The sequence below is a fragment of the Pan paniscus genome, chromosome 1 (assembly GCF_029289425.2).
Source record: "Pan paniscus chromosome 1, NHGRI_mPanPan1-v2.0_pri, whole genome shotgun sequence".
Taxonomy (NCBI): domain Eukaryota; kingdom Metazoa; phylum Chordata; class Mammalia; order Primates; family Hominidae; genus Pan; species Pan paniscus.
Window position 1 is genome coordinate 202,742,214 of NC_073249.2, and position 141,433 is coordinate 202,883,646.

At 50.0% G+C, this 141,433-nt stretch overlaps 3 protein-coding genes across 4 annotated transcripts; all 3 read left to right on the top strand.

Moving 5' to 3' along the window:
- The first annotated feature begins 1,092 nt into the window (after positions 1–1,092).
- IFNLR1 (interferon lambda receptor 1) lies at positions 1,093–33,116 on the top strand. Of its 2 annotated transcripts, XM_003810767.6 has the most exons (7): positions 1,093–1,191; positions 7,520–7,643; positions 18,806–18,990; positions 26,618–26,760; positions 28,671–28,830; positions 29,122–29,252; positions 30,416–33,116. In XM_003810767.6, exons 1-7 carry the CDS (start codon positions 1,134–1,136, stop codon positions 31,172–31,174), a joined length of 1,560 nt encoding a protein of 519 aa, XP_003810815.4. In that variant the 5' UTR covers positions 1,093–1,133; the 3' UTR covers positions 31,175–33,116. The 2 variants fall into 2 exon arrangements, with proteins under 2 accessions (XP_003810815.4, XP_008961392.4); XM_008963144.4 differs by lacking the exon at positions 29,122–29,252 and having other exon boundaries at positions 1,098–1,191; positions 30,416–30,608.
- A 4,329-nt stretch (positions 33,117–37,445) lies between these two features.
- On the top strand, positions 37,446–68,471 carry IL22RA1 (interleukin 22 receptor subunit alpha 1). The gene is made up of 8 exons (XM_003810766.4): positions 37,446–37,796; positions 44,875–45,220; positions 49,543–49,675; positions 50,949–51,127; positions 53,872–54,047; positions 59,984–60,122; positions 64,846–64,967; positions 66,506–68,471. The coding sequence occupies exons 2-8, from the start codon at positions 45,178–45,180 to the stop codon at positions 67,436–67,438; spliced, it is 1,725 nt and encodes a 574-aa protein (XP_003810814.1). The 5' UTR covers positions 37,446–37,796; positions 44,875–45,177; the 3' UTR covers positions 67,439–68,471.
- A 7,388-nt stretch (positions 68,472–75,859) lies between these two features.
- On the top strand, positions 75,860–132,187 carry MYOM3 (myomesin 3). Its single transcript, XM_003810765.7, has 37 exons — positions 75,860–76,146; positions 79,544–79,722; positions 80,125–80,205; positions 80,966–81,125; positions 82,121–82,278; positions 88,858–88,953; positions 90,619–90,707; positions 93,149–93,193; positions 93,645–93,782; positions 95,515–95,676; positions 96,308–96,449; positions 97,627–97,826; positions 98,504–98,557; positions 98,957–99,084; positions 101,799–101,982; positions 103,962–104,133; positions 105,887–106,008; positions 106,413–106,600; positions 107,145–107,271; positions 108,412–108,590; positions 112,018–112,132; positions 112,816–112,972; positions 114,012–114,121; positions 116,267–116,311; positions 117,027–117,163; positions 119,919–120,063; positions 120,257–120,316; positions 121,173–121,240; positions 122,258–122,368; positions 124,095–124,182; positions 124,724–124,762; positions 125,021–125,129; positions 126,147–126,310; positions 126,924–126,960; positions 127,151–127,173; positions 129,254–129,309; positions 130,606–132,187. Exons 2-37 carry the CDS (start codon positions 79,562–79,564, stop codon positions 130,867–130,869), a joined length of 4,314 nt encoding a protein of 1,437 aa, XP_003810813.4. The 5' UTR covers positions 75,860–76,146; positions 79,544–79,561; the 3' UTR covers positions 130,870–132,187.
- The last annotated feature ends 9,246 nt before the right edge of the window (positions 132,188–141,433 follow it).

A 141,433-nucleotide genomic window follows, 5' to 3' on the forward strand; every position in this document is an offset into this window, starting at 1 on the left:
ACACACACACACACACTTTTTTTTTTTTTTGAAACTGGGTTTCACTCTGTCGCCCAGGCTGGAGTGCAGTGGCGCGATCTCGGCTCACTGCAACCTCCGCCTCCTGGGTTCAAGCGATTCTCCTGCCTCAGCCTCCCTGATAGCTGGGATTACAGGTGAGTGCCACCACGCCCGGCTGATTTTCTGTATTTTTAGTAGAGACGGGGTTTCACCATGTTGGCCAGGCTTGTCTCCAACTCCTGACCTCAGGCGATCCACCCGCCTCACCCTCCCAAAGTGCTGGGATTACAGGCGTGAGCCACCGCGCCCGGCTACACACACACTTTTTTAATGGGCCTATGTTTTAGCACTCGCTTTTCTGTTTCTCAGTGTGTTGCAAACACCTCGGTGTCGATACACACCATTCGGCAACGTCCTCCTAAAGGGCCGCATAATATTGCGCGTCGAGGCGTGTGCCTTACTGGGAAGCTACTACTGTCCAGGTGAACACCACAGCCTCCGGGGTCAGAAAGACAGCTTTCCCCAGAACAAGCACCTGAAGCTCTGGGGCCTGCCGCTCCCCGGGAGAGAAGTACGTGGAGAAGGGCAGCGCGGATCCGCCGGGATCCCCGGGGGCATTAAAGGGAATCGCGTGTGTAAGGCGCTGAGCTCAGCATCCGGCTCAGAAACGCGCTCGGATCCCGCCAATGGCATTGAGGCCGCGTAGCCAAACCGGCCTTGAACTCTCCCTAATCCTGCCAAAATGGCCCGTCCTGGAGCACTGGACTGGCCGTGGGTTATTGATCATCAGCCGGTTTCTTCCCCTCCCCTGCCCTTCCCCCGTGCACGGATTTACTGATTTTTTTTTTTTCCGGGAATTGAGTAAAACAAAACTAAGTGCAGATGAAGCAGAGGTACGGGCGAGTTTCGAGCGCGGGGGCCGGCGCGCTCCCCCCCCCCCCCGCCCCGCGGCGGGGCTGTCCCCAGGGACCTTCTCAGTGAATCCTGGGCGGCAGGGACGGGCCCGCGGCTCTGCGGGCCATTGGCTGCCGACTGCGTCACCTGCCCGCGGTGGGCTAGGAGACCGGAGGCGGGAGGCGGGAGGCGGGAGGCGGGGACCTGGGCCCGGGCGGGGACGCCGCGGCGGGAAGGCCATGGCGGGGCCCGAGCGCTGGGGCCCCCTGCTCCTGTGCCTGCTGCAGGCCGCTCCAGGTAAGTGCGCGGGGCCACGGGAGGGAGGGGGAAGAGGGCTCCCCGGGCCGGGCCGCGCCCACCCTCGGACCCGGAGCTCCTGGGACAGGCACGGGGTCCGCAGCCACCCGAGCCGGGTGCGAATCGGCCCTGCCTACGCGCCCCCAGTTTGTTTCTTCCCAGGACTGAACAGAACCGGGTCTTTGATATTCCTCTCCCGCAGGAAACGAATCCAGTTTCCTAATGCTTCCAGCTTCAGGAGAACTGGAGAAAAAAGACAGCGGCAGTTTGATACTGCATATTTTTTAATAAAGTGCTTTTTAATGTTTCCTAAAGAAAGCACTGATCCCTGCGTGAAAACCACACTTGACCCTAAAGTGTGGACAGTAGGGAAAGTGGGACCGATTGATGTCCCTTCCCGTTCCTGCCAGGCCTCCGGTGGGACGGAGCTCTGGTCGCCTGTGCCCTGCTTTCTAACAAGACGCCTTTCTTTTGGTGGTGGTGGTGGTGGTGGTGGTGGTGGTGGTGGTGGTGGTGGTGGTGGTGGTGGTGGTGGTTGTTGTTGTTGTTGTTTTCCCACCTCTACTGATAAGTAAGGTGTCAGGTACAAAATTCCTCGCCGTAGGACCCAACCACCAAACCTCACCGCCCACGACTCCAACCAAAGCAGGGAAGAGAAGGTCCAGAAATTGCCCCCAGGATATTTTCCTAGTCTTGGACTCACAGTTTAAAGAGCTGTAAAGGTCCCTGGGCATAATCCAATCATCATAAAAGCCTATATTTATTCAGCAACTTCTTTGTGCCAGGCACCGCATTATTCTGGAAGCCTCACGACCCAGCCATCCTAGGAGGTAGATATTATTCTTACTTTTCCGATGGGAAAACTGAGGCTTGGAGCAATTCAGGGAATTCCTCAAGAAGGACGGCAAAGGTGAGGCACACAGAAGAGAAAAGACGGGCTAAAGCAAGCCTGGCTAGCTTTGGCCTCCAGGGTAGGCACCTGGGACAGGCTGTCCATCCACTGGGTCACTAGGCCAGCCAGGGATGCTCCAGCCCCCAGTGCCCACAGCAGCGTTCTCTGTGGCTGATGAGGGACCGTGTACCTGTGTGTGGAGGGAGGGTGGGGTCTTCTGTTCCCCTTTCACTGTCAAGCCCAGACCTTCTTGTACTTTCACCTGATAAGTATTTAATATACACAACACTAACTATGGTGTAATGATTTAGGAGTGAGTACAGCCAGATCTAAGTTCAAATACTGGCTCCCACACAAACTGACTGTGTAGCCTCAGGCAAGTTAGTTAGCATCTGTCTCTGAGCCTAGCACCCTTTCCATGGAAGCAGAATGAATGACACCTACCCCATAGGGTGGTCTGTCCCAAGGGTGATTGAGGTTTTACATGTAAAGAGCCAAACTAGTGCCTGGCATCCTTTGAAGGCTTCACAGAGGAAAGTTGCTCTAGCTGCTGTTTTTCTCATGTGACCTAGCTCGAATCTGGGGACTGTCCTGCCCATAGGATACCTTACAAGTGGCTTGCAGACAGCCTGGTCTCCTGCTGGTCACCCGTTAGGAAGTCCAGAAGCTGGGAGTAGTAATAGCACTAGCCTCGTAGTGATACAGTCCCAGCTAGAGGACACAGGATGAGGTGGAAGCAGGCACCCACTTTTGGGTCTAGAAGGTGATGGGTAGGCAGCCCAGGCTGGGGACAGCCATCCACAGAACTGGACCCTCCCTCCCTGATGCCATTTTGCAACCTGTATGGATTTCCATCATGGCACCTGGGACACTTCAGGACCCTGAATTCTCCATGGCACCATGAGCTCCTATAGGGCAGGAATGAAGTTGTGTTCTTCTTTGAAACCCCTGGCACACCGTGGTCAACAGATCTTGTTTGACTCGTAGTGGTCAATAGATGGAATAGTTGGAATCATAAAGCTCAATAGACCCCATGAGAACCTAGAAGACAAAGTACAGTCAAGAGCTCGGACTTTGGAGTTGGCTAGGCCTGGACTGAATCTGATTCTACAACTTAATAGCTGAGAGGGTCTTGGTTTTCCCATCTGTAATGATTATAATTATTATAATGAATACCTACCTCCTAGGGATGTAATGAGGATTGAAAGAGAAAGTGCAGGTAAACTGTTTAGCACAGAACCTGGCTCATAGAACACAATACACATTAGCTGCTATTATTATTATTATTATTTTATTTATTTATTTTGAGACAGAGTCTCACTCTGTCACCCAGGCTGGAGTGCAGTGGCGCAATCTCGGCTCACTGCAACCTCCACCTATCGGGTTCAAGCAATTCTCGTGTCTCGGCCTCCCAAGTAGCTGAGATGACAGGCGTGTGCCACCATGCCCAACTAATTTTTGTATTTTTAGAAGAGACGTGGTTTCACCATGTTGGCCAGGCTGGTCTCAAACTCCTGACCTCAGGTGATTTGCCTACCTCTGCCTCCCAAAATGCTGGGATCACAGGGGTGAGTTACCATGCCCGGCCTTAGCTGCTATTATTATCATCATCATTATCATCATCATCATCACCTCGTAGATATGTCAAGGAAGATTCCCTGGAGGAAGTGACATTTGAATCAAATATTTCAAAGACTAGGTGGTGAATACCAGGCAGTCAAAGACACCTGGGTTTAAAAACATCCAGAAGAATGCAGTGGCTTGGCAACATCGAGCAGGAAGATTGCCTGGTGAGCCTGTAGGGTAGCTGTTGGGGAGAGAGCAGCAAGACGGCCTGGCCAGGCCAGGCCAGGTCAGGCAGGGCCTCACACACCTCAATAACAAATGTGGACTTTATTCTGAGGCCAAGGAAAGGGCATGAAACTGGGGAGTGGTGTAATCAGATGCATATTTCAGAAGATGAAGATTAACAGTGAGAAGGAAAATGTGCCACAGAGGGGAATAGAGGTCTGTTAAAGGGAGTCAGGGAAAGTGTCCTCGAGACAGTGACATCAAAGGAATGTGAAAACAGCAAAGGAGTGAGCCAGGTGGATATCCAGGGGCAGAACTGTTAAGGCAGAGGGAACAGCATGAGGGAACAGCGTGTGCAAAGGCCTGGAGTTGGGAGTGTGGCTGGGGTGCTCCAGGAAGGGCAAAAAGTCCTGTGTGGATGGAGATATGGGAACAAGGGAGGAGTGGTGGGTCAGATTGGGTAGGGCCTTGGTGGTGATTGTAAAGACTTTGGAGTTTAGACCAGGCACAGTGGCTCAGGCCTGTAACCCCAGCACTTTGAGAGGCCAAGGTGGGTGGATCACCTGAGGTCAGGAGTTCGAGACCAGCCTAGCCAACATGGTGAAACCTCGTCTCAACTAAAAATACAAAAATTAGCCAGGTCTGGTGGCACATGCCTGTAATCCCAGCTACTCTGGAGGCTGAGGCAGGAGAATCGCTTGAACCCGGGAGGTGGAGGTTGCAGTGAGCTGAGATTGTGCCACTGTACTCCAGCCTGGGTGGCAGCGTAAGACTCTGCCTCAAAATAAAATAAAAATAATAAAGACTTTTGAGTTTACCTGGAGTGAGATGGAAGCCTTTAGAGGGCTTAAGCAGAAGACGAACATGATCTGATTTTCATTTTTAATCCTTCCTGCTATGTGGAGAATGGACTGAAGGCAAGGTGTTTTGTATATTTGTCTGTTTCGTAGAGACAGGGTCTTGCTCTGTTGGCCAGACTGAAGTGCAGTGGCACAATCACGGCAGCCTTGAACTCCTGGGCTCAGGCGAAACTCCCACCTCAGCCTCCTTACTCTCACCATTGTGCCCTGCTAATTTTTTAAAAAATTTATTTTGTAGAGATGTGGTCTCACTATGTTGCCCAGGCAAGTCTTAAATTCCTGGTCTCAAATGATTCTCCTGCCTTGATCTCCCAAAGTGCTGGGATTACAGGTGTCAGCCACCATGCCCGACCTGTATTTTTTTTTTTAATGGGGAAAAAGCCTTTTAATAGTATGAGGTGTTTTCTGGTGTTTCTATCATAAAGCTCTTCTGGTAATTATTGATAAAGCAATGACCTTAGACTACAGTGCAGACTTTTCATCTTACATTTGGGCTCATGAATTTTAGTATAACTGATTATGACAGTGTTTTTTACATAGTTATGATCTAGAGCAGAACTGAAAACAAAATAACACATACTCTACATCAATATATTCGTTCAGTAATATCTGGGCTTGGATGAACCTGCAGAAGTAGGTAAAGCTGTCAGATATTTTCTTAAACCAACAGAAAAGAAATGTATATGACAGATGCTATGTTTACTTACTTATTTATTTATTTATTTATTTGAGATGGAGTCTCACTGTGTCACCAGGCTGGAGTACAGTGGTGTGATCTCTGCTCACTGCAACCTCCACCTCCCGGATTCAAGCGATTCTCCTGCCTCAGCCTCCTGAGTAGCTGGGATTACAGGCGTGCACCACCACGCCTGGCTAATTTCTGTGTTTTTAGTAGAGACAGGGTTTCACCATGTTGGTCAGGCTGGTCTCGAACTCCTGACCTCGGGATCTGCCCACATCAGCCTCCCAAAGTACTGGGATTACAGGCATGAGCCACCACGCCCGGCCTGTATTTATTTTTTTACCACTATGGAGTCCAATATGAAATTCTCACAACTATGTGAATACATTATTAACATGTAAGCACACCTAGGTATAAATATGCAAATAGTCCATTAATTACATCAGGGGAATTAAAAACATACTTTCAAGTTAAAATGAATTTTCAGGAAAAAAACTGCATTCACAAATCTGAAATGTGAATACAAAAATGAAATTGTGAAATAAATAATGAATATAGGTGTCACCTAAACTTCCATAGTAACATGCCTCCAACTGTGGATTTAGTGATCATCCACCTTGGGACGAGGGCTTTTGAGAGCCTCCAGCTAAATTAGGGTTCCAGTAGCAGAGTGGCTGGCAAGCCTGCCCTAATGAATAATGCCAGCGAGCTGGGCGTGGGTACTTACAGTGTGCCCTTCATGGAATACTTTTTTTTTTGAAATGGAGTCTCGCCCTGTTGCCCAGGCTGGAATGCAGTGGCACAATCTCAGCTCACTGCAACCTCGTCCTCCTGGGTTCAAGCAATTCTCGTGCCTCAGCCTCCCAGGTAGCTGAGATTACAGCCCTGTGCCATCATGTTCTGCTAATTTTTGCATTTTTAGTAGAGACGAGGTTTCACCAAGTTGGCCAAGATTGGTCTTGAATTCCTGACCTCAGGTGATCTGCCCACCTTGACCTCCCAAAGTGCTGGGATTACAGGCGTGAGCCACTGCACCCGGCCCATGAAATACTTCTTACCTGGCGGACAGCCTAATAGCCTAGCTGTCTAACCCATGGCTGGGGGTCCTTCACACTTGTTTATACTGGCAGGCGTCCCTGTGACTCTTGTCTGATCCGTGTCCAAGTTTATGCCTGTCTGACCATTGCTCTGGCGCTGGGAGCCAGACTGTGTTCCCAGCAACCCAGGGAAAACCAGGCCTGGGCTGGGCCTGGGTTCCTGAGATGGAAGGTGCAAATTCAGTACACCACCTCAATGCAAAACAAGTTCAAAGGCTTATTACTTACAGATCCTGAGCAGGGAAGGTGCAATGAGTAGGGAGGGTCATCCTCCATCCTGGGCTACATGAAGCAGGAATGAAGAGTCAGGCAAAAAGAAAGTGAGAGCTTGTGGCAATGAGAAGTATATTATATAAGGGACTAGGGTGTGGGTCAGGTTAAGTTTGAGGGCAAATGCTTGAATGATCCCTTTAAAGGAATGGGTGGGAAGTGGGGAGCCCAGTTTGCCGGGAGGGAGAGATGCCTCGAAGTTCTTATCTCTGGCCACTGGCTTGGGCCATCTGAGTGTGGCATCTACTTCTAATGCCTAGGCAGCAACCTTTGCTGTGTCATCTCCCTTACACAAGGTTGGAAGCAGGGAGACCGGTCAGGAAGCCTTTGGTGTAACCCATGTTATTGTAATATTCATTCATTTACTCAACAGATGTTTATTGTGCACCTACTATGTGCTGAGGCCATGGCAGGCAGGCTCTGGGGATGTGGCTGAGAACAGGACAGAGCCCCTGGTCCTTGATATCCTCAAGGATGCTCCCTCCTGGAGGCCATTAGGTTCCTGTTCCGTGGTGTTCTGCTGGAACCCTCTGGTCCCAGAGTGTGCAGGAGCCTCCCCTCCTGGCAAAGGGTCTTCTCTCATGGCATAAGGGCTGCAGTACAGCCAGTCAGTGGCTCCTGGTTCCTCAAACTCAGTGAGCACCTGCCTGCCCTTCGTGCTGCCCCTCAGCTTGGGATGGCCTGAGTCAAGACCAGCCAGGAGCTCCAGGCTTCATGACCCCTTTCTTTCCCCCAGGGAGGCCCCGTCTGGCCCCTCCCCAGAATGTGACGCTGCTCTCCCAGAACTTCAGCGTGTACCTGACATGGCTCCCAGGGCTTGGCAACCCCCAGGATGTGACCTATTTTGTGGCCTATCAGAGGTAGAGGGGACTCTCTCGGCTGGTGGATGGGAAGACTGAGGGGGTGGGTGGGGGCTGGAGGGGCTTCTCTGGGACAGCTGCACCCAGTGTGGGCAGCACTGGCTAGCTCTCTGGGCCCTACGGGAGATGGCATGTGGCCGGCATTTGGAGAGGGGCTTTTGATAAAGGTCTGGAGGTGGGGAAGATGTTGAATGAAGAGCAGTGTACAGGTGACCAGTCTGCCGGGGCGGGGGTAAGTCTTTGAGGAAAGTTGGTGTGGGGCATGGATGTAGCTGTGGGGGCCAGAGGATGAAATTCTCAAGTGGCTGGATGAGGTGCTTGGAGCTGTCCCAGCTGATCAGTGAGGCAACTAGGTACACGGCAGAGGAGCTGTTACCTGGGCAATTAGGCATCCCTCAATGATCACACTTTTTTTCTCTTTTTTTTTTTTTTTTTTTTTTTTTGAGACAGAGTCTTGCTCTGTCACCCAGGCTGGAGTGCAGTGGCTTGATCTCGGCTCACTGCAACCTCCGCCTCCTGGGTTCAAGTGATTCTCCTGCCTCAGCCTCCAGAGTAGCTGGGATTACAGGCATATGCCACCACATCTGGCTAATTTTTGTGTTTTTAGTACAGACGAGGTTTCTCCATGTTGCCCACGCTGGTCTCGAACTCCTGAGCTCAGGTGATCCACCCACCTCAGCCTCCCAAAGTGTTGGGATTACAGACGTGAGCCACCGCGCCTGGCCAAATGGTCACACTTTTCCCGATGGGATCATTCTCAATTTGGAAGCCCAGGCAGCCACAGCGAATCCAGAGAAATCTGACAATGGAAGCAGATCCACCATCTTCGAACATAGATGGGAATCGTTCGAAGTTCTTTAGCAAGACAGTGAGATGATAGAAGCAGAAGCTTGGGAGGATTCACCTGGAGTTGGTGAGGAGGGGAAAGCAGGAAGAGGAGGGGACCACCGTGTCCTCAGGACCCGTCCTGTGCCAGGCCAAGGGCTAAGGGCCCTACGTGAATATTTCACTTCCTTCTCCCAATGTGACCAGGCAGGCTCTGTGTTTTCCCCATTCTAGAGGTGAGGGGATTGAGCTCAGAGGGTGCTGTGTCTTGTCTGAGGAAGGACGTCATGGAGCCAGAAGGGGAACTCGGGTCCAACTCCAACATTTGTGCCCTTCCTGTTCCATCACGTCATCCCTCCATGTGTGGAATCCACATGTGAGTGATGGGAGCCTGGCTTGAGCAGGGACAGACTGCAAGAGAGCTTTCAAAAGCAAGAGCGCTATCAGGTGCCAGAAAACACCTAATATTTACTGTGTGGCTGGCACTGTGTCAACACACGTAATGAACTTAATCTCACAGCAGCTCTCTGAGGACAAGTTCAGTACGCCTCTTTACAGAGGAGGAGACTGAAGCACGAAGGGTGCATGTTGCTCAAAGTCACACAGCTGGGCGTAGTATGGCTGGAATAAATTTATTAAGGAGTTGAAAGTCTATCCTCTAGGACCAAGCATGGTGGCTTACATCTGTAATCCCAGCACTTTGGGAGGCCGAGGTGGGTGGCCAGATTGCTTGAGTCCAAGAGTTCGAGACCAGCCTGGGTAACATGGTGAAACCCTGTCTCTACAAAAAAAAAAAAAAAAAATACAAAAAATTAGTGAAGTGTAGTAGCATGTGCCTGTGTTCCCAGCTACTTGGGAGGCTGAGGTGGGGAGGATCACTTGAGCCCAGGAGATGGAGGTTGCAGTAAGCTGAGATCACACCACTGCACTCCAACCTGGACAACAGAGCAAGATCCTAAAAAGAAAGAAAATCTATCCTCTGAACTTCTATGATATTTTTCATGTCTTTTATACTTTTGAAACAACTGTGGGGTTGTAAAATGGTGATATTCTAATTATATAATTTTTTTCATTTGTTAGTTGGAATTATTTTATAAAGAGATGTATCCTCTCATCTGGTATTTGATATCCAGTCATACTATTCAAATAGGCAAGAGACGATAAATGCTTAATTTTTTTCCTTTATCAATTTTCAAGATAATGAATTGGTTCCTTATCATCTCCCAAAGGTGATCGCTAGTTTATTATTATCATTATGAACTCAGGCATTTAAACACATTTGGTGGTTTCAGTCTATTGCGACGTACTCTGCTCATTGAAGCTTGAATTGCCTCATCTCTGTCCAGTGGGAGTCTCATCAAGCTTGCTCCTGAGTCCTTTTAACTTGAACCTAGTGGTCAAGTTAAATCTTTCCAGATTTAACAGATACCTTTCCAGCTGTCCATTACGACAAGATGTTCCAGGTCCCTCTGGTACAATTCCTGACCTAAAACCTGCAGTCAGCCATTTCTCAATTTAGTAAGAAATGGTTATAAAGACTGTAATCTGCATGCTAGCTATGCTGATCACTACTTAGCTATTGCTTTTGGTCTTTTCAGTGAACAGAGTGATGTGTGCATACCACATAGACACACACATGTACATACTTTTTTTTTTTAGACAGAGCTTCACTCTGTCACTCAGGCCAGAGTGCAGTGGCATGATCTCGGCTCACTGCAACCTCCACCTCCTGGGTTCAAGAGATTATCCTGCCTCAGCCTACTAAGTAGTTGGGATTACAGGCGCCCACCACCATACCCGGCTAATTTTTGTATTTTTAGTAGAGACAGGGTTTCACCATGTTGGCCAGGCTGGTGTCGAACTCCCGACCTCAAGTGATCTGCCCCCCTCGGCCTCCCAAAATGCTGGGATTACAGGCATGAGCCATCGCACCCGGCCTACATGTACATAATTTTTAAGATAAAATGCCTAATGAGTTATACGGGTGCTTCCCATCTAAATTTAGTTCCTTAGGATTTTTACCTGACTTCTATGGTACATCTATACTTTCTTTCACACTGAGAATCCTGTTTCTCAAGGACAGGGGAGATGATAGAACTAGAATGACCCATAATTACTCATTTTCTTTATCCCAAAACATACATACTTGCCTCTTAATAGTTTCTTGCTCTTTTCGCCCAAAGGGTTTGTGATGGTTAATATTAGGTGTCAACTTAATTGGGTTGAAGGATGCCTAGATGGCTGTTAAAGTTTTGTTTCTGGGTGTGTCTGTGAGGGTGTTGCCAGAGGAGACTGACATTTGAGTCAGTGGACTGGGAATGGAAGACTCGTCCTCACTCAGTGTGGGTGGGCACAACCCAACTGGCTGCCAGGCTGGCTGGAAAGCAGGTGGCAGATGGTGGGATAGCTTCGCTTGCTGGGTCTTCCAGCTTCCTTCTTTCTCCCGTGCGGGATGCTTCCTTCTGCTCCTCCTGCCCTCGAACATCACACTCCGGTTTCTTTGGCCTTTAGACTCTTGGACTTAAGTTAGTGGTTTGCTGGGGGCTCTCGGATCTTTGGTCACAGACTGAAGGCTGCACTTTCAGCTTCCCTGGTTTTGAGGGTTTCAGATTCGGACTGAGTCACTATGGCTTTTTTCTTTCCCACCTTGCTGACGGCCTATCGTGGGACTTCGCCTTGTGATCGTGTGCGCCAATTCTCCTTAATAAACTCCCTTTCATATATACGTATAACCTATTAGTTCTGTTCCTCTGGAGAACCCTGACTAACAAAGGGTTGTTGCTTTTTCTTTAAAATCTAGTAATTTTATTTGACTGTGTGTTGGTATTGCTCATTCATTCTGAGTTGATATTTTTAGGCACTCAATATTCTCACTTAATACATGGTTCCAAGTCATTTTTATTTTAGGAAGGTTTTCTTAAATTATAGTTTTAGTATTTGTTCTATTCTCTTGTTTTGATTTTCTTCTTTAGGGACTCATATCACTTGTATGTTGGATCTTCTTTTTCTGTGTTCAGTATTTGTCTTTTGGGCACAGAGACTCACACCTATAATTCCAAGACTTCGTGAGGCATAGGTAGGAGGATCGCTTGAGCCCAGGAGTTTGAGACCAGCCTGGGCAACATGGTGAGGCACCGTCTCAAATTAAAGAAAAAGGAGAGAATATTTGTCTTTTTCTTTCAAATGTCTTTTATCTGTCTATCTACTATTCTGCTCTCTAAATGAAATAGGTTTCACTCTTGAGTTTTTAAAAAACTGTGTGCTTCCATGTGTGAGATTATTCAGCATCTTATTTGTAATCTTTCTCTTAGTTACATTTATTTTTCCTGAAACTCTAATCTGCTGACATGTTTGTAGCTAAGAGTGCATATTTCTTATCATAGCTTGCCTTGCTGAATTAATTCCAATTTTCTTTTAAAACCAACATTATTGAGTTAAAATGTATATAGAATAAACTGTTCCCATTTTAAAGTATACAATTTGATGAGTTTTGACAAAAGTGTGCACCCACGTACCCACCACCACAATCAAGATGTAAGACGTTCTCTATCACCCCAGAAAGTTCCCTCATCCACTTTGCATTCAGGCCTCCAGATCTAGGCAACCACAGATCTGCTTTCTGACACTGTGGATTAAACTTTGCCTGTTCCAGAATTTCATATAAATGGATGTGTATAGTATGTACCCTTTTGTGTCTGGCTCCTTTCCCTCAGCATAATGTTTCTGAAATTCACCCACATTGTTACATGTATCAGTAGTTAATTCCTTTGTATTGCTGAGTAGTAATGCCATTGTATGACTATGTATAACATTTGTTAATCCATTTTCCCGTCAGTGGATATTTGGGTTGCTTCCAGTTCTGGGCAGGTATTCATTTGCTAGGGCTGCCGTATGCTTGCCCTCTGGACTCCCAAAATTTGTGTCCTTTTCATGTGCAAAATACATTCACCCCCTCCCAACAGCCCCAAAACTCTCTTTTTTTTTTTTTTTTTTTTTGAAACAGAGTTTTGCTCTTGTTGCCCAAGCTGGAGTGTAATGGTGTGATCTCAGCTCACTGCAACCTCTGCCTCCCGGGTTCAAGAGATTCTCCTGCCTCAGCCTCCTGAGTAGCTGGGATTACAGGCATGCGCCACCACGCCTGGCTAATTTTTTATATTTTTAGTAGAAATGGGGTTTCACCGTGTTAGCCAGGCTGGTCTTGAACTCCTGACCTCAGGTGACCCGCCTGCCTTGGCCTCCCAAAGGGCTGGGATTACAGGCATGAGCTACTGCACCTGGCTAGCCCCAAAACTCTTAACCCATTTCAGCATCTACTCTAAGTCCAAAGTCTCATCTAAATCAGGTATGGGTGTGACTGGAGGTGTTACTCATCCTGAGGCCAAATTCCTCTCCACCTATGAACCTATGAAACCAGACAGGTTATGTGCTTTGAAAATAAAGTGATGGGACATGCATGGGATAGACTTTCCCATTCCAAAAGAGAAAAATAGGAAAGAAGGAAAGAGTGACAGGTCCCAAGCAAGTCTAAAACCTCGCAGGGCAAATTCCATTAGATTTTAAGTTTCAAGAATAGCCCTCTTTGGCTCAGTGCTCTGCCCTTTGGGCCCACTGGGGCGGCAGCCCTACCCCCTTTGCCCTGGGTGGTGACCCTACCCTCGAGTCACTGGTTAGCAGCAGCCTAGCCTGCTGAAACTAAGGAGGGGACAGTGTTGCCTCCAGGTCTTTGGTGGCAGTGACAACCCTGCTGATCTCTGAATCATCTTCCAGGAAATTTTTCCCTATACTTGAAGGATATTGAGTGTTCACAGCCAAATAGCTCCAGCTCTTGTCCCTTTCTTTAGAATCCCAGAAGTCCAACAGCCTTCCTTCATTCTGTCCCATCTCTGTCCCCTTTAGTCAAAGCTGGCAGTGCCTCTGCTGGTATAATCCCATCAGTATGTCTAATTTCTGCTTAAATGGCTGATTAAGTCTATGAGTTGCACCTCTGATCTCTTTATCAAAAGGTTGTTCTAGCCACAACCTTAGTGTCCTCCCCAGAACATGCTTTCTCATTTTTTTTTTTTTTTTGCAATGTGGATAGGCTGAAAATTTTCCAAAGCTTCAAGTTCTAGTTCCTTTTTGCTTACCAATTCCTTTCATATATCTCTTCTCTCACATTTTACTATAAGCAGTAAGAAGAAACCAGGTTGTACCTTCAGCACTTTGCTTAGAAATCTCTTCTGCTAAGCATCCAAGTTTATGTCTTTTAAATTATCTTTTTGTTATTTATTTTATAATATCATTTTTGAGATGGCTAGCCAATGATCTTTTAACTTCTAATTTCTGCAAAACACTAGAAGACAATTCAACCAGTTCTTTGCCACTTTATAACAAGGATCACCTTTCCTCCAGTTTCCAATAACACATTCCTCTTTTCCACCTGAGACCTCACCAGAATCACCTTTAATGTCTATATTCCTACCAATAGTCTTTTTAAGGCAATATAGGCTTTCTCTAACATGCACTTCAAACTTCAAGATTCTACCCATTATGCAATTCCAAAGCCACTTCCACATTTTTAGGTATTGATTACCTCAGCACCTCATTTCTGGTGCCCAAATCTGCACTGGTTTGCTAGGGCTGCCATAACAAAATACCACAGTCTGGGTAAACAACAGAATTTTATTTTCTCAAAATTCTGGAGGTTGGAAGTCCAAGGTCAAGGCGTTGCTAGGTTTAGTTTCTCCATAAGCCTCTCTCCTTGGCTAGCAGATGGCTGACTTCTTGCTGTGTCCTCACGTGGCTTTTTCTCTGTGTGTGTTCACTCTGGTGTCTCTTCCTCTTCTTATAAGTACACCAGTCCTACTTGATTAGGGCCCCAGCCTTATTACTTCATTTAACCATAATTACCTCTTTAAAGCTCTTATCTCAAAACACAATACCACTGGGGATGAGGTCTTCAACATATGAATTTTGGGGGAACTCAATTCGTCCATAATAGGGCTATTATGAATTAAGCTGCTGTGAACATTCATGTACAAGTCTTTGTGTGGATATGTTTTCATTTCTCTTAGATAAAGATCTACGAGTATCAGCCTGGGCAACATAGTGAGACCCCATCTTTACAAAAACTTTTCAAAATTAGCCAGGCATGGTGGCGTACACCTGTAGCCCTGGCATCTCAGGAGGCTGAGGTGGGAGGATCCCTTGAGCCCAGGGGTTTTAGACTGCAGTGAACTATGATTGCACCACTGCACCCCAGCCTGGGTGACAGAGTGAGACTCTGTCTCTAAAAAAAAGAGAGAGAGGGGAGGAAGGAAAGAAGAAAGAGAGGGAGGGAAGGAGGGAGGGAGGGAGAAGAAAAATGGATCTAGGGTTAAGATTTAGGAGATTAGGTAATGAATGTGTACTATTACAGGGAACTGTCGAGCTGTTTCCAAAGTGACTGTACCATTGTTCATTGCCACCAACAATACATGAGAGTTCTAGTTACTCCATGTGCTTGTTACACTTAGTATTATCAGTCTTTTTCATTTTAACCATTCTAGTGAGTATGTAGTAGTATTTTATTATGGCTTTAATTTACAACTCCCTAATGATGAATGATGTTGAACATGTTTTCATGTGCTTATTGGCCATTCATATATCTTTTGTGAAGTGACTATTCAAATATTTTTCCACTTTTTATTAGGTCATTTATTTTCTTATTATTGAGTTATCTATGAATACAAATCCTTTATCAGTGTATGTATTGTGATTTTTTTCCCCAGTGGCTGGCCTTTTCATTTTCTTTAGGCTTTTTCAGTGGGTTTTTTTTTTTTTTTTTGGAGGAGAAAAATATTTTAATTTGATAAAATCCAGTATATCAGGTGTTATAGACTGAATTATACTCTACCCCACAAATTCATATGTTGAAGCCCTAACCTCTAAGTGACTATTTGGAGATGAGCCTTTAAGGAGGTAATTAAAGTAAAATGAGATCATAAGGGTGGGCCCTAATCTAATAGGACTGGTGTCTTTATAAGAAGAGGAAGACACCAAGAGCGCATGCACACAGAAGAACGGCCTTGTGAGGACACAGCAAGATGACGGCCATCTGCAAGCCAAGGAGAGAGGCCTCAGTAGAAACCAAACCTGCTGATGCCTTGATCTTGGACTTCCAGCCTCCAGATTTCTGTTGCTGAAGCCACCCTGCCTGTGGTGTCTTACCATGGCAGCCCTCACGGACTAATATATCAGATTTTTTTCCTTCAACAGTTAACGCTTTTGGTGTCCTAAGGAATATTCGCCCGACCCAGGGTCACGAAGATTTTTCTTCTATGCTTTCTTCTGGAAGTTCTATAATTTTAGCTTTTATATATTTTTTTAACTTTCCTTCTTCTTGCCTTCTGTTTCTTTTAAGGCATCATCTATTGTGTTAATTTGTTCTTGCATTCCTTCTGATTTATTCTTCACTTCTGAAATGAATTTTGCTTTTTAAAAATATATATAATTCTTTTCTGTGTCTGAGTTTTTCTAATTAGGTTTTATGTTGTTTTTTCTTGTCCTGCATCACTTTTTACTGTCTTTTAGCCCATTTTGAAGTATCAGGTTCCAGTTTTGATCTGTTCATGGATATGTTTTTGTGACATGTTTCTTCTGGCTTCTTATCATTTATTGCTTAGCTTATTAATTTCTATTCTTTCTTATTTTCTATTATAAGTATTTAAAGCTATATGTTTTCCTCTAAGTATTACTTAGCTGTCTTATATGTTTTCATTTGTGTTACTTGGTGATCATTCACTTTCAGCTATTTATTAATTTCCATTATAATTCTTTCTTTCATCTATGGGTTGTTTTAAAAAATATTTTTAAGGCCAGGTGTGGTGACTCACATCTGTAATCCCAGCACTTAGGGAGGCTGAGGTGGGAGGATTGCTTGAGGCCAGAAGTTTGAGACCAGCCTAGGCAGCAAAGTGAGACCCCCTCTCTACAGAACATTTTCTAAAAATTAGCTGGGCCAGGCGTGGTGGCTCATCCCAGCACCTGTAATACCAGCACTTTGGGAGGCCAAGGCAGATGGATCACCTGAGGTCAGGAGTTCGAGACTAGCCTGGGCAACATGGTAAAACCCCATCTCTACTAAAATATAAAAATTAGCCAGGTGTGGTGATAGGTGCCTGTAATCCCAGCTACTTGGGAGGCTGAGGCAGGAGAATTCTTTGAACCCAGGAGGAGGAGTTTGCAGTGAGCCGAGATTGCACCACTGCACTCCAGCCTGGATGACAGAGCGAGACTCTGTCTCAAAAAAAAAAAAAAGAAAAGAAAATTAGCTGGGTGTAGTGGCATGTACCTGTGGTCCCAGTGACTCAGAGACTGAGGCAGGAGGATCACCTGAGCCCAGGAGTAGAGGCTGCGGTGAGCTATGTTTGTGCCACTGCACTCCAGCCTGTGCAACAGAGCAAGACGCTGTCTCAAAAAATATATATTTTTTTAAATTTTCAAACTTCCTTTAGTTCTCTTTTTGTTATTAACTTTTAACTGAATTTTTTGCAGTCAGAAGAAATACTTTATGAGATACCTATTCTTTAAAATTTCTTAAGAATTGCTTTGTGTTAATATTTTGTTAATAGTTCACATGTGGTTCAACCAATTTGTTTAGTTAGTTCTGTATATGTTCATTAGACCAACTTGATAGCTGTGTTGTTCTTTATTTATTTATGTATTTATTTTTCTTTGTCTATTCATCAGTTGCTGGGTGAGATGTATTAAAATTTCTTGTTGTAAGTGTGGCTGTTCACTTTCTACCTGTAGTTTGTCTGTTTGCTTTATAGAGGGTGAAGTTGTTTAGTAGGCACACATAAGTTAGAATTTTTCTGTCTTCCTGGTGAATGGAATCATTTATCATTATCTAATGTTCTTTTCATCTTTAGTATTGCTTCGGACTTGGAAGTCTGTATTTTGTCTCCTGTTAATATAACTACACTGGTTCCTTTGGTGTGAATATTTGCATAGTATAACATTTTCCATGAAGAAACAAAACAGAGGAATTGGTTCTTTCTCAAAATCTGTTCTTTGTGTCAGCCCCCATCTCAGCCTTCTCCATTCACCCTTGTCACTCCCCAAACCCAGGAGCAATCCTTGATTCTCCTTTTCCCCACATTCTACATCCAATCCGTTAGCAAGTTCTATTAGTTCTATTATTACCTCCAAAATAGATATTGAATCCAGCCCTTTCTCACTGTCTCCACCATCATCCTGTCTCACATCCCTGCCATGGCCTCCTTGCTGGTTGACCAGAGTGATCTTGTAAAAACATGTTAGGCCAGGCGCGGTGGCTCCTGCCTGTAATCCCAACACTTTGGGAGGCCAAGCGGGTGGGTCACCTGAGGTCAGGAGTTGGAGACCAGCCTGGCCAACATGGTGAAACCCTGTCTCTACTAAAAATACAAAATTAGCCAGGTGTGGTTACGCTGGCCTGTAATCCCATCTACTCGGGAGGCTGAGGCAGGAGAATCACTTGAACCCAGGAGGCGGAGGTTGCAGTGAGCCAAGATCATGCCACTGCACCCCAGCCTGGGCAACAGAACAAGACTCCATCTCAAAAAATAAAAATTAAAATAAAATGTTAGGCTCCCTGGGTCTCTGGCTTAGTCCATTTGTACTGCTTTAACAAAATACCTTAGAATGGGGTAATTCTAATAATTGCTATTAATAAATAATAGCATTAATAAACAATAGCAATTTACTTCTCACAGTTCTAGAGGCTGGGAAGTTCAGGGTCAAGGTGGCACCTGACTCCGTTCTGGTGAGGGCGGCTCTCTGCTTCCAAGATGGTGCCTTCTCACTGCGTCTTCGCATAGCGGAAGGGCAAACACTGTGTCCTCGCGTGGCAGAAGAGATAGAAGGGCCAGGCAGCTCTCTGAAGCATCCAGGTTGGAGTCATGGACCTGCATGTTCCCCTCTGACATCCACAGAGTACCTATCATGGTCCTTGGCATGCAGCAGGTGGCCCATAAACACCTGAATGAACAAACATATAGTAATGGTCGCTAGTACTAGGAATAGCAGCCACCACAACAGCCCTGTGAGGGAGGCATTACAGATGAGGAAACTGAGGTTTAGGGGCAAGGACCTGCCCATGGTCCCAAAGCTAGGGAGGGACAGGGCTGGGATTCCCACTCCCATCCATCTGGCTCCAGAACCTGAGCTCCTGACCAGGCTGTTCTTATCCTGTCTCAGCCAGTGGCTGCCTGTCTGGACAGATGGACCTAAAGTCAGTCCAGCCAAACAGAGGGACGCATGATCAACTGTTCTCTAAGTTCCCTGACCCGGAGAGGCTGAGTCCATGGCCCAAGCTCTCCTGTCTCCTCCCCCAGCTCTCCCACCCGTAGACGGTGGCGCAAAGTGGAAGAGTGTGCAGGAACCAAGGAGCTGCTATGTTCTATGATGTGCCTGAAGAAACAGGACCTGTACAACAAGTTCAAGGGACGTGTGCGGACGGTTTCTTCCAGCTCCAAGTCCCCCTGGGTGGAGTCCGAATACCTGGATTACCTTTTTGAAGGTAGGTCTGTGGGTAAGGGACTGAGTGGAAGGCTGTCCATCCCATCCGGGAGCTGTGCTCAGTGCTCAGTGGTTCTGTTCTCCTGACCATCTGTCTCCCACTTCCCCAAAGCAGAGGGCAGCTCCCTGGGCCAGGCCCTTTGAGATGGGGTGTGGGACCAGCAACAGCGAGGGACCATGTCTGGTAGCCTGTCAGGCAGTTAGGGGAGCTCCAGCCAGCACCAGCAATCTCACGTGCACCCTCTGCTAACAATGTTCATTATTTTCAGTTGAGCACCATTTTGGTCATGGACTACACAAGGCACTTTTTATGCTTATTCCTATTTTTTATGTTCAGCTTCTCTCCTTAAAAACAATGTTTAAAACAAATTCTGGGCCAGGCGTGGTGGCTCACGCCTGTAATCCCAGCACTTTGGGAGGCCAAGGCAGGTGGATCACCTGAGGTCAGGAGTTTGAGACCACCCTGGCCAATATGGCAAAACCCCGTCTTTACTAAAAATACAAAAATTAGCCAGGCTTGGTGGCAGGCACCTGTAATCCCAGCTACTCGGGAGGCTGAGGCAGGAGAATCGCTTGAACCCAGGAGGCGGAGGTTACAGTGAGCCAAGATCACGCCACTGCACTCCAGCCTGGGCGACAGAGCGTCTCAAAAGAAAAAAATTAATAAACAAAGAAAAAAAACAAATTCTGTTTGCAAAAGTATTGTCTATACACTGTAGAAATTTGTGGGGGGTTGGGGGATAAAGATGATAGAAAAAAAAATGTCCCATGCTTACTGGCAGAAATCATGTATTGACATTGGGTGAGGAGAGCACTTTTTTTTTTTCAGTCTATTTTTAATCTTCACAGCAAACTTGTGAGGTTCATTTCCATCAACCTGAGACTCACAGAAGCTAAGAAATTTGATACCGCTAGTAACCAGTGGACTTGATACCGCTAGTAACCGGTGGACATAGATGTGAACTGGATCTTTCTGACCTCGGGCAGGGCCGGGTAACAAGGGGAGGATAAATGCCCAGACAGTGTCCTCAGAGAGCTGAGAGCTGTAACTTGCTGCCCAGGCTTCTCACAGTGTTCAAGGACAAAATAAGGCTTTAAGAGAGAAGAGGGACAGACTGATTGCAGGGCAGCAGGAAGAGATGGTAGAGAAGGAAGAAGAGATGATTCATGTGGAAAGAAGCTGGCTCAGTGGATGGATAAAAGAAGGGAAGGACAGATGGGTTAGAAGAAAGGGAGGATGGAGGGAATGGAGGAGGAAGCAATGGAAAAATGGGAAGGAAGGAGGTTGGATGGAAGGATAGATGCCTATTAGGAAGGAAATATGTGTGGATAGAGAGATGGAGGATAGGAAGTATGTTAGTCAAGGTTCTCCGGAGAAACTGAACCAATAGGATATATACAGATACACTAAGAGGAGGCCAGCTGGGCGCGGTGGCTCAAGCTTGTAATCCCAGCACTTTAGGAGGCCGAGGCGGGCAGATCACGAGGTCAGGAGATCAAGACCATCCTGGCTAACACAGTGAAACCCCGACTCTACTAAAAATACAAAAAAAATTAGTTGGGCGTGATGATGTGCGCCTGTAGTCCCAGCTGCTGGGGAGGCTAAGGCAGGAGGATGGCGTGAACCCAGGAGGCAGAGCTTGCAGTGAGCTGAGATCGCGCCACTGCACTTCAGCCTGGGTGACAGAGCAAGACTCCGTCTCAAAATAAATAAATAAAAAGAGGCCAGCCATGGTGGCTCACACCTGTAATCTGAGCACTTTGGGAGGCCGAGGCGGATGGATCATCTGAGATCAGGAGTTCAAGACCAGCCTGGCCAACATGGTGAAACCCTGTCTCTACTAAAAATACAAAAGTTACCCGTGTGTGGTGGCACACACCTGTAGTCCCAGCTACTCAGGAGGCTGAGGCAGGAGAATTGCTTGAACTTGGGAAGCAGAGGTTGCAGTGAGCTGAGATCACGACACAGCACTCCAGCCTGGGTGACAGAGCAAGACTTTGTCTCAAAAAAAAAAAAAATTTATAATAAGAGGAGATTTATTATGGGAATTGGCTCATGCAATCACAGACACAAAAACGTCCCCCAGCATGCAGTCATGGGCTGGACAACCAGGAAAGCTTGTGGTGTGATTCTGTCTGAGTCTGAAGGCCCAAGGCCAGGGGAGCAGTGGTGTAACCCCCAGTCCGAGGCCACAGGCCCGACAATCAGAGGGGCCACTGATATGAGTCCCAGAGTCCAAATGCCGGAGAACAGGAAGCTCCAACGTCCCAGGACAGGAGAAGTTGATGTGCCAGCTCAGGAAGAGAGAATGTGAATGTGCCGTTCCTCCTCCATTTTTTGTTCTCTTTGGGCCGTCAGTGGATTGGATGATGCCTGCCCACACTGGTGAGGACAGATCATCACCAAATCTGCCGATTAAAATGTTAATCTCTTCTGGAAAAATCCTCACAGATGGGCCCAGAAATAATGTTTTACTGTCTACCTGGGTATCCCTTAGTGCAGCTAAATTGACACATAAACTTAACCATCACAGGCCAGGCACTGTGGCTCACACCTGTAATCCCGTCACTTTGGGAGGCCAAGGTGGGAAGATCCTTTGAGGATGAGGTAGGCAGATCACTTGAGCCTAGGAGTTCAAGACCAGCCTGGGCAACATAGGGAGACCTCATCTCTACAAAAAAAAAAAAAATTTAAATTCGCTGGGTATGGTGGTGGGCACCTGTGGTCCCAGCTATCTGGGAGGCCAAGGTAGGAGGATGACTTGAGCCCAGGAGGTCAAGGCTGCAGTGAGCCATGATTGTTCCATTGAACTCCAGCCTCGGTGACAGAGCAACACCCTGTCTTAAAGAAAGAAAAAATTTAACCATCACAGAAGGCAGAAGAAAAGGTAGATGGGTGGGTAGATAGTATAGAAGAAAAGCGGGACATCCAGGCAGGGAAGGAAGGGCTGGAGCGAAGGAGAAGCAAGGAAGGAAGGAAGGAGAGACAAGAAGGAAGGATGTGTAGAAAGGTGGAAGAGAAAAGAAGAATGGATGTATGGGAAGAATGGATGAGTAGGTTAGAAGGCTCACTGGCTAGATAAAAGGTGAGAAGTATAAATGAATAATAAGAAAGGAGGCATAGGAAGAAAAAAATATTGGTTAGAAAGGATGATTGAGAAGAAAGAAAGGGTGGTTGGGAAGGAAGGAAGGAAGGATGGATGGATGGATGGATGGATGGATGGGAAGGAAAGGAAGGATAAGAAGGCAGACAGGAAGGCTCTCTGGCTAGAAGAATGGCAGACAAACCACAATAATTGCTGAATGGGTAGGAATAAGACATTCGAAGAATAAAGGGAAAGACACAAAGATATTTAAAATGTTTTCTTTAATTTTTTGCCTCCTCCCTGAATTTCTCCTGATTCTTCAGCCCCACATCCCAAGCCAGGGTGACCCTTCCTGCCTTTACACTCCCTCCACGCTTTTTCTGCTCTCATATGTGGCCGTGGTCACTTTCTTTTGGTAGTTTGCATATTTCATTTACCCCAAACTTTCAGCTCCTGAAGGTCAGGATACAAGGAGGCCTCATCTCCCCATTCCCCTCAGCTCCCTTCCTGAAGCTTGATACCTAGTCAGTACCCAGTGGATGTTTCCTAAACATGTAAGTAATGACATCATGAAGAAGCCACATGTTTACCTTGACCACAAACACAGGGCAAAGGTGACTAGTGTGGTCAGAGATCCCTGCTGGCTGGCAATCAGGGAAGGCTGCATGGAAGAAGTGGCATTTTAGTTAGAACTTGAAAGGTGGTGTATTTAGTTTTCTCTGGCTGCCATATTCCTTGTCACATTGCCCTCTCCATCTTCAAGCCACTGGGCAAGGCTAGAAGGCCCTCAACAGACTATCGGTAGGAATGTGGAAGTTGAAGACTCAGAGTGCAGAAAGAAACAAGTAGCATTTTAGAGAAAAGCTAAATCCCCTCCAAGAATACCTCAATCATCGTGAAGAGCCTGTTAGTAGACACACTAACACTCAAGGCACTGCTTCACAAGGTAAGGAACGTGTAATTGAAAACTTGAGAAAGGAAGAAACTTGTTCTGTACTGGCAGAAAGCTTAGCAGAATTGTGTCCTGCAGTCATATGGGACGCAGAGCTTGTAAATGATGAATTTGAATGCTTATCGGAGAAGGTTTCCAAATAAAATGTGGAAGGCACGGCCTGGTTTCTTCCTGCCTCTTATAGTAAAATGCAAGAGGAGAGAGAGAAAATGAGGGAAGAACTTAAACAGAAAGGAACCAGGACTTGATGATTTGGGAGGTTCTCAACCTATGCAAAAAACAATAAAATTAAGAGATTGTAGCTGGGCACAGTGGCTCATGCCTGTAATCCCAGCACTTTGAGAGTCCGAGGCGAGCAGATCACCTGAGGTCAGGAGTTTGAGACCAGCCTGGCCAATGTGGGGAAACCCCGTCTCTACTAAAAATACAAAAATTAGCTGGGTGTGGTGGTGGGCACCTGTAATCCCAGCTACTCAGGAGGCTGAGGTGGGAGGATCACTTGAACCCAAGAGGGGGAGGTTGCAGTGAGCCAAGATCATGCCACTGCACTCCAGCCTGGGTGGGTGACAGAGCAAGACTCCATCTCAAAAAAAAAAAAAAAAGAGATTGCTCCCAAAAGTGTGACATAGAGAAACAGCCAAGTATGTGATTATACCAAACTTCAGGAAGATAAAAGATCAAAGTACTCAGTCGCTCAAAAGGCTCTTTGAAGAGATTAAGATTATAACTCACAGTCCCCTTCAATCAAACCAGGGGACTTCTAGGAAGCTGAACAGCATTGTCCCTCAGCCATCTCAGCTGGAGCCAAAAGTAGAGAAGGGCTTATCTGAAAAAAGGATCTGTGGACCTGGCTTTTATCTAATAATGCAGTGGATTCCCCCATGACATCCATAGGAGACCCGTAAAGTTCCTGAGACGTTTACATCCACAGAAACACTGTTAGCTTGGATTAAATGGAACACAGAGAGTATGAAATCAAAGAAGGCTGTTGGACTCTCCAGTTTCTACTGGTGAGATGCAGACTGGTAAAACTACTTAGCTGCAAACACCTGCTACCTTTAGTGAAAAGGAAGGATATCTCAGACGGTGAAACCAGAAGCTCAAAGGGCAGTGCTAAGAGCGAAAGAGAATTCTTCCCAGGCCTTGAAACCTAATGGAGTTTTCTTGGCTGGATTTTCAAACTGCATTGGACCATGACCTGATTGTCCCTTTCATGTCCCCATGCTTGAGCCAGATTGTCTGCAACTGTTATCCTGTGCCTGTCCCACATTTTATGTTGGGAGCAGAAAACTTTAGTTTTGCTGGCCCACAGATAGAGAGAAACTGTACCCCGGGAGTTGTACTGACTGGACTATGCCCAGAGTCTATTTGACTCTGACTTAGATACTGTTGATTTGGGAATTTGAGTTGATGCTGTAATGAGATGAGACTTTGGGGGACATTGGGATGGAGTGAATGGATTTTGCATTTGAAAGAGATGTGGGTTGGGTAATCCCAGCCCACACCTGTAATCCCAGCACTTTGGGAGGCCGAGGCAGGCAGATCACCTGAGGTCAGCAGTTCGAGACCAGCCTGACCACCATGGAGAAACCCCATCTCTACTAAAAATACAAAATTAGCCAAGCATGGTAGCACATGCCTATAATCCCAGCTACTCGGGAGGCTGAGGCAGTAGAATCGCTTGAACCCGGGAGGCAGAGGTTGCGGTGAGCCGAGATCACACCATTGCACTCCAGCCTGGGCAACAAGAGTGAAACTCCATCTAAAAAAAAAAAAAAAAAGAAAGAGATGTGGATTTTGGGTGGGGGACAGAGGGAAGACCATGGTAGGCAGAATGATCCTCTAAAGGTGCTCTGCCCTAATCCCCAGAAGCTAAGAATATGTTAGATGTCAGTATTGCATGGCAGTAGGAATCTTAATTAACGTTATAGACTGTTATGGTTTGAATGTCCCCTCTAAAACTCCTGTTGACATTTAATCATCATTGTGATTGCATTAAGAAGTGGCCCTGTTAAAAGGTGATTTAGTCCTTAAGAACGCTGCCCCCGTGAATAGATTAAGGTCAGTCTTGCGGGAGTGTGTTTATCAAGAATGGATTGTTAAAAAGTGAGTTCTGGCCAGGGGCAGTGGCTTATGCCACTCAGCACTTTGGGGGGCCAAGACTTGAAGTCAGTTGTTTGAGACCAGCCTGGCCAACATGGTGAAAGTCTGTCTCTACTAAAAAATACAAAAAGTGTCCGGGAGTGGTGGCGGGCGCCTGTAATCCCAGCTGCTCAGGAGGCCGAAGCAGGAGGATCGCATGAATCCGGGAGGCAGAGGTTGCAGTGAGCTGAGATCGCCCCGTTGCACTCCAGCCTGGGTGATAGAGCAAGACTCTGTCTCAAAAAAAAAAAAAAAGAGGAAAGAAAGAAGAAAGAAAGAAAAGGAAGGAAGGAAGGAAGGAAAGAAAGAAAAGAAAGAAAGAAAGAAAGAGAAGGAAGGAAGGAAAGAAAGAAAGAAAGAAAGAAAGAAAGAAAGAAAGAAAGAAAGAAAGAAAGAAAGAAAAGAAAGAAAGAAAAGAAATGAAAAGAAAAGAAAAGTGAGTTCTGCCCTCTCTTGCTGGCTCACTCTCACCCTCTCTTGCCCTTCCACCTGCCACCATGGGATAACACAGCACAAAGGCCCTCACCAGATGCCAGTGCCATGCTCTTGGACTTCCAAGTCTCCAGAAACATGAGCCAAATACACTTCTGTTCATTATAAATTATCCAGCCTGTGATATTCTGTAATAACAACACAAAATAGACTGAGACATAGATCTTCAAATAGTGAGGTTATCCTGGATAATCCAGATGGGCCCAATCTAATCCCATGAGCCTTTAAAACTTTCTCCAGATGGAGGCAGAAGAGAAGTGGCAGAAGGGGAAGTCAGAGAGATTTGAAGCATAAACAGGACTCCATGGTGCCGTTTCTGGTTTGACGATGGAGTGGTAACGTGATGAAAAATGTGGGTGCCTTCCGGAGCTGAGAGGCTCCCACTAACAACCGGCCAGGAAACAGGGACCACAGCCCTACAGCCACAAAGAACTAAGTTTTGCTGACAACCCAAGGGGGCTTGGAAGTGTCTTCTCCCCCATCGGTTCCAGATGTGAGACCCAGAGCGGAGGAACCAGCTGAGCCCACCTGGACTTCTGACCTAGAGAACTGTGAGATAATAAGTTTGTATCATTTTTAAGGCACTGTGTGTGTGGTAATTTGTTATGACAGCAATAGAAAATGAATCCAGATGGGCAGGATCTGCCAGGCCAGTGACATGTGGAGGGCACCCAGGCGGACGGGATGGCATGAGAGAAGGCAGGTCAGCAATGAGCTTGCCCAGGTCACCTCTCCTCTCTAAGCCTCAGTTTTCCTCTCTATGAAATGAGAGTAGTGATATCTCCCTCCCAGGGTCAGTGCAAGGCTGAAATAACAGATTATAAGGTGCTAGGTGCACAAGAAGGCTTTGAAACATGCTAGTTGCTTTTCCATTTCCAAGAGAGCTCTCTGGTCTTGGGGGATGGAGGCAGTGCGGCCCCTCGGGATTACTGACAGGTCCTGCTCTGTTTCTGCAGTGGAGCCGGCCCCACCTGTCCTGGTGCTCACCCAGACGGAGGAGATCCTGAGTGCCAATGCCACGTACCAGCTGCCCCCCTGCATGCCCCCACTGGATCTGAAGTATGAGGTGGCATTCTGGAAGGAGGGGGCCGGAAACAAGGTGGGAAGCTCCTTTCCTGCCCCCAGGCTAGGCCCGCTCCTCCACCCCTTCTTACTCAGGTTCTTCTCACCCTCCCAGCCTGCTCCTGCACCCCTCCTCCAGGAAGTCTTCCCTGTACACTCCTGACTTCTGGCAGTCAGCCCTAATAAAATCTGATCAAAGTATGATGACCTACAGGAGGCCTGCTTGCCAAGTCAACAGATTCAGTACAGAAAAACTGAAAAATACAGATAAGCTCTAAGAAGCAAACCAAAAGTACCCAGAGATGACCACACATCACTCTGGTGTATATGCAATTTCAGATTTGTTTTCTGTGTATGCATGTGTGTATAGCTGCATTTATTTATGGCAAGGGCTGGCAGACTTTCCCGAAGAAGGCCAGATAGTCAATATGTTTGGCTTCGTGGGCCGTATGTTCGCTCAGGACTACTCAACGCTGCAGTTATAGCACAAAAGGAGCCGTAGCCTATACGTAAATGAATGGGTATCGCTGGGTTCCAGTAAAACTGTTTACAGGCCAGGTGCAGTGGCTCATGCCTGTAATCTCAGTACTTTGGGAGGCCGAGGTGGTGGGAGGATTACCTTAGCCCAGGAGTTCAAGACCAGCCTGGGGAACATGGTGAAACATTGTCCCTACAAAAAAAAAAAAAAAAAGCTGGGTGTGGTGACGCATGCTTGTGGTCCCAGCTGCTTGGGATGCTGAGGCATGAGGATCGCTCGAGCCCAGGAAGCAAGGCCACAGTGAGCCATGATCGCACCACTGCACTTTAGTCTGGGCAACAGAGTGAGACCTTGTCTCAAAAAAAACAAAAAATAAAACTTTTTACATAAACAAGTGGCCAGCCAGACTTGGTCCCTGGGCCTCTGCTCTTGAATGTTCTTGCTTCCACTAAAGTAACATTCACACTCCCGATTTTTGCATACTCTGGGTTCTGGGGAATATAGATCTGAATCCAGCGTGGTTCCTGCCTTCAAGAACCTCACAAATATTCTAGACCAGCACTGCCCAATAGAAAGAAATATAATGCAAGCCACATGTGCAGTTTTAAGTGTTCCATGTTAAATTAAGTAAAAAGAGACAGGTAAATCGAATTTTAATAACATTTTACTTCATCCAATTGAATGGTATCATTTCAATGAGCAATTCTGATAGTGATTGAGATCTTTTACATTCTTTTTCACTACATCTTTAAAATCTGATGTGTGTTTTGTACTTGGAACACTTCTCAGTGTGGACCAGATGCATTTCACATACTCAGTAGTCATGCGTGGCCAGTGCCTTCCATACCACACAGTGCAGCATCTGTAGAGGTTTCCTCCACTGCTGATAGACTAGGAGACCCCAAGATGGAAAGCCTGAAGAATCTGCTCCTCGAAGTAGGGACCTTAATGGGGTGCACGCCAGGGCGACCCCAAGTGGTAGGCTGCTTTTGAACCATGGCTATCCCTACCTCTAGACTCAGCTGAAAAGAACTCAGGTAGTCTTGGGAAGTGCTTCCTCAATGCTTAAACTTTAATGCAGGAAAAGAATAGAAAGTTCAGGCAAGAAGGGAGGATCACTTGAGGCTGGGAGTTCGAGACCAGCCTGGGCAACAGCAAGACCTTGCCTATACAAAAAATAATTTTAAAAAATTACCCAGGTATGGTGGTGTGGATCTGTAGTCCCTAGTTACTTGGAGAGCTGAGGTAGGAGGATCGCTTGAGCCCAGGAGTTTGAGGCTGCAGTGAGCTGTGATCACACCACTGCACTTTGGCCTGGGTGACAGAACCAAACCCTATCCCCTACAAAAAAAAAAAAAAAAAAAGAACAAAAAAAACACCCTACCATGTCTGCCAACCCCACTCTGTCCTGGCTGTGTGAAACCAGTCCCCACAGCAGCTCTGCCACTCTCTGCTTCTTTTCCAAACAGACCCTATTTCCAGTCACTCCCCATGGCCAGCCAGTCCAGATCACTCTTCAGCCAGCTGCCAGCGAACACCACTGCCTCAGTGCCAGAACCATCTACACGTTCAGTGTCCCGAAATACAGCAAGTTCTCTAAGCCCACCTGCTTCTTGCTGGAGGTCCCAGGTGGGTACCAAGTGGTGCAGAAAGAGAAACTTTCCCTCTGGGCCTTGGGAGCTTCGTGACACAGTGGTTAAGAACATGAGCCTAGAGATAGACTCGCCTGGATTAAAACCACACTCATTGTGTGTCTTTGGGCAGCTTACATAATGCCCCGAACCTTGGTTTGCACAGTCTGCAGGATGGGTTTATTCTTGTGAGGATTAAATAGGGTCATGTATGTGAAGCACTCGGCACAGGTGCAGTTGTAGACAAGAGCCATTGTTGTTTCTCTCATTGTTATTTTTCCTTCCTTAGAAGCCAACTGGGCTTTCCTGGTGCTGCCATCGCTTCTGATACTGCTGTTAGTAATTGCCGCAGGGGGTGTGATCTGGAAGACCCTCATGGGGAACCCCTGGTTTCAGCGGGCAAAGATGCCACGGGCCCTGGTATAGCAAATCTGGGGGTGTGCGGCAGGTGGGGAGGGGTTGAGAATAAGGGAGTGGGGCTGGAGCTATGAGTTGTTCAGATAGAATATCAAGATGGTCCAGACTCTTGGACCAAAACATCTATCTTTGTGTCTGAATTTCCACCATTAGTAATGCATTCATTTAGTCCTGAATAAAATGGCAAACAGGCCCTGGAGGGAGCAGTGCCTTAAGTTCCTTTGAGATAAATAACTTCACCTCTGCTAAGGATGTGTCAGCTGCTGAGAGCAGAGCCCCTGGCCTTGGACCTCAGGAGAGACACTCAAAAGGGGAGGAGGAGAGGAGGCACCAAAGGGGACACCTTAAAAGAGTTCCAATTTTTAGTTGACACTTTAACCCAGGATAAGCTGTGTCCTGGCTGACCTTGGAGTTTCTTCCCTGGTCTGCTGGGTCTCTCCCTTAGAACCTAGGGGTGAGCGGGGGCAGGGGAAGCCCAGGAGGTGATATAGGTCGGCCCTGTTCAGATGAGGGCTGGCAGGGGCAGCTTGGGCATAGGCGAGGCTCCGATGGGCATGGGGGCTTTGAGGATGGGTTCTGAGTGTCCCTGCATCGTGGCAGGGTGGCAAAGGGAGCATTTCCAAATTTCCTGGCTCCAGGATCTGTGGGAGAATCCCACTAACTGTCAGGGTGACAACCTCGGGTAGACATGTCTGTGCCCTGCCCTGTGCCCTCAGCCTTCCTGTTAAGAGCACACCAGCTGGATTTGCAACTCCCAGCGCCTGCACCCAATGGGCTTTCTCTGGCCTCTGGAGCCCACACTGCCCCTGCATGTGGCAGGCTGCAAGTGTCACAGCCACCAGCTCTTCCATTCCTCAACAATGACTGTGGGTAAATAGCCCAGGAGCGTCCCCCTCCTGGGATGGTTCTGAGGTGCGTGTGCCCAGTGGCTCCCTGAGTTGCCAGCAGGATTAAGTGCCAGTAGCCCTAGTGGTCAGCTGCTTGATAACACCCTGCTTCCTGGCTGCTCCCCCAGTCCCATCTGGTGTGTTCTGGGATCATCTCCCAAAGAAATTGCTTACACTTGAAGCCTTGTCTCAGGTCTGTTTCTAGGGGAATTCAGATGACGATGATTATGCTTCAGGAAAGCCTAAATTTTCTGCTCTTCTCTCCCCTACCCAAATCAGGACTTTTCTGGACACACACACCCTGTGGCAACCTTTCAGCCCAGCAGACCAGAGTCCGTGAATGACTTGTTCCTCTGTCCCCAAAAGGAACTGACCAGAGGGGTCAGGCCGACGCCTCGAGTCAGGGCCCCAGCCACCCAACAGGCAGGATGGAAGAAGGACCTTGCAGAGGACGAAGAGGAGGAGGAGGAGGACACAGAAGATGGCGTCAGCTTCCAGCCCTACATTGAACCACCTTCTTTCCTGGGGCAAGAGCACCAGGCTCCAGGGCACTCGGAGGCTGGTGGGGTGGACTCAGGGAGGCCCAGGGCTCCTCTGGTCCCAAGCGAAGGCTCCTCTGCTTGGGATTCTTCAGACAGAAGCTGGGCCAGCACTGTGGACTCCTCCTGGGACAGGGCTGGGTCCTCTGGCTATTTGGCTGAGAAGGGGCCAGGCCAAGGGCCGGGTGGGGATGGGCACCAAGAATCTCTCCCACCACCTGAATTCTCCAAGGACTCGGGTTTCCTGGAAGAGCTCCCAGAAGATAACCTCTCCTCCTGGGCCACCTGGGGCACCTTACCACCGGAGCCGAATCTGGTCCCTGGGGGACCCCCAGTTTCTCTTCAGACACTGACCTTCTGCTGGGAAAGCAGCCCTGAGGAGGAAGAGGAGGCGAGGGAATCAGAAATTGAGGACAGCGATGCGGGCAGCTGGGGGGCTGAGAGCACCCATAGGACCGAGGACAGGGGCCGGACATTGGGGCATTACATGGCCAGGTGAGCTGTCCCCCGGCATCCCACTGAATCTGATGCTGCTGCTGCCTTTGCGAGGACTACTGGGCTTCCCAAGAAACTCAAGAGCCTCCGTACCTCCCCTGGGCGGCGGAGGGGCATTGCACTTCCGGGAAGCCCACCTAGCGGCTGTTTGCCTGTCGGGCTGAGCAATAAGATGCCCCTCCCTCCTGTGACCCGCCCTCTTTAGGCTGAGCTACAAGAGGGATGGACACAGGGTGGGCTGAGGTCAGAGGTTGGTGGGGTGTCATCACCCCCATTGTCCCTAGGGTGACAGGCCAGGGGGAAAAATTATCCCCGGACAACCTGAAACAGGTGAGGTCAGGTCACTGCGGACATCAAGGGCGGACACCACCAAGGGGCCCTCTGGAACTTGAGACCACTGGAGGCACACCTGCTATACCTCATGCCTTTCCCAGCAGCCACTGAACTCCCCCATCCCAGGGCTCAGCCTCCTGATTCATGGGTCCCCTAGTTAGGCCCAGATAAAAATCCAGTTGGCTGAGGGTTTTGGATGGGAAGGGAAGGGTGGCTGTCCTCAAATCCTGGTCTTTGGAGTCATGGCACTGTACGGTTTTAGTGTCAGACAGACCGGGGTTCAAATCCCAGCTCTGCTGTTCACTGGTTGTATGATCTTGGGGAAGACATCTTCCTTCTCTGCCTCAGCTTCCTCATCTGCAGCTACGCCTGGGTGTGGTGAGGGTTCTAGGGGATCTCAGATGTGTGTAGCACGGAGCCTGCTGTGTCCTGGGTGCTCTCTACGTGGTGGCCGGTAGAATTCTCCATCTATCCAGGCTCCAGGAGACCCCTGGGCATCTCCCACCTGTGGCCCCTAAACCCAGAGTGACTGAGAGCACTTACCATTCAGCTTGTCTCATCCCCAGTCTACCTCCTTCCTTCTACCCTCACTGCCTCCCAGTCAGGAGAGTGAGCTCTCAGAAGCCAGAGCCCCACCCAAGGGGACCCTGGTCTCTCCGCCTTCACCTAGCAATGGGAACCCTGCTTCCCAGGGGAGGAACCAAGTGCTCCACCTTCTAGGGACCCAGTTTGTTGGAGTAGGACAGTAACATGGCAGGAATCGGACTTCTGGGCCTGTAATCCCAGTTTGGATGGCACGTTAGACTCTTGGTTGACTATTGTGGTCCTTAGAAGTCCCATTCTCCCTTCCAGTTATGAGAAACCAATGCCTTCTAGATTCAGGTGACTATCCTTACCTGGGGGTGCTGATGCATCCTCAGTTAACCTACACCCACCTGAATATAGATGAGCATAGCTGAGTTTTCACCCGTAGGACCGAAGTGTTTTGTGGTGGAGTATCTGAACAACCTTGGCTCTGTGGCCATTCAACCTGCCAGGACTAACATTTCTGGATTTGTGAAGAAGGGATCTTCAAAGCCATTGAACCCACAGAGCTGTGTTGCTTTAAAGCCACCACAAGGGTACAGCATTAAATGGCAGAACTGGAAAAGCTTCTTAGGGCATCTCATCCAGGGATTCTCAAACCGTGTCCCCCAGAGGCCTTGGGCTGCAGTTGCAGGGGGCGCCATGGGGCTATAGGAGCCTCCCACTTTCACCAGAGCAGCTTCACTGTGCCCTGATTCACACACTGTGGCTTTCCACGTGAGGTTTTGTTTAGAGGGGTTCCACTACTCAAGAAAAAGTTAGCAAACCACTCCTTTTGTTGCAAAGGAGCTGAGGTCAAGGGTGGCAAAGGCACTTGTCCAAGGTCACCCAGCAGTGCTGCTCTGATGACTTGTGCACATCCCCAAGGATAAGAGCTTCGATCTCTGCACAGCCGGGCCAACCTCTGACCCCTTGTCCATGTCAGTAAAATATGAAGGTCACAGCCAGGATTTCTAAGGGTCAGGAGGCCTTCACCGCTGCTGGGGCACACACACACATGCATACACACATACGACACACACCTGTGTCTCCCCAGGGGTTTTCCCTGCAGTGAGGCTTGTCCAGATGATTGAGCCCAGGAGAGGAATAACAAACAAACTACGGAGCTAGGGAGGGCTGTGGCTTGGGGCCAGCTCCCAGGGAAATTCCCAGACCTGTACCGATGTTCTCTTTGGCACCAGCCGAGCTGCTTCGTGGAGGTAACTTCAAAAAAGTAAAAGCTATCATCAGCATCATCTTAGACTTGTATGAAATAACCACTCCGTTTCTATTCTTAAACCTTACCATTTTTGTTTTGTTTTGTTTTTTTGAGTCGGAGTTTTGTTCTTGTTGCCTAGGCTGGAGTGCAGTGGTGCGATCTCGGCTCACTGCAACCTCCACCTCCCGGGTTCAAGTGATTCTCCTGCCTCAGCCTCCCAAGTAGCTGGGATTACAGGCACCCGCCACCACATCTGGCTAATTTTTTTGTATTTTTAGTAGAGACGGGGTTTCACCATGTTGGCCAGGCTGGTCTCGAACTCCTGACCTCAGGTGATCCGCCCGCCTCGGCCTCCCAAAGTGCTGGGATTACAGGCGTGAGCCACCGCGCCCAGCCAAACCTTACTATTTTTTTAAAGAATTTTTTCCAGAGTTTAATTTCTGACATAGCTTAAGTTTTCCAGTAACTCTAAACTCCATCTCCTTTATCGTCATTAAGTCATTCACAAAAAGCCAGGAGAAGCATTTGGAAAGGGCATGATAATCAGTATAATAATTTGCCTTGTGTGGTCAGCACTTAACTGTTTACAAAGCCCTTTCACATGCACAGCAGGTGGGAACTGCGCGGTGTGGGCTGGGCCTGCGCTGGAAGCATATCCCGTGAAAAGTGTTAGTGCCTTAGGTGAAAGCAACATGTATCCCTTTAGAGTACTAACGGTATATGTTGTTCTTATGTATTTGTATTTATTTCTATTTTTTCTATGTTTATGTCATATTTAAACGATATCCTACTGCTTGTTGGTATTACCCTAAACTGTTTAAATAAAGAGCTCTATTTTTAAAGAAAAAAGGTACAATTGAATGGAAAAGCGTATGCTCTTTTATCTTTTTTTTTTTGAGACAGGATCTCACTCTGTCACGCACGCATGTACCACCAGGCCTGTTTAATTTTTTTGTTTTTGTAGAGATGGAATCTCCTATGTTGCCCAGGCTGGTCTCAAACTCCTGGGCTCAAGCAATCCTTCCCGCCTTGGCCTCACAAAGTGTTGGTTGGGATTATAGGTGTGAGTGACCGTTTCTGGCCTATGCTCTTATTTTTCAAAGGCTCCTCACCTCTCCTCTGGGAAACCTAGCTGTTAAGGCTACAAGGGTCAGCCAGGCAGGGTGGCTCACGCCTGTAATCCCAGCACTTTGGGAGGCCGAGGCGGGCGGATCACGAGGTCAGGAGATCGAGACCGTCCTGGCTAACACGGTGAAACCCTGTCTCTACTAAAAATGCAAAAAATTAGCCGAGCATGGTGGCGGGCGGCTGTAGTCCCAGCTACTCGGGAGGCTGAAGCAGGAGAATGGCGTGAACCCGGGAGGTGGAGCTTGCAGTGAGCCAAGATCACACCACTGCACTCCAGCCTGGGCGACAGAACCAGACTCAGTCTCAGAAAAAAAAAAAAAAAAAAAAAAAAAAAGACTACAAGGGTCTTGAGTCGGGTCCCCAGAAGCAAACCCAGAGAAAAGGTAGAAAGTGCAGTGATCCAGGTAACGCCAGGAGGGGAGTGTGGAGGCAAGATGGGGCGGAGGGTAGGGGAGGAGGGCAGCCAGACAAAGTGTGTCATCAACAGGTCCCTGCTGTGGGCAGCTGGACCTCAGTGCCCCTGGAGAGCTCTGGAAGTCAATGTAGGATGCAATTCAGATTTGGTCCCACTGCCAGGGGCAGGAGCCAGGGAGTCTAGCTACTCCCTCCCATCAGTCCAGTGTGGAGGCCGTTCCCTGAGGCAGAGTTGCAGGTACTTGCAGTTGGAATCCACCAAGCTCAGTGCACAAGAAAGGGGAGTGCCATGGGGCTGAGGGCAGGGTCCCCAGCCAATATCCCTTGTTGTAGTGAGGCTGGAGCTGACAGCTCACCCAGCTGCAACTATGGTCCATGGAAGGATATGGAACAGCACCTGTGCGCCTAGCTTTGCACTGCCAAACTCATTCTAGCAGCTCTCCATTAGCAAGGGTCTCCCAGTTTCCAGCAACTCTCTCAAGGCCACCTGGTGACTGTCTAGCACTGTGCCCGCAGTTGTCACCTCTTATTGGTGCCAGGGCAGGGGCTAGACCCAAGCCTAGCTGATCCGACAAGTCCCTCTCCCTGGAATTCAGTAGTCTCCCTGGCTGGCTGGGCCTGGAGCAGGTACCTTCCAATCTGCCATGGCCGCATTTCCCAGTCTGAGGAACAGTCTGCAGACAAGACAAGAAAGCAGCCACTGCCACGTGGGCTGCCGAGACAAGAAACGGCAACCCCTGCTTCTGGTCCCTTCCCCCAGGTGCAGCTGCACCCCGGCCTCGACTTCATCCCACTTTTAAAAATATTTTTTTCTAGATAGACAGAGTCTCTCTCTGTCACCCAGGCTAGAGTGCAGTGGCGTGATCTCAGCATCTCAGCTCACTGCAACCTCCACCCCCCAGGTTCAAGTGATTCTTGTGCCTCAGCCACCCAAGAAGCTGGGATTACAGCTGTGCACCATCACATTCTGCTAATTTTGGTTTGGTTTTTTGTTTTGTTTTGTTTGTTTTTTGTTGTTTTGTTTTTTTGAGATGGAGTCTCGCTGTGTCTCCAGGCTGTAGTGCAATGGCGTGATCTTTGCTCACTGCAACCTCCTCCTCCCGGGTTCAAGCAATTCTCCTGCCTCAGCCTCCTGAGTAGCTGGAATTACAGATGCTCGCCACCATGCCCAGCTAATTTTTGTATTTTTAGTAGAGACGGAGTTTTGCCATGTTGGTTTTTTGTTTTTGTTTTTTTTCAGTAGAGACAGGGTTTCGTCATGTTGCCCAGGCTGGTCTCGAACTCCCGGCCTCAAGTGATCCACCTGCCTCGGCCTTTGAAAGTGCTAGGATTACAGGAGTGAGCCACTGTGCCCAGCTAGTTTTTGTATTTTTAGTAGAGACAGGTTTTCGCCATGTTGGCCAACCTGGTCACTCCCCTCCCAAAGTGCTGGGATTACAGACATGAGGCATCATGCCCGGCCGCTTGCAACCTACATACAAGTCCATGAAAGAAACCAGAATGTGTTACCCCCAAATATGCCTCTGACACGATAATTTTGAATATTTTTTAGCTAAGGTAGTTAAAAAGCAGCAAACAGAGGAAGAGCTCCCCTCTTTCCGCCGAAAGACAGGTTATAAATTCTTTACTGGAGACAACTTTTACAAACCTTATGCCATCAGTTTACTCCCATGCACTTACCTTCTCAGAGGTCCCTCCTTTGGGAGCCTAAACCTGCTTTCCTTTGTCTTGCCACTTCTCTAAAATGTATTGTGTTTTTTTTTTTTCCTGGTTCCCGTTGTGGGATATGATGAGGTTTCTCTTCAAATAATCTGATCCGTCTTTTATTCTTTAATTCATAGTACCCCCCCCTTTCCTTTTTCTCCTTTTTCTCCTTTTTGCCTTTGTTAGATGCCCAGGCACACCACAGTACCAGGGGTTATCAGTACCAGCTCACATTCCTTTCCTTATTTGGAAAGAAGACTAACTTTCTAGCTCATGACAGACACCCCTTCCCCGCCCTCTCCAATTTCTTTTACGTGCCCACCTTATGTAAAAAAATTCAAATTTTTAGCCAACCGGGATTCGTTTAGATTGTACGACCGGACCCCGGCCAATGGGGAAAGAGTACAGGGGCAGGACTTGCGTCAGAATTAAAGGCTCTCTTGCCCTTTGTTCAGGTGTGCTCTCATGGCGACTGGCCAAGGAGGCACCCGTCTGTGCAGAAGTAAAATTACTTTACTAAGAATCCTTTGTTCGAGTGTTCAATTTCCTTAGGATTTTGAGCGTTCTTCCTGACAGCGTTTTGTCAGGATAAAATTTATTGTTCTTTATTGAAGATGCTCTCTAAGCCAGAGTCATAAGCCACTGCACCATCACCTTTCTTTTGAGGTTTCTCCCTCGTGATGTGTGCTGCTCGTATTACAGACTTGCTTGCTTTTCTCTTGGTAATCTGTCTTTTGTTACAGGGCGATCTGTCTCTACTATGAAGGGGTGAGAAATTATGTTTCCTCCCCCACCCCAGCATTTAAGCCAGGGCCTTCTTTTACTTGTAACCAAATGTCCTTGCTAATTCACAAAGACAAGGAGACAGTGAATCCACCTCCCGGGTTCAAACGCTTCTCCTGCCTCAGCCTCCCGAGTAGCTGGGATTACAGGCACCCGCCACCATGCCCGCTTGTGGCCAGCTTCGGGTATCTGGTCCTTTCCAGGAAACAGGGAAGGACGTCCTCTCCAGGTGACCCGCCCGCCCTCCTCCTCCTCCTCCTGCTGGGTCGCCGCCCTTGAGCTTCTCCGAACCTGTCTGCTGCCACCTCCTGGACAGTGGTGGTATGTCAGGGCAGCTGGGCGCGGTCTTACCCGAACCGAGCTCAGGGAACCTGGAGAGGGGAGGGCTGGGGTAATGGACGCCCTGAAAACTTCCTTTAGGAAAGGGGTTGCTTTTCCTCTTGGCACCAGCACCTGGCACAGAGTGGAAGCTTGGGATTGAGTAAGTGAATGAAAGAATAAGTGAGTGAATTGGCGTATGAATTGGAGTCAGTAAGTGGACGGCTGTGACTGACTTACATATAAGGTTGCAGGAGCTCTCGCATGCGATGATACCATCCTGATCCCAAATTCCCGTTGCCCGTCGGTGCCCGTCCTCCCTCGCCCAGCATCTGCTCTGAGGGGGCGCTGGTGCTGCTCAGCGAGCATAGTGATGTTGGAGGGTGTACGCGGGAGACAGAACAGGACCTTAACACTTGGTCTGGGACTTATTATTCTGTAATTGATTGTTTCCCATGTGATTTAGGTTTTGATCAATGGCTGCCTGCGCATCTTCCCTGAGCTATTCCTGTGTGCATAAAGTGGGGCTGAAGTAATGAGGGTTGGGGGTGTTTTTTCTAGAAAACAGACTAGAAGTTATATCTAAATGCGTGAGTCAGCTCCATGAGTCAGTTCCTCAAGAGATACTGGTTGACACCAGGACCGGTTCCAGGCCTGGGAGCCCCACCCTTGGCGTGTGACGATACATGACATGGAGGTGTGATGGCTTTATATAAGCTGAGTCTTTTTATTTCCCCCAACTGCTTATTTAAGTGGATGAAGAGGATAAGGTCACGAGGAGTGCCCTGTCCTGGTGGACAAAACCATCAGCATATGGCGAGAGGCCCCTCTCTAGGAGGGCGGTGCCTCCAGGGTGGGACATATCCCACCCCACTCTGAGTCTGTTTCTCCAGGTGCTCAGTGGACCATCTGGGAAGCCAGAGTCCAGTAGGAGCCTGGAGCCCCCACACTCCCATCTCTGAGCTCCAGGCCCTTTCATGAAAGCCCCTGCTTCTAAGTAACTCTAACCCAGCCTGGACGCTTAACCTGCAGGATGCAATGCCGTTACTTTCTCCAGCCCTGGAATCGGGCCTCAGAAATGATGGCCAACTCAAACTTCTTTTTTTTTTCCCAAGACGGAGTATTGCTCTGTCATCCAGGCTGGAGTACAGTGGTGCAATCTTGGCTCTCTGCAACCTCCGCCTCCCTGTTCAAATGATTGTCCTGCCTCAGCTGCCCGAGTAGCTGGGATTACAGGTGACTGACACCACGCCCGGCTAATTTTTGTATTTTTAGTACAGATGAGTTTTTGCCATGTTGGCCAGACTGGTCTTGAACTCCTGACCTCAGGTGATCCGCCCACCTTGGCCTCCCAAAGTGCTGGGATTACAGGCGTGAGCCACCACACCCAGCCTCAAACTTCTAAGGGAATGTTATCATTGCCCTCATGCCCACCTCCCTCCATCCCCACACCTGCACACCAGCAGTCTAGGTTTTTTTTCTTTTTTCTTTTCTTTCTTTCTTTTTTTTTTTTTTTAAGGCACAGTCTCCCTCTGTCCCCAGGCTGAAGTGCAGTGGCATGCAATCTTGGCTCACTGCAACCTCTGTCTGCCGGGTTCAAGCTATCCTCCTGCCTGAGTAGCTGGGACTACAGGTGCGCACCACCATGCCCCGTGTATTTTTAGTAGAGAAGCGGTTTCACCATGTTGGCCAGGATGGTCTTCATCTCTTGACCTCATGATTCACCCGCCTCTGCCTCCCAAAGTGCTGGGATTACAGGCGTGAGCCACTGCGCCCGGCCTGCAAAGGTTTTTAAGGGAACTCATTGGTCCTTGGGTTCCTCATTTTGTAACAGAGGATGCTTGCTGCATGAGACCTCCTTCTCAGAAACGGTCCAGAGACAGCAACCCAGCAACACTGAGGAGTAGAGACTTATTTCCATTTCTAGATGAGGAAGCTGAGGATGAGAGGCTAAGGGACCCTCACACAGCAGGGAAGTGGCAGAGCTAGAATTCAGACCCGGTCTGTCTACTCAAAGCCCATGTTCCATTCACTTCCCTTGGCTCCTGTGGGGGCCTATGAAAGTGCTCCCCCATCCTGGCTGGAAATGCATGATCTTCTTAATGTTTTTATGAAGAAGCATGGCCTTGTACATGCCTTATAGGCATGTAATAAGCTTCTGGAACTTCAAACTCCCGAGAGAGCTGAAATTATAAGTAGAGTCAGGAAATTCTACAATGACTTTATGTTTGTGTGAATGACATTGGTCATGAAGGGAATTCTGGGATGTCAGGGGAGGTTTCCAACCCCAAAGTGACATGGAAGCAGAGGCCATGCAAGCTGCAGAGGCCCTTAGGAGACTTCTAGACCAAGCCTCCTTTACAGACAGAGAAACTGAGACCTCAAGAGGGGACAAGAGCTATTCATAGTCACCTGAAGTCAGGTGCAAGGTTGTGACCAGACCCAGACTCCGGACCTGGGCCATGTACTCAATGTCCCTGATTGACACAGCCCAGGCCTTGGAGTCAGATGGGCTCTCAGGCTTCGTTCCTTGCTCCTGCTCTCCAGGAATGAGCAGGAACCCCTCTAGTACCTGCCCCTGCAGAGTCATCAACCACGGAGACAGCACTCCACACTCCCTGAAGACTTCTGGGAAACAGCCCACTGCCTTTTGATGTTGTGCTTCTGTTATTCCTGGGTGTTGAGAGAAGGGACAGGAGCAGATCACATTCCCGAGTAGTTCATTGTAAAATGTGCTTTTTCTATAGCTTGGGGATGTTCCCTACAGTCTTAAAGCCCTGGCCAGCTTTCTCCGGCACACTCATTCATTCAGCAAATCTTACGAAGTACCTGCTCTGTGCCAGCTCCTGCTAGACACTGAGATACCCAGGAGAGCAAGCTCCAGGCCTTGTCCCTGTAGTCAGTGCCATGGGGAATGGGAAAGCACCATGCAATGCATGCTAGGAGATGGGAACACAGAGCTGGTGTTCCCAACCCAACCAAGGGAGCAGCTCACACAGGGGAAGCTTCCTGGTGGAAGTGAATTTAAGAAGAGGCCTGAAGAATGAATCGGAGTGAGACAGGAAAGTGGAGGTGGAAAGGGATTCTCAGAGGCAAGACAGTGCATGGGTGCACTGGAGAAATTTGTGAGAAAACAAGTGCTTTTCCTGGCGGTCTGAGAATCAGCAAGGCAAAACTGCTGCTCTGAAGGTCAACGCTGTAAGTCGATGTTGGATACCTGCTCTACATTCAGCCATGTGGAAGGTACAGAGGAATACCAGGGGGCTCTTTGCAATCAGAATGCTTGACGAGCACCATCCAACTTTGGAGCCCAGAGAACGAGGTTATCTGGGGAACCTCTGCCACTGAAGGCAGCTTCGTTGTGAACACCTCCAGCAGCCAAGACCTTTCTACCTCTCAAGGCAGCCACACCATCATAGCGAGAGTGATTTCCTTAAATTGAAAAAATGGCCTCTCTAATATGTCTCCCCCTGACCACCCTAGTTTTCCTTTTAGAGGTAGTTATACAAAAAAGGTCTAGAGCCTTCTCCATGCAATAGCCCCTCAAATATTTGAAGACGGTGCTCATGTTTCACCTCCACTCCAACTCGAATCTCTCCTGTTCATTCTTTTGTTTGTTTGTTTGTTTGGAGGCAGAGTCTTGCTCTGTCACCCAGGCCGGAGTGTAGTGGCTCAGTCTCGGCTCACTGCAACCTCCGCCTCCCAGATTCAAGCAATTCTCCTGCCTCAGCCTCCCGAGTAACTGAGATTATAGGCACTCGCCACCATGCCCAGCCTTTTTTGTTTTGTTTTGTTTTTTTAGTAGAGACGGGGTTTTGCCATGTTGCCCAGGCTGGTCTCGAACTCCTGACCTCAGGCAATGCGCCCACCTTGGCCTCCCAAAGTGCTAGGATTACAGGCATGAACCACCGAGCCCGGCCTGTTTGTTTTTGAGATGGAGTCTCACTCATTCTGTCGCCCAGGCTGGAGTGCAGTGGCACGATCTTGGCTCACTGCAACCTCCGCCGGGAGTCTAGGGACCCTAGACTCCCTGCTTCTCCTGCCTCATTCTTCCTCATTCTTCCTGATTCTTCCTCATTCTTCCTGATTCTCCCTCATTCTTCCTGATTCTCCTGCCTCAGCCTCCCGAGAAGATGGGACTATAGGTGTGCATCATCATGCCTGGCTAATTTTTGTATTTTTAGTAGAGACAAGGTTTCACCATGTTGGCCAGGCTGGTCTCAAACTCTTGGCCTCAAGTGATCAGCCCATCTCAGCCTCCCAAAGTACTGGAATTACAGGCATGAGCCACGGCGCCTGGCCTCCTTTCCATTCTTGAACATGTAACACAGCTGAAGTATCATAGTGGACAATGCCAAAATGCGGGCCAGACCACACATTCTGGAAGGACTTTGTTTTTTAGTTCGTTTGTTTTTTGAGACAAGGTGTCACTCTGTTGCCCAGGCTGAGTGCTGTGGTGCAGTCATGGCTCACCGCAGCCTTGATCTCCTGGGCTCAAGCAATTCCCTGCCTCAGGCTCCCAAGTAGCTGGGACTACAGGCATGTGCCACCACACCTGGCTAATTTTTTATTATTTATAGAGACAGTGTCTCACTATGTTGCCCAGGCTGGCTTTAAACTCCTGGACTCAAGCGATACTCCCTCCTTGGCCTTCCAAAATGCCGGGATTACAGGCATGAGCCACGGTGCCTGGCCTCTGGAAGGACTTTCAAAGTGAGATGTTATGGGCTGGAGTTATCAAGAAGGGCCATATCGCAGAAGAAGAAAACTGTCTTGGTGAGATTCGAGGAAAAGGGAATTGGCTAAGGGAGTGGAAATGGCATTCCAGGAGGAGGAGAGAGCCCCAACAAAGGCTTGTCTTTAATGCCGATTTGTTATGTTTAGTAACCTTGCTTTCCCTTAATATAAATTAGTGTATTTCCTATATTAACTTTAGGAAATGCAGATAAGCAAAGGGAAGAAAAGAAAAATCACCTACAATTCCACTACCACCCAGAGATAACGCCCCTAGTGTTTTCATCTATATCCATGAAGACACGCAGTTTGCTCTGCGCGTGCAGGTGTGCGTTTTAGCCAGGGTGGTACTGTACATGGTTTATGTTATGCCTCTTTTCACTTGAAAAAATATGATGAGTCTTTACCAGGTCACGAAACATTTTTCTCCAGCATTATTTTGGAAGCTGCATTTGTCTTGCTTTGGGTGGACATACCATTATTCTTTTAACCAAACCTCTATTGGAGGTTGTTTTCATTTTTTTCTCCTTTTTTTTTTTTTTTTTTTGGAGACGGAGTCTCGCTCTGTCGCCCAGGCAGGAGTGCAATGGTGCGATCTCGGTTCACTGCAACTTCCGCATCCCGGCTCAAGCAATTCTCCTGCTTCAGCCTCCCGAGCAGCTGGGATTACAGGTGCCCGCCACCATGTCCGGCTAATTTTTGTATTTTTAGTAGAGACAGGGTTTCGCCATGCTGCCCAGGCTGGTCTCGAACTCCTGATCTCAGGTGATCCACCCACCTTGGCCTCCCAAAGTGCGGGATTACAGGCATGAGCCACCACGCCCCACCTATTTTTTTCTTAAACTGTTAGAAATGAAGTCTGGGTGTTCCCACATTCCTTAGCAATCCAGGTGTCTTCCTTCCCGTTAATTCCTACATAACCACAGGCCCTCGAAACTACAGGATGCCCTTTTCCTCCATCAAGTTCCTTCTTCCAGTGCTTCTGAGAGGCCCCAAGGAACACTTTCGTGTTCCACAGACCTGTTGGGGCTGCGTCTTGCCCTCTCGGCCAGCCACTTGGGACCAAAGCCTGCTCTTCTCCCTAAGGGTCCCTTGTAACCTGTTTTTCTCACTGTAGCCTCCCCACACTGCCTTGTCATCAAAGTCATCAAAAACCCTCTATGCATCATGGTTCATTCAGTAGCACAGAAACCTCTCCAGTCTTTCAGACCAAGGGACTTTAATGTAAAGGAGCTCATCACCCAGAGGATGAAGGAGCTGGGACACTAATCAGGACAGACAGTTCAGAGATTTCCCCAAAGCAGGAAGCTGTGCTATCCCACCAACTGAAAGGAAAGATGAGGGGAGAAGGTGTTGCCAGAGCCAGGAGCTGGCCTCCAGACAGGAACAAGAAAGACATAAGGGGTTGCCTGGCTGATGGACTGTCCAGAGGGAGCCAGAACTGCAGAGGGATATGGCCATTGCTGGGGAAGCCACTCAAAGCAGAAAACGAGGGGAGAAATGCTCTGATCTCTGCCTCCCCAGTCTTCCCCCAGGGGCTAAACCTATCAGAAAGCAGTTGATAAAGGAGTCTAGAAAATGTAGTTTCCTGCAGTTTCAGGAAATGACTGGCATGGGCCCTACCTTAATTCCTCCAAAGCACAGCTTAGATTTGGCTGTTTTGTCAAACAAACTTTAGCAATCAGGGCTGATAACAAACAATTACAATTCAGGAAAGAAAAACTTAAACACCGATCCCAGCATATCACAGCCCATTACACCCAACCCGTTGGCAGGATCCCTGCTAAAATTTCGCTTGCCGTTGTGTGCTTGGGGCCAGGCAAACTCTCCCCAGGGGCAGGACCCTCCGATCGTGTCCACCCTGACCAGAGTCCAGGCCCCAGGGCCCTTCTACCTTCTCCAGGCCCTGCAGGAAGGAGAAAACCATTTCCTAAACACCTGTCCCTTCATTCACACGAAGCTCATGTGCAGATCCTGCCCTACGTGGCAAAATGATGGGAGAGCAGCCTGAATCTTCATCGTCCCGAACCAAAGCCCCCCCATTCATGAAGTTCAGCCCCATCTCTAGCACAGCAGAAAGAATCACTGAAGTTTGAGTTCCATTTTTTTTCTAAACTTTTGCAGATCCTAGACCCAAAGGCTCAAGGTAAGAGCGGCTGGGCTTCCTCACCCCCAACGGCCTCTCTAGGGGAGAGCTGTTCCCAAGCCCACCCCAAGCGTGGGGACCTGCCTTGATATGGAGGATCAAGGAGGAGCATCGGGTGCCCTCAATCTCCTCCTGCCAGAAAAGCAAAGGAGTCACAGCTTTTCCTTTGCTGCAAGAAACATTCTGGGACCTTTTTTTTCCCCCTCTGTTGTCCAGTTATTTTCATCAGGGTAAATCCCCTGGGAATAGAATTATTAAAGCAAAAGATATGTATGTGGTGTAGGCTTTTGATCCACAGTGCCAAATTGCTTTTTGATAAGGCTGCATATCGTGGATTATTCTTGCCTTTTCTGCCCCTCAGCTCCTTGATAAACCACTTGGGATGAATCAGCCACCGGACCAGATAAACAAGCCAGCCTGTTACTATTGCTGTTTTCTGCAAGTCGGAAGGGAACTCCCTTAGATCCCGCCCAGAACCTGGAATTCCAGAGCACACAGGGCCAGGACACCTTTGTACCCCTGCTCCCCACCGGCACAGGTCCCACCCACCCCCTTCTCCCCGCCCCATGCCCGGGTGGAGCCAGCTGCCAGGGCGCCAAGACTCCCAGCCCTCTCTCTGTGCACGGCAGAGTAGAGGCCAAGGGAGGGCTCTGTGCCAGCCCCGATGAGGACGCTGCTGACCATCTTGACTGTGGGATCCCTGGCTGGTGAGTGCCCATCTACCCTGTGGTCAGACCTCCCTTATCCCAGGGGCCAACGATCAGGGTCATCTCCCCAGCACCCTCCCCAGCCCGAGCATAGCCAGTTTCAGTTTCTCCCCTGCTAGGGCTGAGCAGGGTGCCAGGTGTTCACGGAGAAACAAATGCCCAGCTTAGTTTGCTGGGGGCATGAGAGGGTGCCTCAGACCCTGGGTTCTTCCAGGGACCCAAAGGACCCTCGGGTCTTGAGGGATATAGCCAGCTGTCTGAATGGGGGTGCTGGATCGCTGCACCTCAGTGAATGGAGAATTGGCCTGGAGGAGGCAGACATCCTTCGGTCCCTCAAACGGTGTCGGCACAGCTTGTACCATCCTTCCTCTGCCTCTCACTTGGCACTGGCCTGACAGGGGAGGCGGAGGAAGGACCGGGGGAAACGAAGCTTGAGTTCACTATTGCCTCCCTCCATGCCCCTGCAGGGCCTCTTTGGCCCCTTTTGTTATCATAGATCTGAAAGAGCATTTTCTCCTAGAGTGGCCAGGTCTGCTACATTAATAGGTCTTAAGACACAGGACTCATTTGGAAACAGGTCTTAAGGGCATAGTGTTCAAAGCCAATAAAGTGAGCGGAGGCGGGGGCTCATCATTATGGAGAACGTTACATGAGACCCTAGACTCTCTCTCTGCTCTCCTGGTGCATTGCATGAAATTCAGGGAACTTCCCTAGGAAGTCAAAGCATAGTCCTGATTGAGGATGGCGAGCAGGTATGGCCTCGGCCAGGCCCTCCTTGCTCAAGTGCAGGACGAGGCCCACGAAAAGGCAGAGCTTCCCACCTTCTCTGCCGCTGTCCCGCCAGGGCTGCCTGCGTCCCCAGGGCTTCCAGCTCTGTGGGACCCCCTCCAGTCTGCTTCCCAGCATCAAGCTGGGCGTTCCAGGAAGATGTGAGGCACCCCCTCGAGGCACCAAGACACGTCCCTTTAGACCCTCAGCCATACTGGTTAGAAATCCTAGAGGCTCCCAGCCCTTTGAGATGGGGGACCCCAAGAAACAGCCCTTAGGAGATTGTCAAGGGTCAGCTGCCTCGCGCTGCACACACCGGGCCCTCACCCCCCCAATCTTAGGCTGACTCCAGAGCATGTGGAATTGTTTCTTGTTTGTGTATTTTTCCTTAGCTTCCCAGCTGGTTGACAGAGCATTGTTTTTCCACATGAATGTGAAAAAACAGTTGCCTTTTATAAATCCGCCAGGCTGCCAGGCTCCACACAACACATGTCTCCCCAGATTTCACAATATAGACTTTCACCCGGGAAGTGCCGAAGCAACACAGGCTGAGGAATGGATGATAGATTTGAGGAGGAAAAGGAGCGAGGAGGGCGGGAGAAGAGGGGGAGATCTTGTTAGACCCTGACATCCCTAAAAGACAGGAGTGGGCCTAGGTTCACTTACCCCACTTCAGGAAGCTAACTGCAGTTCCCTCCTGAAAAGTGGTGCCAACCTCCACGTAGCCCAGGGTCCTTTGCCTTGGCAACATGCCCCCACCTCAGCCACCAGCCTCCTTGCAACCCAGATGGGCCCTCTATTTCCCACCCAGAACACTGACCTCAACCAGCAACCGTTCCCGCTGCAGACTCTACCCCAAGCCTTGATGGAGCCTGGCTTCTCAAAGCCCACCCTCACCCTTCTGCCCTGACCCACCACCCAACCAGAAGCCACTGTTCAGGTCTGACCTTGACTGAACTCCTTTCCTCAACTTTAGACTCAGCCCTGAATCCAGGACCCCTCCCTCCAGAACTGACCCCAATTCCACCCAGCCTCACATCCAAACAAGATGTCAGCTACATCCTAAGGCTCCACGGCACAGCCGTCACCTTGCGTAGAGGCAGTAGACCCCTCCCCGCGCCATCCCTAAGGCCCCATTTGGGGACTCCAGGAAGCCTGAAGACATTTTGCAGCTGCTGGGCCAGAACCCAAATTCAGAGAGGAGGGCAGCCTTCGAGGTTAGCCAGAGGATGTGCAGCGGGGTCGGACCATTCTTCCGTCCCCATCGGTCCTCGCCAAGCCTGAGGACCCCTCTTGTGTGTAGAGTTGGAGTAGGGGAATCAATAACTGTCTGCTCCCTCACACCTTGGGCCCACTGGCAGTCGTAGTCGTGTCTGGGGAAGGAGAGGCACAGACATATTCAAGACACATACCCAGGCCGCAAGGCCTTGACCCAGCTGGGGTTGCTTAACATTTTCCCACCTGTTTATTTCCCACGCCAGCCGGCCAGGGCCTCCGAGCTCCGAGCCAGCTGCCAGCTTGGGCCGCCATTTTCCCGCAGGCTCTTGCTCTCCACAGCCCAAGCCTGGGGGCCTGAGGGAAGGGTTTTATAAGTTAAGGACTCTTTGTTTACAGTGCAGATTGCTTCAGAGGCTGCAGCCCCTCCCCAGCCCCTTCCTTGAGGCTCAGGCCCTCACTGCCCTTCCCTTAACAGAAGCAGAAGTGGGCTGGACAAAGACCTAGCCTGGAAGAGAGGGCTGTGGACTCTTCAAGGGCCAGCGTCTCTTCTCCTCTCTCTTCTCCTCCTCCCTAAATTCATCCCTTTATCAGGTGCTCAGGTCCCTGAAGCCCCCCACCCTCATATAAAAGGGTGAACAAGATAGCCCCCTCCCTACAGAGTGAGTGTCTTCCCTTCCCAGGTCTCCTCCCTTCAGACTCAACACATGTACATAGGGGCCTGTTAGACACTAAACACATTCACAGACGCCAACCCGCTCTATCCGCCCCACAACCAGTCTAGCACTGGGATGAATATTGTAGGTTCTTCACATGCTAACTGTGATGCTGGGCGGCAGCTCTCTCTGAGCCTCAGCTCATTCACCAAATGGGGATAGTGATAGTGGGCACATTGTTGTGAGGATTTAATGAAGGAAGGGACTTGCCTGAAAGAGGCTGTGCACTTCACAAATGCCAGTGGCTGCTGTTGTCATTGTTGTTTGTCTTTCGGTAAATCAAACTATATCCATTTTAGAGATGAGGCAATTGAAGTTCTCGTTGCTTAAACAACTTTCCCAAGGCCACCCTGCCCACGTGTGGGCTCAGTCAAGAGCGCCTCCTCCACCATTGCTTCATCTGATCAACTTGGGGCAAGTCATTTCTTACACACTTTAGTTACATATCTCTAAAATAAGGGTGAGGACACCAACTTCAAGTTGTGTTAAAAAGTGAATGAGAGACAATACCAAGCATCGATGGCGATGTGGAGAAACTGAACCCCTCAAACAATGCTGGTGGGAATTTAAGATGGTGCAGCCATAACATCCTGGACAATATATGAGACCCCATCACTACAAAAAATTTAAAAATAAATTAGACGGATGTGGTGGTGCATGGCTGTAGTCCCAGCTACACAGGAGGCTGAGGTGCGAGGATTGCTTAAGCCCAGGAAGTCGAGGCTGCAGCGAGCCATGATCACACCACTGCACTCCAGCCTGGGGGACAGAGCAAGACCGTGTCTCAAAGACAAAAAAAATGGTGTGGCCACTTTAAAAAATAGTTTGACAGTTCTTCAAAAGGTTAAAGATAGAGCTGCTATATAACCTACCAAATTCCACTCTTAGATATATACCCAAGACAACTGAAAACATATGTCCACTTATAAAATTGAACACGGTGTTCACAGCAGCATTATTCATGGTAGCCAAAAAGTAGAAACAACCCAAATGTCCTAATGAGTGGATAAACAAAATGTGGTATATCACACAATGGAATATTATTCAGCCCTAAAAAGGAAGTACTAATCCATGCTACCACACGTGTGAACCTTGAAAACATTATGCTAAGTGAAAGAAGCCAGCCAAGCTCTATTTACATAAAAAGTCTAGAGTAGGGACATTCACAGACACAGGAAGTAGATTCGTGGTTGTCAGGGGTTAGGGGAGGAGAAGAATGGGTGGAGTGACTGCTAATGGGCATGCAGTTTCTTTTTGGGGTGCTAAAAATGTTCTGGAATTAGATAATAGCGATGATTGCACAACGTTGTGAAAATGCTAAGAAACAATTGAACTGAACACTGTAAGGTGGTGACATTTATGGAATGTGAATCACAACTCATTGCAAAGCAAAATGGCTGACAGTGGATGGTTGGTTAGAACAGCGTGGGGAGCATCCCCTCTTGCTGGTCCATTTGTAGAAGGCTGGGGGCCAGGGTCTCCCTGCTCACCCACCAGGCTGGCATCTTGAAAGCAAAGGCACTTTGCATGAAATTTATATGGGGCAGGACTCTGACTGAGCCCATACATGGGCAGGGTGACCCTGGGAAAGCCCCTGCTCACCCTCCTCCCACCCTCCTGCAGCTCACGCCCCTGAGGACCCCTCGGATCTGCTCCAGCACGTGAAATTCCAGTCCAGCAACTTTGAAAACATCCTGACGTGGGACAGCGGGCCGGAGGGCACCCCAGACACGGTCTACAGCATCGAGTATAAGACGTAGGCTTCTCTCTTGACCCCACCTCCTTTGACTGATCTGAAGCCAGCCCCTCTCCAAGGAATTCCCCTCCTCTCCATATGTTCCCATGTCCCCACCAAGACTGGTGTCACATAGCCCCTCCCAGATAAAGCTTTGCTCCTTTATGTTTCTTTTGCAGAGGGAGAATAATATAAGGGTAAAAAGTACAGGTGATAGGGTCAGGCTGTCTGGGCTTAAATGCCAGCTCTTGCCTGTATAACCTTGGGCAGGTAACCTCACGAAGCCTCAGTTTCTCCACCCACAAAGTGAGGACAATGATAGCACTTTCATCACAGGGTTGTTGGGTGGGTTAAACAAGATAAAGTCATTAGCACTTGTGCCTGGAAAATTATAAGCTACCAATAATTGTTTTATTATTATTAGTGAGACTAGGTCAACCGAAGATGCACCCAGCCCCTCTAGCCCACGCTCCTGTTCCTGCTCCTCTCCCTCCCATGCAGGTGAGGAGGGGTGGCCTGGGCTCAGGAGTCCTCAAACCTGGCTTCCACTCCTGGTCATGCCACGTTGTCCTGTAGCAAGTCACTTCCCCCTCTCTGAGCCTCATTTCTCTCATCTGTAAAATGGGGATAACAGGGCCCACATCAAAGGACTATGGTGATGACGAGCCCAGAATGTGGACTCAGACTGGCTGGGTTCAAATCCTGGCTCTCCACATGCACACTTCAAACACGTGGGCAATTTACTTCTTTGAGCCTCATCTTCTTTGTTTGAAAAATAAACAGAATAGGCTGGGCACAGTGCCTCACACCTATAATCTCAGCACTTTCGGAGGCTGAGGCAGGTGGATCACTTGAGGTCAGGAGTTCGAGACCAGCCTGACCAACAGGGTGGCCATACTGTCTCTACTAAAATACAAAAATTAGCCAGGCATGGTGGTGCACTCCTGTAATCCCAGCTACTCGGGAGGCTGAGGCAGGAGAATCACTCGAACCCCAGAGGTAGAAGTTGCAGTGAGCCAAGACTGCACCACTGCACTCCAGCCTGAGTGACAGAGTGAGGCCGTGTCTCAAGAAAAAAAAAAAAAAAGAAAGGAAGGAATAAAGAAAGAAAAAGAGAAGAATGCATATGCCTCAGAGAATCATTGTGAGAACAAAATGAGATCGTTCGCATAAAGGGCCTGGGCCACTGAAAGTGCTAAGTAAATATCAGATCTCCTTGGCATTATTAATAAGCCACAGGCCTAGCGCTGGCCTTTTCATCACCACGGTGACTTGGCCCCTTCCTGACCTGCAGGTACGGAGAGAGGGACTGGGTGGCAAAGAAGGGCTGTCAGCAGATCACCCGGAAGTCCTGCAACCTGACGGTGGAGACGGGCAACCTCACGGAGCTCTACTATGCCAGGGTCACCGCTGTCAGTGCGGGAGGCCGGTCAGCCACCAAGATGACTGACAGGTTCAGCTCTCTGCAGCACAGTGAGTTGGAGCCCCTGTGGGTTTCAGGGGAGGGAAGAGGAAGGCGCAGGTGTTTGTGGGGTGGGATGGCCTCTTCCCCTCTGGAGTGGGTGGAGGGTCCAGAAGGGGCTCTCTGCAAGGGGAGGGGGCAGCTGGGGATGTGGCTTTTAGGGAAGCCCCCACCCCCACCAATTACAGTGTGTTCCTAGCAGGTTTGTTCATTTTTCTCCACCTCCACCCCAACCTCCCTAGTTCAGACCACCCTTATCTTGACCCCCGACTGCGGTCAAGGCCACCTAACTTGTTTCCCCAACTCTCCTCTTTACCACCTCCTCCAGCCCATTCTCCACAGAGCATTTAGAGAGATCTCCTCAACACATAAATCCCACCTTCTCTTCTCAGCTTAAAACCCTCGGGCAGCTTCTCATGACTCTACAAATAAGATCCAACTCCTTGCCACGGCCCACGAGGCCCTGCCTATCCTGGTCCTCATCTTGAACATGTCTTCCCAATGCATCGAGCAGCCAAGCTTCTGACAGTCCCTGCCTCGGGGTCCTTGCTGCTCCCACTCTCTGGGGGCACTTCTGAGCTCTTCACATGACTGGTTCTTTTATAGTCCTCACGGCTCAGCTTCAACATCACCTCCTAAGTCAGTGTCCCCACCTCCAGCCCTGATGACCTGATTTCTGTAGGCCACCATCTGTGATTCTCTAGTGCAATACAGGGCTTATTGTCTTCATCGCTCAGATCACACGCTGCAATTACTGTGTTTGCTCACACATGTTATCATCTGCCTCCCCCTCTAAAATGTGAGCTCTAGAACTGTATGTGTGGGCGGCAGAATCCACTGCATTCCCAGCCCTCAGCATAGTGCCTGGCACATAGAAGATTCTCAATAGCCAGGCATGGTGGCTCACACTTGTAATCCCAGCACTTTGGGAGGCTGAGGCAAGAGGATCACTTGAGCCTAGGAGTTCAAGACCAGCCTGGGGAACACAGTGAGACCCCATCTCTACAAAAAATTTAAAAATTAGCTGGGTGTGGTGGCACACACTTGTAGTCCCAGCTACTCAGGAGGTTGAAGTGGGAGGGTAGCTTGAACCCAGGAGGTCAAAACTGCAGTGAGCTGGGATTGCCCCACTGCACTCCAACTTAGGTGACACAGTGAGATCCTATCTCAAAAAAATAAAAAAGATATTCAGTAAATGAATGGTTGAGTGGACAGCAGTTGCTGATATGGTTTGGCTATGTCCCCACCTAAATCTCATCTTGAATTGTAGTTCCCATAATCCTGTCTTGTGGGAAGGACCCAGTAGGAGGTAACTGAATGATGGGGACGGTTCCCCCCATGCTCTTCTCATGATAGTGGGTACATTCTTGTGAGATCTGATGGTTTTATAAGGGGCTTCCCCCTTTGCTTGGTTCTCATTTTCCTTCCTGCCACCATGTGAGGAAGAACATGTTTGCTTCCCGTTTTGTAAGTTTCCTGATTGTAAGTTTCCTGAGGCCTCCCCAGCCATGTGGAACTGTGAGTCAATTAAACCTCTTTCCTTTATAAATTACCCAGTCTGAGGTGTGTCTTTATTAGCAGTGTGAGAATGGACTAATATAGTTGCCAAACTCCCCACACAAGCTAAACGTGTGATGATGTTCACCAACTGACTTTATAGTCACACATATCTTTTTAAGAAAATAAAAAATAAAATTAAGTAAAATATTGTTTTTTTAACCTGGCTTGTTCAGTGAATTCACATTCATTGTAGAAAATGTGTGAAATATAGAAATATACAAAGAAAAATAAAAGTCACCCAAAATGATCTTAACATTGTAACATAACTGCAGTTACTAGCAGCCGTATCTACTTTGCAATCTGGCATTGCTTTTTTGTCTTAGGTTCTTTTTCCCCATATATTGGTATCATGAACATTTACCCATATCATTAAACATTTTGCACAACAAGATATTTCACAGTGCAAAATAATCCATTCTAGGGAGATACTCTAATTTACTTATGTATTTCCCTTTTTGAGGACGTACAGCTCAGTTTTTCAATTTTATTAGCAGCACTGAAGTAAACATTGTTCTGACTCAGATAGCTTCAATCTTGGAGGCCAAAGGATCACTGAGGAATTTTTACAAATTAGATTCAGGGTAAATGAGGTCCATGAATCCCTGAAGTTGGATGCAAGATTTTTGTATATATACATTTTGGCAGGAAGAAGACCCACAGCATTCATCACATTCTCAAAGGAGTCTGTAAACCAGCAAAGGTAATTTGGTTATTTGGAAAATTCCATCTTGAGAGAGACAGAAGTCTTCAGCCTGATCTTTGAGGCTGCATCAATAGTATTAGGCCCCAAACATTATTTAGGATGTGTAGTTGATGTCATTGACATCCCCAAAGCTGTCATACTCAATAGATGAGGGAGGAAGGGTGCTCTAGGCTGACTTAAGGTGGGGACGCAGGGGGCTGGGATGTGTGGGGGCAAGCCAAAGGCATGACCAAGCTAGGGGACTGGTGCCCCTCACCCTGAGTTCTTCTCATCCACTCTTGGTCATCCCTTTGCCAGCCTGAAACCCAAACACCAGGGCTTGTAGAAACTTTTCTCTTTTCACTGTTTGTTTAGCCGTTGCTTTCAGAAGCATAGCTGGCACTGGAGTGGAAGGAGAGAGGGAGCAGTCATTTTCCACTGTCCAAGGTTGCCTCAGACACTACCCACCGATTCTGACTTTTTCTTTTCTCTTTTCTCTCTCCCTATCCCCAGCTACCCTCAAGCCACCTGATGTGACCTGTATCCCCAAAGTGAGATCGATTCAGATGATTGTTCATCCTACCCCCACGCCCATCCGTGCAGGGGACGGCCACCGGCTAACCCTGGAAGACATCTTCCATGACCTGTTCTACCACTTAGAGCTCCAGGTCAACCGCACCTACCAAATGGTGAGTGTATGTTGCACCCTGGTCTTTCTCTGCCTAGGAAGCCTCTTCCCTCCCAATTAGATCTGAGTTGCTTTAAGAAAAAAAGGGGACATGTTATGTAAATTAGCATTTCCCAAAACATGTCCCTTGAGAGGCTCCTTGAAGCCTGGAAATCATCACAAATGACAACTTTTCTCTTGTAGATTCACACACACAATAGCATGCTAAAAGCTCTGACAAGTGCTGCAGAGCCAAGACTCCACTATCAATTGGTTTTTTTGTTTTGTTTTGTTTTTTTATTTATTTATTTTTATTTTATTATTATTATACTTTAAGTTTTAGGGTACATGTGCACAATGTGCAGGTTAGCTACATATGTATACATGTGCCATGCTGGTGTGCTGCACCCATTAACTCGTCATTTAGCATTAGGTATATTATCAATTTGTTTAATACAATTTCTCCAGAATTTATTTGACCAGAGAAGCTGCTTTTTTTGCATAATATTTACATTGTTTTTTGTTTAACACCTTCTCACATCCTGGGGAACAACCTCTATTAATATCTTCAGATGTTCACATTAGAAAATGCTAGAATCAATTTCTACTGCTGCAGTAGTTTTCCAATATTTGCAGGAACTATATACAGGCAATGTGGAAGGATGAGTAATAATAAGAGGTGGAAGGCAAGGGCATACATTCTCAAATAGTACATGAATTATTTCTTTTCGTATTCAGAAAATATTTGGTACCCCCTACCCTCAGCATGTGCCACCAATCCACAATTCAGTTAAATGAATATTTATTTCCTACTTTGTGGTTTCTGCATGCAAGGAGCTTATAATCTAGGGGGTGAAAAGGGAGTTAAAACAAGAATTCAAATAGCTATAGGTAGAGGAAAATATGGGTATTGGGAGGTGGGGCAGGATGTCAGCACAGCAAGATTTGAAAGACTTCCAGAAAACTTTTAGGAAGCCAAAAATGACATAATATGCATATATTACCTGGCATGCCGCAGAAATTGGTACTGGCTTCCAGAAAGCCTGATATGCATAATATGCATATTATGTCATTAATAGTCATATATTACCTGGCATGCCACAGAAATTGGTATTGGCTTTCTGGAAGCCAGTATCAATTTCTGAGGCATGCCAGGTAATACATGCATATTATGTCATTTAATCTTCACCACAGCCTTGTGAGGCAGGTTCTATCATCTCCATTGTCTAGATGAGGGAACCAAGAGAAGTTAAAAGTCACTTGCTCAGATTGTTCAGCAAATAATAAGGTAGACAGGATTCAAATCCAGCTCTGTTTAGCCCACATTTCTCCCACCACTGGCCTGCCTATACTGCCCCACCATGATCAGAGAGAAAAGCAGCAAGACTTAAGCCATTTAAAAAAAAAAAGAGACGGGGCCTCACTGTGTTGCCCAGGCTGGTCTCAAACTCCTGGGCTCAAGAGATCCTCCTGCCTCAGCCTCCCAAAGTGCTGGGTTGACAGGCATGAGCCACCGCACCCGGCCAACTTAAGACATTTTTGAAAAGCACAGAACTGCCCACTTTGACAAGAGCGTAAAGACATGTAAAACAGTTTCTCAAAACATGGTCCCGGCCAGGCACGGTGGCTCACGCCTGTAATCCCAGCACTTTGGGAGGCCGAGGCGGGCGGATCACGAGGTCAGGAGATGGAGACCATCCTGGCTAACACGGTGAAACCCTGTCCCTATTAAAAAATACAAAAAATTAGCCGGGCATGGTAGTGGGTGCCTGTAGTCTCAGCTACTCAGGAGGCTGAGGTAGAAGAATGGCGTGAACCCAGGAGGTGGAGCTTGCAGTGGGCCAAGATCGCGCCACTGCACTCCAGCCTGGGCGACAGAGCAAGACTCCATCTCAAAAAAAAAAAACACACACACACACAAAAACCATGGTCCCAAACAAACAGCATCAGAATCTCCTGCAGCACTTATTTAAAATGCAGATTCTTGGGTCCCCTTCCAGTCAACTTCATCAAGTTATTGCACTTGCATCCCTGGGATCTGAATTTTAGTGAGCAACCCAGGCGCTTCTTCCCCAACGCAAAGCTTGAGAACCTCTGACGTGGAGGGACCCCGGGAGATAAACCTCAGAAGACTGGATGGGACTATGCTGTAGAAGGGATAGGGTGGTGGAGGGGACGAATTTTTGTTTCTTTTGGTAGTTGGGGGAGCCACTAGAGATGACTAAGCAGGGAGAGTCCTTATCACACCTATTTTTTGGTAAATATTTAGGGTCTTATTAAATATTTTATTGTTGATTTCTAATTTAATTCAATTTGTGGTCAGAGAACACACGCTGTATGATTTCAGTCCTTTTAAATTTATCGAGGCTTGTGTTATAGCCCAGCCTATGGCCTGTCCTGGTGAACGTTCCTTGTGCACCTGAAAAGAATGTATATTTTGCAGTTGGTTGGTGGAGTGCGCTATAAATATCAATTAGGTAAAGGTGATTAATTGTGTTATTCAGATCTTCTATGTCTTTCCTGATTTAGATGAGAGGTCAATTGGTCGTTTAATTGTTGAAAATAATAAACTCTCCAACTATAATTGTGGATTTGTCTATTTTCCCTTTAATTCTGTGCATTTTTGCTTCCTGCATTTTGAAACTCAGTTATTAAATACATATACATTTATGATTGTTGTATCTTCCTGATAGATTGAACCTTCTGTCATATGAATTGTTCCTTTTTATTTGTAGTCATACTCTTTGTATTGAAGTCTACTTTATCTGATATTAATATAGACACTCCAGCCTTCTTATGGTTTGCATAATATATGTTTTTACATTCATTTTCAATCTGCCTCTGTTATTATATTTAAAATGTATCTCTTGCAGACAGCTCTGACAGCCTTTACCTTTTTTTGACATTAATTCACATGCCATAAAATTCATTCTTTTAAAGCATACAATTCAGGTGTTATTTGCCTATTCACAAAGTTGTGAAACCATCACCACTATCTAATTCTCCCTTATCAATCTTTCTTCAAGTTCTCTATTTTTTCTGTCATTTCCAAAATGTTTTTGAGATAATTCAGTGGGTTTTTAAATTTCAGATAATAATATCTAGAATTTCTCAACTCTAAAGTTCCTAGATTTTATAGTTTCCATATTCTACTGAGATTTTCTATTCATTCATTCAATATGAGCTTATTTTGTTTCACTTCCTGGAGCATTGTTATACAGCTGCTTTAAAATCATTGTTGGCCAGGCGAGGTGGCCCATGCCTGTAATCCCAGCACTTTGGGAGGCCAAAGTGGGTGGATCACTTGAGGTCAGGAGTTCAAGACCATCCTGGCCAATGTGGTAAAACCCCATCTCTACTAAAAATACAAAAATCAGCCGGGCATGGTGGCAGGTGCCTGTAATCCCAGCTACTCAGGAGGCTGAGGCAGGAGAATCATTTGAACGTGGGAGGCGGAGGTTGCAGTGAGCTGAGATCGCACCACTGCACTCCAACCTGGGTGACAGAGTAAGACTCTGTCTCAAATAAAATAAAATCATTGTCTGCTAATTCAACATTTTGGTCATCAGGGTCAGTCACTGTTATCTTTTCTCTTGAATATGGGTCGCATATTCTTTCTTTGTATGTCTAACAATTTTGAAATGTATCCTGGACATTATGTTGAAATTACTGTAGATTCTGTTATATTCCTCCAAAGAGTATTGGTTTGGTTTCATCCGGTTTTAGTAGGCAATTAATTTGGCTGAACTCCAAACTCTGAAATCTCTCTTCTTTTTTTGCTTTTTAACTTTACCTGGGCTGCTTGGAGTCTACCCCATTCATGCCTACTTTGGGGGCCAGTCAGGGATTTGAGCAGAGTTTATATACAGAGTTTGGGCCTCCTTCTCTACAATCTCCCCTGTCTGTGCTTTCTCCCCTCATTTTCCAGCTGCTGTGATTATTCCAAGCCCTGCCTTTTGGGTATTCAAGCCAGTGAGAATAAAGGGTTTCTGTCTAGGTTTAGCCATTCCACAGGGTGTAGACTGAGGTCTGCCTTCAGGCTACAAGACAGTAAAAATGGGAAATGTACCCATCGCCATTTCTACTCTCTCCAATATATGCCTGCTTTTATTTTCTCACCAATGCTTTTAAGTAGTTGTTTTTCATTTTGCTTAGAATTTATAGTTGTTATTTTGGGGATGTTTGGTCCAACAGAAGATATAAATTACTAGGATTAGAATGAAGAAAGATCAAATATGGAAATGGAAGAGATATCAGGCTGGCAAGTCAAAAGATTATTGCAATGGTATAGGCTGGAAATGAGGGCCTGAACCAGGATGGAGGTCGTGAAAAACTTGGGGAAGGAGGAATCAGGGCCTTGGCAACTCTCCTGGAGTTATGTCTCATGATATGTAATGTGTCCAGTTCCAACCACATGAGTTCCACAAAACAATAAGTTAAAAATTTATTTATGTACTTCTTCACTCACTGTCACCACCATCCCCATAAACACACACAAAAGAAAACAGTAAATTACCCTCAACCTTGGCCTCCATGTGCCTGAAAAAGAGAAGGCAGAGCTGAAATACAAAGAGCCAAAGAAGAAAATTCTCAGTTTTTGAACTCCCGAGAACACAGGTTCTGGCCCTTTAAAGGAAGATTTCTGGATCCTTTAAGGGCAATTTGATACCAAAGATATGAGAGGGGATTTGTCCAAAATGGCTTCAAGGTTTAGGCCCTGGAGATTAGAAGAAGAGTGATGCTATTATCAAAATTAGAGAATCAAAAACAGATTTGGGTTTGGGGTCTGGGATGGGGCCGGCCCCAGAGAGAGGAGGGCAGCATGTTTGGACATGTTGACTTAGAGATGCTCACATGGTACTATTCAGCAGGGAGCTGGCAGGGCCCATCAGAAACTCTACAGCTCTTCCTGAGATAAGTTTGGGAGTTATCCACACATCGGTGCTCACAGCAGCCATGGGTTCAGATAAGATCACTAAGTGGCTGGAGAGTATGTGAGAGAGAAGGAAATGGTTGAAGAGCAAATCTTGCAGAACATTGAGGGGCTAAAACCAGCGAAAGACCAGTCAGAGAGGTAGGAGGAGAGCCAGACAGGATAACATGTGGCAGCCATGGGAGAGGAGTTCTGGGTCAAAAAGGTGAGAGATACACAGAAGAACGAGAATCAAAACACAGTTCCAGCAGAAGGATTGGCAGATGCAAAGAAACAAGGGCTTTCTTATGCAAGGTAGGTGTTTACCCGAGTGGCAGGTATCCAGCATTGATGAGCCTGCAGAGCCAGGTGGGCTGCAGAGACAAATGAGTCTGGACTGGAAGCCAGGGACCAGGACTCTGTTCTGTAAATATGGGTGAGGCCATCAAAGCCTTTTGAATAGAAGAGCATTATAATGAGATTGTCTTTTAGAAAGATTCCTATAAACACTAGGATGAATATGGAAGTGAACAGGGGCAAACCCAGAGATGGGCGACCATGAAAGAGGCTACTGCTAGAGTCCAGGCTGAAGCCTTGAGGCCCAATTAAGGCAGAAGCAATGAGGAAAGAAAGAAAGGAATGGGTGTTCAAAAAGTTTATGATGTTTAACCACGAAAAGGTGAAGGACAAGAGGAATTGGAAGAAGGAGGGATAGTGGGAGCATGGGAGGGTGGTGGAGGTCATAATGACAGTGGCCATTATGTGTGTATAACCACACATTATATATATATATATATATATAACCACATTATATAGTGTGTATAACCACTGCCTATGGGCCAGACACTATTGCAAGTGAAAGGCACACGTGCTTGGAGACTGATTGGATTTGGGGATAAAGCAGAAGGGAGGGGAATGGAAACAGAGGCTGAAGACAGACCCATCAGCACCAAACCAGAATCCAGGAGGAGCGAGCAAGCTTCCTTGGGCTCTATGTGGAGATCGGTGTGTAACAGGAATCACGTTCCATTCTCTGTCCAATTCAGCACCTTGGAGGGAAGCAGAGAGAATATGAGTTCTTCGGCCTGACCCCTGACACAGAGTTCCTTGGCACCATCATGATTTGCGTTCCCACCTGGTCCAAGGAGAGTGCCCCCTACATGTGCCGAGTGAAGACACTGCCAGGTGAGTTCGGCTGAAACCAGAGGGAGGTGGGGCTCCCGAATTCAAGTCTTGACTCTCCTCTTTCCTCCCTGTAACCAAGGTGAGACTTGGCAACACTCTAAAAAACCATGGAAGGGTTATCAGTGTGTTATTGAAGTCAATCTTTGTTTATCCATAAAAGAGTTGGCTGATGAGTTATCAAAGCAAATGTTTGATTCTCACCCTCCAGCCTATGTCTGGATTTCCCCTCTCTAACAGGCCTTGTGTGTACCTTGGCAAAGCAAACTCACCTTAATATTAACCCAGGTGAGATATACTGGAGGGAAAATCTGCAGGGGGGAAGCAGAGAAGATAAAAAGATCCCTCCATATCTTCCAAAGTCAAATAATAATAATGGTATCATGATAACTAGCATTTCTGCAGTGCTAACCGGGAGCCAGGCACAACCAAGGGCAAGCCTCATGAGCAGTCTATGAGGTAGGTATTATTTTCATCCTCATTTTACAGATGAAGAACCTGAGGTTCAGAGTGGTTAGGTAACTTGCCCATGGCCGGGCACAGTGGCTCACACCTGTAAACCAAACACTTTGGGAGGCCAAGGCAGGAGGATCACTTGAGCCCAGAAGTTTAAGACCAGCCTGGGAAACAGGGCAAAACCCCGTCTCCACAAAAAAATCAAAAACTTAGCTAGGTATGGTGGCGTGCATCTGTGGTCCCAGCTACACAGAAGGCTGAGGCAAGAGGATCACTTGAGCCCAGGAGGTTGAAGCTGCAAAGAGCTATGTTTGCACCACTGCACTCCAGCCTGGATGACAGAGTGAGACCTTGTCTCGGAAAAAAAACAAACAAACTGACTTGCCCAAGGTCACACAGGTGCTGAGGGACGGAATGAGGCCTAATTCTAGAGGCCGTGCTCTTACCACAGAGCTACTATAGATACAGTTGGGTTTTTTGTGGGTTTTTATTGTTTTTTGTTTTTGAGACAGAGTCTTACTCTGTCGCTCAGGCTGGAGTGCAGTGGCACAATCTCGGCTCACTACAACTTCTGCTTCCCAATTTCAAGCAATTCTCCCACCTCAGCCTCCCAAGTAGCTGAGATTACAGGTGTGTGCCACCATGCCTGGCTAATTTTTTTTTTTTTTTTTTTTTTTTTGTATTTTTAGTAGAGACGGAGTTTCATCCTGTTGCTCAGGCTGGTCTTGATCTCCTGGCCTCAAGTGATCCACCCACCTCAGCCTCCCAAAATGCTGGGATTACAGGCATGAGCCATCACGCCCAGCCTAGATATAGTTTTGAATCATCTGCTCGGTGAGATGGTCCCTTCCTCTAGCACATTGAAACTTGATTCTCATCACAAGCGTCATGATGTTTTTATTAGTGTTTCTTTTCATAGACGGAGGGAAACGTTGTATTGCTCAGAGCTGCAGGTTTAGAGGATGAAGGTGACGGCAGTGGATGTGATAGATTTGGTAAAACAGTCTCCACTTTATCCTCATGTTCAGATTCATGATGTCAGTAAGTGATTTCAGTTCCAACCATGCCAACATTCAGAATAGAGTTGAGTTTGCAAGCTGGACATTGCGTGTGGCACGGTGGAAAGAGAAGTACCGCGTGAGGAATGAGAAGGCACGGTATTAGTCAGATGTCAGCCAACCACGTGCCTGGGGGAGTCACTCAGCCTCTGGGAGCCTGATCCCTCATCTGACAAATAGGGATGCTGATGCCTGGGCTGAGGTGATAATCAGAGGCCAGGCAGCTGCCAGAGCTGGGCCCTAGAAAATGACACTCTGGTCCTCAGGTTTGTTCGGAAACTCATCACTTTTCCAAACAGCCCACAAGAGACTGATTTCTCCACCTGAATCCCAGTGCACCAATTGGCAGGGGAGCTATGCCTTATGGAACAGCCAACACTGGCCACTTGCATGGGGCATGCCCTTCCTGGGGCAAAGGCTGCTAGGGAGCTCAGAATAGAACTTGGCAAGAGGAGAACTAGAAAAAGGAAACTGACGTTCTGGGGCTAAGCTGGGAGTGTTTGTATGATTCATGACCCCCTTCCCTGGACTGTCCTAGATAAATCTCACCTGCTCCTGGCCCATGGGCTCTGGCCCACCAGCTTTTTGACAATGTGAAGACCACTCCACCCTTACCCACAACACCCTTCTGTTGCCTTACTTGGTCTTGCTTATAATGAGATACCATTTTTTCCTAAGACTATAGCTTTTATATAAATCACATTTCCTGGTGGCTACTTCTTGCTGACATATAGAAGGCACCTTATCCTTAAAAATATATTTAAAACAATTCCTACATTTATTAGGTTCTACTATATTGCCAAGCAAATAGTTGTGCCAAATGCTTTACATATATTATTTAATCTTTATTATTACATGTAACATATATTATTTAATCTTTACAACAATCCTGTAAGCTGGGTAGCATCATCCTCGTTTTACAGAGGAGGAACTCTGGCTCAGAGAGGTTAAGCAACTTCCCTGTGACCGCACAGCTGCTTGGGAAACCTGATTGATTCATCTGGTTCTGAAGGCTGGGCTCTACCCACCACTTTGCAACTTTGTTTACAGTGAGCCCCCTGTACTGCACACTTCTTCCTCCTACTTCCATTTCAGAGTGATGCATCCTGCCCTTGACTGTGTATCCTGACGTCTGCATTACCCTCAGAATCCCCTTTACCTACCTCTCCGTAGATAAACAGGGAGGGTCACAGAGCATTGTCCCAGCATCTTGATGACGGAAGAGGCTCTAAGGGCCACCTCACCTCATATTCTACTCTTACAGATGAGGAAACTGAGGCTTCCTTGCAGAGTGGCAGGGAGGATGAGTTTTGAGTTATACATGTAACTCCACTGAGTAGCTGTGTGACCTTGGTCAGGTCACTTAACCTCTCTGGGACTCAGCTTTGTTATCCATAGGAAGGGAGCATCCCTACCCCTCTGTGATGTGTTTGATGATGTAGTGAGATAACATAGGTAGAGCACCCAGCTCTACATGATCATACAGATCATGGCCTGTAGTAGGAGTTCAACCACTGCTGGCTACTGTTATTATTAAAGGGTAGACCAGAGAGGGTCGTGCAGCAGGAAGGATGCTCAGCATATCTGTGGCAGAGCCAGGCCTCTAACACCCTGTATTCCTTACTCTCAGGCTGGTGGTGTTTTTATATTCCATCCAGCCTCCCTATGGGTGAAATGGCAATGTATCCAATACACACAGTGTGAAATGGAAATGTGTCAAGCCAGAGACCATTCCATGTCCCTATTCTGTCCTGGAACAAACAGCAGTGGTTTTCCAGGAATGTTATAGACATTCGGGTGGGGTCTTTTTCCTGGAGTAGGGATGGGGGTAACATGTGACAGGAGACAGGGTTTCACTGAAGTGGGAAGCTGACCCAGAGAGGCCCAAGCTCGTGGGCTAGGGGAGGATCAGGGAGTGGGCTAGAAGTAGAGGTTCCAGCAGTACCCGGAGTTCACAGTGATCGCCGAGGTCATTGGAGCTATTGATAAACTCTCCAAGCTGAGGTTGCACAGGGGCCAGGAAGAGAGGGAGGGTGATTAGCAGGCCCCTGGACTGCAGGGGTCTTGACTCTGAGTCACCTTCCCTCTGTTGCAAACTGTCAGTTTTACTAAAAACTCCAACAACATCTTCCTCCAAAAGTCCTTCACAAGCCCCACTTGGACTGGTGACAGGAAGTGTGTCCTGCCTGGAACTGGCTGCACCCATCCCAAAGATGCTGAAACACAGGGAGAGGCTCGGGCACTAGAGCCCTAGTCATCCCTCTCCCCTCCATTTTAGACAGGACAGTGCCTTCCCAGGCTCCCTTCTTGACCAAGATCTTCCCTGATGCCCAGCCCCTTATCTTGGTAGGGAGATGGAGAGGACAGGCCTCCCTGTTTTCACTTCTCCCCTCCCTCTGCCTCTACCCTACCAGGGAGGCAGGACCACCCTTAGACTCAGGCAAAAGGGGCCTTTCCCTGCACCCAGCACTTTAGAAGGCCCTTCTCTGGCCCTGCCCTGGCCATTCCTCTCCTTGCAAGATGAAGACTCCATACAACAAAGGGGGCAGATCCATCTGGATCCTGTGACCTCCTTTCTAGATCACATTGTGAGTACCTGGGACCCTGAAACTTTCTGTACATATGGCCCAGAGCCTGTGATCCGTCTAGGCAGTCCTCTTTTGGGGGTCCTTCCTCATGAGGGCAGACACTGCTGACATGTAGTGCAGACCCTTGGCCCAAAGGATGACCAACAGGTGGCTATTTGGAGGGGACATGGATGAGCTCAACCATGAGGGCTGGGGCATCTATACACATGTGCGTGAGAGCCCTGGCAGTGTGGGATGGAGCTGGGCTGGGCTGGGCTGGGCTGGGGGCCTGCAGTGCGCTGCGGGCTTTCCCTGTACCTCCCCACTTCAGCACAGTACCTAGAGAAGTCCAAGAACTCTGAATTAAAATATGGCATCCCAGGTGGTTGTAAAAAGTCTTTTTGTTAAGGTGGAAACCTAGAACATTTTATTTATTTAACAGTGTAAAAATATAATTTGTAAATTCTGACTATTTAGACGTACAGTATATGGACTTCCGTTTGTGATCTTGCATTCTGATGGTAGGAGAGGCCTTGCCAGCCCAGCCAGAGAGGGTTTTCAGCATCCACATGTGGGGCCAGACCCAACCGGGCCCAGGCAGAGCCCAGCCTCACGCTTCCTTCTCTGGCCCCTTTGGTTTCCCAGACCGGACGTGGACCTACTCCTTCTCCGGAGCCTTCCTGTTCTCCATGGGCTTCCTCGTCGCAGTGCTCTGCTACCTGAGCTACAGATATGTCACCAAGCCGCCTGCACCTCCCAACTCCCTGGTGAGCCATCCCCCCAGGGTGGGAGGGAGAGGTCCAGGGGAGGGCCTGGGCTCCGAGGTCCCCAGTTCTCCCCAAAATGCAGGGATCCACAGACAAAGCAGGAGATGGGCCTGCTCTCTCCATTCACGGAGCTCACAGTCCCACCTAAAGTCAACAGACGTGTGGCCCAGCAGGTCTCAGGACGCATTGAAGTGGGGTGGGTGATCAGGAATAGTAGACATGGAATAAAAAACCCACATGGCTTGGAAGTGTCCAGCACCAGGAAGGTAGTGTGGGACTTGAGTGAGCAGCAACGCAACAAGGGAGGAATGGTGGGCGCCAGGAGAGCCGTGGCACTCATGCCCTGTCTAAATGGGCAGCCGGGCACCACCATGTGGGAATGTAGGCCCAGCACTGCCTGATCTTCATGTTTTTCAAGAGAAGCCAGAGTTTCAGATTATATTGTGAAATCTCCCAATTTTCAAATATTCAGAACTAATTTTTTAAACAAATTTTTTTTTTTGAGATGGAGTCTCCCTCTGTCACCCAGGCTGGAGTGCAGTGGCATGATCTCGTCTCAGCACAACCTCCACCTCCCAAGTTCAAGCTATTCTCCTGCCTCAACTTCCCAAGTAGCTGGGATTACAGGCATGCACCACCACCACACCTGGCTAATTTTTGTATTTTTAGTAGAGACGGGGTTTCACCATGTTGGCCAGGCTGGTCTCAAACTCCTGACTTAGGTGATCTACCCACCTCGGCCTCCCAAAGTGCTGGGATTACAAGTGTGAGCCACTGCACCTGGCCATTTTAAACAGAAATTTTTAAATGGCAAAACTAATTGTTAAGTGGAAAGCCCTTTGTTACAGCTCTTTTAGAATTGCTCTAGCAAGTGAAGACCAGAACCACCCCCCACCCAAAAAATAAAAATAAAATGGAAAGCCCTACACCAGCCACACAAATCACATCAGCAGCCCCCACCTGACGCCAGTGCCGCCTCTGCTAGAGCAGCAAGGCCACTGCAGAAGCCATGAGCTGAGCCACCTGAGGCACCCGGAGCCTGCTCTTGCCCATCGGAAGGACAGAGGAGCTCTGAGGGAGTTTTGCTCAATGTGCAAGTCCAGATGAAGCATTTTCTGTAAAGCTCTCCCGGTCTCTCCTGGCTCCTTCTTTTCCCACCCTGACCCTGTATTAGGCCCTCAGGGACCCGTGGGCCAAGCAACAATGCGGGCCCCCACCTCGAGATCATGCCCCAAGGCAACCCCAAATCCTGGTCATCTACTCCCTGGATTATCTGCCTCCTGGAGAAACCAGAGCCCAGATCTCTCTCCCTGAGATAACCCAGGCTTTAGAACCAAAGAGCTGAGAGACCCTGTCCCTTCAGAGAGGCACTTGCACCTAGAGGAGTCTCTGGGAAGCAGATGGGGATATGGGACAGATGCATCTTGAAAAAGCCCCCAGATGCCTCCCTATGGAGGACCTCACCCACTCACATCACCAGTAGGGAGCTTGGGACTTACCCTAACCACGGGGGGGTGACTGTTGTCGTCCCTGCACAGAACGTCCAGCGAGTCCTGACTTTCCAGCCGCTGCGCTTCATCCAGGAGCACGTCCTGATCCCTGTCTTTGACCTCAGCGGCCCCAGCAGTCTGGCCCAGCCTGTCCAGTACTCCCAGATCAGGGTGTCTGGACCCAGGGAGCCCGCAGGAGCTCCACAGCGGCACAGCCTGTCCGAGATCACCTACTTAGGGCAGCCAGACATCTCCATCCTCCAGCCCTCCAACGTGCCACCTCCCCAGATCCTCTCCCCACTGTCCTATGCCCCAAACGCTGCCCCTGAGGTCGGGCCCCCATCCTATGCACCTCAGGTGACCCCCGAAGCTCAATTCCCATTCTACGCGCCACAGGCCATCTCTAAGGTCCAGCCTTCCTCCTATGCCCCTCAAGCCACTCCGGACAGCTGGCCTCCCTCCTATGGGGTATGCATGGAAGGTTCTGGCAAAGACTCCCCCACTGGGACACTTTCTAGTCCTAAACACCTTAGGCCTAAAGGTCAGCTTCAGAAAGAGCCACCAGCTGGAAGCTGCATGTTAGGTGGCCTTTCTCTGCAGGAGGTGACCTCCTTGGCTATGGAGGAATCCCAAGAAGCAAAATCATTGCACCAGCCCCTGGGGATTTGCACAGACAGAACATCTGACCCAAATGTGCTACACAGTGGGGAGGAAGGGACACCACAGTACCTAAAGGGCCAGCTCCCCCTTCTCTCCTCAGTCCAGATCGAGGGCCACCCCATGTCCCTCCCTTTGCAACCTCCTTCCCGTCCATGTTCCCCCTCGGACCAAGGTTCAAGTCCCTGGGGCCTGCTGGAGTCCCTTGTGTGTCCCAAGGATGAAGCCAAGAGCCCAGCCCCTGAGACCTCAGACCTGGAGCAGCCTACAGAACTGGATTCTCTTTTCAGAGGCCTGGCCCTGACTGTGCAGTGGGAGTCCTGAGGGGAATGGGAAAGGCTTGGTGCTTCCTCCCTGTCCCTACCCAGTGTCAATCCTTGGCTGTCAATCCCATGCCTGCCCACGCCACACACTCTGCTATCTGGCCTCAGACGGGTGCCCTTGAGAGAAGCAGAGGGAGTTCCATGCAGGGCCCCTGCCATGGGTGCGCTCCTCACCAGAGCAAAGCAGCATGATAAGGACTGCAGCGGGGGAGCTCTGGGGAGCAGCCTGTGTAGACAAGCGCGTGCTCGCTGAGCCCTGCAAGGCAGAAATGACAGTGCAAGGAGGAAATGCAGGGAAACTCCCGAGGTCCAGAGCCCCACCTCCTAACACCATGGATTCAAAGTGCTCGGGGAATTTGCCTCTCCTTGCCCCATTCCTGGCCAGTTTCACAATCTAGCTCGACAGAGCATGAGGCCCCTGCCTCTTCTGTCATTGCTCAAAGGTGGGAAGAGAGCCTGGAAAAGAACCAGGCCTGGAAAAGAACCAGAAGGAGGCTGGGCAGAACCAGAACAACCTGCACTTCTGCCAAGGCCAGGGCCAGCAGGACGGCAGGACTCTAGGGAGGGGTGTGGCCTGCGGCTCATTCCCAGCCAGGGCAACTGCCTGACGTTGCACGATTTCAGCTTCATTCCTCTGATAGAACGAAGCGAAATGCAGGTCCACCAGGGAGGGAGACACACAAGCCTTTTCTGCAGGCAGGAGTTTCAGACCCTATCCTGAGAATGGGGTTTGAAAGGAAGGTGAGGGCTGTGGCCCCTGGACGGGTACAATAACACACTGTACTGATGTCACAACTTTGCAAGCTCTGCCTTGGGTTCAGCCCATCTGGGCTCAAATTCCAGCCTCACCACTTACAAGCTGTGTGACTTCAAACAAATGAAATCACTGCCCAGAACCTCGGTTTCCTCATCTGTAACATGGGGATCATAACACCTACCTCATGGAGTTGTGGTGAAGATGAAATGAAGTCATGTCTTTAAAGTGCTTAATAGTGCCTGGTACATGGGCAGTGCCCAATAAACGGTAGCTATTTCCTGTTGTGATTTTTTTTTTTAACTACGTTACACAAGGAGTGACCCCCTCCCCCAATTCGGATTGGCTTCAGACACACCTGGCATTTTCTCATGGGCTTAAATGACCTGGATTTCCTCAGGACAGGCAAAGCCAGAGGGGTCTGGGGTGGGAAAGAGGAGGGACTGCAGGGCCTTCTAGAGACAAGAGTTCAGAGACAAATGATGTGGAACCTTCTCCCTGAGATCGTAGGCAGAAGCCATTGTGGGTGGCAGTGGTAATCTCAGACGGCCTCTGTCCATCCAGCCTCCCTGATCCCCCACAGAGGCAGTGTTGCACACTCTGTGCTCTCAGACTGCTGCCATACCCTCCGTATCACTGCATCTCAGATGACCCCTACCATGAGGAAGCCAAAGTCCAGAGGGAGAGGGGACCTACCGGAGATCCCACTATTGAGGCTGTGACAGAGTTGGAGTGCAAACCTAGGGCTTTTTGTCCTCATCGAGAGAGGAAGCTTTCCACATCTGCTTGGATTCTTGGAGGATGAGACTAGTGGAGGCTAAGGAGGGGAGGCCTCCTAATGGGGTCCCCAAGAGAAAAGTGCTCCTGGTCACCTTGCTCCAAAGTCTTTTTGTTTGTTTGTTTTGTTTCTCCTTTTGGAGAAAGGGTCTCACCCTGTGGCCTAGGCTGGAGTGCAGTGGCGTGAACACAGTTCACTGCAGCCTTGACCTCCTGGACTCAAGTGATCCTCCTACTTCAGCCTCCCGAGTAGCTGGGACTACAGGTGCATGCCACCATGCCCAGATAATTTTTGGTATTTTTGGTAGAGACGGGGTTTCGCCATGTTGCCCAGGCTGGTCTTGAACTCATGGGCTCAAGTGATTGTCTTGCCTCAGCCTCCCAAGTAGTTGGAATTACAGGCGTGAGCCACCACACCTGCCCTCCAAAGCCTTTTCTGAACATTTCTGAGAAAGAGGATGGAACACCAGTCGCCTCAGAGGAACCCTTCCCAGAGTGGACAGTGTCCTTCTCTTCCCAGCTACATCTCCTCTTCTCTTCCCCACCCTTCCCCTTTCCTGGGACACAGTGACAGGTGGTGGTGTTCTTATCTGATGGTAATTAATGTTTAACATCTCCTCGGTGTCACTGGTTTAGACCCAACACCTCCGTGCAGAGGGATGGGTCTACCTGGACAGCCCCCCCCAGCCCATTCACCCCTCCACGGCAGCCAAGTCAGCCGGATGACGGCTCCCCTCTCCCCACCCACTGCAAACAAGGCTACTTCCTGTTGCTTGGGTCACACTTGGCCAAAGGTTAACTGTCTTCACCTTGTTTATTGGTGAAAAACAACCTAACAGGTGGACTATTCTCACCAAGTGAGACCCGGGAGCTACAGAAGTTTTTTATTAAGACCAGGCGCAGTGGCTCACGCCTGTAATCCCAGCACTTTGGGAGGCCAAGGTGGGTGGATCACCTGAGGTTGGGAGTTCCAGACCAGTCTGGCCAACATGATGAGACCCCCTCTCTACTAAAAGTACAAAATTAGCTGGGCATGGTGGCAGGCGCCTGTAATCCCAGCTGCTTGGGAGGCTGAGGCAGGAGGATCACTTGAACTCGGGTGGCGGGGTTTGCAGTGAGCCAAAATCCAGCCATTGCACTCCAGCCTGGGCAACAGAGCGAGACTCCATCTCAAAAAAGAAGTTTTTTTTATTAAAAGCCATAAATATCTCTTCCAACTCACAGTAACACGAAGCTCTTTGCCCTCCTCCGGGTGACAAACATTTCAGAAATGATTCTGGGAGGGTGGAGTCTGAGTGTCTGAAGAGAGGGGTGGATGGCTTCGAGTCTGTGACTCACCCCTCCTCAGGTTGGCCCTGTCTGCACTGAGGGGCGGGGACCAGACTGCATGACCCCTGAGGTCCCATGCCTCCCAGGCAGCCCAGGCCTGCAGATGGAGCTGGAACCAGCCAGAAGGCAGAGCGTCCACATACCCTGGAGCTGGCTGGGGACCTCATCGTTCCTGAGAGTCCCGGGTCCGATCCCATTTCCAGGAATCTCCACAGCCCCACCCTGCCCAGCAAGAGAGGTGATTCTTCAAGTTGTCACTTGCCTACAAGGTATGGCACAGTCAAGCCCAGGAATAAATGACTAGTAATATAATAGTAGCAGTAGTCAAAGTCATAAGAAAGAGAAGAAGTCAACCGTGTTGCTTGGCCGTTATGTACTTGATCATTCATCCTCCTGGTACCCTTCTCTCCATGATAGGTTGTATTATTGATATTTTGCAAAGGAGGAAAATGTGGCTCAGAGAGATTACTTGCACTGGTTCATGAAAATACTCTGGGAAGCTTACTAAAAATACAGCTTCCCCAACCCCACCCCAGACCTGCTAAACTCACAGTTTCTAGGAATCTGGTTGGTTGTTTTTGAGGCAGAGCCTCACTTTGTTACCCAGGCTGGATTGCAGTAGCATGATCACAGCTCACTGCAGCCTCCACCTCCCCGGCTCAGGTGATCCTCTCACCTCAGCCTCCCAAGTAGCTGGGACTACAAACACCCACCGCCATGCCTGCTAACTTTTGTGTTTTTTGTATTTTTGTCAACAGGTTTCACCCTGTTGACCAGGCTAGCCTCAAACTCCTGGACCCAAGTGATCCTCCGCCTTGGCCTCCCAAAGTGCTGGGGGGTATCTGCATTTTTCATAAACTTCTTTGGTGATTCCTCTGAAGCAAGTTGAGGGAACAGTGCCGTTACACCATCACTTTCTCTCTCCATAGCCTCAAATCAGCGCCCTAGAGGGACCACCATTACACCCGCTGTTGCAACAGAGTTGAGGGTGGGGGTACTGCATGGCTGTGATGCCTGCAAACCTCTGACCTCCCAAGCTCCCGACTCTAGGAACATACAGGGCTTGCCTGAGTTTCCACCCAGAGAATTGGACCAGCAGGACTGGAGCTCCTTCAGATTCCCAGACAGCCTCTGTCCCTCCCAAGTCTGAGTGTCAACCTGGACAGGGAGACTATGGCCTGATGTCACCAATGCTTGTCCCCTGTCGCTGTCCCCACCTGCATTCCAGACCATGGGACAGAAACAATAAGCTGAGGCAGGTATAGCCAGAGAGATGGAGGCAGCCCCCACCTTCCCTGCTGGTGCTGACGCTGATGAGACAACTCTGAGACCCCAGAGCTGCTGCTCAGCCCCTTTGGCTACTTGAGCCCATTTTCCCTTCCCACTCTAAGGAGGAAGGGGGAGTAAGGAAGATATGCTTTGGCCAGTCCGTATGAGAAGAACAGCAGTTGCAATTAACTGGGCTCCAAGAGCGACAGAGGGAGGGACGGGAGACTGAAGCCGGTACAGTGTCGCCACAGGCGGGGAGAAAGCCACAGGCTTGGTTGCTGTCGGAGAAACAGCATGGAGGTTCAGAGCAGTCAGTTTGTTCTTAACGGTCATAAGTCCAGGGAAGGGAATAAAAGAGAAAAGAAGGCAAGGGGAGAAAGAAGAAAGATAAGCCAGGTACTATAGTAGGTATTTTACACATTTAACCTTATCTGAGTCTCCCAGCCATTCTGTAAGATAGGCAATTGCTATAGTCTGAATGTTGGAGTCCCCCCAAAATTTATATGTTGAAACTTCATGTAATAGTAGCAAGAGGTGAGCCCTTTGGAAGGCCATGAAGGCTATGCCCTCAATAATGGGATCAAGAGGCCAGCATGGTGGTGATTCAAGCCAGTAATCCCAGCACTTTGGGAGGCCAAGGTGGGAAGATCCCTTGAGGCCAGGAGTTTGAGACCAGCCTGAGCATCATAGTGAGACCCTGTCTCTACAAAAAACACAAAAATTAGCCTGGTGTGGTGGTGCGTGCCTGTAGTCCCAGCTACTCAGGAGGCTGAGGTAGGAGGATCACTTAAGCCCAAGAGGTTGAGGCTGCAGTGAGCCATGACTGCACCACTGCACTCCAGTCTGGGCAACAGAGCAAGATCCTGTCTCGGGGAAAAAAATAAAAATGGAATGGGATTAATGCCCTTATAAAAGAGGTTGAAGAGAGTGCCCTAGCCCCTTCCACCACATGAGGACTCCACAAGAGGCACCATCTATGAGGCAGACAGCAAGTCCTCACCAGACACTGAATCTGCTAGCACATTGATCTTGAACTTCTTGGTCTCCAGAACCATAAGAAATAAACTTTTATTATTTATAAATGACCCTGTCTAATGTATTTTGTTGTAGCAGCTCAAACGAACTAAGACAGTAACCATTCACTGATTCATTTTTCTTTTCTTTTTTTTTTTTTTTTGAGATGGAGTCTCTCTCTGGTCTCCCAGACTGGAGTGCAGTGGCACCATCTCAGCTCACTGCAAGCTCTGCCTCCCGGGTTCACGCCATTCTCCTAACTCAGTCTCCTGAGTAGCTGGGACTACAGGCGCCCGCCACCACGACCTGCTAATTTTTTGTATTTTTAGTAGAGACAGGGTTTCACCTTGTTAGCCAGGATGGTCTCAATTTCCTGACCTCATGATCCACCTGCCTCGGCCTCCCAAAGTGCTCGGATTACAGGCGTGAGCCACCGCGCCCAGCCCACTGATTGATTTGTAAATAAATGTGAATTGAGGGCCAGGTGTATGCCAAGCACTGTTCTCGGGGGTAGGGATATGGTCAGGCAGGCAAGTTCTCTGCTATCTTGGAATGTGTCCTCCACCTACAGAGAAAGAAACTGAGGCCCAGAAAGGAGGCCAAGGTCCCCCTGTTAGTGATTGAGGCACCAGAGGTTGGGATTTAAACCAAGGCTTGTATAACATCAAGTCATCTAATCTCTCTGCTCAGCCGCATGACCTTAGGGTTGGCCATGTTTACAGAGGTTCCAGTGATGACTGAGTGCTTCACTGGGGTGAGGTCAACAAAGGGATACATGGGAATCCCACCCCCAGAAGCATGGGGTAAGAGAAAGCCATCAGCATTCCTAGAGCTTTCATTTAGCAAACGTCTGTCTGGGGCCAGACGCCGTGCTGGAGGTTTCACGGTTCGTGGTTGAACATTTTCTTTTCTTTTCTTTTCTATTCTTTTTTTTTTTTTTTCTTTTTGAGACAAAGTTTCACTCCTGTCACCCAGGCTGGAGTGTAATGGCGCCATCTCAGCTCACTGCAACGTCCACCTCCTGGGTTCAAGCGATTCTCCTGCCTCAGCCTCCCAAGCAGCTGGGATTACAGGCGCCCCCCACCACACCCGGCTAATTTTTGTATTTTTAGTAGAGACAGGGTTTCACCATGTTGGCCAGGCTGGTCACGAACTCCTGACCTCAGGTGATCCACCCGCCTCGGCCTCCCAAAGTGATGGGATTACAGGTGTGAGCCACCATGCCCAGCCTGATTGAACATTTTCAATCAGACAGCAAAGTGGAAATTGTTGTCTTCAACTGTACAGATAATCAAACCACACTGGCTGAGTGCCTTCCCCAAGGTCATCCAGCTAATAAGTGGTGGGACTGAATTGAAAGCCTAAGCCAGTTTGACTCCAGGATGCACCCTGTCTCTCCAGTGCACCTTCATTCATCTCCCCAGACTGCCTCGGGAAGACGGGGCTAGAGGACCTGTTTAAATGACTGTCTCCTGCTCAATTGGAAGCTCAAAGCCCTCTTTGCTGTTCATACGGATTCACTCACACTCACCCCTCACAGCAAATGTATGAAGATGAGTCTTGGAAAGCCCTTGTTCGATTGGGTCAATAGAAGATGGGAGAGAAATGTTCTCTCCCAAAAGATGCTATAAGACAGAGCCACAGAAGAGCTTAGAAAGGGGTTTTCAAATAGGGCAGGGGATTCAGATTTTGCCTGCAGAGTTCACTTGTGCTCTCTCTCTCCTTCTCTCCAGTGAGGAGTCCCTGAGGCACCAGCAAGAGTGACAGGTGTAGTGTGGGTGGCCACCTGAGGTCACAGGAAGGGGTGAGGGAGGGAAGCTGTGCTCTCTGGCTAGGGGCCGGTACAGCCTTCCCCTCACCGGCTCATCCTCTGAGACTCGACCCAGGTGCACCTTCCTGATCACCTCCTGTCGTAAGTGCCTGACTTCCCCTGTAGGTTAGGGCCTGGCATAGGGTAGGTGCCAATGAATGTGAGGGGGAAAGAATTGAGACTGAGGGAATGGCAGGAGAGGGCAAAGGGTGGGAAGAGGTGTGGTGCCGAACACCTATTAACCTCAGTAGGGAAGGCACCAGGTTTGAGAGGCCAAAGAAAAGATCCATAGCCAGCAAACGAAACATGGGGGTTTCAGGAGGCGGAGGTTGCAGTGAGCTGAGATCATGCCACTGCACTCCAGCCTGGACAACAAAGTGAGACTCTGACTCAAGAAGGAAAGAAAGAAGGAAAGTAGGAAAGAAAGAAAGAGAGAGAGAGAAGGAAGGAAGGAGGGAGGGAGGGAAAGAAGGAAAGAAGGAAGGAAGGAAGGAAAGAGAAAGAAAGAAAGAAAGAGAAAGAAAGGGAGAGAAGGGAGAGAAGGAAGGGAAGGAAGGAAAGGAAGGAACGTGGGGATTTGTTAGGGGCTTGCCTACAGGAGAGAGAGTCCACTGGTGGTGAACTGGACAGGAGAACCGCCTTACATACAGAAATGGTCCAGGGGCGGCGGGCTGGACAACATACCAGTGGCGGCCGACTGGGCAGGAAAACCTCAGCCCCTTGCAAACAGCATGCAGTTTATAGAGCATTTTCACTTAACACCATCCCCTAATGACCTCCACCTGGCAATCTTCATTTAACCCAAAACTCAGGGCCTCAATCCCCTGTATGGCCAGTGTTCCACCAGAAGGGACGGGACGGGGGCTCAGATATTCATCGTAGGTAAGAAACGGGTTGGCTACTCCCCAGATTCCTTAGCTCGGAACACATATTCAGGTCTTCCACACAGGGTCATTCTTGGGGCGTGCTTCAGTTATCCCTGTCAGGTGCGTTTACCCTATAAGAAGGCCGTGCAGGGGACACTCTGGCAGCCTGAGCAGTTTGCACAGTGAAGCAGTAGGTGGCTCCCCAGCTCCTCCTGCCTGCACCACACCACACACACATGACTGTGGTCAGGACGGGGGCCGTGTAGTAACTACCGGAGTGGTGGAGGGACCAGGAGCCACACATTGCTGTTTTAGCCAGTGACAACTTCTGAGCACGAAACACTCACTTTTAGGCCATATTCCTTCCACCATCTTCATGAAATCCAGGTGCCCAGTCTCACTGCCTCCGTTTTTCAGAAGGCAGTCAGTTCAGAGAAGCTGAGCACCTTCCCCAGGGCACCCAGTCAGCCAGGGCAGAATTCAGATCAGAACTCCCGACAGCTGAGAACGCGCACGGGATCTGCCCTGCATACGACCATGCCTGAGCCGTTCCCTCCTTTCCATTTTAACAGGCGCTCGGGTTGGGCAGAAAGGACCCAGCTGAGAGGAGGAGCAGTGTGGGGGGACGTGGCGGACAGCTCCACCTGTCGCTGCTGCCCAGCAGGCTGGAGACACGGAATGGCCCCTCCCCTTGGCCCCCCGTCCCCGATGCCATAGTTCTCATCCATTGTCATCGTACTGTCTCAGCGCTGCTATATTTAAGACGGTGCAGTCTCCGGGATCGCATTCTTCTCCCGGTGCCCGCTGAGCCGAAGGCAAGAAGAGAACAAGGACCCTCTCGGCCTCAGGAATCTTCTCCCCAGAGACTCCTAAGTGGGCACACTGCTTCTGTGAGTCACCCCCGGAAATCAGGGCGGGGGAGGGATGCCTCCTAAGAGTCAGCCACTGGGGAGTGATATCTGTGGGTGCGTGTGTGTGTGTGTGTGTGTGTGTGTGTTTGTATGTATGTGTGTTGTGTGTTGTGAAAGGAGCCTGGGAAATTTGTGCTGAGGCAGCACCCAAGTGAAAATGGGAGGGGATTCCAGAAACCCCTGCCCCATCCCACTGTTCTGTGTGGCCCTGGGTCTTCTGAGAGCTGAGCTGTCTGTGATGTGAAAGTTGCAAAAAAAAGAAGAGTGGGGGCTGCCCTGGGAACTGGAGTCTTTCCTGTGATGAAGCAGCGATAAGCGGGAGCCAGGCTAAGCTGGCAAGTTCCACGAACTTAGAGCGGAGCTGGCTGAGCCCGGCGTGGCCAACCCCACAGGCAGGGAAAGAGAGCGAGCCCTCGGATCCCAAATCTTAGAGCTGGAGGGATTTCATCCAGTGCCTGGCAGGAAACCGAGGCCCAGACGGGAAAGGAGTTGCCTCAGCTCATGACTGGCAAGGGCAGGATTCGGCCTCGCGGAAGCTGGTGGAGCCACTGGCTAAGAACACGTCCCAGCCTGTGCCAGCTGCCGCCCGCAGGATGTGTCTCTGCTCCCAGCCACCATCCGCCCCCATCGCAGCTCCTGGAGGGGTCTTGGCTCAACTGCTGTGCATTCCTCTTTCCCTCCTGAAGAAGGGGAGAGGCCTCCTCGGCAGATGGAGGCTTGGGAGGAAAGCAGAGGGGAATAGGGAAGGCCATGCAGTGGGACCTCTGGCCCAGATTTTTGCACCCCAAGAGAGGGAAGCGGGGGCAGTTTCCCCTCCATGCAGGCACACACAGTGTTCTGGGAAGAGGCACCCTGGTCCTTTGGGAAAGGGCAGGGAGGCCGCAAACTTGTCCCTGCTTAATCCCACGCATCAGTCAGTGCTTTAAAAAGAATTGGTAGCTCATCCGCTAAAGCCAGGGGTCTGGTTGCTGGAGGCCCCGAGGTCAGGGACGAGCGCCAGGCCCCTGCCTGCTGTGCTAATCGGGAACAGAGCATCCAGGGGAAGGGAGCCAGTGGCTGGTGCCAGGGAATGTTAACTCTCAGCCACTGGAGCCAGGGCCATCGTGTCCCAGGAAAGCTGGGGCAGAGTGGGGAGTCCTTGCTCCACCTAGGGTGGTACCCAGCAGCTCTCCTCCTGGGCCATGAGGAAGAAAGAGCAGAATGAGCAGGGCTAGTCACTTCTTTGGGTGCAAAGAGAACTTCTTCCATCGGGAGGGAGTGATACGAAGCCAAAGAGGGTGACTGTCCCATTATGTCATTTGAGAGGATTAGCAGGAGCCCAGGGAGCTTTAGGGGCAGCCCTTGGTCCCAGCTAACCCTGCAGCCATCCATTCTCTTTTTCCTGATGCCCACAACTGCAGACACGCAAAAGGAGCAAACTTCTAGGAAGTAGAAGGGGTAAAAGCCCACTAAGACTGGCCCTCCACAGCCCGAGCCCCAGACACCTCCACCACGTGCCCCTTCCAGGCCAACGGCTCTCCAATAAAGCCAGTGGGCTCACCTTCCATGCCATGGACTTAGAGAAATGGTCACCTAGGTGCCGTGTTCACATCCAGGCAGAAGACAGCCTACACATGCACGCACACACACACATACACACACATGCACGCACACACACACACACACACACATGCTGCCACCTCCAGCAGGACCCTCTAGAGAGGCAGGGGCCAGACAGAGCTGACCCCACAGAAGCTGACAGGAGCAGGCCAAGGCAGGCGGTCGTCCCTCTTCTGTTTCCATCCCCACGACTGGGCAGGAACCCTCCCATGCCAGAAGACTGCAGACCAGGATTCCCACCTGGAGGAGGTGTGAAAGCCATTCCAGGGATTCCAGCTTTAGCATCAGGGGGGCCCTCAGAGACCCAGCAGTGACTGAAGCCCGGATATGAGAAAACTCAGTGCAAAAACCCACAGCCAGAGGGCACACGGGCCTCCCACACCCCTCGTTTGCCTCTCCATATCCATGGATCCGCTTCCTGAGCCTCCCCTGGGTCAATCTGATCCGGCCCCACTGGGCGCCATCACGGGCCTAGACTTGAGCCTCGGGAATGCAAAGGAGATGTGTACATTGCAATCCCCTTATAAGGAGAAAGGCCCTGTGGCCCACCGTGTCCCCAGCCTCGGCCACGGCCTGGCCTTGAATGGACATATGACATAGAGGTCAGAAGGGCTAGGGGTTGGGCTAGGGATTGGCTGCCAGTCATGGCCCCACCATCATGCTGGGTGACCTTGAGCAAGTACTGCCCCTGTTCATCAGTAAAATGGGATAATAATGGTGCTGTCCTCATTTGGGTTATTGCAGGGACTGGGGATAATGCATTTGAAAACTAACATGGGCCTGGAACATAGTAAGTTCTCACTATTGTTACTTTTAGTTCACTTACAGTCTTGTTGAACAGTCAAGATGCACAGATACAAAATAATTACGTAGAGAAAGCATTGTCTGAATCAATGCTAAATTGTGGAGTGCTAGAAAATAAGTACAAAAGAAATTAGAAGAGGGAAAATTCTAGGTGGCCTGTAGTCTTTCTGCAAGGCTTCTTAGAAAAATAATGCTAATGCCTAACACTTATGTTGTACTTACTAAGCCCCAAGCACTCATCTAACCTTCACAACTACCCTGGGAGGTTGGTAGACCCATTTTACAGATGAGGAAACAAAGTCATGAGTCTTTCCCAAGGTTACACACTTGAAAGCTGGGATAAGGAGCTGGGATCACACCCTGTGGGCTGGACTCAGAGTCTCTCTGCTAATTAGCATGCCCTCAGTTGGGGTTTGAAGCATGACTAGAGCTAAGCGGGCCAGGAGGAGGGGAAGGGTGTGCCAGGAGAGGAAACCAGCGTGGACAAAGGCTCAGAGGTAGGACTGAACATGGCCGGTGCAGGAAGAATGGGGACGCCTGCCCGTCCTGAGTCATAGACACAGCCGTGGACATCACAGTTTCAATTACTCATTGTCTGGGGAGCTGAGGCCCATAGAAGGGAAAACCTTGCCGCAGATCATACAGTGAGACAAGGGCTGGGTTGCAGCTGGAAGCAGCTGGAAGCAGCTGGAAGCAGCTAGAAGCCAGGGCCCTGCTCCCTAACGTGGGAGCTCTGCTCACTCAGCTGGGGAGCACATGGGGTGGAGGAGAAGCCTGGCTCAGAGCCCAAAGCCTGCCTCTGTCACCTTGGGCAGGTCCCTCTCCCTCTCAGACCTCAGTTTCCCTGTCTGCCCACTGCAGAGAGGACACCCCCACCCCCGATCCTGCCAGCCTCCTAGAGATGTTGGGAAGACTGCATGGGAGGGGATAGGCGGGCACCTGGTGGAATGACCGTGGACCTTGGCCTTGACAGGTTGTTGCTCTCGTAGCCATGACTCTGCCGCACAGCTTGGGAGGTGCGGGGGACCCCCGGCCCCCCCAGGCCATGGAGGTTCACAGGCTGGAGCACCGGCAGGAGGAGGAGCAGAAGGAGGAGCGGCAGCACAGCCTGCGCATGGGCTCCTCTGTGCGGACGCGGACCTTCCGCAGCAGGTGGGAGCCACAGGGTCCCCGCCCAGCCACTGCCCTGTTCCCAGGGCCCCCAGTCTGAGGAGGGAGGCCCAGCCTAGCCCTCTGGAGGCTCCAACCTGATGGGGGGAGGGACATCCCTGCTTTCTGAACCCCCTGTCTGAGGGGGGAGACACAATTGGCTCTCTGGAGACCCCCATGTGATGGAAGAGGCACAGCCCTGTCCTCTGGAAACCCTGTTTGAGGAGGGAAGTACGTTCAGGGTTGGGGGGATGCAGCCTTGCTTTCTGAGACCCCAGTATGAGGAGGGAGGCACAGCCCTGCCTGCTGGTGCCCTGAGGCTGAGGTGGGCAGATGCAGCCCTAATCTCAGGGAGCCCCCAGCCAATCCTGCAGGAGCCATTCACTCCCCTCCTTCTGGGAGCAGCGAAGAAGAGCATGAGTTCAGCGCTGCGGACTACGCCCTGGCAGCAGCCCTGGCTCTGACGGCCTCCTCCGAGCTGTCTTGGTGAGTCAGAGAAGCTTCCCAGGGAGCTGTGGCTGAGGAGGGGCCATCCTGTCCAGTCCCCGGCCTCCCTGCTGGCCTTTCACCCCGAGTGTAAAGAACCTGCCCAAAATCCCACATCTAGAATAAGGGTCTAGACAGGAGTTTAAGCCCAGGGCTACCTGCCCGCAAAGCCCACATGCCACCCTCTGGAAGGGTGCACGTGTCATAGCGGGGGACTGTTCCCAAGGAAGAGGGTAGGGGCCTACTTCACCAACAGACTTCTGGGCTTCACGTGGTGGGGGAGGGGGCTGAGATTGGGACAGAAGGAGCAAGTAAACCAGGCCCCAGTTTCCCACAAGGCCAGAGACTGAGGAGGCCTCTGAGTGTGCTGGCGTGGAGAGGCAGCATTCGGCTTGGGGCAGGGCCCTGGGCTAGGAGGCTTGGGTGGTGGTCCTGGCTGACCTGAAGCAAGTTGCTAAGCCTCAGTCCCGGCCCTATAAAATAGGGACACTAAGGCCTGGCCACTTGGCTGTCGTGAAAACAAGATGAACAAAGGTTTGTGAAAGAGCCTTGAAAACAATGAAAACAGTCAACTATTAAGGACTGACTGCAAGCAGGGCCCTTCCAGGCTGTTTTGGAGGCAAGGGAAGATGCAAAATCATGCATGTCCTCCAAAAGTTTAAAGCATCCTGGCACTGCTGGGCACAGGGAATGGAACTGGCCAGGATGCCCCAGGCACCCCCCATCCCTGCCTGAGTCCCGATGGCCTCTGTCACGGCAGGGAAGCCCAGCTGAGACGCCAGACCTCTGCCGTGGAGCTGGAGGAGCGAGGGCAGAAGCGGGTGGGCTTCGGCAATGACTGGGAGAGGACTGAGATCGCCTTCCTGCAGACCCACCGGCTGCTGCGCCAGAGGCGGGACTGGAAGATGCTGAGGCGGCGGGTAAGGGGGTGGGCCGTGGAGCCCCAGGGCCTGGGACCTGCGATGCACCACTTGCTGCCATCCTCACCCCCTTCCCAAGAGGCGGGACATCCAGGGCAGAGTCCAGGCTTTGGGTCTGCATCTGATGCCCCTACATTCCAGTGGTGTGACCCTGGGCAAGCGCATCCCTGTTACTGAGCCTCAGTGTTCTCATCTGTAAAACAGGGCTGGGCGCAGTGGCTCATGCCTGTAACCCCAGCACTTTGGGAGGCCGAGGTAGGCGGATCACCTGAGGTCAGGAGTTCGAGACCAGCCTGGCCAACATGGTGAAACCCTGTATCTACTAAAAATACAAAAATTACCTGGGCCTGTAATCCCAGCTACTCGGGAGGCTGAGGCAGGAGAATCACTTGAACCCGAGAGGCAGAGGTTTCAGTGATCCAAGATCACACCACTGCACTCCAGCCTGGGCTACAGAGTGAGACTCCATCTTAAAAAATAATAATAATAAAAATAAAGTAAAATAGACGTCATTGTAAAAATTCTCAGTGCCGAGGTGGGATTTAAAGGAGACTGGGTTTGGAAAGTGACTTTCCCATTGCCTAGAACACAGAAGACCCTCAGGAAACGCTAGCCCTGATGAGTATCAGGATTTGAGCCACTCTCCACACTCCCTCCCCAGCTTCCACTTACACAGGCTTTCTCAGTGCCGTGTCTTTCACCCCCACACCCCCACAGTGGGTGAGGGATTTTGTTATCATCTCTATTTTACTGATAAGGACACTGAGGACCCGCCTATGGTCTCACAGCTAGTCAATACCTTGACCCCAGGCCAGCTGGCTCCAAAGCTAATGCTCTGCCCACAGTGCCACCCTGCTCAGCTAGGGGAGGGGACCGGGAACTCCAGCCCATGTGGGTCTAACTACAGAGTCTGGGTGTCAGTGGGGAGGTAATGGCAAAGATGGCAGAGAGGTGGTCCCTGGCTCACAGCGTCATATACCTCTTCCCGCCTCCAGACAGAGGAGAAGGTCCAGGAGGCCAAGGAGCTGAGGGAGCTGTGCTACGGCCGCGGGCCCTGGTTCTGGATCCCTCTTCGCTCCCATGCCGTCTGGGAGCACACCACGGTCCTGCTGACCTGCACTGTCCAGGCCTCACCACCACCGCAGGTCACCTGGTAAGCCGCTGGGGCAGGAAGGGGTTCTGGGCCTCTGGGATCACAAGTGAGTTCCTCACATCCAATACTTCTGCCAGGACTTCTTGTTGCAGACCTGTGAACCCTGAGCTCTGTCCACCCACCAAATAGAGCAGCTGCTGGGGAACCAGGCCTGGGTTATTTTTTTTAGAGGCGGGGCCTCGCTCAGGCTGCTGTGTGCAGTGGAGTAATCATAGCTCACTGCAGTCTTGACTCCTGGGCTCAAGTGATCCTCCCATCTCAGCCTCCCAAGTAGCTGGGACCACAGGCACAAGCCACCACGCCCAGCTTAGGCCTGGGTTATTCTTAGCTACCCCACAGCCAGCCTGGGGCTGGAAGACTGGGCCCCTGGGGAGCCAGCCCTCATAAAAATATGATTCTGGTCTCATGAGAAGGCAGGTGCTGCAAGCTGGGCGTCTCCAGGGTTGAGGATGATGGTGAGAGGCAGGACAGGGGCCAAGTAGCAGGGAGACAGTGGGTGGGGCAGGGAGAAGATGGGAAGGGAAGGGCCTACGGAGAAGGAGCTCACGCCTGTAGCGAGAACCTTGTGTTCCCAGCCTCGCTTTCTGCCTCTCTCCTCACTCAGCGTGAGGTCTCAGCCATGCCTCTTAAACTGCCTAGTCCTGACTCCATTTCCTGTTCTGAAGAGTGGATTGAAGACCTCCTGTCCAGCCTGCATGTGATGAGAACTTAACGCCACAACAGCATGGAAACCTCAGGGCTTGAAGGGGGCTGGGAAAGCAGGAGATGCCCTTCCTGGGAGGGGAACCATGGCAGAATCCCAGAGGCTAGGCCTCACCTGGGGAGGGGCGGGGCAGGGGCAGGGGTCTCCTGCACAGGCACACATTGGAGTAGGCATGGCCGCGGCCCAGGTCTCAGTCTCACCACAGAAGGAGACGTGTCATTCACATGGCTAAGCTACTCTTTCCTGAGATCCCCCTGGGTCTAAGGCCCATTGCCCAGTACCCTGGGGGATGAGGAAGGGCTTTCAACAAATATTTACTGAGGGTGTCATCTATCCCAGGACCTGACTGAGGCACTGGGGCACACAAATAACCAAACAAGCCCAGGCCCACCTCCAGCACTTTGGGAAGCCAAGGAGGGAGGACCACTTGAACCCAGGAGTTTGAGAACATCCTGGGCAGCTGGCGAGACCCCATCTCTACAGGAAATTTAAAAATTAGCTGGGCATGTGGCCTGCACCTGTAGTGCCAGCTACTTGGGAAACCCTGTCTCTACTAAAAATACAAAAATTAGCTGGGTGTGGTGGCGGGTGCCTGTAATCCCAGCTCCTTGGGAGGCTGAGACAAGAGAATCGCTTGAACCCGGGAGGCGGAGGTTGCAGTGAGCCGAGATTGTGCCACTGCACTTCAGCCTGGGTGACAGAACAGGACTCTGTCTCAAAAAAAAGAAAAGAAATAACCAGACACAATCTCACCTTCAAGGAATTAACTCTTAGCCCAGAAAAGAAACATCAACACACAAAGAAGTATACTCGTGGGTGATATTTGAGATCAAAGAGTCTGGGTGAAAAGGAAGAAGGAGCTACCTCAGCCCATAGAATCCAGGAAGGCTTCTCAGAAGAGGTTGCCTATGAGCCAGATCTTGACAGGGAACAGCCTATGGTCTAGCAGGAGAGAGAACAGAGGCACAAATAATGGAAAACACAAAGGAAAACAGCAGCCTCATATTTGAATCCACATCACACTGACCCAAAACTTCACTTGCATTTGAGCATCAGGGCCATTCATGAGATAGGAACCATTATGCCTATTTCACAGGTAAGGATATCAAGGCTCAGAGAGGTAGTGTGACTTATCTAAGGTCACACAGCCAATGTGAGTCAGGATTCAAACTCGGGTCTCCTGCCTCTAAGCGCATAACTCTTTCAGCTGGCCTAGAGAGTAGGAGAGTGATTATTACTGCTGTGGGATAATTAAGGAATCAGAGAGATGGAGGGGTTGAAAAGGAATTATTTAATTATTTAGGTGCACCAACCCAGTCAGATTAACATCCAAAGGACTGAGCCCTGAACAAAGAGTCAAGCTACCTTTTAAGCATTTTGTGGGGCGGGGGGAGATCTGTGCAGGGGGAAGCATATTACAGAAGCATGAAACAAAGACAGTTATTCAATTAAGACACGCATTACATCATTTCTTACTTTTCAAGGAAAAACATGTTTTACAACTTGAGTTTATCTGCCTAGTGACCTTGAAGCTGCACAGCCAGAGAAACAGGGTCTTCACAATGCCTGCGAAAGGGAGAGATAAGGGTCACTAGCCACAGAAAAACAGGCAGTTAATTTTTAAAGGACTTCAGCTCTTTCTCTTCCTCAAGGGAAATTGGGTTTTCTTACATACAACTGAGTTTTTGCTTACACATTCTTTACTGTCTTTTAATTCCTGTTCCATTACAAGTGTTGCTTTCCTTAAAGCACATACAATGCTTCAGAAGACAGAGAAATAGAAATCACTCAGGCCAGGAGCAATCAAGAAAGGATCTTAAGGGAGCTGGCCTCAGGGCTGGTCATTCCCAGCTGGCATTTATTCCAAAAACTATGCCAAGTACCTTGCTGGGCACTGGGATGCTGTGGGGACTGGGCGATCCCTGCACGCAAGTTGCTGATTCCACTAGGAGGACTGCTCCCAGCGCTGGCCAGGCCAAGTGGAGGTTAGCAACTCAGCTGTCCTCCCCGCAGCCAAGCTCTGCTCGGCCCTGGCACTGAGGACCACATTGAAGGCATTCTTGGAAGCCTCTTGGGAGTTGTTTCTACCCCTGCCAACGAGGTTGCCACAACAGGGAGCTGAGCATTCCTGACAAGTGGCAGAAGCCAAGCCCAGGTCCACCTCCAGCCTGGGCAACTCAGGTGGCCCCTGGCACTCCTGGCTTGGTGGATCTGGTTTTCCATCATCAATCACATCAGGCAGGGCCACATGTTGCCTCAGGACTGACCTCCAGAGGTTCCGTCCAGCCCCAGGGCTGGAGGAATATTCCAGCTCACCTGTTAGACAAGTCTATTCATTCAATGATTATCATTATTATTATTTAGAAATAAGGTCTCACTCTGTTGCCAGGCTGGAGTGCAGTGGTGCAGTCACAGCTCACTGCAGCCTCAACTTCCTGGGCTCAAGCGATCCTCCTGCCTCAGCCTCCCAAGTAGCTGGGACCACAGTCATGTGCCCCCACACCTGGTTAACTTTTCAATTTTTTTGTAGACAGAGTCTCACTATGTTGCCCAGGCTGTCTCGAACTCCTGGCCTCAAGTAGTCCTCCCATCTCAGTCTCCCAAAGCTCTGGGAATACAGGCATGAGCCACTATGCCTGGTCTTATTTTCTTTTTTTAAAGCAATCTTTTTTTCTTTTTAAGATGGAGTCTCATTCTGTTGCCCAGGCTGGAGTGCAGTGGCGCAATCTCAGTTCACTGCAGCCTCCGCCTCCCAGGTTCAAGCAATTCTCCTGCCTCAGCCTCCAAAGTAGCTGGGATTACAGGCACCCACCACCACGCCCAGCTAAAATTTTTTGTGTATTTTTAGTAGAGATGGGGTTTCACCATTTTGGCCAGGCTAGTCTGGAACTCCTGACTTCAAGTGATCCGCCCGCCTCGACCTCCCTAAAACATTCTTAAAAAGTAAAATCGAACACCAAAATATGTGAGGCCAAAAAAAAGATTTAGATAAATAACAGAAATCTCACTCCTTTTGAGGTCCTTGCAGAGCCAGACCCTGCTCAGGCCCCTCACCTCCCCTGTCCCAGTCAAGCTTGTTTTGTCACTGGCTGCCACTTCGGGTGGTCCTTTGCTTGTGCCTTCAAGGGCCTGACTGCACAGGCGGACACTAAGGCCCAGAGAGAGGGAGGGGTGAGTGTTGAGGTCTCCAGCTGTCTCGGCCATGCCAGAGCCACAGCAGCTGCTTTTTCCAGGAAAAGCAGAGCTGGCCAGGCTGAGGTGTCTGGAATCTTCCCGACAGGTGTGTGGTAGGGGGCCTAACCCTGGCCCCCAGGCCTGGAGAGCTGGAGAGATTGGGCACCCAGATTAGGCAACACCCTCCCTGTGGGAGGTTTAGCGGAGCTCCTTTCAGGAGGGGGCCAGGCTGGGGGCTGCATGGTGGGGCGGGGGTGTGGCTGTGTTTGGTTGCCCTGGAGACAAACAGGGCATGGGTGAGGCCAGGTCCAGGGAAGGATGCAGGCTGAAGCTGGGGTGCCCTCTCTCTGGGAGGCCTCCTCTTCAACCTCAGCCACCCACACAGGGCAGAGAGAAGCATTCATCCCATGAGACTCCATTCCATGGCTTCAGGGACACAGAGGCCCAGAGAGGGGTATGGAGTTGCCTAAGGTCACACAGCAAGCTGTGTCAAAATCCAGGCCTCCTAAGTGTCACTCACCCTCACTCCTCAGCCCCTACTCCTTAGGCCTCCAGGACCCCAGGCCACCCCACTGTCCTGTTCACACAACAGGGGGAACAAGACCCAAGTTCACAGAAAATGAGGGCAGCATCCAGGGCAGGGCAATCGCTTGACTACCCTTGGGAATCACCAGAGGACATTAAGAAAAACAAATTTTCTTTTTGAGACAGGGTCTTGCTCTATCACCCAGGCTGTAGTGCAGTGGCACAATCATGGTTTGCTACAGCCTCAGACTCCTGGCCTCAAGCAGTCCTCCTGCCTCAGCCTCCTGAGTAGCTAGGATGATAGGCACACCCCACCACACCCAGCTAATTATTTTAAAGAATATTTTGTAAAGATGGGGTCTTGCTATGTTGCCCAGGCTGATCTTAAACTCCTGGTCTCAAGCAATCCTCCAGCCTTGGCCTCCCAAAGTGTTGGGATTACAGGCATGAGCCACCCACCGCATACGACCTCACCAGGGGATTTTCAAAATACTGATCCCAGGGTATCAATATACTGATCCCAGGGTCTAACCCCCCCGAAATTCTGATTTCATTGATTTGGGATGCAGCCTGGACCTGGAGTTTTGTTTTGTTTTTAATGGCTTAAATAAGCTAGAAGCTTGTTTTCTTCCATCTAAACGTCTGGATGCAGACGGCACAGACCTGCTGCACAGATTCCCCAGGGACTGAGCTTCTCCAGATCACTACTGGAGAGGCAGCCCTGAACTTCGGCATGTGAGACAGCCGCCGGCACCTCCCTGTTCCTGCCAAGGACAGAGGGAACAATGATGTGAAAGGGGGCAAAGGGTGTCATCAGGAGCAGCCACATGACTCTTGTCCCCGCTTGCTGTTGACAATGCTAAGTCATATGGCCACACCGAGCAGAAAGAGAGGCAAGGAGATACGTCATATATTAGGTGGCCCATGGGTAAATTCTGTTTCCCCCTGAGAATGGCTATTGGAGAATAATTAGCAGTTTCCGATACAAATTCCCACAGCCGTATGTTCAAAAACTGAACATGGAGATTTTTTCCTTTTTTTTCTTTTTTTTTTTTTTTTTTTTTTTGAGACAGAGTCTCGCTCTGTTGCCCAGGCTGGAGTGCAGTGGCGCGATCTCTGCTCACTGCAAGCTCCGCCCCCTGGGCTCATGCCATTCTCCTGCCTCAACCTCCCGAGTAGCTGGGACTACCGGCGCCCGCCACCATGCCCGACTAATGTTTTTGTATTTTTAGAAGAGACAGGGTTTCACAGTGTTTGCCAGGATAGTCTCGAGCTCCTGACCTCGTGATCCGCCCGCCTCAGCCTCCCAAAGTGCTGGGATTACAGGCGTGAGCCACCGTGCCCGGCCTGGACATGGAGATTTTTGAAAGCTCCTCCGGCTATTGTAATGAGAGCCAAAATGAAGAATAGCCATCCTCGGGGGTTGGGAAGAGCGGCAGGGGTCTGGGGTTCCTTCCACGGCAAGCCCCTTCGGAGGGAAGGGAAAAGCTGGGGCCTGGTCCTAGGGTGCCTCTGGGGATGGCTTGGTAGGGGGAGGGGCAGTTGCCCTTAATTACAGGCTCCCTCTTCTCTGCCCCCAGAAGGGAAATAAACCCTTGAGCACCTGCGGTGTGTGGGCACAGGGGAAAGGCTTTATAAGCCCATCCCATTTAATTGTCACAGCAGCCCTGTGAGACCAGTGTCCTCATACCCCCATTTCACGAGTCAGGACAACCGAGGCTCAGAGTGGCATAAGTGCTGCTCCAATCGCACAGGCAAGTAAGCAACACAAAACTGCAACTGGAGGCCAGGCGCGGTGGTTCACGCCTATAATCTTAGCACTTTAGGAGGCTGAGGCGGGCGGATCACCTGAGGTCAGGAATTCGAGACCAGCCTAGCCAACATGGGGAAACTCCGTCTCTACTAAAAATACAAAAATTAGCCGGGCGTGGTGGAAGGAGTCTGTAATCCCAACTACTCAGGAGGCTGAGGCAGGGAGAACTGCTTGAACCCAAGAGGCGGAGGTTGCAGTGAGCTGAGATTGTACTACTGCGCTCCAGCCTGGGTAACAAAGCAAAACTCCGTCTCAACAAAACAAAACAAAACAAAAACCTGCAGCTGGAATCCCCATCCGAGAGGCTCCAGACCCCTCCCGCTTGGAACCACCCTGCCTGCCACAGACCGCTATGTCCCCACAGGTACAAAAATGACACACGGATTGATCCCCGCCTCTTTCCTGCTGGAAAATACCGAATCACCAACAACTACGGGCTGCTGTCCCTGGAGATTAGGAGGTGAGACTGGAGACCTGGAGAGACCTATGACCCCAGGCCCTGCCACCGCCGAGGCCAGAGCAGGATCCCAAACCCTTCCTCGGAGCTGTGGCCCAAGTTCACCTCCTTCAGAAGTCCCTAGGGTGCTGGTCAAAATACCGATTCCTGGGACGGAACAGACCCTCCCCCCACCGCCAGAGATTCAGATTAAGCAGGTCTGGAATGGAGCCCAGGAATTAATATTTAACACACACACCCACCATGTGATTCCGATGCCTTGAGATACACGGTGAGAAATTTGGACTCAGAGGCTGGCCGTGAGGACTGGACGCTGAACTAGGCATGCTGGGAAGGCTCCTTGTAGGGGAGAGAAAATACCATAATACGCACACATATGCACCTGTGCACACACATATGCACACATGCACATACACAGTGCTCACACATGAGCTTATGTACACAAACATACACATGTGAGGGGAAGCAGTGACATGGGAGAGAGTTCAGCCTTTCAGGAGATGGTGAGTCCTAAGCATGGTTTTGAGGGAAGAGGCAGGGCGCATGCTGGGAGGCCACACGGGAATATAAGAGTGCAGTCCTCCCCAAGGCCTGTGTCACTCATCATTCATATCAGCTGCCACACGCTGAGTTCCTCCCAGGTGCCAGGCCCTGTGCTGGGTGCTTTTCACATACGATCCATAATCCCTGCCACCATGCTTGAGGGAAGCACCCCATGTCGCAGGTGATGAAACAGGCTCAGAAAGTTAAGGCTCTTGTACAGCTACTATGTGACAGGGCCTGGTGTGAGCCATTTCTCTCTATCTGGGTTTCCCAAACACCAAACCCTCCACCTCAACCAACCCAGGCCTCAGAGACACAAAGATAAGCAGAACACTCATCTTACCCTTCAGAAGTGGGGAGACAATAAATATCTGACCATATAAGGGAGGTGCCCCATGGACTCCACAGTCGAGGAAGGTGCGCAGGCCCAGGGGGACCTCCGGGGCAGGCGGGACTGGCCCTGGAAGCAAGAGGGGTTCCTGCGCTGAGTGACCAGGGGCAAAAAGGAGGCACCAAGGGGCCTCTGCTTGTTAATGGGGCCAGAGGTGCCACATCCGACCACCTCCTCTCTGTCACCAGGGTGTCCCTGGGATGGAGCTGGCCCAGGCTTCCACTGGGAACATGACAGGGTTGGCCTGGTTGGTGGTGAGACCCACACCTAAGACTGGGAACATCTGGGTGTCTGGCTCAGTTCTACCCAGATTGCAGCCTGCCTTGACCAAGTTTGTCTGCTGCTCTCTGAAAAAGGAGGAGGCTCCCGCTCCAGGATCCTTGTTTGAAGCTGAGTTGAATTCCATTTGCTCTGTGACTCTGGGAAAGTCACTTAACCTCTCTGATCCTCCACAGTCAGCAATAACGGCAACGTGGCATGTCATATTTTTAAAGCACTTTCTCCTGAGACGGTTTAGGTGGTGTCGTGTCCCCAGTTTTTCAGAGGACACCGAGGCATGGAAAGGTGCAGTGGCCAACCTGAAAACACACAGCTTTTCAGAGATAATGACCAAAGTCTCTTCCTGGCACCGTGAGGCTTTCCTTAGTTCCAGCCTTTCCCACCCACACAGGGGACTTGTGTTTCCCATGGAGCCCAGCAGTCTTGGGAGGAACTTCTCCCTCTCTCCTTTTCAGATGCACCATTGAGGACTCAGCAACTTACACTGTGCGAGTGAAGAACGCCTACGGCCAGGCCTCCTCCTTCGCCAAAGTCCTCGTCCGCAGTAAGTCCTCCCATCCCCAACAGGCACTCTGGGCCACAGCAAACCCGAGCTGGGCAGACAAGGACATGGGTCTGCGTGAGACCTGAGGAAGGGCCATAGGCACAAGGCTGTTCAGCCTGGCATTGGGTGACCAGGGCAGCCCTGGAGACTCCCGCTTCCCTGGGGGCCTTCGCAGCAAGCGATAGTCTCCTCCATCAGCCTGCCATGGGCTGATGGTGGAAGGCGAGTGAGGCAGGATCACCTGTCCCTGGGGGTTGGTGTCAAGAGCAACTGGGAGATGGGAAGGGAACTGACCTCTCCTGAGTCTTCACTGTGTGCCAGACACCCTTGATAGTACCTGATTCCATCCTGAGCCAGCCGGTGGCAGGGCTGGGACTTGAACTCAGCTCTCTCTGTAGAGTCATCACTGGCATGGTGGGCACCTTTGTGTGAACTGAATGGATGAATTAGCGAAAGGGGCCCCTTTTCTGCAGGCAGGTGCAGCTCCCACTCCAGGGCACATGGCTTGGCAAATGGAAAACAGACTGAATTTTAGCCCCCAAGTTGCTCTCTCAGGGGATACCTTTGCACAGAGCACAACCTACACAGTTGTTCAAGGCGAACCCACCTGCCCGCCATGCCAAAGAGCATGCTTGGCCCGCCGGATTGCGCTTAGGTTGGGATCCATCTCAGGGCCTCTGGGAGGGTGGTCTGGCCCCACCAACCCTGCTGAGGGGTCCTCAGGGGCAAAAGCCAAACCCCAGCAACTCCCCACCTGACCCCCACTGCCCCATGTGGGTCCTTTTGCACATTTTCCAGCTGGGCTTGGGCCCCTCCTGGAGGTCACCCCATGGGCATCTGAAATCACAGCATAAAGCAGGTAGACACTCAGGAGTCAGCCAGACCCGAGGTCACATCCTGGCTCTGCTGCCAACTGGCTGTGTAAATCTGGGAAGCCACCTCACTTCCCCGAGCCTCTACTTCCTCATCTGTGAAAGGGAGAATCCTACAATCCTACCACCTCTCTCAGATGTCTGAGTTGATTAAATGAGATGATACGTATAAGCCTTGGCATATGGTACCCATTCCCATGACCAGGGCAAGGCACTGCCCAAGGGGGTCACACCTTTGGGCCCAGAAGAATGCCGTGCCCTGAGTTCCAGGACTCCCGGGAGAGAGAAGCCCACGTGTGCACACATACACACACACACACACACGTGCACTCATACACACACGCGCACTCATACACACATTCCTGAGGCAGCTGTCTTGGGCAGTAGACAGGTGGATCCCAGGCCACCCTCCCTGCCTCTCATCAGAACTTGTTAAACTGTCCTGCACAGCCCTCTCCACCCACTGTCCTGTTCCCTAAATAGCTCTTAGGAGGCAGATCCTGCTGCCAGGCCAAGCTCTTGTGCAGAAATGTGAGCCGTCCCCATAGTCCATGCCCAGAGTCAAGCCCAAGGTCAGGGACTGGGGCCCTGCCTCCCTCTGCCCACCCATCCTTCCCACCACTCCTTCCAGATCCCTGTCCCTCTCTCCATCAAGGCTGGCAACTCCAGGGTCCACCAGGCTTGCTCTTGGCCCCAGACTCCAGCCAACCCCCTGCTTCTCCTACTCCACTCACCGCCACTACCACCCTCTTCTCTGCTTTCATCTCCGTAGCCACTTGGGTGATTTTAGTGGCCTGGGGAACAGGAGCCCTGAGTTCCAATCCTGACTCTTCCACTGACCTGTGTGATCTCGGGCAGCCTCCTGCCCTTCTCTGGACCTTGCTCAGGAAGGGCCTTTCCAGGGACCAGTGTCATGTCATAGCTTCAGGCTGCTGGGGTGTTGTCTGGACGGCTGTGCCTCAGTTTTCTCATCTGTTTGAGAGGATAATAATAGTACCAACTGACAGGGCTGTTGTGAAGATAGAATGAGTCAATGTGTTTATGTGTTTAATTGGCTCGTTCAATCCTCAGAGCATGGGGCGAGCACTGTGTGAGAGAGCTGCTGTTACTATTCTCTGGTGGTCTGTGGCAACGTTACCTTGGATTTCACCCTTCAGCCCCTGGATGCCTCTCAGTGCTGCCCCTCCCCCACCACTCTCCCTGATCCCACCAGAAATCCCCATGTCTCTGACCGGGCTTGACCGCTGTGAAGACAGTGCATAATCCTGGGGGCAAGTTTGGGTAGGGAAAGGAAACCAGCATGTATTGAGAACCTGCCATGTGTCAGGCTATGGCTGGGGGCTTGATTCATGTGAACCCGCTCGTTCCTTGCTCCAGGTAGGAATTACTGTCCCATTTTACTGCTGAAAAAACTGAGGCACAGAGAGCTGAAAGAACTTTCCCAAAGCCACAAGGGGAAGCCACCAACAGACCAGGACTCAAACTCATATCCAAAGCCCATGTCCCCAAAATAGCGCAGGAATGCGGGCTCTGAACCTTCTCCAACTCTGTTTGCCTTTGGTTTTTCAGCTTACCTGGGGAAGGATGCTGGCTTCGATTCAGAGATCTTCAAAAGTAAGTCGGCTGGGGGAGAACGGGACCTGGGATTCTTTGTTCAGGCTTTGCTCCCCCACCCCCACGGTCCCTGTTTAGAATATAGCCATCCCCTGCCCATAAAAGGACGTCCACCGGGGTTTGTCTATGAGCTGGTAACACCTGCACCTGACTTCTAAAGGGCGCAGGGTACCCCAGAGCTGTCCCCAGCTGCTGAGCTGTCCTCTGACCTAAACTGGGTTTGAAAGGCAAAGCCAGAAAAACCAATGGACTTGGCCTTGGGATGTTTGCTCTTTGGCTGCTCTGGCCACTACCTAGATAAGTCTCTTCCCCTCCTACCCCAAGGCCAGGTCCCCTTCTCCTAGTCAAGATCCAGAAGAGAAGGGATGCCCCAGAAAGTCCCTCACTCCTAAGTCCCAGGCCAGGCTGGCTGCCTCAAAAACTTCTGCCCCAAATTTCATTCCCACCCCAGGATCGATGTTTGGCCCCAGCGTGGAATTCACCTCGGTGCTGAAGCCAGTCTTTGCTCATGAGAAGGAACCCTTCTCCCTGTCATGCTTGTTTTCGGAAGATGTGTTAGATGCTGAGAGCATCCAGTGGTTCCGAGATGGTAAGGACCCCCAGTCCTGGCCCCCAGCCTCCAGAGCTGGCCCCTCCAAAGCTCAACTCAGAGCCAGAGAGGACCCCTAGTGGACAGAGACTCTCCGCAACCAGTACCAACTGAGCTAAAGTGCTGAAGAGGCAGAGGAGAGCGGGAGTGCAGCCAGGTGTGGTCAGACCATGCCACCCCATAAATGGCCACCAAGCATCTGTGGGGTGCCAGGCCCTGGGTTAGGGCTGGGGTAAATGGTAGGGGCAGATGTGCATGAGCCCAGGGGGCTGTGTCCACCTGGGAGGAGGGAGGAAGCCATCAGCACAATTGTAGCCGCTGGCACTGACCAGGCACCTGCTCAGCCGTTTGCATGCATCATTACCTCCCTAACAGTGAGGGAGGGAGGCCAGGCGTGGTGGCTCACACCTGTAATCCTAGCACTCTGGGAGGCTGAGGTGGGTGGATCACCTGAGGTCAAGAGTTCAGGCCTAGCCAACATGGCGAAACCCCATCTTTACTAAAAATACAAAAAATTAGCCAGGCATGTTGGTGAGTGCCTGTAATCTAGCTACTCGGGAGGCTGAGGCAGGAGAATCGCTTGAACCCAGGAGGCAGAGGTCGCAGTGAGCCGAGATGGCACCATTGCACTCCAGCCTGGGGGACAAGAGCAAGACTCCATCTCAAAAAAAAAAAGTGAGTGAGGGCACTCAAAGCAATGGGAACAGAGCCCCAAGATCGGGAGGCAGGAGGGCACCACAAGCGCTCAGGGCAGGCTGCAACAGTTGCATCGGACTTTGCAGAGTCAGGGTGGTGGTGCAGATACAGTTGCTGACCCGCAGGCTGGGAGGCCTCTAGGGATGTCTCAGGTGAGGCCTTGAGAAGCCTGGTCAGAGCCAAGGCAGGAAGACGTGGCCCAGTGAGGGAAGAGGAGGACGGCTGGACCTCCTACCCACTCCATGACTAGGCCTATAGCCTAAGGACCCAGAGTACAGTGCCCCTCTGGCACCCCCAGCTCTGAGCCCAGGGAGGCTGCACCTGCTGGGAGCAGGGAGTATGGGAGCCGTCAGGATCCCTGACAGCTGCAATAACAAGGCTGAGACGTCTTCCCAAACCTGTAGATCTTCCAGAATGGAGGTGCTGAACGGAGGGCGGATCCTTCACATGGGGCAAAGAGAAGAGCTGGCCCCACAGTGTGGCCTCAAGGCAGGGCCCGCCCCTGAGCCCCGGACTCCACTTCTGAGTCCCCATCCACCTCCTAAGCTCCCATCCCGAGAGCCCTCACTCCCTTACCTGACCCCTGACCCCACGACACGTCCTCCACCCGCCTCACCGAGGCCCCAGCTCTCTCAGTGAGACCCAGGCCCTTTACTGAGCTCCCACCTCCCCCAAACAGGCCCTCCTCCTTTGAGTCCCCTGACCCCATACAGGGACCCATCTCTCTTGCTCCTACTTCCTCAGAGAACCTACAACTCCTCACCTTGTCACTGGCTATGTCCCTAAACCCTCACTCCCTCATTGAGCCCCAGCCCCGCACTGGCCCTTCCCTACTCCCCAAGCCCTCTGTAAAGGAGAGTTCTCCACTGCCTTGGCAAAGCCCTGGAGGCCAACACCCCCACCCAAGGCCTGAGCTGAGCCTCACCAGCCTCTCTCTCTGCCCAGCCAGGGTCTCCAGACCCCCCAATTTCTGTGGTTCCCAGGTGAGACCAGGACCCCCCCACAAACTCAATGGCCCCCCACTTCCCCTCCACAGGGAGGCTACTGAGGTCCTCGAGACGTCGGAAGATCCTCTACACAGACCGCCAGGCATCCCTGAAGGTGTCCTGCACCTACAAGGAGGACGAGGGGCTCTACATGGTCCGGGTGCCCTCGCCCTTCGGACCCCGGGAACAGAGCACCTACGTGCTTGTGAGAGGTGAGGGCATGGGTGGGCGCAGGGTAGCAGCAGGAGCCCAGAGACCAGGGCTCTGCCCCTTGTTTGCTGTGGAACCTTAGGCAAGGGCCCTGCTCTCTTGGGGCCTCAATTTCTCTGCCATAAAATCAGGGCTTTGGGTTGGGGTCTCCAGGACTCCTCGTGGCATCCTATGACCCTCCAAAGGGACGTGGCCCCAGAGTTAGCCTGGCTGGAGCCAGGGAGGCTGGGAGCTGAGTGTGGGGCTGGAGTGATTCTGGCCACTGCTTAGGGCCGGGGTTCACATCCTGGCTTTGTTACTTCACCAGCTGGGTGACTTTGGGCAGGTCACTCACTCACCTCCATGAGACTCAGTTTCCCCATCCAAAGAGGGAAAGGCTGTTCTGGGGCTGGAATTAATTATTCCACTTGTTCAGGTACTTGGTGTAAAATGGGCCCCCAAGAAATGGTACTGTCATCCTTCCCTCAGATACTGCTATGGGGGTAGTGGGACTAATATTCAGGCCCCAGTCCTCAAGATCAAAACTGAGCCCCTGCAGGATGGATGAGAAGAGGATGCCGGGCGGGAGTGGGAAGGGCCTGTCACCAAATGGCCACTGACTAGAAGGGCCTCCCTCTCACCCCCGGGTTTCAGATGCCGAGGCCGAGAACCCCGGGGCCCCAGGCTCCCCGCTGAACGTCCGATGCCTAGATGTGAACAGAGACTGCCTCATCCTGACTTGGGCCCCGCCCAGTGACACCCGGGGCAACCCCATCACTGCCTACTCCATTGAGCGGTGAGTCGACCTCGTGAGTGGCAGAGGCCCTAGGGGTAGAATTCTGTCTGGTGGTGGGAGCCACAGCAAAGAGGAGGCCCCATGTCTGACCTCAGAGAATCCCCACACCCCCGCTCCTCAGAACAGGACAGGAGGCAGGCTGTGCTGTGTCATTTAGGGGCAATGGAGGGGCATCCACACCTCCAAGTCTTTGTCATGCTGATAACTGGAATTCTATGCTGGAGTCGGCCACTGCCCTGTGGACCCTCTAGAGCTGACCCGGAGGGGCAAAACGGGGAGTGCTTGAACCCTGAGCACAGTGAATTCATGGGCTAGTTTCCTTCCCAATGACAGAGAGAGATGGAATAGCACTGACCCCAAGGGAGGACGCAAACAGGTAGAGAGGCCAGAACCTCCGGCCTTTTTCCAGTGTGGCCGGCTCCGAAGGCCCAGCTTGAGAAAATAGCTAATGCTGCCACGGACAGGCTAATGACCGTGCTAAGGGCATGCCTCATTTCTTTCCAACCTTACAATGACCCGTCTCTAAAGGGGAGGGGGACTATCTAATGCCCTCTTCTATAGATGGGGAAACCAAAGTATGTGGGGAGATGACTTTGCTCAAAGACACATTTGTCATTAGTGGTGGAGACAAGACTTGGACCCACATGTGACAACTACCTCAACCAGCTGGTAACAAGAAGGGTAATGTGCACTGTCGTACTGCCAGGGACAATGGTACCAAGAGGGTACAGAGAGCCCAGGCTTGGAGGGTCAACCTGGAATGCATGCCAACTTAGGGAGGGGACAAACTCAGGTGAATCCTAACTGTGTGACCTTGGGCAGGTCTTGTCACTCTCTGAGCCACAGATCCTCCATGTGTGCAGTGAAGGTGACCACACGTGCCCCCTAGGAATTCCAGGGAGATAAAATGAGGGCTGGGTGTGTAGGGCACAGCACAGTCACAGGCTCACGATGATGCCCCATGAAAGGCACTGCTGCTGGTCAGTGTCAGAGATGGTGAAAAGGTCTCCCGGGGGCCCAAGGTTGGAGCCAGGCTCTTCCACTGGAGAGAAGAACTTTAATTGGCAGAGATGAGCTGGGCAGGCTCCCCCAGTCAGAGAAAGGCCCTTGTAGAGGCTCACATTGGGAAGGTGTGCATTGTGGGCAGGGGCTGAAAGGGGGGGCCTGTCTCCAACAGGTGCCAGGGCGAGTCTGGGGAATGGATCCCCTGCCATGAGGCCCCCGGAGGGACTTGTCGGTGCCCAATCCAAGGCCTCGTGGAAGGTCAGAGCTATCGGTTCCGGGTGAGAGCCATCAGCAGGGCAGGCAGCAGCGTCCCCTCCAAGGCCTCAGAGTTGGTTGTCATGGGTGACCATGATGCAGCCCGGAGGAAGACAGGTGGGTACAGAGGTCCTAAGTGACTTTCTAGAACATCAGTCAGAGAACCCTCAGGACTATCTCACACAGGAGACAATCCAGCCCTCAGGAGCCCCGAGTCTGGTGGAGGAAGCACAGCCCAGCCCTCAGTAAACACTAGTCTGATGAAGGAGAAAAAGGCCAGCCCTCGAGAACTTCCAGTCTGATGGAGGAGACACAATCCGGTCCTTAGGAACCCCTAGCCTGAGAAGGAAGATACAGCTAGTCTAATGGGAGAAACCAAACCTGTCCATGGGAGAGACCAGTCTGAGGGAGCACCCTACCCCAGCACCTGTCAGATGTCCTTAAGCTCGAGTGTGGGGACACGGCCTCCTCTCAGCCCTCGGGAGCCACGCTGACTTGGGTGTGCTAGAAGCTCCACCGTGGCAGGGTGCCCAGCGCCAGGCACCTCCCTCCTCCTCTCTGTCTCCACTTGTCCGAAGAGGAAGAGCATCTACTAGGGCCTGAGAGCAGCAGGGCTCCACTTGGGACTCCTGAGAAAGCTGAGGCCAGAGGGAGGGCACCTGTCTGAGGTTGCACAGCGAGGGCTGCAAGGCCAGGACTGGGACGGGGCAGGACGCAGACCCTGGTGTGGGGTAGCTCCTGGCCTAACTCCTCCTGTGCCACCCCCACCCTCCCATGCTCCCTTCTCATCCTAGAGACCCCCTTTGATCTGGGAAACAAGATCACCATCAGCACAGATGCTTTTGAAGGTACGCGGGATCCTCCCACACGCTGGGCCTCCTGTATAGTTCTCAAAACTCTGGGACATGAGCTGGCAAAGAGGCAGAAGCTGTCCCTGTGCAGGGTGTGGGGGATGAGGGCAGGTGGGGCCTAGTTGGAGGCAGTCAGAGTGCTGGGGTCACTGTGGCCCATCTGGCTGTGGCCTTCCTGGAGGAGGGAACACATTGGGAAAAGTCCTGGCCAGAGCAGGGAGAGACCTGGGTTCTAGCCCCGGCTCTGCCCAGCATTGCTGAGTGACCTGGAGCCAACTACTGCCCCTCTCTGGGGGATGGGTAGGGGTGTAGTTCCCTCTTCCATGGAATGAGGCACTGAGATTAGGGGGTCTCTGAGGGTCCACCCATCTCGGTCCCGGGTGACTCTGATTCCAGATACTGTGACCATCCCCTCACCGCCAACCAATGTCCATGCCAGCGAGATCCGAGAGGCCTATGTGGTTCTGGCCTGGGAGGAGCCGAGCCCCCGGGGCAGAGCACCACTGACGTACTCCCTGGAGAAGGTAGGGAACCCCGAGGCCCCAGCCCCAGGCCAGCCTGAGAAATAGATGTGCTGTGGGACCCTGGGCAGTGTCCCCTGGGGAGGCCGTCAGAGAATGAAAGAGAATCCCCTGGCCAGAAGGGCCCAGGCATGGCCCTACACAGAGGCATGGGGATGGATTGAATAGCCTTTTGCAGCTACCTCTAGCCCTGGAAGCCAGTCACTGCTGGCCGTTCCTGAGGCTGTTCGTGGAAATACACAAAATACAAGACACAGACAACAATGACAATACGATCCACCACTTCCTGGGTACCTCCCTGCCCCCAAGCCAGATGGCATCAGACCACACATTGGGGCCAAGCACTTCTTGGTGGGACTATGTTGGGAGGGAAACAAGGCTGGTACCCTCCAGCCAGGGACAGGCACCAGCAGCACTTGCAGAGCCTATGGAGTGATTAGCACTAGGAGGTGGCTCTCACTGCGGACCGAGTGGGGGCAGGGGAGACCCCGGCGGGGATGAGGCAGGTCTTGTGGAGTGAACTTCACAGTGGAGAGGGGGCAGTATGGCGGAGTAGAAGACAGCATGGTGTCAAAATCTATTCAAATCCTTCCTTCTGCTGTGTGATCCTGAGTGAGTGTCCTAAACTCTCTGAGCCTCAGTTTCCTCCAGCATAGAATAGAGAACCTGCCCTGTGAAGATGAAATAAAACACAGCCCACAGCCAAAGCCAGCAACCCCTGGGATCTGTCAGTGCTTCCCAAGGAGGTGTTCTTGACTATCTCCCTGAAGTCAGAGACTAAGTTTATCTTCTCATTACTTTCTGTGCCCAGCACAATGCCTGGCACAAACTAGGTGGACAGAAAATGTTTAGGGAATAAATGAATTTAAAATTTCCAGGGAGGAATCTCTGGCTCTGGTTATCCAAACGGGCCTCTCTTTTCACACTCATGGGTAATCCTTTTTCTCCGACATAGGAAAGCTGTAGATAATTGAGGATTTGTTTTGCGAGGTGGTAGTGTATCATGGTGAAGATGTTGGCGTCAGACTGCTTGGGTTCAAATTCTATCTCTGCTACTTACCAGCTGTGTGACCTTGGGCAAGTTACTTAGTTTCTCTGTGCCTCTGTTTCTTCTTCCATAAAATGATAATAATCATACACAGCTTGTAGGGTTAATGTGAGGATCAAATTAATTAGCACACATAAAGACTTAGAATGGAGCCTGGCACACAGTAGGAGCTCAGCAGTGTTCATGGTTTCTTATGGCAATTTCTTGTCCTACCTGGTCTAGGCCACTGACAGCCAGATGGGCTTGTGGGGGGAAAACCACAGAGCGTGGAATCAGTGGGTCCCCTTGTGCTTCTAGGTCTTAACTCTCTTGCCCAGACTCAGCAGAAAGGGTCTCTGGGTACCTCACTCATCTGTCTCACCCTGGGCTCTCCACCCTCCATCTGCCCAGAGACTCGGGGTTTCTGGCTGCCTTCTGGGTCCCTGACGCTGTGGAGAGTAAACAGGTTCGCAGCCAACCACACCTGAGTGAAGTTTCATACTATATCCACCAGTTATTGGATGCAGGACTTTTGGCCAAGTTACCGAAACTCTCTGAACCTGACTTTCCTCATCGGCAGAGAAATTAACACCTTCCTGCAGGGTTATTGTGAGAATTCATTCATTTATTCATTCATTTGTCCCAGAAACATAGATGGAGGACCTGCCATGTGCCAGTCCTGTTCTTGGCCCTAGGGACACGGCAGTCAGGGGAGGGGGTGCCAATGATAAATGGAGTAAATCAGTAGAATATTAAGCACAGTAGTGAGTGGTAGGCGCTAAGGAGAAAGACATTGAGCAGGGAGGGGAACTTGAAGTGTGGGGAGAGGAGCTGCTGACATTTTTAGATGGAGTGGCTGGGATGGCCTCCCCACTGCCCAGGAAGGTGGATTTTTATTAAAGGCCTACAGGAAGCCAAGAGATTTCTCAGGGAAGAACATTCCAGGCTGAGGGACCAGCAAGTGCAAAGGCCCAGAGGTGGGACTTGGACCCTCAGGGAACAGCAGAGAGGCACAGAGACTAAGGGCAGAGGGAACGGTGGCCAGACAGGCCGAGGGGTCAGGCCATGGGGAAGCTTTTGCTCTGAGGGAGATGTGGGGCTTGGGAGGGTTCTTGGCAGACAGGGACCTGGTCTGACCCGTGCTATAAAAGGATCCCCCTGATGGTCATTTGAGACAAGATGGAAGGGGGTTATAGGTAGAAATGGAGGGGAGACCAGTCAAGAGGCCATTGAGATCGTTCAGGTGCAGGGTGCTGGCAGCCTGTATCAAGGTTATGGTGGGGAACATGAAGACGATAAGGCTTGGCTGGTTTCTGGGTAAATTTTGAAGGGTGAGCCAACTGGGTTCATTGATGGAGCACATTTAGGGCATGAGACAAAGAGAGGAAGAGCCAAGGGTGGCTCCAGGGGTTTCACCCGAGGGACTGGAAGGATGGGGGCCACCAATGCAATGCAGGTGTGGGAAGCTCTGGAGCCGCGTTGTGGACAGGCTGGACGTGAGGTCTCTGTAGGAATCCAGGTGGAGAGGTGAGGAGGCAGATGGGGCAGAGCCCCATGCTCAGGGGCAGCCTGGGCTGAGTATAGAGGATCATGAGGGCACACGGGCTGGGGACAGAGATCATGGGAGGTGACCAGCACAGAGCCAGTCTGGGCAACCAGTTAGCCAATGTGAGTCCCTCTGTTTCTTCAGTCAGTCATAGGTAGTGGCACCTGGGAGGCCATCAGCTCGGAAAGCCCTGTGAAATCCCCGAGATTCGCCGTTCTGGACTTGGAGAAAAAGAAGTCATATGTCTTCAGAGTGCGAGCAATGAACCAGTATGGCCTGAGCGATCCCTCGGAGCCCAGCGAGCCCATCGCCTTGCGGGGCCCGCCAGGTACCCTCCTGATGCCGGGGGTCGGGGAGGAGGCAGGCCAGGCCAGGCTCAGGACCTGAAGCTGCAGGGACAAAGCCCTGCCCACTTCCCTGTCCCCGCTCCCTTCTACCCATCATGAAGCTGAAAAGCAATTTGATCTCAGGCCTGGGGAGTTTTAAGACATCAGAAATCACATTTCTCTGGGCAGGAGGCTCATGGAGGGAGAGAGCCTTCTGCCTTTTTCCAGATCAGCAATGCACGGGTTACAGAGCACAGCTGGGCCCTGCACAGCAGCTGTGCAAGCAAGTGGTCCCTCCGTTCCACAGGTCTCTGGCCTGCCCCTAGATCCTGCAGCTCACTCCCAAGCAGCCCCCTGCTCCCTGTCTGGTGGGGGTTGAGCTGTCCCACCTGAGCCCTGGCTTACCAGGCAGGACACCGCTCACCTGCAGCATAACAGGGGACCTGGGAGAGTCATTTCCAAGCTGCACACCTTGCTGTCCTCAACTGGCAAACCCATTGTTCTAAAGGGCCCCATCACTGCTCCCACCTCTGGCTCCTTCCTGAGTCTCCCAACTGCAACTGCATCCTGACCCCAGCTTCCCAGGGCTCCCATCTCTGAGGCCTCTGGATTCTGAGGTTCTTTACCCTCTCATCAGATTCCCTGTAGCTGCCATCACAATCAGCCCTTTAAAGAACCTTGCTACAGTGCCACCTATGCAAGAAAAGCCTGGTTTGCTGAAGGTCCCATTTGGGGAAGATTTCAAAGTTCTAGATTTGTTCTGCTTCAATAATTTAGAGGGGAAAAAAATACACACGCACACACACACACACACACACACGCGGCACATATGAACAAGTTGGTGAGCAAGTGGTGCTTTTCTTTACTTCTGGTTAACATTTGGATTTGATTTGGGGCCTGGCCAGTGAGCAATTAGTCATCAGATGTGGGTAGTCTCTGGACCATAAACCACACTTAAATTGTACCAGGCAAGGCTCTGGTATAATTCAGAAAGGAAGGGAGGGCAGGGCTAGAGGTGAAGCCTTCAAACAGGTGAGGGATGAAGACCTGGGATAGGCAGGACCCTTATGAATAAGAAGAGAGGAGAAAAAGTGGAGCAGGTCAAGGAACAGAAGCTTGGAGGAGTCCAACGTTTGAGGGCCAAAAGAAAATAGAGAACAACCACAGGATGTGTAAGGAGTTTAGAAATAAAAAGAGAACTAGGAAGATCATGCACCTGCCATCCATCAGTCCATCCATGCATCCGCCCATCGGTCCATCTATCCATCTATTCATCCATCTATCCATCCATCTATCCATTTATTCATCCATGTATCCACCTGTCCATCCATCCATCCATCCATCCATCCATCCATCCATCCATCTATCCATCCATCCATGCATCCATTTATTCATCCATGAATCCATCTGTCCATCCATCCATCCATTCATCCATCCATCTATCCATCCATCCATCCATCCATCCATCCATTTATTCATCCATGTATCCACCTGTCCATGCATCCATCTGTCCATCCATCCATCCATCCATCCATCCATTCATCCAACCAACCATCCATCTATCCATTTGACAAGTTACAGCAGCCCCTACCTCAAAAAGCTTAGTTTCAGGGAGCCATGAAAATCAGTAGAGAAATTTCAAGGAAAGAAAACTGAGATTAAAGATAAGGACTGAGGAAACCTGTCAGATTTGGTGACTTTTGAGTGAGAGAGAGTGTGTGTGTGTAAGGATGAACGAGTGAGTATGCTTCTGTGCTTTAGTGAGGAAGCAGAGATGCTCAGAGGTAAGGGGAGAGAGGACTTTTAGGATACACTTCTGGGCCTAGGGAAGAGGTCCCAAAGCCCCGAGCAGGTCAGGAATTCATGCACCTTGATTGCTGTGGGAGCTCCTTCTGGCCTCTCCCCATGCTCCTCCCCTTCCCCAGCCTGTCAGACCCACGTAACTCAGCCTTCTCATTCAGCCCATGTTTCTATTTTTTAGCTACCCTCCCTCCTCCAGCTCAAGTTCAAGCTTTCCGAGACACACAGACCTCTGTCTCCCTGACATGGGATCCTGTGAAAGACCCAGAGCTCCTGGGTTATTACATCTACTCCCGGAAGGTGGGGACATCTGAGTGGCAAACAGTTAACAACAAACCCATCCAAGGCACCAGGTACGTCTGCCCACCCATATCAGTCTGTTCTCACACTGCTATAAAGACATACCTGAGACTGGGTAATTTCTTTTATAAAGAAAAGAGGTTTAATCAGCTCACAGTTCTGCGAGCTATACAGGATTCTTTTTCTGGGGAGGCCTCAGGAAACTTATGATTATGGCGGAAGGCGAAGGGGAAGGAAGCATGTCTTACATGGCGGGAGCAGGAGAGGGAGAAAGAGCAAAGCAGGAAGTGCTACACACTTCCAAACAAGCGGATCTCATGAGAACTTGCTCCCTATCTTGACAACAGCAAAGCGGACATCCGCCCCCATGATCCAATCTCCTCCCACGAGGTCCCTCCCCCAACAGTGGGGATTACAATTCAACATGAGATTTGAGTGGGAGTACAGAGCCAAACCAGATCACCCCCCTTCCTGCACCAGGCATCCTTGAAAGGGGGCCATAATGATAATGAAGCCCAGCATTTCACAGTATTTACCCTGCGCCAGGTACTGTTCTGGCATTTTTCATATGTGAGGTCATCTAGTTCTACCTGCAAGCCTAAATGTGTAAGACTATTATTTTTATTATTTTACAGATGAAGAAACTGAGGCATGGAGAGGTTACATAACTTGCCAAAGCCCCCTGTAGCTTAGTAAATGGCAGGACTGGGACTTGAACCCAGATGGTCTTTTTCAACAAACCTTGTTGAGAATGTGCTATTTGCAGGACTCCATGGATAGAGATGACCATGCCTTGGTCTCATCCCTCCAGGAGCTTAAACCCAGAGAGAGGTGGGGAGGGCAGAGCAGTGGAGAGCTTTGGAGCCAGGGAGGCCTGAGTTCAGGCTCCATACCACCCCTCACCCTTTCTGTATCAGTCAGGGTTCTCTAGAGGGACAGACTAATAGGATAGATGTATATAGGAAAGGGAGTTTATTAAGGAGTATTGACTCACACAATCACAAGGTAAAGTCGTACAACCGGCTGTTTGCAAGCTGAGGAGCGAGGAAGCCAGTCCGAGTCCCCAAACCTCAAAAGTAGGGAAGCCAACAGTGCAGCCTTCAGTTTGTGGCCGAAGGCCTGAGAGCGCCTGGCAAACCACTGGTGTAAGTCCCAGTCCAAAAGCTAAAGAACTTGGAGTCCAATTTTCAAGGTCAGGAAGCATCCAACATGGAAGAAAGATGAAGGCCTGGCTGAGAGGAGCTCCCTGCAAAACAAGATTTGCTCTAGGAGAATGTTGATAGGTGAAGAGAGAGAAAGAGGTCCACAATTGGGTTTTATCAAGAAGGGACGGGATAAGAAGGACATTTTTCTCTAAGCCAGAGCATCCTTGCGTGTCTCTGGATGGCAATTCTCTTTGAGGGCTCTGAAAGGACTCGGTGTTTTTGCATCCCAGCATTAGTGCAGGTATTAACAGCCACATGTTCTTTTTCAAGGACAAAGCCCAAAGTCTTGAAGATGTACCATGTGGCGCTGGGTCCGGGGTTGGCTGCCTTTGCTTTAAATTAGAACCTTTCCTAGCGTATTTGCATTTTAAGGGTGGATCTGGAAAAGCAAACATCCTTTAAAACCCTTAGGTCTACCCCCTCCACGGTGTCATCTCAGGCATTGCCATGGGATCAAGGGCAATATTTTTAGGAAGAATTGACCTGAACCTTCAAATTCTACCACGCTGGTGACCACTTATTCCACAAAGTTGTTCTAGCAAGTTTGGGAATGTCTCCAGGCTGTTTGTACATCCATGAAAGCTGCACATTTCTCTCCCAGGTTTACAGTTCCCGGGCTGAGGACGGGGAAGGAGTACGAGTTTTGTGTCAGGTCAGTCAGCGAGGCTGGGGTAGGCGAGAGCTCAGCCGCCACCGAGCCCATCAGGGTCAAGCAGGCTCTGGGTGAGTCCAAGGGCAGGTCCAGCCTGCAAACCTCCCTGGGCTGGGCAGGGAGCTGGGGCTCATAGATCACATCTTGGAGGGCCCAGTCCTGGTGGCCAGTGGCACATACGCCCTCTGAGGGAAACTGGAGCTGGCCCTGGCTGCCCTTTCCTTTGGGAAGGAAGTAACCATGGCTTGAGGCCATGGGATGGGGCCTGAGCAGCTCTGGGGGGTGGGGAAGCCCTCAGACCCAGAAACCTGAGGCTCCGATGCCCTCCTGAGGCACAGATACTACTGGCTCAGGGAAAAACCCCTGGAGTAGGGCAGGCACCAACTAGGGGAGGCTCGTCAGCTCCCTCAGGCCCCACTGTCCAATCCAGCCATCCCTAGGGAGCAGCTCTCCTCACCTCCTTACCTCCCTGTAGCTACCCCGTCTGCCCCATATGGCTTTGCCCTCCTGAACTGCGGGAAGAATGAAATGGTCATTGGGTGGAAACCCCCCAAGCGTCGTGGAGGTGGCAAGATCCTGGGCTACTTCCTGGACCAGCATGACTCGGAAGAGCTGGACTGGCATGCGGTCAATCAGCAGCCCATCCCCACCCGGGTCTGCAAGGTAGGGCTGGAAGGTGACCCCAGCCTGTGTCATGACTTGTTTAGCAGCGACCAGAGGGCACTGCTTGAGTCTTGGAGTCTGACAGAGTCTGACAGAGGTCTCAAGTTCCCCTGCCTCAGCCATCGAGATCATTTTCCAGTGCAGACCCACCTTGAACAGAACTGTTTAGAGCCACCAAGCTTGAGCTGGGATTGCTTGAGCTCAGGAGTTTGGGAGTTCGAGACCAGTCTGCAACATGTTCAAAACCCTGTCTCGACAAAAAATACAAAAATTAGCTGAGTGTGGTGGCACGCACCTGTAGTCCTGGCTACTCGAGAGGCTAACACAGGAGGACTGCATGAGCCCAGAAGGTTGAGGCTGCAGTGAGCCATGTTCATGCCACTGCACTTCAGCCTGGGTGACAAAGTGAGACCATGTCTCAAAAAATAAAAATAAAAGCAAAGCCCCCACAGACCGCCTGCTCTGAGTCGCTCCCCCACCACTGCTTCTGTTCCCCATCCCTCCTCCAGCCTCAGCCTCATAGTTTGTGTTTCTGCTCTTAAAGGTCAGTGACCTTCATGAAGGCCACTTCTATGAGTTCCGTGCCCGGGCTGCCAACTGGGCAGGTGTTGGCGAGCTGTCGGCACCCAGCAGCCTGTTTGAGTGCAAAGAGTGGACAATGCCCCAGCCAGGTGAGAGGCCTGCAGGCCTGAAGTCCAGTGCCTGCCCTTCCCTCCTTCCCAAACCTACCCAATGAGATGAAGGTTGCCGCACTCCTCTGTGCATTCAGGCTTGTGCTGTTTGTCCTGCACCCCAGGCCCCTGGCCCTTGCACAAACCCACTCTATAATTCCTGACACAAACGGAGTCCTAAGCCTGTCTTAAAGGACCCCTGACCTGGGCCATCAACTGGCCCTGTATCCCCAGCACAAACTATTTCCCAACTCGAGAGCCTGCCTGCTTCTAGCCATAAACCAATCTCCAGCCCCAAAGGTGCACTGCTAGGGTGAGTAACTAGTCCTGGTTTGCCTGAGACTTTCAGTTTCCTACTGAAAATCCCAAGTCCCAGGAACCCTCTTAGTCTTGGACAAATGGACAGTTGGCCACCCTACCCACTGCTCCCATAACCCAGTAAGTCTTCTCACAAATGAGCCCCTCACCTCCCACTGAGGAAGGAGAATCACACCCTTCCATCATTTTGTTCAGCTCAGTTCTGTTTACTACACAAAACCTCTACCTCAGTGGCAGATAACTAAAACATATGATGCTTTCACAACCACCGTTATAAACAACGAGTATTTATTGGGCCGTTACTAGGTACCAAGCACTTTTCATAAATTATCTCACTAATGCTCACAAAAGCACTATATTATAAGAACTATTATTATCCCCATTTTACAGAAGAGGGGACAGGAACAAAGAGGCTAAGTATCTCATCCAGAGTCCCCATATCTGGAAAAGGTGGAGTTTTGACATGAACCCCAGAGGTCTGACTCTAGAAGTTACACCCTTGGCCCCGACACTAAACACTGAAGCACTTTAGAAGGATTAATGCTGTCTCGGATGGGGATGGGGAAGGTCAGGGAAGCTACCGGGAGGAGGGGAGGCTGAGCGCATTTTGAAAAGTTAACCCTGGTTTCAGGCCCAGAGCCAGGCTTTGTCATGATGCCAAGGTTGGCCCGGGCTTGGCGACACCCAGAGCAGGCCCTTCCTGGCTTGACTGTGACTGAGGGATTGACAAGCTTGTTGACTGACTGCTGGGCTTGCTGCTCACCTGGCTGGCTGCCTGGCTGCCCAACTCACACATCTCTTCCCATCTCTCATTTGTCACAGGCCCCCCGTACGACGTACGGGCATCCGAGGTGCGGGCCACATCCCTGGTGCTGCAGTGGGAACCCCCACTGTATATGGGGGCTGGGCCTGTCACAGGCTATCACGTCAGTTTCCAGGAGGAAGGCTCTGAGCAGTGGAAGCCGGTCACCCCAGGCCCCATCTCTGGCACCCACCTGAGGGTAAGTTCTTATGCCTTCATCTTCTGACTGGCCCTGAGCCTTCCCTGCCACTAGAGCATCAGAGCTGGAATGACCTCCAGACATCACTGCCCTCACTTAATGGCAGCAGAGGACCAGAGAGGAAGAGCGATTTACCTAGGGTCACACAGCAAGTTGGAGGTAGGTCTGGCTGGCTGGTGCCCATATCCTGCTCCATGCTAGGCAGGTGCCTCCCTAAAGACTCACTTGCTATCAGCCAGGTATATCAGCATTTGCACATGTATATCCCTTGACCCAGGAATTCTGCTTCTGAGATTGAATTATAGACAGGTAATTAGGCAAATGTGCAAAGATCTAAGGACAAGGATGCTTCCTGTAGCCTTGTTTATAACGGCCCAAGCTGGAAACAACTTAAACGTCCATTAGTAAGGGTGTTGCTTAAGTTAATCACAGTGTACCTTAAAAGTAGAATCCTGTGCCAGGCAGTATAAAGAATAAGGCAGTTAAAGGAATAAGACAGTATAAAGAATGGAGATGGGCAGGGCATGGTGGCTCATTCCTTTAATCTCAGCACTCTGAGGAGGCCGAGGTGGGAGGATGGCTCAAGCCCAGGAGTTCCAGACCAGCCTGGGAAACATGGAGAAACTTCATCTCTAGAAAAAAAAAAAAATAGCCAGGTGTGGTGGTATACACCTGTAGTCCCAGCTACTCGGGAGGCTGAAGTGGGAGGATCACCTGAGCCCACAGAGGTCCAGGCTGCAGGGAGCCGTGATTGTACCACTGCACTCCAGCCTGGGGGACAGAGCAAGACCCTGTCTCAAAAAAAAGAATGAGGTGGACCTACGTGCATGTATTGACACAAAAAGATATCCATCCTATATGGCTAAGAAAAACGAAGCAGAATACAGAGTAGGATATTTATATGTGAATAGCATATAATATATATAACATGTTAGATATAATATAGATAAATAAACATGTATGCAGATACATGTTCCTTAATTTAAATGAGAAACAAACTCTAGAGTCTTTGGCTAAATGAGAGGTCTAACGGAATCACTAGTTTTGTTCTGGAGTGATGGTTGTTTTAACTTCCACACATGCAGGAGGTAAGAAAATCACAAATAGTCTTCTCCTGGCCTAACCAAGACAACTCACAAATACTTAGACATATCAGGAAACAAAGATGTCACTTGAAGCATTATTAACAGACACAAATTACTACCTTAGACAACCAATCAGAGTTAGACTTCCAGGTGACTGAAGGCCACTTTCACAGGCCATAGCATCTACACCTAAGGCCAATGTGTCTCAGGGCCTCCTTTATTTGAGGAATATTTGTAAGAATGTTATGTGGATTAGTTTCCATTTTCTGCAGCCCTAGGGAAAGGGGAAGTATTTCTCCAGCCCATTTTCCTGGGTGCTTTTCCCCAGCAGGCAGGAGGATATGCAGTTTTCAAACCCATTCATCAACATTTCATTAGGGAGCACCCAGAGGAAAGAAGGCAGGCTCAAGAAGCCCATAACAATGGCAAAGAATAAGATACTAACAAATAGGATACGGTGCATGTCCTGTTTCTACATGGATTATGTCCTTGTAAAAGTCTAAAAAGATTTTGGCTGGGCACGGCGGGTCTCATGCCTGTAATCCCAGCACTCTAGGAGGCCGAGGCAGGCAGATCTCCTGAGGTCAGGAGTTCGAGACCAGCCTGGCCAACATAGTGAAACCTCATTTCTACAAAAAAAAATACAAAAATTAGCCATGTGTGGTGGCGCATGCCTGTAATCTCAGCTACACAGAAGGCTGAGGCAGGAGAATCACTTGAACCTGGGAGGCGGAGGTTGCAGTGAGCCGAGATCGCACCACTGCACTCCCTGCCACAGAGCAAGATTCCATCTCAAAAAAAAAAAAAAAAATCTCTAAAAATACTGTTACTAAATGGTTCATTCTGGTCATCTCTGAGGGAGGGCCTGCCAGGGGCGCTTTAGTCCTTCATTTCGTGTTGTGCTTTATCACTTAAAATGTTTCCCAACAAGTGTGTATCTCTTTTATAATCGGAAAAAATTAAAATACCTTCATTTTACCAAAAAATGAAATTAAGGCCACCTCAGACAGAATCAGGGAAGACGAGCCTCAGCCAGGGGACTCTGCTGAGACCTTGAGGTCTTCACCTATATGAGTGGCTCGCCCCCTCCGCATGTAGGTTGGCCCAGGCCAGGGCGGGACAGCCTAGGTGATCTGGCACCGGCTTCTGCATGTGGACAGTTGGCCGCCATTCGGTCAGTCAGCCACTGGCTAAACATTTCTTCACACCTGCTTTAATGCCAGGCCTGGACCAATTCCTAGGCATGGGAAGCTAAATAAGTCACAGTTGTTGGGTAGCAGGCAATAACAATACTGTGTGATAAATGCTGCAATTGAGGAGGTCTCAGGAATTCTGGACGCTCAAAGGAGAAGGTGAGAGGTGCTTCCTGGAATCCATGCATCTGCCGAAACTGGGTGATGAAGCACAGGCTACACTGGAGTGAGCCAGGAGGGAGGCGGGACGGCATTCCAGGCAGCGCACTCAGCAAGGGCAAAGGCAGGGAGGTGTGAAATGGCGTGATGGATGTGGGGATACTGAGAGAGTGTGGAGTGAAGGGGACAGATGGAGCGGCAAGAGGACAACAGGCTAAGGCCAGGTTAGGAAGACTATAGGTACTCGACCTCGAAATTTGAACTTGACCCTGAAGGCCACTAAAAGATGTACACATCATCAGATTGGCAGAGGGAAAGATAGACTGGGGGAGAAGAGTCCCAGGGCAGAAACGCCCTTTAGGAAACTGTTGGACTGCCCCAGGTGAGGAGAAACAAAGCCTCAATCACGACCGTGGACGGGACCTGGAGGAAAGTGGTCACATTTAAGAAACACTAGGGAGGCCAGGTGCGGTGGCTGACACCTGTAATCACAGCACTTTCGGCGGCCAAGGCGGGTGGATCACTGAGGTCAGGAGTTCGAGATTAGCCTGGCCAACATGGTGAAACCCCACCTCTACTAAAAATACAAAACTCAGCCGGGCATGGTGGTGGGTACCTGTAGTACCAGCTACTTGGGAGGCTGAGGCAGGAGAATCACTTGAACCGGAGAAGCAGAGGTTGCAGTGGGCAGAGATTGCGCCACTGCACTCCAGCCTGGGTGACAAGAGTGAAACTCTGTCTCAAAAAAAGAAAAAAGAAACATTAGGGAAATAAAACAGATGGAACCTGGTGATTGGTGGAGAGGACCCAAGAAAAGAATGGCAAAGACAATCCCCAGGTGTTGAATGGCCATCTTTGTCACATGGAAAGATGAGGGACACAAGAAGGGAGAGGGTTTTCTTATTGAGAGTGGCTCCCTGCTCCCTGGGGCCCAGGTTTCAGGAAGAGTCACTGCTGTCCTCAGTGCTGGCTCTTGCCCTCTGCCCCCAGGTTTCCGACTTGCAGCCAGGAAAGAGTTACGTGTTCCAGGTACAGGCCATGAATTCAGCTGGTCTGGGGCAACCGTCCATGCCCACCGATCCCGTGCTCCTGGAGGACAAGCCAGGTAGGGGTGGCCGGAGAGGCCAGAGCTCTGCCACTGGGCTACGCCACTGGGGACGGGTGGAGTTCAAGGGAAGTTGGGAGAAGCCTGATGCTGTGCTAGGCCCTCACACTTCTCTGGCCCTCCAGCAAGCCCCTGAGGGAGGGGTCATCATCCCACATTGGCACTGATTTTATTATAGCTCACAGAAGATCAACCAGGTCACACGCTAGTATATGACAGAATCACTCACCTCTCCCAACTACAAAGCACATTCTCTTTCCATTCTTTTAATTATTCATTCATTTAATAAATATTTGGTGATGCACACATTGCACTGCGAATACAGGAGTGAATGAGAGAGTAAGATCCCTGCTCTAATGTAGGGGTGGGGGGAGCAGAAGACAGTAAACAAGTAAACTATTGCATGAGGAAAGTGATTTAAGATAGAGATACGTGCTTTATTATAAAAGAAAGAAAACAGGGTGATAGGATGCTTAGCTAGGGCAGTCAAGGAGGGCCTCTCTGAAGAGGTGACATTTGAGGTGGGAAGGAGCCGGATCCTGCAAGGCCTTGGCAGCCACAGCAAGGAGTCAAGTTTATTATTAAGTGCAACAGGCAGGCCCCGGAGGTTTAAGCAGGGGAGGGGTGTGACCTGGTTTATTATGCATAAACATCCGCTGCCCTCTGTTGGATCTCGCCCTCAGGTGCCCACGAGATCGAGGTTGGTGTGGATGAAGAGGGCTTTATCTATTTGGCTTTCGAAGCCCCTGAAGCCCCCGACTCCTCAGAGTTTCAGTGGTCCAAAGACTACAAGGGCCCACTGGACCCCCAGAGGGTCAAGATCGAGGATAAAGTTAACAAGTAAGTGAGGCAAGAGGAGAAACAACTGCTCAACGGGACCCAAATACTGTCAGAGGAGCTGGCAGGGGCTCCTGGCTGAGACCACAGGGCAGGACCCATCCATGATGGTTGAAAGGCACTGCTCGGTCTTTCACTGAGGACGCTGACTGCCACCTTAGTGAGAAGAGTGGAGAGTGCATTTAAGCGGCTGCAATGGTGCTATTTTTTCTCTTCTTTTCTTTTCTTTTCTTTTTTTGAGACAGGGTCTTGCTCTATTGCCCAGGCTGTGCAATGGCATGATCTCGGCTCACTGCAGCCTTGACCTCCCAAGAGCAAGTGATCCTCCCGCCTCAGCCTCCTGAGTAGCTTGGCACATGTCACCATGCCCAGCTAATTTTTGTATTTTTTGTAGAGATGGGGTCTCGCTATGTTGTCAAGGCTTGTCTCTAACTCCTAAGCTCAACCAATCCTCCCCACTCAGCCTCCCAAAAGGCTGGGATTACAGGCGTGAGCCACTGCGCTCAGCCAATGGCATTGTTCTTTTGGAGATTCCTTTTCTGTAGGGAATTGTATGTGCCTCTAACTAAGTACCTTCAAGGAGACCTTCAAAGAGGACTTGGTTTCTAGCCTGGCTGCCAGGGACTTGCTCTTGCAAGTTCTCTGTACTCAGATTCTTCATCTATAGTATGCAGAGTTGGACCAGATGACCACAAGGGCCCCTGTCACATGCCCCCATGTCTCATCCTCCCCCAGCGGCTCACGGCCTCAGCTCTGTCCAGAAGGCATAAAGCCTATGCCTCAAGCCCTGGAGGAAGTCAGGGTGGTGTGGCCAGTGCAGACCCAGTGTCAGAGAGCCCAGATAATGGCACCATTGAAGGTGTCAGGCCAGAGGGGACCCTAAGGAGGTAACAGGAAGCAGCTGCCTGTGCTTCCTGACTTGGCCAGGGTCTGCTTGGGGTACAGGCTCACCAGAAGCAACCTGGACTCCCTGGCTCCCAGGCCTCTAGTGCACAGGACCAAGGAGCTCCTCCCAGAGCCTCTGCTCTCCTCTCTCTGCCAGGTCCAAGGTCATCCTGAAAGAACCTGGCCTCGAGGATTTGGGCACCTACTCAGTCATAGTCACTGATGCCGATGAAGACATCTCCGCAAGCCACACGCTAACCGAGGAAGGTAATGAACCTACCCCCCTCCCTGCCACCTCCCCAGAGAGTCCCAAACACAAATGCCCACAGAGGTCAGCAAGAAGCAACCAAAATGAGTAAAGTGGCAATTTCCACAGAGAAGTAGGCCCTCACCCACCCATTCTTTCCATCAATAGATATCTATTGAGCACCTGCCACAGGCCAGGTAGGCCCTGGATATTACATCAGTGAATTCAACAGACAAAAATCCCTACCCAGTGAAATTTACATTTTTCTGGTCTCTCTTTTATTTTCCCTTTTTTTTTTTTTTTTTTTTTTTTTTTTAGACGGAGTCTCGCTCTGTCACCCAGGCTGGAATGCAGTGGCACGATCTCGGCTCACTGCAACCTCCACCTCCCGGGTTCAAGCAATTCTCCTGCCTGAGCCTCCCAAGTAGCTGGGTCTACAGGTGCCTGCCACCATGCTGGCTAATTTTTTTGTATTTTTAGTAGAGATGGGGTTTCACCGTATTAGCCAAGATGGTCTCAATCTCCTGACCTCGTGATCTGCCCACCTCAGCCTCCCAAAGTGTTGGGATTACAGGCGTGAGCCACTGCGCCCAGCCTGTTTTCCCACTTTTGGTAAGAGCAAAGGTACTAGAATTATTTTTGTTTCCTTCTGTAGCCCCAAAAAACAACAGTGCAAGTGTGATGATAAATTGCAAACAGCAGTTGGTCTGAGAAATGGGGTGACAATAGGGAGTGTTGGGGACTGTGGATAACCAGAGAGTGAATACCACGTCTAAAGGACCATCCATATTTGATAAATTAAACTGAACCAAAGCCTGTGCTCACAACAGATGAGACACTCTGCTACCTCCGTAGCAACCAGGACAGCCCTTGCCCATTGTCTTCCCTGCTTATGGCACATGGGGCCTTTTGATTTTGTTAAGAAACAGAAGCCAGAGAGACCCAGGTTCCAATTCCAGTTCCATAATTTGCTGGCTGATTTTGGACAAGTCATGCCACCTTCCTGGGCCTCAATTTCCTCACCCGTAAAGAGGGATTATAATCCCTGGCTGCCCCCACCTGAAACAATATTGTTGTGCAGATACAATCAGATGATTCTATGCAAACTAAAGCCATCCACGAAAATGATGGGTTTTTTTGGTTTTGTTTGCCGTGTGCTTGCCATGAATCTAGACTCATAGTATTAAGGATTCTGGGGCTTACTAGGGAAAATGAGGCATGGTCTCTGCCCCTGCCAATTCATCCACACAGTCCATATTGACTGAGCACCTACTGTGTACAAAACATTCACGTAGATTCAGAGCTCGCCTTAGCAGGAAAGGCAACACGAAGAAGCAATCAGCAGGCCAGGCACAGTGGCTCACGCCTATAATCACAGCACTTTGGGAGGCTGAGGTGGGCGGATCACCTGAAGTCAGGAGTTCAAGACCAGCCTGGCCAACATGGTGAAACCCTGTCTCTACTAAAAATACAAAAATTAGCTGGGCATGGTGGCACATTCTTGTAATCCCAGCTACTTGGGAGGCTGAGGCAGGAGAATCGCTTGAACCCTGGAGGCGGAGGTTGCAGTGAGCCGAGATCGCACCATTGCACTCCAGCCTGGGCAACAAGAGTGAAACTCTGTCTCAAAAAAAAGAAAAAAAGAAGAAGAAGAAGAAACGGTCAGCAAATGAGACAGCATTCTAGAACAGTCTGAGACTTCTGGGCTGCCGTGCTTGGTGTGTGGTCCAGACCCAGGGACACTAAGATAGCATATGACAGGGGTGAGCAATGAGGCCCTGGCACCAGTGGTCCTAGAGTGACCAGAGGTAGACAGTAATGCCCAGCCCACAGCACTGCAGAGGACTAATGAAGTATATGCAGAACCAGGCACATGGTAGGTGCTCCTCTAGGGAGGCGAGACTTGATCTAGGCCTTGAAGGACAGGGAGAGGACGCAATCTCAGGGTGGCCAGCAGCAGCCCCGGCATCACCCTCAGTGCCCCAGGGCAAAGGCTCACAGTACTCATCATGGCCCCTATGGAGCCAAGGAACCCCAAGGTGGGGGGAGGTGTCTCTTGGAATTTTGACCCAGCACAGGATTCTAGGACGGCTCCTGTGGGCCCCCCACCCCCGGCCAGGATATTTCATTCTCTCTGGTTTCTTCCTCACTTCCCCCTATCCCAGAGCTGGAGAAGCTGAAGAAGCTGAGTCATGAGATCAGAAACCCAGGTAAGCAAGCAGTCCAAGCTACCAGCCTTGTGCAGCTCCCACTGGGCCCATTGGCATGTTCTGAGCAGAGCAGAGTCAGGCCAAGGACCAGGAAACAACCCCAGAGGGACAGAGGGTGGGAGAATCACAGAGCTAGAAGGTCAGGGACCACTCGGGAAGCTCACGGAAGGAAAAGAGCAGCAGGAAAGGGGATGCGAGGAAGGGAAATGTGGGTGTTTTCCTCTTTTATAATTACTGTTATTGGCTCTTTAGTCATTAGGATTTGGGATCATCTAAACCTCTGCTTCTCTCCATTGGCTAGGGACAGTGTGTACAGTCCCTAGAGCAGGGGAGGTCACAAACTTGGCTACACAACAGAACCATGATGACACCTTTCCTAATCCCAATACCTAGGCCATGCCCCAGACAAATCAGAATCTCTGAGGGTGGAGCCCAGATGCTAGGGTTTTTGAAAGTCGTCTGGGATCCAATGCCCTGCCAGGTTGAGAACTGCAGCCCCAGAGCTCTTAGAAGAGGAAACGCTTTGCTGAGATTAATTAAATCTAGAGTGGGCATTCGGAAAGCCCTCCTCTGAGCCCCACCCAGTACAGTCTCCTTCAGGTTCTCTAAAGGTTTTGCATGTCAGATGCCAAGGGTGTGCTCAAGGTGGGGCTGGAAGGGAGCGGGAAAGGGAGAAGGGGTCTAACCCACCCCCTTCCCGTCCTGCGCCTCCCAGTGATCAAACTGATCTCCGGCTGGAACATTGACATCCTGGAGCGAGGGGAGGTGCGGCTTTGGCTGGAAGTAGAAAAGTTATCTCCAGCCGCTGAGCTACATCTAATCTTCAACAACAAGGAGATCTTCAGCTCGCCGGTAATTGGGTGCTCACAATCCCTGAAGTGAGGCTCCCCTGCCAGGGAGGTGGCCTCGCGGGATGGTGATTCCGCATGGGCTGGTACTTCCCCCTAGTGGCCATTTCAGAAATGACGGTGTGCTTTTGCTGTTCGGTGATGAGGACGGGATGGGAACATTTGGCTCTTAGTACCAGTGCTGGTGTTGGGGGTGGGGTTAGCAGGGACACTACATGCTGGCCAGTGCAAGGGACATTCCCACAAACAAAGAATTTCCACACCCCCCACAACTTCTGATTACCCCACCAGACATTCTTAAGATGAAAAACCTGCGTTCATGCCTGTAATTATCCAAGGCTAGACTCTAACTCTGTTTTAGGTATAAATACAAAGTATTTTTGTACAATTTTTTTTCTTTTTTTATCTTTTTAATTAAAGATGGGGACTCACTATGTTGACCAGGTTGGTCTTGAACTCCTGGCCTTAAGTACTCCTTCTGCCTCAGTCTCCCAAACAATTTTATTTTTTGTTTTCTGTTTTTGTTTTTGAGACAGAACCTCACTTTGTCACCATGGCTAAAGTGCAGTGGCATGATCTCAGCTCATTGCAGCCTCAACCTCCCAGACTCAAGCGATCCTCCCACCTCAGCCTCCCGAGTAGTTGGGACCACAGTCACACACCACCACGCCCTGCTAATTTTTATTTTTTATTTTTTTGTAGAGACAGGGTTTTGCCTTGTTGCCCAGGCTGCAAACTCCTGAACGCAGGCAATCCCCCTGCCTCAGCCTCCCAAAGTGTGCAATGTTACTATACACTGAATGGAGAATTTTTATTCTGCTGGTTACTTTACCTATGCTCATTCATTTTCCTGCTTTTGTACAGAATAGCTTCTGATTTTTTTGCTTCTCTTCTCTTAAAGTCAAACCAATTCATTATAAATCAGTGCAGCATAATTAAGGTTATATCCAAGCACCTATATATTGAAATATTTTTATTTTAAACGACTTATTTCTTCTTTATATTATGGTTAGAGTATGATATTATTTTGTGAATCATATCTGTAGATAGGTTGTATTAGATTGAACCACATGATTTGTCAATATTCAACTGTTTACTGCTGACATGGCAATGTCAACCTCATGAGAGATTCAAATTCATGACTCAATCTCATATTATTTGTGAATTTCATCTCCAGATGGCAAAGCAGCCATTAGAAAATATGTGTTGTGGCTGGGCAGGGTGCCCATGCCTGTAATCCCAGCACACTGGGAGGCCGAGGCAGGCGGATCATCTGAGGTCAGGAGTTCAAGACCAGCCTGGCCAACATGATGAAACCCCATCTCTACTAAAAATACAAAAACTTAGCCAGGCATGGTGGTGCGCACCTGTACTCTCAGCTACTCAGGAGGCTGAGGCATGAGAATCGCTTGAACCCGGGAGACAGAGGTTGCAGTGAGCCAAAATCGTGCCACTGTACTCCAGCCTGGGCGATAAAGTGAGACTCTGTCTCAAAAAAAAAAAAAAAGAAAGAAAGAAAGAAAAGAAAAAAGGAAGAAAATATGTGTTATATATATATCAAAGGTCCAATGACAAAAAAAAAAAAAAAAGAAAGAAAACCTGTATTATAGAAAGAGGGCACTAGTTCTGACAGGAGTCTCATGTCCACCTGCTGTGGGTTATATGACCTTGGCAGGTCTCTTCACCTGTCTGTGCCTGTGTTTCTCCATCTGTGCAATGCAGATCTGGGCTAGTTGTCCCAGCATCAAAAGGTGCAAATCAGAAAACTGATTTGAAAGTTCTGCATAAAGATTGTGCAATGACCTTACCACATGGTAAAGGAAGTGTTACAAAGTCTGGACTCATTAGTATTCAGTGGTGGGACAATCAGTTGTCCCTATAGAAAAATAAAACAAAATTAGATTACTCCCCCAAATCATACATACAAATAAAGCCAGAGGAAGAAAGAACCTAGATGAGGAAAATGAAATTTTAAAAACTGTTAGAATATGGTAAAATGTAAATGAGTGTTAATTCTGGGTAGCAAGTACACGAGTATTTTTTTTCCATTATCCTTTACACGCGCCAATGGGGTTTTTCCTATTTTAAAAGAAGTAGGAAATAAGCTGCTGGGCACAATGGCTCATGACTGTAATCCCAGCACTTTGGGAGGCCGAGGCAGGCAGATCACTTGAGGCTAGGAGTTCGAGACCAGCCTGGCCAACATGGTGAAACCCAGCCTCTACTAAAAATACAAAAATAAGCTGCGTGTGGTGGCGCATGCTTGTAATCCCAGCTACTCAGGAGACTGAGGCAGGAGAATTGCTTGAACATGGGAGGCAGAAGCTGCAGTGAGCCGAGATTGCGCCACTGCACTCCAGCCTGGGTGATGGAGCAAGACTCTGCGATGGAGTGAGACACTGTCTCAAAAAAACAAAAAACAAAAAAAGAAAGAAAAAGAAAAGAAAATAGGCAAAATCATGGCACAGCAGGGGTTCGGGGCTTATTATTAAATTGTAACTGATCGCTCCACTGCACCCCAGCCTAGGCAAGAGTGAGACTCTGTCTCAAAAAAACAACAACAAAAAATTGTAACTTATTCAAGCACCCCGGGGGACTAGGTGTGGGGGGAGCCGCAGAGGGTTACCCAACGGCCAGCCCCAGTCTCTGAAGGCTGACAGCTCTGTGCTTACCACCCCCAAGCCCACTACACTCTGATGTGTACCCCACAACAAAGTTCCCAGAACAGGGAAAAGGACTCTGGAGTTTGTCCTTTTCAGAACCGCAAAATCAATTTTGACCGAGAGAAGGGCCTGGTGGAAGTGATCATCCAGAACTTGTCTGAGGAGGACAAAGGGTCGTACACTGCTCAACTCCAAGATGGAAAAGCCAAAAACCAGATTACCTTGACACTGGTGGATGACGGTCAGCCATGCCCAGCCTCACCCCGCCCAGCCCTGCCCCGCCCTGCCCCGCACACCCGGCCTGCCCTGCAGCCCTGAGTCCTCGGCTCTGCAGCCTGCTAAGCACAGCCCCCTCGACTTCTGTCCACCCCATGTCCCCTCTCCAGACCCACACTCCTCTCGGTTCATGCCAGTTCCTCCCTCTGTGTTCACAGATTTTGACAAACTTCTGAGGAAGGCAGATGCTAAGAGAAGGGACTGGAAGAGAAAACAGGGTAAGAGCTGCTGGGGTGAAGTTCAAAATCCCTGGCCACTGGTTCGTGCTAGAGATGCTGGACTGCGGATTAATGGGAACCCCAGCCCTGCTGGGTCCCCAAGGGAGGTCCACTGTCATTCAGTCCGGTTCTGTCCCAGTGCCACATCAAAATAGCTCTTGCCTGACCTGAGGGTGAGAGCTGAGCCCTCTTAAATTTTGCACCCTGAAGCCAGGCACAGTGCCCCACACCTGTAATCCTAGCACTTTGGGAGGCCAAGGTGGTCAGATCACTTGAGGCCAGGAGTTCAAGACCAGCCTGGCCAACATGGTGAAACCCTATCTCTACGAAAAATACAAAAATTAGCCGAGCATGGTGGCACACGCCTGTAATTCCAGCTACTCAGGAGGCTGAGCCACAAGAATCCTTGAAACCAGGAGGCGGAGCTTGCAGTGAGCCGAGATTGCACCACTGCACTCTAGCCTGGGCAACAGAGCAAGACTCTGTCTCAAAAAGAAAGAAAGAAAGAAGGAAAGAAAGAAAGAAGGAAGGAAAGAAAGAAAGAAAGAAAGAAAGAAAGAAAGAAAGAAAGAAAGAAAGAAAGAAAGAAAGAAAGAAAGAGGGAGGGAAGGAAGGAAGGAAGGAAGGAAGGAAAGAAAGAAAGAAAAAGAAAGAAAGAGAGAGAGAGAGAAAGAAAGAAAGAAATTTGTGCCCTGAGCACCGCCCTTGCCTCACCCCAGTCCCAGCCCTGGCAGAGGCAGCATCTGAGAAGTCCATAGCCATTAGCTGTCCCTCCCCCCAGCACTGCCTGGACACAGGTGGCACCCTGGCTGAGCCTGGCTCTCTGACAGTGGGCACATTTGTTTTGCACGCACAGGTCCCTATTTTGAGCAGCCGTTGCAGTGGAAGGTCACGGAGGACTGCCAAGTGCAGCTGACGTGCAAGGCAAGTCCTGCCCTGCCCTGCCCCCAGGCCCAGTGCAGGGGGACCTGTGGCTTGTCCCCAAGCCCAGTTGCTGTCCCTGCCCACCCGGCCCCCTAAATTCCATACTCTGTGCTTGGCTGATGGCACACACAGAAAGCACCCCCGAGGAGACCACACGTAACCCAAAAAGCAAACCCACCTTCCCAGCGCCCATGGGGTAGGATTCGTGTGAGGTGGACCAGCCTTGAACGAGATCCTAGTGGCTCCGGAAGGGGTTCTGAGGGGCCAGGGGGTCTAGGAGCCCGCGAGGGTTTATATGTTGAGGGGTGTCCCTGTGTTTATGATTACCCTGTGCTCAGAGACTCACAGTATTATTTCATCTGCCTCACAATCATCTGTGACATAGGCATTACTATCCTCACTTTATAGATGAGAAAACAAATGGAGAAATAGCTCAAGGCCACACGGTAAGAGGGAGAGCCCAGGTTTGAACAAGTCTATCTGACTGCAAAGCCTAAGGTCCTTCTTAGCACCCTTCAGCCTGTTTAGATAACTGGGGAAGGGGAGGGTGGGTGCTCTCCCAGAAGCATATTCATTCAGTAAACTCAGAGCATCTATTTTGTGCCACTCTGCACGGTACTGAACGTACAAAGATGATGAAGTGGTCTCTGTGGGCCTTGGGAGCCCATGGTCAAGGCAGGACCATTGGAAAACAGCATCCCTCATGCTTGACCCGGATGGGGCAGGACATTGATGAATCGTGATGGGGGGGTGACTATGGGATGCTTCAAAAAAAGGCTTCCTGGAGGAGATGACATTTAACTGAAGCACATGGACTTTTACAAGAAAAATAGAGTAGGGCAGGGATCAAGAGGCAGAGGGAAAACCATTAGCAAGAATTCAGAGTCCAGAGGCCAGCAGAGGAGACATATGGTATGTGAAAGGACTCCACTGAGATGCCTGAAAGTGTGCACAGGTGTGTTTTTACTCAAAAAGAAACAAGCCTGACAGAGTCTCCTCATTCCCCACCTTCCCCAGGTGACCAACACCAAGAAGGAGACTCGCTTTCAGTGGTTCTTCCAGAGGGCAGAGATGCCAGATGGTCAGTATGACCCAGAAACGGGAACAGGACTTCTCTGCATCGAAGAGGCAAGTGTGGCTCCAGCTTCAGGGCTCACTTTCTCCTTTGGCTGCAAGCCAGGGAGGGCCAAGAGCTCTGGGCTGGGAGTCAGGGCAGGGCCGAGGCTAGGTTGATGCAAGCGAGGCCCTGAGCACAAAATTTAAGAGGCACCAAAAAACTCAGTAATCAAGATAAATAATATTGTATGCAATATTCTAAAAAATCAAAATTAATGCAAAAAAACTATTAAAGCCCCCAAATTTTCAATAGAGACAGAATCAGTATTACTGATTTTTTTCTTTAGCTCCAGTACTGGCCCTGCCAATGACTGTGCAGGCTTGGGCTAGCCCCCGTCGCTCTCTGACCTCAGCTTTCATCTGCAACATGAGCGGGTTGGAAGGGATGCTCTCTAAACGCCTCCTTCCTGCCCCAACAGTCTAGGATTCGGGACAGGAAGGATGTCTCCATGTGAGGCAGATCTGGGCAGAATAAAGCAGGCCTGGAGCTCAATTCTCCCCGCAAGTCCTCCCCCATGGCCTTTGGTGGACCGTGGCCTGGTTAAGAGAGAAACACAAGGCTTGCTCTTAAACGTCAACCTTCTTCTGCCCTGCTGCTGATGTCTGTGGCCTCACTGGGTGCCCAGGAGGACTGGAGCAAACAGAGCCTTGCTGACTAGGAAGAAAACAATGATTTCAAGGTCTTCTCCCAAATCCTGGCCAGGCTGACGCCAAGTCAGCCTTTGCCACCACTGTGCAAGCTCCTCAGACAGGCTGTGGCACCAGTAGGTGCTTCATAGTTACAGAGTTTTATTATAATCATCAGTCCCATTGGTGCAAACTTTCTGGCCTCCTAAGAGTTACCTCCCTTGATCTCCACAGCAGCTGTAGCATACAGGCAGGGCAAGGATGATGCCATGATTTTACAGATGAGTAAACTGAGGCTCAGAGTGTTTCCATGCAAAGGCATAAGGCTAGAAGGTGGGGTCAGAAGCCACTACAGTCACCCACCCTAGGTTTGGCTGAGACCTTGGAGACTTCCTGGGATGGTGAGGACATAAGAGAGGACTTTTGGGGCTCAGCACTTCAATCCTCAGGTTAAGAACTGCCTCTGTCTTGGATCCTGCCCCAAACCCACTGTGTGGAGATGGTCCTGGTGGGAAGTATTGAGAGATGAGGGCTGAAGGAAGGTGCTGTGTAATGAGAGGTCACTTCTGATCTCTGGACCTTGCCTTGAAAGCACAACTCAAGTTCTTACTTTGCTGAGTGTTTGTTCAGACTTAATTTGGGGCTGACAAACATGGGCCAAAAGGGCCCCCTTGTCCTGGGCAGGAGAAAACACGCTTCCTCCTGGGGAACTGCAGGTGGTGGGGGTCCCTCCATCCAGGAGCCCCCAGGGAGTGAAAGGTGGGCCAGGCCCAGACAAGCTCTGCAAAGTGAGGCTCACTGTGTCATGCTCAGAGCAGCTGCCTGTGAACGCAAACGAAGGTGTCTGGTTCTGTCCTCAACTCCCCCTACTCCACCCCTTCCCCAGGCCCAGACAAGCCCCGAGCTAGGAATCCAAGGGCTCTGGAGCTGAAAGGAGCCTTAGAGCTCACCCAGCCCAGATAAGTAAACGGAGGCCCAGGGAGGAGAAGGGTCTTACCTGAGGTCACACAGAGAGTGAGGGGCAGGCCTGGAGCCCAGGCCTCCGGATTTGGTATCCATCTCTCCTTCTGGAGCCCATGCTGACACCACCATCGCTCATCCTTCTTTCCAGTTGTCCAAAAAGGACGAGGGAATTTACAGAGCGATGGTTTCTGACGATCGAGGGGAGGACGACACCATATTGGGCCTCACGGGTGACGGTAGGAGCTGGCGATGGGTCAGGGGCTGTGGCGGGAGCACAGTGGAGCAGACTGTGATGTGATCTGTGCAGGAAGATTTATGGGATCCCCATGTCACTTGGAGAAATTGAGGCACAAAGAGATTAAGTAACTTGCCCAAGATTCCACATCTAGTCAGTGGCAGGAGCCAGGTCGGTGTGACTCCGATGCCCTCGTTCACCACAGTATACCACAGTGAGCCCAGGCTTGGAGACCCGAAGCCTGAGTTCACTCCTCCGTCCCACAGTGGGCCCAGGCTCCTCATCAGGCTGATCAGCTCAGCCTGCAAAAACTGTCAGATTTGCATGTTTGTCCTCCATCCATAGTGCCCTTCTGCCCACCCCATTGCTGAGTGCCCTGAACCCCCTCCTATCCCCAAGCTATGAGAGTCATCCTACAGAGTTGCCTGTCCCCCTGAGAGCAGCTCATGGGCTCCACCAGCCTTTTTCTAGGATGTCCCCACTCCTAGCACATCCCTAGGGGAGCCCTATGCCAGCTAACCCTTCTCTCTGTTTCCCGCCAGCCCTGGATGCCATCTTCACCGAGTTGGGCAGGATTGGTGGTAAGCAGCCTGCCTCTTTGCCCAGCCCTGCCCTGCCCTGATGCCCAACAGCCTCCAAGCAGCCTAACACTGGCCTTGGCTATTGGGGGTGGGTTTAGTTTCCAACCTCAAACACCAAAGAGAAAATCCCACCTCTTCACAGCACTGCATTTCCCCCACAGCACCTGGCCCCCCAGGGCAGAGGCAGACAAGCCGGCCCCAAAATCTGATGCCTAAATGGCCTCAGGGAAGACTCATCCTTCTCCTCTGTCTCCCCAGCCCTTTCTGCAACTCCACTGAAAATCCAGGGGACCGAGGAAGGGATCCGGATCTTCAGCAAGGTCAAGTACTACAACGTGGAGTACATGAAAACCACCTGGTTCCACAAGTAAGTCCGCCTTGCCCCAGAGCCCCAGCCAGGCTGGAAAGGATTCAGCACCTGACCCATGGGGGCCTCCCTCCCTTCTCCCTGCCTGGTCCTCCAAGCAGAGTCTGGTCCCCCAAGCAGAGCCTGGTCCCAGGGGTTGGCAGAGAAAGGGTCTCTCCCTGGTCTCCCTGTCCACAGAAGGAGTTGAGGATAGAGATTAGCAGTGGGAGGAGTAGAAAGGCTTTGCCGAGATCCCCCAGGGAAGGTGGGAACCTTGGTGGGACAACATTTTTTTGGAAACTCTATGGCCACAGCAGGATCAGTCTCTGGGCAGCAGCTGGGAACTAGGGGAGAAAGGGATGCAGGGACAAAGAAGAGCCAAGTGGTCAGGTGGGTCAGGGAACCCTTGTGGGCCTCTGCACCCTTAGCAAACTTGGTCAGCCAGGCTTAGGGGAAACATGCAGGAAAAGGGTCTGTGGGGCTGGTCACTAACTGAGAGCCAGGGCTTGAAGGCAGGATAGATGAGGTACCCACAGAGACTCAGCCACTCTCTGAGTGACCCCAGATAATCCAACAGCAGAGTTTTCCCAGTGCTTTTTATCAGTTGCATGCCTCAGCCTTGTGGAGCAGACATTACTGCACCCATTCTATGGAGAAGGCTTGACTAATTTGGTCCAGGTTGTCAAATGAGTGAGAGCCAAGAACAGATGGAATTTCAGGACAATAGGTTCCTCCCCCAGCAAGAGTTTCTGAGCCCTGTGACTAAGCACAGAGGTGTCACCTCTGCAACACAACACTGGGAACAGAGGACAGCGTCTCTAGGAATGATGAATGAATGAATGAATGAATGCAGTATTGAATGATGAATGGAGGGTTGAATAATCAATGAGTAAGTGAATGGATATTTATCTGGTGCCTCAGAGTCACCACCCATAGCCCACGATCTCGAAACAAAACCAGAGGAGAGGATTTTGGGGCAGGGGTATCTGTTGACCTGCAGACAGGCAGCCTTAACCATTTCTCCACCCTCACATTCAGAGACAAACGTCTGGAGAGCGGTGATCGGATAAGGACGGGCACCACCCTGGATGAGATCTGGCTTCACATCCTGGACCCCAAAGACTCAGACAAGGGCAAATACACTCTGGAAATAGCTGCAGGGAAGGAAGTCCGGCAGCTCTCAACAGATCTCTCAGGGCAAGGTGAGCCATCCACCTATGTCTGCAGGGAAACCTGCTTAGAAAATCCCATGGACAGGCTGGGCACGCTGGGTCAGTCCTGTAATCCCAGCACTTTGGGAGGCTGAAGTGGGAGGATCGCTTGAGCTCTGGAGTTTGAGACCAGTCTGGGCAACATTCTTACAAAAACTAAAAATAATTTAGCTGGGCATGGTGACGCCTGCCTATATTCCCAGCTACTTGGGAGGCTGAAGCGGGAGGATTGCTTGAGCCCAGGAGATAGAGGCTGCAATGAGCTGTGATCATACCACTGTACTCTAGCCTGGGCAACAGAGTGAGACCCTGTCTCAAAAAATAAAGGAATAATAATAAAGGTTACTCTGGGATAGGTGTTAAGGAAAGAAATATTTTTTTAAAATTTTTAGCTAAATAAAAAGAAAGAAAAAAGAAAATCCCATGGTCTTCTGAGGGTACGCCTACCCTCCCACGCAGTCCTGCCACTGCCCCAAAGGAACATCGGCATGGGGAGGAGAGTGGAGGACAGTCAGGGATAAGCTTTGCTCCCAGGGTCACCCTGTCCCCATCATTGGACAGCAGAGGCCCTGATGGCCCCCTTTCTCCTCTGTCCTTCTTATAGCTTTTGAGGATGCAATGGCTGAACACCAGAGACTGAAGTAAGTTTCCTTTACATTTCTCAGTGTGAATTATAGGCCCCGTCAGGGTGTGGCATGAACTAGGCTCAGGACTCCTTCCTGGGAGCCCCAGCCAGCTCCACCTTTCCTTCGTCACCCCTCACCTCCACCTGGGCTGGACTGTCCTTTAGCAAGTGGAATGTCACACCTTGTTCCCATTTCTGTTTTTCAGAACCTTGGCCATCATCGAGAAGAGTAAGTCGGCCGATATTTCTGTTGTTTTTGTTTCTGAATTTGGGGCAAACTTCCTGGAAGCTCAACCCTCTTGGTGGGCTGCTGAAGGCCTCATTCCACAGTGGGGTCCGTGGGGCTCTAGGGTCTTACAGAGCTGCAGGGAAGACCTGGGCAAGACAGAGACAGAATCCGAGGACACCTGGGATTGTGTTGTGGAAGCACCCAGTGCGAGCCTGGTTCTCGCAGGCACATGGACTACGTTGGTGGGACCGAAAAGGAGGGGACAGACAGGAATGAGGCTGGGCAGGCCTTCCCGAGTGATCTGTAGGGGATGGGGTGACTTTAAAGCTGAAGCTATGGCTCTCGAGGCATTGGAGCCTCATTGAATCCAGGATGAAGCCCCAAACCCAGAGGCACATGGCACAGCCTCTGGGCCACCCGGGAGCCACCACCAAGTCCATGAGCTCGAGCTTGTCCCATTCATCACCTCCCAACCCAAGCCAGTTCTAAGCGGCCTGGTGGTAGGAGTCTGGCTGTCTGTTCTCACTGGCCCAGCAGATGAGGAGTAAGGATTTCAGTGAGGGAAAGACCCGGGCAGGCAGCAGAGCACAGGTGTGGCCATAGAAGGAGACAGCACAGCTCTAAGAACAGACAAGAAAACTCACACCGCCAGCTTGAGGCCATGTGTGGGAGGGGATAATTCGCTCTGCGTGGCATCATTGTCCCCGAGTGTCCCCACTTGACAGGAAGTGCAGGCCTCAGGCTCATAGCTGTTATTGGGAAGGGGCAATTGAGGGGCATAAGTGGCCATGCAGTGAGAAGCTCCTGCAGGGGGCTGAGGGGCGTCTCGATGGAGGGAGCACAGCCCAAGACCAGCCTCAGCCTCGGGCCACGAGGAGGCTCTTGTACCATGAATCTAATCATTCACCCAGTGAGAATGTCCCTGCCCATGGTGGAATGCCTCATCCTGAACAGAAGCCGCGTCCAGGACTCTAATAGAGGAAAGCTGAATTCACCAATACTGGGTTGCTGGGGCGTGTGGCATCAGAGCTGAAGGAAACAATCATTTTGTCCAGCTGTGAAGGGTTGGTGACACTTTCTGCCCACAACTGCATCCATCTGTGGGGCCTTCCCCTCCCCATCTGGGGTCCTGCTCCCCTTTCACCCACTGGACAGACACCATCCGCATCGGGCTCTTTGCACGTCCCTGATCCCTGGTCTAGGCCGTGCTGACCACCCGTCCTGTTCCCACAGCTTCCCCTGCACCATGAGGAGTAGACCAGATTTCTGCTTAGTGGTTGACAACCACACTCTTCCTGGCCACCCACAATGGCCACCAGGTCCCTCGCTTGACCAGGTTCAAAGTGTCCCAAAAGCTTCTGTTTTTTCAGACAAAAGCAAAAGGTTCTGTTGCTTTCTCTGACCTTGTTGGTCACACCCGTTGTGTGGATTTTGCCAGTTGAAGTCTCAGAGTCCCACTTACCTTCTTCCTGGTTCTTGAGGGCAGGAGCATCTCATGGTCACCTCCAGGTACCACCAATCATAGCAAATGACCTCAGATCAGTGGCAGAAACACACTATGTCCCATATCTTCTACTTATGAATACGAGGAAGCATGTAATACAGTTCTAGAGGTTTCCATCCAAGGCCAGGTGTGGCGGCTCATGCCTATAATCCCAGCACTCTGGGAGGCCAAGGCAGGAGGATTGCTTGAGCCCAGGACTTCAAGACCAGCCTGGGCAACATGGCGAAACCCCGTCTCTACAAAACATACAAAAATTAGCTAGGCGTGCTGGTGCATGCCTATAGTCCCAGCTGCTCAGGAGGCTGAGCGGGGGAGGATTGCTTGAGCCTGGAAGGCAGAAGTTGCAGTGAGCTGAGATCGTGCTGCTGCGCTCCACCCTGGGCAACAGAGCGAGACCCTGTCTCAAAAAATTAGTTTTGAAAAAAAAATTTAAAAAAGATTTCCATCCAAAATAATGAAAATAGAAAAAGAAAAAAAAAGAAGCCTTGCTTAAAAATAAACCTCAACTCTATGAAACTTCTGGGAAGCGGCTGGCAGAAAAGGATTCATCGCTGGGGTCTCTTATTTCCCTTCCAGATCGTGCCAAAGTGGTGAGAGGTCTGCCGGATGTGGCCACTATCATGGAAGATAAGGTACTGACCCTTCCCAGCCCACAGCCAGCAGTCCCCCTCTGTGTTCCTTTGTGCATCCACCACAGATCACGAAACAATGCAGCGCCATGGATTCAAAGCCAAAGAGTGGCCAAGTGACCACACCTCATTGATGACATGTGGTACAAAGGAAAGTCACTGGGCCTGGTGTCAGCCCTCAGTGGGTACTTGACCTAGTTCTATCTCCATCTGTCTAGACAGCCCTGGGCATCCTAGACTTCTACCTGCGGACTTCAGCGTCCAAAAGAAATGTCTACTGGGAGATCCCTAAAAGCCCGTCTAGGACTGAACTTATTTATGTAAATCTAGTGTTCCTGAAAACAATTGCTGACTTACTGATGGTGCTTACTTTTTGTCGGGCACGATTCCATGTATATTATCTTTTTGAGCTTCTTTAGCCATCAAGGTAATCCCATGAAATAGGGTTTTATTTATTACTAATCATAGTTTATAGCTGAGGAAACCCAGAGTCCCTTAACCCAGGTTAAGAGACCTAAGGTCACACAGCTTGAAGGGGCAGAGCTGAGATTCACACCCAGGAAGCCCAACTCCAGAGCCTGTGTGTTTAATAATTACATTATAGTGCTCTGCATTAGAGCTTGTTCAGTAATTTTCTATTTTAATTCATAAACCTATGCACTAAATCTATATAATCTTACTTGCATTGTAAAATTGTAGTGACATATATATTACAAAAAGCAATAAAACAAAGTGAAGGCCATTCTGGGACCGATAATTGCGAGAGTAATTATGGTCTGAGATTCTGATGGGTAAGCACTCCTGTAGAAAGGTTGAGAATGCCCGGGCACAGTGGCTCACGCCTGTAATCCCAGCACTTTGGGAGGCTGAGGAGGGCAGATCACTTGAGGTCAGGAGTTTAAGACCAGCCTGATCAACACGGCAAAACCCCATCTCTACTAAAAATACAAAAATTAGCCGGGCTTGGTGGCGGGCACCTGTAACCCCAGCTACTCAGGAGGCTGATGCAGGAGAATCACTTGATCCTGGGAGGCAGAGGTTGCAGTAAGCCGAGATCGTGCCACTGCACTCCAGCCTGGGCGACGGAACGAGACTCCATCTCAAAATAAAATAAAAGGTTGAGGATGAAGGATGTGGAGTTAAAATAAAATCTCTCCCCTTTATAAATTATAATAAAACACATGTACTAAATTATCACAGGGAGCAACCTGAGCTGGGAGCTCTCTGGGGGCATGAAAGCAAATGCTAAGTTCAAGTTACAAGGAGGTGAGACTGTTCCCTTCCTGTCTTTTCAAACAGACCCTGTGCTTGACTTGCATCGTCTCAGGAGACCCCACCCCTGAAATCTCTTGGCTGAAGAATGACCAGCCTGTCACCTTCCTTGACCGATACCGCATGGAAGTGAGGGGGACAGAGGTCACCATCACCATTGAGAAGGTCAACAGTGAAGACAGCGGCCGCTACGGCATCTTCGTCAAGAACAAGTATGGCTCCGAGACGGGCCAGGTCACCATCAGTGTGTTCAAGCACGGGGACGAGCCCAAGGAGCTGAAGAGCATGTGACAGCGTGTGTCCAGGCACAGTCTGAGTCTAGTCTGCATGGACCAGTAGGGACAACCTGTACCAGGGTCACAGCCTGGCACAGGCTACAGGGGTGGGGCAGAAGGAAAGGGGACAAGATAGAACCCAGGATGTGAGGGTGGGGGTGGAGCAGATGCACCAAAGTGGAGAAGCAAAGATCTTTCTGGGGTCCTGAGTGGCTTCCAGGAGAGCGGGATGAACCCTGGACCTGGAGTAGGAGACCCGGATGCACTGGGGCTATCTAACAGTACTGGCATCTGGTAGGTAGAGGCCAGGTACACTGCTAAACCCTGCAGCTCCCACCACATAGAATTATCCGACCCCAGATGTCAAAAGTGCCAAGGGCCATGAGCCCTGCCATAAACTGATACATCGCACCCCTCTTTTAGGATCCCATAGTTTCAATTCACGTAAGTTCAACAGACACCTGAAGTCTAGCATGTGGGAGGCTGAGGATGGAGCTGGGAACACAAAGGCAGCTGATAAGCAGGTTCTGCTTGCAAAGAGGCCTCAGTCCAGTGGGAGAAACAGACCTGGGCGCAAACAACTCCAGGACAAGGCAGGACATGATAAAGATTATAAAGCAGGTCCAAGGAAAGTGCCGCCAGTGGTCCAAGGAGGGAGACAGAGGGTCGTCCCAACAGGGGGAGGTAGGGCTTTTAAAACACCTTCATCCAGGCTGGGCGAGGTGGCTCACGCCTGTAATCCCAGTAGTTTGGGAGGCCAAGGCGGGCAGATCACCTGAGGTCAGGAGTTTTAGACCAGCCTGGCCAACATGACGAAACCCGGTCTCTACTAAAAATACAAAAATTAGCCAGGCGTGGTGGCAGGTGCCTGTAATCCTGGCTATTCAGAAGGCCGAGGTGGGAGAATCCGTTGAACCTGGGAGGCGGAGGTTGTGATGAGCCAAGATTGAGCCAAAAAAAAATTAGCGGAATTGGTGTTGGGCCTTGAAAAATTAGTCCGATTTTGTGGTGGTAATGGGAGAAGGACATCTCAGGAGCAGGGTCTGGTGGGAGGAAAGGGAAGGAGGAGGCTAAGGCTGCCCAGGAGGCCTTGGATACCAGGCTTGGAGCTGGTAACCTCCAGGGCTTCCAGCGCGGGGCCTCTGCCTGGTGTGACAGATACCGGCTGGACTCACTTGATGGATCTCAGTACTGAGCTGGGCATTTCTCTGCCCCCCAACTTTTTTCTTTTTAAAAACAAGATGGGGAGTGTTCATAAAATTATAGATGTTTGTTGTAAAATTTTGGAAAACCCTGGAAATTATAGAGAAAATAAACATAATCTATACTCCCAACACCACAAAGTAACACCTGCCTCTGATTTCTGAAATGGCTTCTGAACTGAAGGATAAAGTGAGTCACCCCTACATACCCCACCTCTGCACGTATCAAGACGTGGTGGGTAACATATCCCCCAGCGGCTCACCTTCCAGGCTGCATGGTGCAGGCAGACCAGGCATTTGATGAGACCTCTGCAGGGAGCAGCGGGGACCAGGGAGACCTGACTGGAGTTTGGGGAATCACGCAGATCTTGGAGGCAAACACCGCTGGTTTGAAGCACCCCTCTACCATCCACTGGCTGTGTGGTCTTGCACAATACTTTTCCTTTTCTGGGCCTCAGTTTCCCATCTGTAAAACCAGAAGGCTGGAAGATCATTTTGAGAGTCCTTCCAATGGACACTAAGTTTTTGTTTTATTTTGTTTTGTTTTGGAGACAAGGCCTGGCTCAACTGCCCAGGCTGGAGTGCAGTGGCATCATCTCTGCTCACTACAACTTCTGCCTCCCAGGCTCAAACGATCCTACCGCCTCAACCTCCTGAGTATCAGAGACTACACACCACCACACCTGGCTAATTTTTGTACGTTTTGTAGATATGGAGTTTCACCATGTTACTCGAACTCATGAGCTCAAGCGGATCTACCTGGCTTGGCCTCCCAAAGTGCTGAGATTAGAGGCATGAGCCTCCCTGCCCAGACAGACTATTTTATTACTTCCCAGAACTTCATCCTCTTTTGCTTTTCTCTTCCTATGAATATGTAGTAAACAAAAAGACATCATCCTAGCCCATCCTCCCACTCTTAACACTTCCAACATCAGAGGAAAGTCTTGGCTTCTTTGGTGTGTCAATGAAAATATGTCACAAATTTCAATGACATAGGAAAGCCTGTTGGCCTTGGTGGAACATGATGTGAGCATCCCTGTTTGTGCAAATTGCACTTGCACTGTAAGAAGCTACAAGCTGCGCTTCATGGGGCTGGAGATGTTGTGAGCTTTGTGATTGCTGACAAGCCAGTTTGGGGGCAGAAGCCAGTCCCTGGTCTAGTGCGTTGGAGTCCTTAACATATGAATCATAATTTTTTAAAATTCCTGGTCTGGCTGGGTGTGGTGGCTCATGCCTGTAATCCCAGCGTTTTGGGAGGCCAAGGCAGGAGGATCACTTTAGCCTAGGAGTTCAAGACCAGCCTGGGAAGCATGGCAAGACCCTTTCTCAACAAATAATAAAGAAAAACTAGCCAGGCATGGTGGCATGTGCCTGTGGTCTCAGATGCTTGGGAGGCTGAGATGGGAGAATTGCTTGGGCCCAGGAGGTCGAGGCTGCAGTGAGCTGTGATGGCACCACTGAACTTCCCACCTGGGCAAGAGAGTGAGACCCCACCTCAAAAATTTAAAAAAAAAAAATCTGGGCCTAATAATTCCAATATGCTTGGCATATCTCAGTCTGGTTTTAATGTTTCTTCTGTCTCTTCCGTGTGTTTTACCTTTTAGTATGCCTTGTAATTCATTGTTAAAAGGCAAGCATGGCATAAAAAGGAACTGTTGTAAATGGGCCTTTAGTGATGTGACAGTGAGGTGTGAGGGAGGAGAAGCACTCTAGAGTCTATGATTAGGTCTCGGCAAACACTTTATGTGAATGTGTCACCCAAAGTTCATGTGTTAGAACTTAATCCCCAGTGCAACAGTGTTGCTTCTTATAAGACATGATGAAGTGAAGTAATGAGGGCTCTGCTTTCAAGATTGAATTTTTCCTTTTTTTTTTTTTTTGGAAACAAAGTCTCACTCTGTCACCCAGCCTGGAGTGCAGTGGCATGATCTCGGCTCACTGCAACCTCCACCTCCCAGATTCAAGCGATTCTCCTGCCTCAGCCTTCCAAGTAGCTGGGATTACAGGCATCTGCCACCACACCCAGATAGTATTTGTATTTTTAGTAGAGATAGCATTTCCTCATGTTGGCCAGGCTGGTCTTGAACAACTGACCTCAAGTGATCCACCCGCCTTGGCCTCCCAAAGTGCTGGAATTACAGGCATAAGCCACCACGCCTGGCCATGAGTGAATTATTGATCCATGATGTATCATTATCATGGGAGTGGGTTAGTGATCTTTGGAGTGGGTAATTCTCATGGATTCCTGATAAAAGGATGAGTTTTTCCCCCGCCCCCATGCTCTCTCACCATGTGACGCCCTCTGCCACAGGATGATGGAGCACAAAGACCCTTGCCAGATATGTTCCCTTAACTTTGGACTTCCCAGCCTCCAGAACTGTAAGAATTAAATTTCTTTTTTTTTTTTTTTTTTTTTCTTTTTTGAGACAGAGTCTCACTCTGTCACCCAGGCTTGAATGCAGTGGCGCGATCTCGGCTCACTGCAAGCTTGGCCTCCCAGGTTCACGCCATTCTCCTGCCTCAGCCTCCTGAGTAGCCAGGACTACAGGCACCCACCACCACGCCCGGCTAATTTTTTATATTTTTGGTAGAGACAGGGTTTCACCGTGTTAGCCAGGATGGTCTCGATCTCCTGACCTCATGATCCACCCGCCTCAGCCTCCCAGTGCTGAGATTACAGGCGTGAGCCACCACGCCCAGCCTTAAATTTCTTTATAAATCACCCAGTCTGGGCTGGTGAAGTGGCTCACACCTGTAATCCCAGCACTTTGGGAGGCTGAGGCAGATGGATCACTTGAGGTCAGGAGTTCAAGACCAGCCTGGCCAACATAGTGCCCCTTCTCCACTAAAGATACAAAAATTAGCTGGGCCTGTTGGCACACACCTGTAATCCCAGCTACTCGGGAGCCTGAGGCAGGAGAATTGCTTGAGCCTGGGAGGTGGAAGTTGTAGTGAGCCAAGATTGCACCATTGCACTCTGCACTCCAGCCTGGGTGACAGAGTGAGACTCCGTCTCAAAATAAATAGATAAGTAAAGAAATCACCCAGTCTGTGGTTTTCTGTTATAGCAACACAACATGGACTAAGAGACACCGACAATCCCAGCATTTTCAGAAACTCTCCATGGACCTCCCAGCATTCTGGACTCTTCCAGAGAGCCTAGGCAGGGCACACAGCTGGAAGGAAGGCTGGCCAGCCAGGCAGATTCCCCTCTACTGGCCACCAGCCACTCCTCCTCCACACCTGTTGGGTCACCTTTCACATCCCAACCAGGATGCAGTCCTTGTCCTAAAGCATTTTTTTTTTTTTTTTTTTGAGATGGAGTTTCACTCTTGTTGCCCAGGCTGGAGTGCAATGGCATGATCTCGGCTCACTGCAACCTCCGCCTCCCGGGTTCAAGCGATTCTCCTGCCTCAGCCTCTCGAGTAGCTGGGATTACAGGCGTGTGCCATCATGCCTGGCTAATTTTGCATTTTTAGTAGAGACGGGGTTTCTCCATGTTGGTCAGGCTGGTCTCGAACTCCCGACCTCAGGTGATCCGCCCGCCTCAGACTCCCAAAGTGCTGGGATTATAGGCTTGAGCCACCGCGCCCGGCCATCCTAAAGCATTAGAACCATTAAACAGATGGGCACAGAAAGCAAGAAGCTGGATGGGAAATGATAGCCTGTGTAATAAGTAACTCTACCCACTCAGCCTCAACCATGGCTCTAGTGAGATGCTTTTCATACTTCAAAAATTCCAAATCACTTCAAGCAACTTGAGTGATATTTTCATGCCAAAAATAGTCTCAAAAGAAGCACTCCCCAGAAATCTAGCTAAGAGAGGCCAGATATTTAATTTTCAGCATTTGAGGAAAGTATTACAGCTGGAGCCAGAGGAGCTAAGGAAAAACAAATTGCACAGCCTGTGAGGAATATGCCTCTTTTCACCTGGGCCTCCAGAAGTCCACGTGCCCTGGGATGATTTTTACATCATCGCTTCCTGTACTTGCAGATCTAAAGAAAGAAAAACGCAGGGCCACACAAAATCCCTTTTATTCCAATTATAAATATTGGAATAAAATAAATATTGGAATAAATATCAAATGTTTCATGGTGAAATTAGTCTTTGGGTTTGCTTTAAAGTACTTTAGTCTAATAAAAAAAGTGGGAGCGGGGAGACAAATGGAAAAGTTAGCAAAATAGTGATGCTTCTTGAAGCTGGGTGATGCGTACCTTGGAGTTCATACTACCATTCTCTCTATGTTTGAATATATTTGGAATTTTTTCATAATAAAAAACTTCAGAGACCTCATGAGAAACAAATCTTCGGCTGTCTTTTCATACAGGAGTCATATTCATTATTTACATCCGGCAATTAGGCAAGGATTTTAGATACAGGAAAGTGTGCACAGAGTTCCTCTCCTGCAGGCAATTTACTACAGCCTGTTATTTTTCAATTGCGCAAGTTAAAATGAATGGGTGCTCTACAAGAAATAATTATCACGGAACCGCTGCAGTTTTCTTTAAAAAACTTACACATCCAAGGGATTCATTGACTCCACATTCATTCAACACACACTTTATTGAGATTACTGTGTCTCAGGAACCTACAAAATTAAAGCCTGGTGCTGAGATCCAGCTTGCTTTCACCCAATGTATGACCTGATTAAGTTATTTAGCCTGTCTTCCTCTTGTCTGTAAAAGGAAGGCTGCTATGAGAATTAGATGAGACGATGCTTGCTTGCCAAGTAACTAGCACAGTACCTGACAGGAGCTAAACAAATCATAGATTTCCCCACCCACCCATTCCCTGGGGATGTCATAGTCTACTGGGAAAGAGAGAGGTGTCAATCCAACCCCCACAGAATTCAACAGTTCCTTCCTTCTCCACAATTTTGACTGATGATAGTATGAACGCTTCCAGAAATGAAAGCCCACAACCTCACAAAGGATTTTTAAAGCAGTATCTGTCATATTTTTTCAACAACAGAAATTAGAAATGCTTGTTGTAGAGAAATTACATGAGACAGAAAAAATAAAGAAGAAAAGTAAAAACACCCATAAACCCACCAGCCTGAAAGAAGTAAAATGGAAATGAAATGTTAGTTTATCAGCTAACCTAATAGATATTCCCACCGATTCCCCATTGCTGCCTCCACTCTAGAGACTGGGATGTTAAATACTCACTTTCCCGGGTTCTCCTGTAGCTGGCGGTAGCCACGGGACACAATTCTAGTCAAAGAGAAATAAGCCAACATCTGCTGGGGCACCTTGGTAGGCTCTTGGTGTTCCTGATCAAAGGGACAGACACTGCAGGCACCGTACAAGTCCCCCTCCTCCTTCCTGACTCAAGTGCAGTCATCCTGGAGCTGGGGCAGGCCTCAATTTTCTTTACGGCAGCCCAGCCATTAAGAAAAGAGAATCGCAGGCCAGGCACGGTGGCTCATGCCTGTAATCCCAGCACTTTGGGATGCTGAGGCGGGGGGATCACTGGAGGTCAGGAGTTCAAGACCAGCCTAGCCAACATGATGAAACCCCGTCTCTACTAAAAATACAAAAATTAGCCGAGCATGATGGCACACACCTGTAATCCTAGCTACTTGGGAGGCTGAGGCAGGAGAATTGCTTGAACCCAGGAGGCAGAGGTTGCAGTGAGCTGAGATTGCGCCACTGATCTCCAGCCTGGATGACATAGCGAGACTCCATCTCAGAAAAAAAAAAACAAAAGAGAATCGCAGAGATCCGGCCCTGACATCTCCACACTGCTGCCATCAGACCCTCAACCACCACCTCCAGACTACAGGCTACATATGAGATAAAACCTTTCTTTTTTTGAGATGGAGTTTCACTCTTGTCGCCCAGGCTGGAGTGCAATGGCGTGATCTCAGCTCACTGCAACCTCTGCCTTCCAGGTTCATGGATTCTTCTGCCTTGGCCTCCCAAGTAGCTGGGATTACAAGCATCCACCACCACGCCCGGCTAATTTTTTGTATTTTTAGTAGAGACAGGATTTCACCATGTGAGCCAGGCTGGTCTTGAACTCCTGGCCTCAAGTGATCTGCCCGCCTCAGCCTCCCAAAGTGTTGGGATTACAGGCGTGAGCCACCGTGCCCAGCCAATGAGAGAAAACTTAACCCCTCTAAGTTTAAGCCACCATGAGTTAGGTTTTCTGTTCCTTGGTGCTGAAATCATTCCCAACTCACACAACACGTGTTAGGTGTATTTCATGCTAAGTTTAACAGAGTTGAGAAATCCTACGAACAATTTTACATTCTGGTTTTGTATATGCCATGACATCATAAGAACTTCCTCACATCATCAAAACATTCAAAAACCCCATATTAATGTTTATGTTGTAATTACGTATTATTTTCATATTGCTAGAAATTATTTAGAATTTTTCACTCTTAAAACTGGAATGATCATCCTTATACATAAATCTTTGCGTGCATCTCTGAAAAATTCTTTCGGATAGACTCTAGAAGGGGAATTACTAGGTCAAAGGGCGTGAATTACTAAATTAAAAGCTATTCAACAGACTAACAGAGGCCAGCAACCAGTGATGGTAACCTGAGTCTTTGCCTTAAACACAGGTCACAAGTTAGTCAATCAAACATGATCAATTTGTGTTAGTCAACACAAATTTTATTTATTTTGTATATATATGTGTATACATGTGTATATATATGTGTATATATGTGTATACATATGTATATATATGTGTATATATGTGTATACATATGTATATATATAGTGTGTATGTGTGTGTGTGTGTGTATATATATATATATATTTTTTTTTTTTTTTTTTTTTGAGACAGAGTTTTGCTCTTATTGCCCAGGTTGGAGTGCAATGAAGTGATATCTCGGATCACTACAACATCCACCTCCCCCATTCAAGTGATTCTTCTGCCTCAGCCTCCTGATTAGCTGGGATTACAGGTGCCCACCACCATGCCCGGCTAATTTTTGTATTTTTTTTTTTTTTTTTTTTAGTAGAGATGGGTTTTCACCATGTTGGCCAGACTGGTCTCAAACTCCTAACCACAGGTGATCCACCTGCCTCCGCCTCCCGAAGTGTTGGGATTACAGGCATGAGCCACCACACCTGGCCTGTTTATTTATTTTTTGAGACTGGGTCTCACTCTGTTGCCCAGGCTGGAGTGCAGTGGTGCAATCTCAGTTCACTGCAGCTACGACCTCCCCAGACTCAGGCAATCCTCCCACCTCAGCCTCCTGGGAAGCTGGGACTACAGGTTGTGCACCACCACGCCCAGCTTAATTTTTGTATTTTTTTGTAGACTTGGGGTTTTGCCACGTTGTCCAGGCTGATCTCAGACTCCTGGGCTCAAGCGATCCATCTGCCTCGGCCTCACAAATGCTGGAGTTATAGGCATGAGCCACCGGACCTGCACACAAATTTTGTGAGTAGTTCTTTCACTCCAGGTGCTATGCTAGGCACTGGCAATACAGTGATAAACAAAAAAGACATGGACCCTGCCCACATGAGAAACACCATTTATCAGATGTTTACCCAGACAGATGGTGGTTGGTTTTTATTGGACCACAGCCAACTAATGAAAGGACAGGCTCACCGTAAAGTTATAAAGCGGAAACCAACTGAGAAAAATGCTTGTGATTCATGTGTAAAATATAAGGCTAACACACTTAATAATCAATTACGATCTAGTCATATTGTGACTGATACACAGTCACCAACAATGATATTGCATGGATGGGCAAAGTGGCTCACACTTGTAATCCCAGCACTCTGGAAGATGAGCCCAGGAGTTCAAGACCAGCCTGGGCAACATAGTGAGACCCTGTCTCTACAAAAAAAAAAAAATTAAATTAGCCAGGTGTGGTGGTGCATGTCTGTAGTCCCAGCTACTCAGGAGGCTGAGATGGGAGGATAGCCTGAGTCTGGGGAGGTCATAGCTGCAGTGAGCTGAGATTGCACTACTGCACTCCAGCCTGGGCAACAGAGTGAGGTCCTGTCTATATATATATATATATATATATAATATATATATAATATTTAGAAGCATGGGGGGAAAAATGGCCATGCTCTGTGGCTCACACCTGTAATCCCAGCACTTTGGGAGGCTGAGATGGGCGGATCACTTGAGGCCAGAAGTTTGAGACCAGCCTGGCCAACATGGTGAAACCCCATCTCTATTAAAAATACAAAAATTAGCCGGTCCTGTTGGTGCGTGCCTGTAATCCCAGCTACTCAGAAGGCTGAGGCAGGAGAATTGCTTGAACCCAGGAGGTGGAGTTTGCAGTGAGCCGAGATTATGTCATTACACTCCACCCTAGGCGACACAGAGGGGGAAGAAAAAAAGCAGCAGCATGGAAAAATGTTCAGGATAGGTTTTAAAAGTCAAAAGACAGGCCAAGCACAGTGGCTCACACCTGTAATCCCAGCACCTTGGGAGGCTGAGGCAGGCAGATCACTTGAGCCCAGGAGTTTGAGACCAGCCCAGCCAACATAGTGAGACCACACCTTAATTTTTTTAAGTAAATAAATAAATATTTTTAAAATAGAAAAGAAAAAATTTTAAATTAAAAACAGGAGAAATTCATCCTGTGCCATTTCCTTCTTCCAAGTGTCGACTCCTCTTCAGAATCTGCCTGCTTTTTTTTTTTAATCTCCAGTGCTTTTTTTTTTCCCCCAGAGTTAACAGTTGAAATCTGCCCGGAGATCAGTCCAGTTGGAGCTTACTTGCCACACCATGAATGGAACTCCTCATTGGGACTTACTGTCCTGGATTCTGTCTTCAGATGCCCCCTCCAGGTGAGGAGTCCACAGAACCAAGAGGACATGTCACTCAGAGCAGGCCCTCCTCCTGGGAATTGCCCCATGGACTTCTGGCTTCTCTGCCTTCTGACTCATAACACAGATTTTGGATAGGGCGGGGCACCCCTTGCCTCAGCACTCCAGAGAAGCCCAGCAAGCTGGACCTTAAGTGACAACCACAACTGAACAGTTCGAACTCAAGGTCCATTCTTTTCAATCATCTCAGCAGCAACAAATTACTGAGCTATGAGGGTGAGTTCATTTTCAAAGGATGGGATTACAGGCATGAGCCACCATGCTTGGCCCAAACCTTCCTTTAGAGGTGTGGGGTGACCACTAAAAGTACTAAAAATAGAATCACTGAAGCTACTTGAGAGGCTGAGGAAGGAGGATTGCTTGAGCTCAGGGGGTCGAGGCTGCAGTGAGCCATGATTGCACCACTGCACTCCAGCCTGGGCGACAGAGCAAAATCCTGTCTCAAAAAAAAAGAGAGAGGGAGAGATACTCAGTGATGCTTTTCATCTGCAAAATAGAGTGATATAAATAAATCAGTAATAAAGTGGTTGAGTCCAGGTTGCTTTCTGAGGGTGGGAAGGC

Bases quoted from the DNA above. Each gene is read 5' to 3' on its own strand.
- IL22RA1 (XM_003810766.4), top strand. From the start codon at position 45,178: ATGAGGACGCTGCTGACCATCTTGACTGTGGGATCCCTGGCTG. The intron at 60,123-64,845 runs GTGAGTTCGGCT...TTGGTTTCCCAG, and splicing joins CCGAGTGAAGACACTGCCAG to ACCGGACGTGGACCTACTCC. The intron at 64,968-66,505 runs GTGAGCCATCCC...GTCCCTGCACAG, and splicing joins CTGCACCTCCCAACTCCCTG to AACGTCCAGCGAGTCCTGAC.
- MYOM3 (XM_003810765.7), top strand. From the start codon at position 79,562: ATGACTCTGCCGCACAGCTTGGGAGGTGCGGGGGACCCCCGGCCCCCC. The intron at 82,279-88,857 runs GTAAGCCGCTGG...ATGTCCCCACAG, and splicing joins CCACCACCGCAGGTCACCTG to GTACAAAAATGACACACGGA. The intron at 126,961-127,150 runs GTAAGTTTCCTT...TCTGTTTTTCAG, and splicing joins GCTGAACACCAGAGACTGAA to AACCTTGGCCATCATCGAGA.
- IFNLR1 (XM_003810767.6), top strand. From the start codon at position 1,134: ATGGCGGGGCCCGAGCGCTGGGGCCCCCTGCTCCTGTGCCTGCTGCAG. The intron at 1,192-7,519 runs GTAAGTGCGCGG...TCTTTCCCCCAG, and splicing joins CCTGCTGCAGGCCGCTCCAG to GGAGGCCCCGTCTGGCCCCT. The intron at 7,644-18,805 runs GTAGAGGGGACT...CTCCTCCCCCAG, and splicing joins TATTTTGTGGCCTATCAGAG to CTCTCCCACCCGTAGACGGT.